Source organism: Callospermophilus lateralis, chromosome 16, assembly GCF_048772815.1.
Source record: "Callospermophilus lateralis isolate mCalLat2 chromosome 16, mCalLat2.hap1, whole genome shotgun sequence".
NCBI lineage: Eukaryota > Metazoa > Chordata > Mammalia > Rodentia > Sciuridae > Callospermophilus > Callospermophilus lateralis.
In genome coordinates this window covers 51,192,983-51,337,161 of record NC_135320.1, presented here as the reverse complement: position 1 = coordinate 51,337,161, position 144,179 = coordinate 51,192,983, and the positions used below count along the sequence as shown (strand labels likewise).

The following is a 144,179-nucleotide window of genomic DNA, read 5'->3' as shown; positions in this document are numbered from 1 at the left end:
TCTGCAGCTGCTTTAAGTATTTATCCTGGGGTGGAGCAATGTCTCTTTAGACATTTTGGTAACCCCGGAATGGGACACTTGCTGTTTAAGCATTTCACCTGTCCCTTCTTTAACAACTTAGGGTTCTCTGAAATTTATTATTCTCTAAGTTAAATAAAAAATTGAAAATAATTCATCTGAAAGAATTGTATAAAACAAAATTTTATCTCTGAAGCTTATTCTGATGAAAAAGTAGGAAAATTAGTAATGAAAAGAGCTAGGTATTAATCCTGGATTGGTTAATGAATCATTAATTTGCTATGTGTTATGAACAAATCATCAGGGATCTTTTAAACACATGAATTTTAGGGCTGGGGTTGTGACTCAGTGGTAGAGTGCTCACCTAGCACTTGTGAGGCACTGGGTTCAATCCTCAGCACCATGAAAAAAAATAAATTAAAAACTGTATTCTGACATATAAAGCAATTAAGTAAAAAGCAATTTAGAATTGATAAAGTGTTACTAAAAGACAAATGAGATAACAACTGAAAAAAGAAGGGTTGCTGGGCACAGGGCCCACCTGTAACCCAGCAACTTGGGAAACTGAGGCAGGATGATGGCAAGGCCAGCCTCAGCAACTTAGCAAGTCCCTGTCTGAAACAAAAGTTAAAAAGGGGCTGGAGGTGTAGCTTAGTAGTAGTGAGGCCCTGAGTCCAATTCTAGTACTATTACAAAAGAAAAAAAAAAGAGTAACCAGATTAAAAGGAGGTCTCCAAATTCTTTTTCTTCTTTCTACCTCCCAGGATGTTGGTTGTTTGCTAACCAGTTAGCTGTCATTACCATGACTAATAAATAGTGCTTTTTAACTCAAAATTAAGATTTACATAGCCAATCCCTAAAAAACAAATGCCAAATGTCTTCTTTGATATAAGGAGAGTAACTAAGAACAGAGTAGGGAGGGAGAGCATGAGAAGAAGATTAACATTAAACAGGGATGAGAGGTGGGAGGGAAAGGGAGAGAGAAGGGAAATTGCATGGAAATGGAAGGAGACCCTCAGGGTTATACAAAATTACATACAAGAAGAAGTAAGGGGAAAGGGAAAAAAAAAAGGGGGGGGGGAGAAATGAATTACAGTAGATCCGGTAGAGAGAGAAGAGGGGAGGGGAGGTGAGGGAAGGGGGGATAGTAGAGGATAGGAAAGGCAGCAGAATACAACAGACACTAGTATGGCAATATGTAAATCAGTGGATATGTAACCAATGCGATTCTGCAATCTGTATACGGGGTAAAATGGGAGTTCATAACCCACTTGAATCAAAGTGTGAAACATGATATGTCAAGAACTGTGTAATGTTTTGAACAACCAACAATAAAAATTTAAAAAAAAAAAGATTTACAGGGAGAGGACAAATTAGGTCTTGTTTTCTTTTTTTTATTTTTTTAATTTAATTTTTTTTTTTTTAATTTTTAGTTTTCAGCAGACACGACATCTTTATTTGTATGTGGTGCTGAGGATCGAACCCGGGCCGCACGCATGCCAGGCAAGCGCGCTACCACTTGAGCCATATCCCCAGCCCCTTAGGTCTTGTTTTCTATAGAACAGTAGCATAACGTGGTTACTACCATCAGTGATATATTTCAAGATGACAAGAAGAGCATGAAATTCCCAATATAAAAATTATTAATGTTTAAAGAGATGATAATCATGATTTGATTATACATATATATACATATTGGTTTACTATTATTTGTCCTATAAATACCTCCAATACTTGTAACATCACCTGAAACTGAAGATAACATAATATCCTTACAAAAAATATTTAGTGGTGATACACTTTGGTATTTAATGATTAAAGTGGAAATGAGCCAGGCGCATTGGCACACAATGAACCCAGAAGGCTGAGGCAGGAGGATTGTGAGTTCAAAGCCAGTCTCATCAAAAGCAAGGTACTAAGCAACTCAGTGAGACCCTGTCTCTAAGTAAAATACAAAATAGGGCTGGGGATGTGACTCAGTGGTTGAGTTCAATCCCCAGTACCCTGCCCCCAAAAAAAAGATGGAAATGAACTGAAGTTTACCAATATGTTTCTTTAAGAAGCATTTTTTTTTTTAGAGAGAGAATTTTAATATTTATTTATTTATTTTTTAGTTTTTGGCAGACACAACATCTTTCTTTGTATGTGGTGCTGAGGATGGATCCTGGGCTGCACACATGCCAGGCAAGCGTACTACCGCTTGAGCCACATCCCCAGCCCACCAATATGTTTCTTTCTAAAGATGTCTGAGTCCTCTTAATTATTTATTTGTTTGTTTGTTTTGGATGGGGGATTGAACCCAGTGGCACTTTACCACTAAACTACACCAATTTTGGTTTACCACATCACCATTTTAAAATTTTTTTAATGTTTTAGTTATAGGTGAACACAATGTCTTTATTTTACTTTATATGGTGCTGAGGATTGAACCCAGTGCCTCATGTGCTAGGTGAGTGCTCTACCTCTGAGCCACAATCACAGCCATTGGTTTTGTTTTTGATACCAGGGATTGAACCCAGGAGTGCTTATTCACCAAGCCTTTTTATGTTTTATTTTCAGACAGGGCTCTCTAAATAGCTTGGAGCCTCACTGAATTGCTGAAATTGCAATCCTTCTTCCTTACCCTCCAGAGTTGCTGGGATTGCAGGTGTGTACCACCGCACCCCGCTCAACAGTCCCAGTCCTTTAATTTTTGTGACAGGGTCTTACTAAGTTGCTAAGGTTGACCTTGAATTTATGATCCTCCTGTCTTGGACTTCCAAGTGGCTGGTATTACAGGTGTGTGCTACTGTGTTCAGTTCACGTAATTGAATAAAACTTTTATTTATTTTTTTGGTGGTTTCTGGGATTGAACCCAGGGCCTTGTGCAGTGCATGCTAGGCAAGGATTCTACCGTTGAGTTACATCCTTAGTCCCAATTTTTAATTTTTTGTCGGGTGAGTACTGGAGATTGAACTCTGGGGCACTCAACCACTAAGCCACATCCCCAGCCCTAGTTTGTATTTCATTTAGAGGCAGGGTCTCACTGAGTTGCTTAGTGCCTTGCTTTTGCTGAGTCTGGCTTTGAACTCTAGATCCTCCTACCTTAGCCTCCTGAGCTACTAGGACCAAATTTTAATTTTTTAAACTACATTTGTTTTTTTGATTTCTTTTAGTCTCATGACTTTAAATAGCAGGTCTACATACTTTAAAATTCCAACCTATGTCTGTAACCCCTAGATTTGCATCTCAACATTTCCACTACATATCTGGTAGCACCTCAGTTTGATGTAACCAGTTTGACATAAACAAACTGAACTTTGGCCATCTTCTTTTTCTTAAGTGGCAACTCCAAGCTTTCTCAGGCTAAAAACCTAGAGTTGTCCTTACCTCCTCAGTTTCACACTTTACTTCTGAGATAGCTGGCTTCTGTCTTCAAAACATATCCAGAATTCAACTGTTGCCTTCTCCACAGAAGTCACACATCCAGTTTCAGAAGTGTTGAGTCAACTGGAGTGTAGGAAAAAAGAGTTTTCTTTTTTTCATTCTAAGACTACCTAGAATTCATATAATTAAAAAGCCCCCAATGTGATGAGATTAGCACGTAGGTGTCTATGGGAAGTGGTTAGGTTATGAGAGTGCAGTCCTCAAGAGAAACAGCAAGAAGGCAGCATCCATGAACCAGAGTGTGGGCCCTCATCAGACACTGAATCTGCTGGTGCCATGGACTTGCCATCTTCCAGAAATGTGAGAATTAAATTTCTGTTGTGTATAAGCTACCCAGTTTGTGGTATTTCATTATAGTAGATCAGATGAGCTAAGGTAGAACCTCTAATGACCAAACTTTGAATAATTTTACAAAATATTGATAAATTCGATTATTTCACAGAATAAAATAAATATCTTTGATTCTATACTGAAAAAAAAAATGATCAAATAGGTAAATAAGTGGAGGAGAGGAGCAGAACTCTTCTTAATAGAAGAATTCTAATAAATGTATAAGGAATGAGGGAAATACATAATCCCATTGGGTAAATATCATACTGAAAATTATGATCAGCAAAATAGATGCTAAAACCAGTGAGTAAAACTGAGTAGAAAGAGGATATTAACATTATCTCAGAACATGTTCTCCTAGGTATTTATCAGTTACAAATAATTGTAATGGAGACTTGCTGCTTAGGATGTTAGATTTGCTCCCCCGAACCTTCCAAGTCTTAAACTGTAATAATCTCTGCTTGTGGCATTACTACCTAGAGGACCTGCTTCTCCTCAGCTTGGTTCAGCTGCAGTGTATGTTTCAGCCTGTTTCCTCCTGGACTGCATCTTTGTTTTCTATACTATATGGGAGCGTTCAGCTTTCCTCCTGTAGGGTGGAAAGACATCTGGATGGCCTATAAGGAAACCCATGCCTGTGGAGGAGTGCAGCCTGTGACCAGCTCAGCTGGTTCAAGTGAGGACTCTCCCGTTGGCATCCTTCTAATCCAGACAGGAGGCTTCTGTTGCTGAAGACATCCTCATACCTACCTTACCTCTATATTTGAAACAAATAAATCCTAGGTACAATTGGGGTTATTAAAAAAAAAAGGGGGGGACTGAGGATGTAGCTCAGTGGTAAGCACTTCAACGTTCAATTCCCAGTACCCCCTCCTCCTATCAGGAAAAAAAGTGTCAGGCTCATGAAAGAAAAAGGAATTCTAAGGAATTATTACAGATTGGAAGCAATTAAAGAAGTAGCACAGCTAAATGCATTGTAGGGTTCTAGACTGGATCCTGGAACAAAAACTTGCTGGAGGCAAATAAAGTGGTACCAAGGTGGTTTTTGTTTGTTTTGTGTAATTCTGGAAGTTCATCTAAAAATTGCAGTGGAGAGCTGGGTTGTGGCTCAGAGGTAGAGTGCTTGCCTAGCATGTGTGAGGCACTGGGTTCGATCCTCAGCACCACATAAATATAAAATAAAGACACTGGGGCCACCTATAACTAAAAAATAAATATATTTTTTAAAAAAAATCGCAGTAGAAAAGCAAAGACATCTGTTGAAAAGTGGAAGGGAAAACTCAGTTTCCACAAAACATCCAAGAACATCTTTCTACTGGTAGATTTTCAAATGAAGAAATCTGAAATGATGAAATAAATACTAAATAGTCACTATGCAGAGGAAATTGTAACTTAGAAGCTCTAGTTCTGCGCTCAGTGCTCCTACAAAAAGCATCCTGCAGATATACTGGGGGTTCAACTCCAGATTACTGCAATAAAGCAAATCTCTCAATAGAATGGGTTACACACTTTTTTGGTTCCCCAGTGCATATAAGTTTGATATGATATGCTATCTTTTTTAAAAAGTCCAATGTATAGACATTAATTTAGAAGTGCTTGAAACTGATGCACCTATAACCTAGCTACTCAGAAAACTGAATTGCTTCCATTAAATTATGTCTGCCAGCCAGGCGGTGGCACATACCTGTAATCCCAGCAGCTGGGAGGCTGAGGCAAGAAGATCTTGAGTTCAAAGCCAGCCTCAGCAATTTAGCAAGGCCTCCAGCAACTCAGCGAAACCCTGTTTCTAAAGAAAATATAAAAAGAGCTGGGGATGTGGCTCAGTGATTAAGCGCCCTTTATATCGTCATATACATTCAGAAATGCTTCCTTCAGCATTGGGTTTGAATTGTTCTGAATGCTGCTGCCAGTGCTAAAATGAACCAAAAATTTGTACTTAATGATGTGAACTCGAGAATCTATGTAAACCAAATTTTTTATCAGAGGATTCTGATGCTGGTACTGACATGTGAAAATCAGGTGCTCTGAATTTTTGATGATGATTTGGAACATTATCTGCAATTTTACTTACAAATAATAGAAATAAAACCTCTTAATTTCTAAAACCCATGGTAAACATTAAAAGAAAGAAAGAGGGGCTGGGGCTGGGGCTAAGACGAGGCTCAGTGGTAGCACACTTGCCTGGCATGAGTGAGGCACTGGGTCTGATTCTCAGCACTGCATGTAAATATATAAAAAATGAAAAAGGGGCTGGGGATGTGGCTCAAGCGGTAGTGCGTTCGCCTGGCATGCGTGCGGCCTGGGTTCAATCCTTAGCACCACATACAAACAAAGATGTTGTGTCCGCCGAAAACTAAAAAATAAATATTAAAATTCTCTCTCTCTCTCTCTCTCTCTCTCTCAAAAAAAAAAAAAATGAAAAAGGTCTATCAACAACTAAAAAAATATAAAAAGAAAGAAAGAAAAGTGAGTTGCCCCCTTGGGAAGGCTAAAGTAGTTGGGAGTTACTTGGAATCCCAGACTGTCTCATACAAGGGCACCTCTGGAATAACTTGGTGCAATGTCATATCATCAGCTTGGATTTCCTTTTTTTTTTTTCTTCTATAATTCTATAAATCTGAAAAACTTGTGAGGTAAACTCAACAGTGATTGACTGATAAGAAAACAGACTCCCAGTAAGGCATGGTGGCATAGCCTATAATCCCAGAGGCTCTGGAGGCTGAGACAGGAGGATCTCAAGTTCAAAACCAGCGTCAGCAATTTAGCGAGGTACTAAGCAACTCAGACCCTGTCTCTAAATAAAATACAAAATAGGGCTGGGGATGTGGCTCAGTGTTTGAGTGCCCCTGAGTTTAATTCCCAGGACCAAAAAGAAAAAAAAAAAAGACTCCCATAAGTTAGTTAGTGTCTTGACAGGCAGTCAAAGGGAAGTGTTAGGTGACCTATATCCTGAGAGAGTGCAGTGCTATCTGGACTTTGCCTTGCTGAACTCTGAATGGTGACCTCAGCTATGCCCTGAGCTACAGTCAAAAGTCAGGGTATGGGCGGATAAGCATTATTTCCTGACAGCATCTGGGAAGGGAGGTACCAGTCCCTTTTAGTCCTGGGAATATCCTGTCAAGAGTGTTTCTGTATACCCGGTACCTTGGCAGGTAACTTATGCTAACAATGTGATTTATGGTACAGGTCTTGAGGTACTTATAACTTTGACCTCAGGAAGAGACTGTGTAACTAAGATTAGCCATGTGGGTGCTCTGTGGTCCAACAACATCCAACAAAAATCCTTGACACCAGTGTTCACATGGCATTCCTGGTTGGCAATACTTTGGGTGTGTTGTCATATATTGTTCTAGGACAACTAGAAGCTAGTATCTCATCTCTCCTATAATCTGCCCTATGCACCTTTTACCTTTGCTAATTTTAGTGTGTATGCTTTTGTTGTAATAAATCACAATTGTGTTTATAGAAGCTTTTCTGAGATTAAAGGCTTTCTAGCAAGTCATGGAATCCGGGGGTGGTCTGGGAACCCCCAACATGAGAGTACAAGGGAGATGAGGTTATAAAGGTTGTACAGGGATCTGATTATGGATTCTTTGAGTGCAATTTAAAGAAGCTTATTACTTCAGTTTGAAGACAACTTGGAATACCACCAAACTTAAAGAAAATTTGACATACCTCTATTGAAGTGTCCACAGTTTTAGCTGGACCGAGTGATAGTGAAGTGGGAACAGATCTTCATCTCCCATGCCTTACCTCTGGACCCTTTGTTAAAAGAGAAGCTGTTGCCAGATGGAGAAAGCCCCTCCAAACAGAAGATTTATGCTAAACTAATGGAAGGAAGTCTTGTGAAAGATCCCTGAGTTTTGACACAGAATGGAGCTGCTATTCTTCTTCTCCTTCTCCTCCTTTTTTTGTAGTTCCAGGGTTCTTTTTTTTTTTTTTTTTAAGATAAGCACAGAGCAATTAATTCAGTCACAGTTGGAAGGAAGCATCAGATGCACACTTAGCATTTATCGAGTATTTTTTGTGTGTACCTGGTACTGTGCAACTACATGTAGCTTATGTAGTAGTTTATCTTCATAGCATTGTAACTGAGGCTGGGGATATATATAGCTCAGTTGGTAGAGTGGTTGCCTTGTATACACTAAGAGACCCTGGGTTCAATCCCCAGCACCAAACAAAACAAAAAGAACATAGCATTGAAATTTGTGGGCTCATCCCTAAAATCTTGCATTTTTCACTGGTAACATCTTTGGAAACTCATTAGAAATGCAAATTATCAGCATGGATCAGACCCACAGAATCCAAAACTCTCCAGAGGAGTCCAGCAATCCCTCAGAGGGTTCTGATGCTGGTACTGATGTGTGAAAATTGAGTGTCAATCTCCTTCCTCTAAAAGGGAGCAGTCACTAAGCTCTGTTGATTTTCACACAACTCTTCATTCTTCAAGTATTTATTGAGTGCCTTCTATGAGATAGTACTGTTTAGATATATGTGCAGGAAACAAAAATCACACCCTCACATAGCTTAAATTCTGAGAGTAACAGAAAAACAAAACAAAAGAAAACAAAGTATGTTAGGAATTGCAAAGATAAACTATAAAGTAGGAAAGGAGTAGAGTATGAGTGAGATAAGAGAGTTTGGTCATATAAAGTTTCCTATTACCTGGATGAAGTGAGTAGACTGTGCAAATCTGGAAGAAGAATGTCCCAGGCCACCTCCAGCCAATCTGTTTTAGGTTTTCTGGATTTTCCAGATGACATTAAGGTAGGCTGCAGACACTATGAGGGCAGGTTGTTTCCTAGTCACTTTTACTCTTTTGTTTGGACCTGGCAGGTCCCAGATGCAAAACTCTTGTAATCCTGGCCCTAGCAACTGCCAAAAGTACAACTCAATCTATGATTGTCTCTTTAGGATTGGAAAAAGTCCTGATGGCTAGAAGTGTCTTTAAGCACTTTTTCCTTTTATTAGATGCTGTCAAAATTATTTTGACTGTACACATTTATATTCCTTTTAAAAATTCTTTTTCTTCAAATACCTTATTTCCAAATAATCTGTTTATATCCTATCAACGGTATAAGAATTCTCGTCATTTAACATCTTCATTAATCCCTCGATTTTTTTTTAGTTTCTTAATTTTTGTCAAGCTGTTAAATAAAACTCAATAAATGACCTTTGACCACTTTCTATCCTTTCAGACATGCCTTTCTAATTCTACATTTCACAGAACTGGCAGACTATGTCATTGCCTTGGAAGTTGCTTAGTAAATACCCATTGAATGATGTCACTTCCCTGGTTAAAATCCTTTAAAGCTTTTCCAAGTCTGGAGAAGGTCCTCCGTTCTGAGAGTCAAGTAATTACTTACTCATGTTTGTATTTCTAGAACTTGACACAAGACTTAAAAATTACTTTTGAATGCATTGTAAGACTGGAAAACGCCGAACCACACGACACAGATTACCAAAGAGGTTTTTCCACTTTATTACAAAAGGCTGTGTGTTTATACAGGTCTAAGGAGAGGTCGCAGGGCTGAGGTAGATAACAGGTCGCCCGTTAATTGGCAAGCTCTTCCATATGTCAGTTCCAGAGCCCAAGAAGTTAATTTTAATTGGGGCTAAGGCTTCTCACCAGCAGGGTTTTAACATTGGCTCCGGCAGGAACATTTCGCTCCAGTGAAAGAAACAAAGAGGAGAAAGAGGGTCGTTAGACGCCATGCTGGGGTTTTTCCTCTGGGATGCTGCTGCCCTTATATGTTTACCCAACATGCATGAGTTTAATGACAGGCACATTTCTATTACTGCACTTCTACACCGAATCATAACTTATTACTTGCCCACGTGGATTGTGAGGTCTGCAAACTCAGCCTCTACCTCTGCGTTAACACCAAATCAGCGTTTTTTAAATTGAACTATAAACCGGAGTCAGAGAAGCGCAAAGGCACAGGGGCAGTGAGATAGCAAGGTTGTCCAATCAGTGAGCCGGAGGATGCGCTGAAGCGGCGAGGTAATGCGCATGCGCGACGCCCGTTTCCGATTGGCTGCGTGAAGGCGGGATCCTTGAGCTGCTGTGTCTGTAAGGTGTTGGCAGTTTGTAAGTCGTTTTAAATGTTTTTTTAAAAAAACTCCTCCATACTTCTTAGATCGGGCGCGCAATTTCTGTCAGATTGTTGTCAGTGGGTCTGTGGAGCGGTAGGCTCGTGAGGCTGCGACAGCCGGTGAGCCCGGGCGGGACAAAGTGGGGAATGGTGCTGGAGCAACCCTCTGAGGGGAAGGAAGGCTTTAGGGGCGATTGCGGTCGCCTCCTGCGCGTCCCGGAGTCACGATCTGAAGGAGGGTCGCCTTGGCTGCTGGCCCAAGGGGCGGAGGCCCGGCGGCGGGGTGCTGAGGGTGGGCTTTTATGTGGAGACTCGGCGGAGGGGCGGTTCCGGGCAGCCGAGCCAGCGGGTGCCTGCAGGCTCCGGTGGCGTTTGGGTTTCTTTCTGATGCTGTGGAGCCGCTTTCCCAGGCCTGAAGGCGAAGGTTCGGCCAGCGCTCGGGAGATGTCAGCGCAGCGAGCACCTTCCGTAGGGCCACAGTCCACAGCTCAGGTCCCTCACCCCCTCCCTTTTTTAAACCCTGGAGGATTTTGTAGCAGGTGTAGTGAGGTCGCGAAGTCGAAGGAGCACGGAAGGCCTGAAATGAAATAATTATTACTAAATATAGTTGGAAGTCAAAAAGCAGGATCAAAGCGTGTGTGTGTGTGTGTGTGTGTGTGTGTCTGTCTGTCTGTCTGTTGCTGGCTGTTGGCAGAGTTGTATTGTTTATATGCGTGCATCCTAGAGGTTTGATGGTTGCACACACTTACCCTTAAAAACCCAAAGGATCCCATGGAGTTTGGTCATAATCCTGTATGCAGAACTATATTCTTTTCTATCCCCCTACTTTAAGGTAGCTACTCTGATAGGACCTTATGTATTAAACCCTAATAATAATAATAATTGTCATTTAAAAATATTCTTTAAAAAATCTAATTCTTTCCTAATAATGATTATAATGGAAATATTACAGGTAACACTGAGTGCTACTGAGTCATGCTTTGTTCTAAGTGCTTTAAGTATTTAATCCTCCCAACATGCCTGTGTTTAATTAAGGTATTATAGATAAAGAAACTGAGGCACAAAGAAATTAAGTAACTGTGTAAGAGCACATGCTAGGAAGTATCAGTCAAGATTTATATTCAGGCATTTGCATTGAAAGCTTTGTTCTTGGGTGTGGGTGAGGAATGTTGGGGAAAAACACAGCTTTTGCTCCAAAGGAAAGAAGAGGTAGTTTTTTTCTGTGTGACCAAAGTCAGAGAACTGTTATAGTCTGAATTTAATCAATGCATGTTATAGGTTATAGATCATAGATTAGAAATTATAGGTTAGTGAAATATTAATTAGTAAGAATAATAGGATCATGAGACAAACGTTATAGAATTAGTGATGTTAAGAAACTCCAGTCTGCCCTAGTTATAAGTTAGAAGTAAGATAATCACTATAAGACATAGAATTTAAGTTGTTAATAATAAGATTTAGACAACGTAAGGTGATAAATGGAAGCTCATGAGTCTAATATAGTTACAGATAAATATAGAGATGGACATAGGTTACTAGAACAGTAGTTAAGTATAAGAAATAGCTATAGACAAGTAAGTATAGTCATAGTGACTCCATCTTTATGATTTCCAACTTTATGGTTCCTGTCTTTATGGTTCCCATGTGAAATTGTTACATAAGTTGTTTTAATGTTAAAAATTCAAATTGTCTTTCTGTACTCTGTGTACCCACAAATGAGCATGTAAAATTAAGATATGGTTGTCTGTTTCTTCTCTACTAATGGCATTGTTGTAGGACAGATGAGGCACTGAAGACAGCAGGAAACAGTTTTATTTGGCTGCAGCCAGGCTCAGAGGGCACAGCTTTTGCTGCAATCAATCAATCTCCTGAACCCCAAGTTCAGGTAGTTTGAGAATTTTATACCCAGCATGTAAGGGGAGGGGCTCAGAGTTCACATAAAAGCAGCTTTTTTTTTTCACTGGTTTGGGCAAATTAACCCTTCAAGGACAACACCTGAGAAGGTGAGAGCTTTTTCTCCCTTCTTTCCTCCCCCTGCTAGCTGTTACCATGGAGCCCAATTGGTAACTTCTCTTATCTTAGGAATGTAGACATCTCTGTGAAGCTCCAGCTCAAGGCCAGAGGCCTTGTTTATACATTTCTACAAACTACTATATTGGATAAATGTTTGTGAAAAACTAGTAAAGGGGTGTTCAGCACCTGGAGTGCTGATTTCTCTTCCAGGCTAGCGTCCAAGTAAAATAGGGCAACACGAAAATAGGAAGTTTATCTACATTGAACTCTTTTGTAGAGACTCTTGCTGACAGTCCTAAAATCAGCCATGGTGAAGATTTCTGGAGAAGCCCAGTTAAGATCTGTAGAGAAAAGGGTACTACTACAGCATAATCAACCCCTGTATTCCGGTTGCTTGCTGTTTGTAAATTTTGAAAAATTCCATAGGGTATGGTCTTCTGCCATGTCTACTTTGGTCTGGTCACAAACAATTTGGGGCTATTCTTTCAGAGAGCCACTTGGACTCTTGTTAGACACAGCCCCTGACCAGGAATAATTGGCAAAATAGGTAAAATAAATTTTTTAAATTTATTTGAAATTTGGATTTAGTGTGTTTTCTGAGTGGTCACCACAAAAGAAATTTATGTTACCCTGAATTGCGTGCTCCACTGAAGAAGAGTTTATAGTCACCGAACAAAAGAATGTAATAAGTCAGTGCATTTACTAAATACAGTGATGAAACATCAGGTGGGCAAAAGCAGAGGTAGGGGAATCTCTTATAGGTTTTAGATGTTATAACATTTTTTTTTTTTTTTTAAACTGGGGATTGAACCGAGGGGTATATAACCACTGTGCCACATCCCCAGCCCTTTTAAAAAATATTTTATTTTGAGATAGGGTCTCATTACATTGCTGAAACTGGCTTTGAACTTTGGCTTCAGCCTCCTGAGCTGCTGGGGTTATAAGCATGTGCCAACATGCCTGGCTGTTATAACATTCTTCACTTTAGTATTGGTAGTGTTGGGAAACATAACGACAGCCACATCCCAAAAACCCCCACATGGCGCCTGAGGAGCTTCTCTTCCTGTCTCTCCCTTTCCCGCCGGCGCCAATTCTCCCGCCAGTGCCAATATTCAAATCCCGCTGGATGATTTCCTCCCCTGTCATTCTTCCGTTTCTGATGGACCACTCACCAAGCGTGACCTTATCTGGTTTACTGACGGTAGTTCCTTTAGGCAGAACGGCACTCATTACTCTGGGTATGCCACTGAGCTCTCCCTTCAGGAACTACCAACCAGCAGGCTGAACTTGTAGCAGCCACTCGTGCCTGCCTCCTAGCGCGGGGCAAATCCCTCACCCTTTACACTGACTCAAAATATGTCTTCCATATTCTATTATCCCATGCTGCAATATGGAAGGAGCGAGGCCTACTTACCACTAAAGGTAATGCGATCACTAATTCGGCTCTTATAACCGATTTGATAGAGGCCTCCCACTTTCCCACTGAGTTGGGAATTATCCATTGTAGGTCCCATCAGAGGATGGCTCTCATATCACTGAGGGCAACACCAAAGCTGACCAGGCGGCACGGATGGCCACTACCACTTCCAATTATGACCTCCCTGGGAGACATATAATAGCCACTTTAGACTGCCCATCTGAAGCCCCTACTTCTTCCAGTAACAACAAGGATCTTTTCAAGCTCCTCCATACTCTATTCCATTCCAATTCTCAGTCTTTGACCCTCTTTTTACAGAGCTTCTTCTCCCTCACCCCCTCTGACAAAGTTGTGCTACAGAATATAGCCTCTAATTGTCAGATCTGTCAGCGGACCAACCCTCATACTCCTTTAAGGACTAAACCATTTCCCTCCCACCAAGCCCGGGGACACATTTCTACTGCTGACTGGCAGGTAGACTTCACCAACATGCCTGCAGTACAGCGCACTAAATACCTCCTTGTCTTTGTGGACACTTTCTCTGGTTGGGTTGAGGCATTTCCCACTTCCAATAAGAAGGCTTCCACTATAGCTTCAATCTTACTGACAGACATCATCCCTAGGTTTGGTATGCCCACTTCCCTGCAATCTGACAATGGCCCTGAGTTTATTTCCAGGATCACACAAAAGGTCTCTCAAGCCCTGTCCTTCAAGTGGCATTTCCACTGTCCATATCACCCCCAGGCTTTAGGGAAAGTGGAAAGGGTAAATTGGACTCTGAAGGAAGTCCTTACCAAATTGACAATGGAATTAAACTTAGACTGGGTCAAACTCCTTCCCTTGGCTTTGCTTCGAATCAGAGCTCTCCCTAAAAAACCATCTTTACTGTCTCCCTTTGAGATAATGTATGGAAGACCTCTTATACCACCTGGGTTGGTTGTTTCACAAGGACCTCTCACACGAGATTTGTCTTTGCCTCTCTTGTTTCATATCTGCTTGGAACTCTGGAAATATCAGGACTGGCTTCTTCCTGACCCAGACTCCTCTCCAAATACTCCTCCCTTAACACCTGGGAGTTTAGTCTATTATAACACCCCAGAGAAGAAAGGGCCTCTTGCCCCAAAATGGGTAGGCCCCTATCCTGTCGTTCTCTGTACCCCCACCGCCGCCAAACTTTCCTTACCAAGCAACCGTCTCACCCCCTGGATTCACATTTCTAGGTTGAAGCCGTATCACCAGGAGGCCGCCCCACCTGCTGACTATAGGACAACCCCAGAGGAATTTCAAGAGTCACCTCCTAGACCTCCCCTTTATTCCTGCTCTCCACATCCCAACTATCCTCTAAAGCTTCGCCTGTCCCGTGTAACCGCCCATACTCCACCTTGACTCCCACTCTTCTAATTGGTATTTTCGCTGTCATCACCCTTCTCCCGGGGACATCATTGTCCTCCTCTTATACTTGGAGATTCAAAGTTAGAGAGACATATGTCCAAGGTAGCACTCATTACACTTGCCTAGTTTCTTCTGTTGATTGCGCCCCTGCAAGAGGTAATGCATCTATCTTCCTTCCCCTCTCCTCCCAGAATTCTGAACTTTTAAAAAAAGCTACTAGGCCTTACCTTTGCTTCTTATATGATCAGACACAGGATTACTGCAAATGGTGGCCCGAGACCTATGGGGGGTGCCCCTACTAGTCATGCAACATTCATAACCCACATGCATGCATCGGGGATTCCTGCATTGGAAATTTCAGATTGATCTCGGGGGGCTATCAATTGGCTATCACTGACCCCAACCATTCACGCTGGACTTCTAGGGTAAATGCTTCCTTCTACTGTGACATATCCTCTTCCACCCCCTGTGGCTCCATCTCCATCTCCCGGGAGCTTCAACCCTCCCAGCCCTCAGTAGCTATAATCTCTACTGACATAAAGCATTCTGAACAGCAGTTGTTAGGCTCCATACAGGATCCATATGAGCCTAATACCGGGAATTCACCACAGTATTTATGGCTACGACTACTTGCCGAAACTGTAACCTTCTTAAATCAAACCCTCCCCGCCATTGCACCAACTCATTGCTACTTATGCGCCTCTCTGACTCGACCTTTGCTTGCAGCGGTTCCCTTAAACTTCTCGGCTTCTGACCTCTCAAATTTCTCCACTCCATCTGCCCGCCATTCTCTCCGGACCCTTTCACCTGATGCTCCATTATGGGAGCCCAAGGAGTCTAACCATACTGTGATTCCCCGGCGCTGCCTCCTGGGCTTGGGTGTCTCCCAGTCAGAGTTTTGCCACTCTAACATCACCTTTAACTTCACCCTCTATGCACCACGTGGCTCATTCTTCTGGTGTAATGGTTCTCTCACCACTATCTTATCCACCAATACCTCCGCCCCATGTATACTGGTGACGCTTGTCCCGCAATTGACTCTCTATACACCTGCTGAAGTACAGGCCCTCTTGTCTTCCCCTGTGCGAAGTAGGCAGGCTGCTTTCCTTCCAGTAATGGTGGGTCTCTCACTGGCTGCTTCTGTGGCGGGAGCAGAAATTTCTGATGGAGCTCTAGGACACTCCTTATGGGCTGTACAGGACTTGAATTCTAAACTTGAACAAGCGCTCACTTCTACGGCAGAATCTCTAGCATCTTTATAAAGGCAGGTCACATCCTTGGCTCAAGTTACTCTTCAAAACTAACAAGCTATAGACTTACTCATGGCCGAAAAAGGTGGAACCTGCCTCTTCTTGAGGGAAGAATGCTGAATTACTACATCAATGAATCAGACCTTGTGGAAACTAATGTAGTCAAGCTCACCGACCTGGCTACTTCTTTGAAAAATCCACCAAACCAAAACCCAATTGCCACCTTCTTTTTAGCCAACTTCCAATCATGGCTGTTGCCTCTTTTAGGGCCCATATGTCTCCTTTTTTTGATGTGTCTGTTCCTGCCCTGTTTGCTTCGCTTCCTACATGGCCAATTATGGAAGATCTCTAACCAAACTTTCAACCAGCTTCTGCTTAGGCACTATCAGCCTCTGATGACTGATGAACCCCCAACATCTTCAAGAGAACAGCTCACTCAGTGCTGAAGCTCACTACCAGGCACGATGGAATGCAACGGACATCAGACAGCGGGAGACAACAAGCCCGGAGAACCTCTTAATCTGCCATCCTGGATTCTTGAGCCTTTATGTCCTTTTAAGCCTCCTCATGGCTCTTGGCCTCTTCTCTGTCAGTCCCCCAACATGGAACTTCTGCCAAAAACTGACCTTTTAATTTTTATCTTCATCCTGCTTTTGTTCACTCTGATCATCTTCAGGTGCTGGTGATGCCATGTCAAGGCGACACTTCCAATATTTCCTGAAGTCTCTGTTACAGGACCAATGGCTGATACTGACAATTTCTTCCATCCAGGACTGGTTCGATGCCATCGACACGACTTGTGGCTTCAGGGAACTTTCCTAGACTTCACCCCTACGGAAGTAGCTGTCTATAGCCACTGGGTTTCATTTCTGGCTGCCATGATATCCCCAGACCTGCCCCCCCGCCCCGAACATTCCTCCACTTCCTTTTCTAGGCCCCACACCGCCCCCACACAGCAGGAAGCAGCCAGATCTGACCAACGACACCCCAATTCCTAAGAAAACAAAAAGGGAAGAATGTTGGGAAAACATAATGGCAGCCAAACCCCCAAAACCCCAACATGGCGCCTGAGGAGCTTCTCTTCCTGTCTCTCCCTTTCCCACCGGCGCCAATTCTCCTGCCGGCGCCAATATTCAAATCCCGCTGGCGGGAAACCTTAACCCCAATAAGAACTAAATTCTTGGGCTCTGGAACGGACATCTGGAAGAACTTACCAATAAACGGGTGACCCGTCATTTACCTAAGCCCTGCCACCTTTCCTTAGATCTATATAAGCCCATAGCCTTTTGTAATAAAGCAGAACCTCTCTGGTGACTTGTGTCGTGTGGTGTCTTTCATTCGTAGTGCGGTGTGTTTCAGGTAGAAGCTAGACATCTGCTAAGCTTAATGATAAATCCCAAGAGTTTTACATAGTAGTCATGAGACTGTTCGGTCATACATAGAAACTGATGGTCAATGGCCATTAGAAGGGATTAAAGCTAGGTGCAATGGCTCATACCTGTAATCCCAGCTACTCAGGAGGCTGCCTCAGGAGGATCACAAGTTCCAGGCCAGACTGGGCAATTTAGCCAGACCCTGTCTCAAAATAAATAGAAAAGAGTTGGGGTGTAGCTTAGGGGTAGAGTTCCTCAGGGTTCAGTTCCAAGTACGAGAACAGTAACAGCAACAACCACCAGAAAGAGACTAAGATAATTTTGGATCTCAGTCTGTAACATTTTGTCTTTTCACAATGTTCTAGTCAGCCAAATAGTCTGTAGGATCTTTAATATTCCATTCCTGTTCACTGGGGGCGTGGTGTGGGGGCTGTGTTCTTAATTACTACAGTTTACTGTCAAATAATTAAGATTGAACAGGTAAATGTAGTATCACAGCCAGGTTTCCTGGCACATGTGAGAAATCCAGCTGTTTTACAGGGTGGGGCAGGAGATTCACAAGTTGGAGGCCAGCCTCAGCAACTCTCTCAAAAACTAAAAAGGGCTGGGGGTATAGCTCAGTGGTGAAGCACTCCTAGGTTCAGTTCCCCTATCCTACCCCCCAAAAAAGAAGTTGCAGCCCTTCCTGCCTGGGAAGAGTCTGAACAACTAATTTAAAAAGCACTTAAGGGTGGTGCTCAAGTATTTTGGGTGACGGACTGATTTCTATAGTTTACTTCTAAATGCAATAACAAATTATATAACTTTATGGATGCCCAAGGATTATACATAAATAGGAAGAATTAGGTAGGATTTTTGCCAGAGCAGGCCACCTGGCTTTGGATTCTGTATTTTATTTATTTATTTATTTTTATCTCCAGGGCTGGGGATTGAACTCAAGGCCACATTCATGCTAGACAGCATGAATGCAAGGGTTGCCCTGGCTGCTGGCCCAGGCCAGAGGCGGGGTGGTGAGGAGACTCACTGGAGAGAGGGGCGGTTTCAGCAGAGCCAGCCGGTTGCCTGCAGGCTCTGGTGGCGTTTGGGTTTCTTTCTGACCCTGCCCAGGAATCTGTTTTCCTGACCATTGCTATGTGCTGTTTCTCATAAGCCTACATTCTCAAATCAGAAATCAAATATTAGATGTAGAATTGTGTAGGGTAGTGATTCTTAGATTTAATATTGAAAGACATTTTAGCATTTAGTCCAATTTTTTATTCACAGATGAGGAATGTGAGATTTTAAATAGCTTCCTCCATTGTTAAGCATCCCTAAATCATATCTGAACTGTACTGGGTTTCCTTCATTTCTGTTGTTGGTATTTCTAGTTCATATAGTTTTCTGAGGTTTCTTTTAAAAAAGTGCCAATCAACAATTTCACAGCATTACAGGGGAGTCTGACTAATGTAGAGAATGGATCTATTACATTTCATCATTCATTCATTTATATATATATATATATATATATATATATATATATATATATTTTTTTTTTTTTTTTTTTTTTTTTTTTTTTCACAATGAAGTTTTATTTAGCCATAAAGAATGATATTATGTCATTTACTGGAAAATGGATGGAACTTGAGAACATTATGTTAAGTAAAACAAGCCAAACTCAGGTCAAGAATTGGATCTTTTCTCTCTTGTGGAAGCTAGAAAAGAAAAAGGAAAAGGGGCTGATCTCATGATGAAAATAGAAGAGAGATCAGTAGATGGGAGGGATGAGGGGAAGAAAAGAGGAAAAACTCAGGAATGATATTTGCCAAATGATATTGTTATATTGGGTGCATGTATAACTATGTAACAATGAATCCCACCATTACTATAACTATAATGGCTAAAACATAAAGAGGAAAGCTGTGCCTGCACCTGCCCAAACACATTGCCAGGGCATCTGGCCTTGCCTTTGTTGCTTTGCCTACCTGTTCTGCTCTTCTACCATAGGCACTCAGTTGGCTTTAATGTCATCTAGAATGTTAGTTTACTAGTAGACTCATGATTGTCTTATTTCAATTGAGAAATAGTTAACTCAAAGTTGTAAGTTTTTATCTGAAATTTCTCATTTTACTTGAAAATTAAGTAGCTGTATAAATGCAGTGTCTAACATTTACTCATTTTGTTGCAGTGAGCTTGTGTCATTTTCAAATTTGTATCATGCTTGGTGTGAGGTTGCTTTTAGGTGCTGCTTTTATGTGGTCCCAAAACATTGGTTCCTTAATTTGCTCTAAGATTGTGCTAATGGGCATCTATTTTCTCCTTGAATAAGAAACTGCAGAAAGTGACTTCCATTCTAATCTCTTAAACTCTATAAAGACATATTTACTTTATATATGTTTATATATTACATATATATATATATATATATATATATATATATATACTTTATGTATATATTAATCTGCATATGACATATATAAAGAAATATTTCATCATTTTGTCATTGCTGAAATTGGGAAATGTTTAATCATCAATGATTGGCTGCATTTTTTTCTTGGATACAAAAAATATTGGTACTGTTTACAGTTGATGGCATTTTAGATTTAATGAAATATGATAATTAAAAATCTAATAGTACTTTAGTACAGAGGTAACATTTTCATTGTAGAAAATTTGAAATATAAAAAAATAAGAATTCAGAAGAAAATAAAAATTATTGGTTATTCTAACACCCAGAGATAATGTTGTAGCATGTAGTTTTCTAATCTTTTTGAAAGATTGTGTATTATAATATGTATATCTAATTTATATATATTATATTATTTTATAGTATAATTTGCATTATATAGTTAGGTGTACACTTTTTTTTTTTCTTTTTGGGGATTGAATCCAGGGCCTTGCTAGGCAAGTGCTTTACAACTAAGCTGTACCCCAGCTCTAGTTAGGTATACTGTCTTCTGAATTTCTATATACAGTTGCTTACATATCCCTGTAACCATGCTACAGTTTGATATAGATTATCACTTAAGAAAGTTCTCTTATGCTCCTTTGTTTTTAAGTCTGTTTCTTTTTACTCTTTTTTCCTTTTTAAAAAGTTGTAATGAGACTGAGCATGTTTTGTGGCCATTTGTATTTGGTATGTCAAAAAACATTTTTCATGTCATTAAACGTTCTTCTAAAGTGTGATTCTACTCCCTCCACAAATTAATGGCTATATAATTGTCTATATAGCAATGAATACCTTTTATGTTTGGTAGTGATGAATGGAATACAGGTTGAGTTTCCCTTATCTGAAATGCTTAGGATCAGAAGTATTTTGTATTTCAGATTTTGGAACATTTGCATATACATAATAAGATAGCTTGGGGATGAGACAAGTCTTAACATGAAATTCTCTGATTTTCATATACACCATAGATAGCCTGAAAGTAATGTTATATAATTTTTAAATTTTTTAAAATTAATTTATTTTTTGATTTTTATAAAAATACACCTGTGTTTTGACCATGTCCTGCCTTAAGAGATCAGCTATGGAATTTTCACAATGGTAGTTCTCTAAGTTTCAGATTTTGGAGTATTTTGGATTCATATTTTTGGATTAGGAATAATTAACCTGTATAATTGTATTGCAGTGTGAAAAGTGCTTGTGTGGTACACACATTAGAGGTTTCTTTTATCCATATTTGAGAGAGGAAGAATACTCATAGAAAATAGTTATAAAAGATAAAGTAGAATTGCTGGGCATGATGGCACACGTCTATAATCCAGTGATCTGGGAGGCTAAGGCAGAAGGATCACAAATTCAAAACCAGCCTCAGCAACTTAAGAGCCCCAAGCAACTTATCGACCCCTGTCTCAAAAAACAAAAACAAAAACAATAAAAAGAGGGCTGGGGTTGTGGCTCAGTGGTAGAGCGCTTGCCTAGCATGTGTGAGGCCCTGGGTTTGATTCTCAGCACTGCATATAAATAAATAAAATAAAGGTCCATTGACAACTAAAAAATATTAAGAGAAAAAAATTTTAAAAAAATAAAAAGAGTTGGGAATGTTGTGGGAGGCCAACCTTACTGGTGACTGAGTTACACTCCCCAGCTGGGTGCTGAGGCACTCAGTCACAGAAATGGGTGTGTCTTGCTACAGCCCCATGGGTGAAGCTATGCTCACCTGTTCCTTTGTAATATAACCCCTTGCTCTGTTTAGGATAGAATCTTCCATGGAAGTGCCTTGTATGTGTCCCCTCCTCTTACTGTGCCCTTGGGTGTGGCCTACCCAGGTGTCAGTCAACCTGCTGACAGTGGACATCATGAAGATAGACTCAGCCCCCTGAAACCTGACCCCTTGCCTCATTTGAATAGCTTCTTCTCAATAAAAGGGGTCAGCGTGTGTGCTCGCTCTCTCTCTCTCTCTCTCTCTCTCTCTCTCTCTCTCTTTCTTCGGACCCTTAAGGTCAGAGGAGCCATCACAGCAACCCCAAAGAAAAAGGTATTTGTGTCTCTTGTGTGGTTATTTCGTGCAGCCCAGTTAGCCCAGTTTAACTAGAGTGACCCCTGAGCCTTTTAGTCGTGAGAACAGAAACCCGGCAGAATGTGGCTTAGTGGTTAAGTTCCCTGGGTTCAATCTCTGGTACAGAATCAAAAAGCAAACACCCCCTTCCCCATCCCCAAGGTGGAATAAATCTGGCAAAGTAAAATGGGAAAAAGTATTTCCAATACCATGGAGTGGAAAATTTGTTCAAAGGTCTAGAGGAAAAGAGAGCTTTACCTGCAATAATAACTCAAGGGTTTTAGTAGTATATGAATAGAGTGTATTTTACTATGTGGGTGGGTGTACCATAATTTATCTAGTACATTGTTATTGACATAGATTTCCTTTTTTTTCCTGTTATTAGTAATACTAGCACGATTATCCTTATACATAATTCTGTGAATATAATTTTTATTTTTTTAATTTGGGTTTGGGGATTGAACCCAGAGACGTTCTGCTGCTGAGCTATATTTTGTTTAGTGTTTTACAAAATTGGGGCGAATCAGAGTGCTGCTGTCTTTACAAAAACATGATATATGTATGTGATGTCCTTGTCTTCTACCTGTTTTCCCTATCTAGTCCTAGTGGAAATAGAATTGAACAAAAGTCAGAAAACCAAAGCACACACAATTTATATGTATGTGTGTATTTGAATTTATTTTGGTACTGGGGACCAAACCAAGGGCCCCTGAGCTACATCCCCAGTCCTTTATATTTTATTATTTTATTTTGAGACAGTTTTGTTAAGTTGCTGAGGCTGGTGTTGAACTTGAGATCCTCCTGCCTCAGCCTCTGGAGTCACTGAATTATTGGCATGTGCTAGCATCTTGATTTGCATTTTCAAAAATCCTTTTATTTTAAAGGAAATAGGGTAACTTATGAATTATAAATGTCTTGCTAGGATTTTATTCATTCATTCAAAAATATTTGTTAATGACTGCAGATGTCTGGCATTGTGGTTCATTCTGCTTTTTTATTTTATTTTTTTCTTGGTACCAGGGATTGAACCCAGGGTCACTTAACCACTGAGCTGCATCCCCACACCTTTTTATTTTTTCATTTTGAGACAGGGTCTCCCTTAGTAGCTGAGGCTGGCTTTGAATTTACCTTCTTTCTACCTCGTGGGTTCCTGGGATCACAGGCATGTGCCATCATGCCCGGCTTGTGCAGCTTTTTTAGAATGGTGAAGAAAACAGTTATGATCACCACCCTCATGTGGTTTAAGTTAGGTGCTTTATACATATACATATATATATGTATATGTATATATGTATGTATAGATGTATGAAGTATATGTATATATGTGGAATAATTGTGTTAAGTTTTGAAATTTTTATTAATCTGTTGTATTATCCAAATGGGAGTCATATGCTCAAGTTCACATGTTTCATGTTAACCTTTGAATTTTTTTTAGTAGCCCTTTACAATGAAAACTAAAATCTTACTAGCTGGTGAACTTATTTTCTAAGTCTTAGTACAGGTTTGTTCATGTATGTTTTATAATATATCATTACTGTAATGATGAGCTATTTTTATATTTGGAGGTGATTGTAATCAGACTTGGACCATTTTGTTTTGGTATTTTTCAGATCAGTGTTGCTGAAAATGAGACGATCTGCAGCACCGAGTCAGTTGCAGGGTAATTCCTTGAAAAAACCAAAATTCATAACACCAGGAAGAAGTAATCCAAGTTTGAATACAGAGATTACAGAACTAAATCCAGATTTAAAATTATTTGAGGTAAAATAAAATCATAGAAAATTATACAATCATAGAGAATTTAGAGAAGACTGTGCTTTTTTTTTTTTTTTTTTTTTTTTTGATACCAGCAATTTAACCCAAGGATGCTTAACCACTGAGCCATATCCCCAGCCCATTTTATTTTTTCATTTTGAGATGGTCTTGCTAAGTTGCTTAGGGCCTTGCTAAATTGCTGAGGCTGGCTTTGAACTTTTGATCTTGCTGCCTGAGCCTTCCTAGTTGCTAAGATGACACGCATATGCCACCATGCCTGGCAAGAATGTGTTTTTTATAAATATAATTTAAATACTTACAAGTACTTAGTTGCTTATAGAAATTTTCAGTGTAGCTGGGTGCATTAGTGCACATTTGTAATCCCAGTGACTTGGGAGGCTGAGGCAGGAGGATTGTGAGTTCAAAGCCAGCCTCAGCAACAGTGAGGTGCTAAGCAACCCTGTCTCTTATTAATCAAATACAAAATAGGGCTGAGGATGTGGCTAAGTAGTCGAGTGCCCCTGAATTCAATCCTTGGTAGCCCCTGCCCCCCATTTTATTTTATTTTATTTTATTTTATTTTTAGTGTTTCTGAAAGTTTTTCCAGAATCTTAGAAATAGTCTTTAAATATATAATGTATGCACATTCATGATGTGTGTGTGTTTGTGTATATGTGTTCTTTTTTTTTTCTTTCTGGTACCAGGGATTGAACCCAGGGGTGTTTACCCACTAAGCCACATTTCTTGCCCTTTTCCTTCTTTCTTTCTTCCTTTATTTATTTACTTATTTATTTTTTTAATTTTGAAATAGAGGCTCACTAAGTTGCTGAGGCTGGCTTTGAACTTGCAATCCTCCTGCTTTAGCTTCCTGAGTTGCTAGGATTACAGGCGTATACAACCATGCCAGGCTATGTTATATTTTAAAGGAATCATACAGTTGAGTTTGTAAAATAAACTTGTGATAAACAGTAAATAAAAATCTCTTCAAGGGAAAGGGTAGAGATTCTTATAAAAATAAATAATTTTATCATTGTTCTTTTAAAGTTATTACATAGAGAAGTGAAAACTTGTTTAGATAAGGTGATTTTAAAGAGAAAAATACATAAATAATTTATATTACTCTAGCATTTACTTTAATTTTTATCTATTGTGAATAATGCTGTTATGAACATTGGCATATAAATTTCTGTTTTTGGTCTCTGGGTTTAGTTCTTTTGGGTATATACCTAGGAATGGAATTGCTGGGTAATATGTAATTCTATGTCTATTTTTGTGAAGAAACACCAAACTGTTTTTCATAAATCCAGTACTATTTTACATCCCTATCCCAGTGTATAATGTTCCATTTTTTTCTATATCTTCAGAACATTTGTTATTTTCTATTTTCAGAAATTAAAAAAAAAAATTTAGCTGGCTTGGTACATATGAAGTGGTATTTCATTGTGCTTCTAATCTCCATTTCTCTAATTACTAATGGTGCTATAATTAGATAATTTTCTTCTTGAGATATTGACCATTTGTATATCTTCTTTGGGGAAATATCTGTTTAAGTCTTTTGGTTTTTAATGGGTTGTCTTAGTTATTGGAAAGAATACTAATTTTTTTTTTTTTATTAAAAAAAATTTTTTTTGTAGCTGTAGATGGACAGAATGCTTTTATTTTATTTGTTTATTTTTATGTGGTGCTAAGGAGCTAACCCACTGCCTCATACATGCTAGACAAGCGCTCTGCCACTGAGCTACAGCTTCAGCCCCAAAAAGCATACCAATTTTTTCCTTTTTTTTTGGTCTGCATGTGTTTCTTTTATTCTACATTTTAAAAATTTCTATAGTCTTCCAAGTACACTGTTAGCACTTACAAAGTAAGAATTCTGGCATACTGTAAGAAGAAAACATAGGTTTTCATTTTTGAATAAAGCTTCTTCCTTTTTAAAAACAGCTTTATTTAGATATAATTTACATACCATACAGTCCACTTACTACAATTCAGTGTTTTTTTTAGTATATTTACAGACTTGTGCAACCATCACATAATCAATTTTAGAATGTTTTCATCACTCTCAAAAGAAACCTCATGCATATTAACAGTCAATCCCCAATTTTCTACAAACATTCCAGTCTTGGCATGGCCGATCTACTTTATCCAGATTTACCTCTTACAGACATTTCATATTAAGGGACTCATACAACATGTGTCCTTTTGTGACTTACTTTCTTCTCTTAGGATAGTATCTTTAAGGCTCATCCATGTTGTAGCTTGTGTTCGTAATTCATTTATTTTTATTGCCAAAATATCATTTTTTTCTTGCTCCTGTAACAAATTACTACAAATTTGTGGCTTAAAACAATACATGTGTATATTTTACAGCTGTGTAAGTCAGAAATGCAACACAGATTTTTATTGGGTTAAGGTCAAAGTGTTGGTTGGGCTGCATTCATGTCTGGGGGTTTTAGAGAAGAGTCTTCTTGCTAGCCTTTCCCAGCTTCTATAGGTCCCTCAAACTCCTTGGCTCATGGCCTTCTTCTTTCATCTGCAGAGTCAGCAATCAAAGTTTGAATCTCCATATTGCTATCTCTCTGGTTCATTTGATTAGACTAGGCTTACCTGAATAATCTAGGATGATGTTTTCATTTCATAGTTATTAATCATAGTTGTAGAGTCCCTTTGCTTCATAAGGTAACATTCATAGGTTCAGGGGGTTAGGGCAAGGATATCTTTCAGAGCTGTTATTCTGCCTAGAACACTGAATAAACCCTATTACCATTTTTTATGTATTTTTCATTAGATTAACAAGCATTTGAGTTGTTTCCACTTTGACTTTTTTGAAAAAAAAAAACATCTAACATCTGTGGGTAGATTTTTTTGAAGACATGTTTTCATTTCTCTTGAGTGCATTCCTAGGAGAAAATAGTTGCTAAATAATATGGTATTTTATGTTTAACCTCTAAATGAACTATCAGATCCTTTTGTAAGATAACTGGACCATTTACATTCCCATCATTAGTTCATGAGTGTTTCAGTTTCTCCACATCCTTGCTAAATGTGTTATTATCTTTTTGATTATAGCTATACTAGTGGGTAAAGTAGTATCTCATTATAGTTTTGTTTTGCATTTCCCTAATAGCTAATGTTGCATGTTTACAAGTGCTTATTGCCTGTTTGTGTATTTTTTTGGAGAATTGTCTATTCAGATCTTTTGTTCTGTTAAAGATAGGATTATTTGCTTTTTATTATTGAGATGTAAGAGTTGCTCTTTTTTTTTTGTTTGTTTGTTTGTTTTAAAATCTATTCTAGATACAGGTCTTTTACCAAATCTATGATTTGCAAGTAGTTTTTCCTGTTCTGTTGCTTTACTTTGTTGATGGTCTCATTTGCAACACAAAAGTTTTTAATAATATTTTTTTGTGTTTGTGATACTGAGGACTTAGGTATTGAATATAAGGCCTGTACAAGCAAAGCAAGTACTGAGTTACATCCCCAGTCCTTTTTAATTTTTTAAATTTTGAGACAGGGTCTCCTAAGTTGCCCATGCTGGCCTTGAACTTCCTGCCTCATCCTCCCAAGTAACTGGGATTAGAGGCATGTGCCACCATGCCTGGCTAAAGTTTTTAATTTTGATGAAATCTGATTTACCTATATCACTATTAATGATTGACTTTTGGTGTCATATATAAGAAATTCATGAATATTTTTGACTATTTTCTTTTAAGAGTTTTATAATTTTATTTCTTACATTTCAGTCTATGATCCATTTTGAGTTGATTTTTGAGTATGATGTGAGGTGGTAGTCCAATTTTGTTCTTTTCATATGTGAATATCTATCCAGTTGTCTCAGGATTATTTGTTGAAAAGATTATTATTTCACCACTGAATTATCTTCTTTAAAAAAATTTTAATATATATATATTTAAAAAAATTTTAATGTGTGTGTGTGTGTGTGTGTGTGTGTGTGTATAAGTTGTTCAGGCTGGACTTTAACATGTGATCCTCTAAATATATATATTTAGTTGTAGATGGATACAGTATCTTTACTTTGTCTGTTCACCTGTAGTGGTGCTGAGGATTGAACCCAGTGCCTCACATGTGCGAGGAAAGTGCTCTACCACTGAGCTACAATCCCAGCTCCTTGAATTATCTTTTTTTAAAAAAATATTTTATTTTTTTTAGTTGTAGTTGGACACAATACCTTTATTTTATTTATTTATTTTTTATGCGGTGCTGAGACTCGAACCCAGGGCCTCATATGTGCTAGGTGAGTGATCCACAGCTGAGCCACAATCCCAGCCCTTGAATTATCTTTTTATTTTATTTTTTTTTTGCATTTTTATTTTATTTTATTAATTTTTATTGTTGGTTGTTCAAAACATTACATAGTTCTTGATATATCATATTTCACACTTTGATTCAAGTGGGATATGAACTCCCATTTTTACCCCGTATACAGATTGCAGAATCACATCAGTTACACATCCATTGATTTACATATTGCCATACTAGTGTCTGTTGTATTCTGCTGCCTTTCCTATCCTCTACTATCCCCCCTCCCCCCTCCCCTCTTCTCTCTCTACCCCCTCTACTGTAATTCATTTCTCCCCCTTATATTTTTTTCCCTTTCCCCTCACATCCTCTTGTATGTAATTTTGTATACCCCTGAGGGTCTCCTTCCATTTCTATGCAATTTCCCTTCTCTCTCCCTTTCCCTCCCACCTCTCATCCCTGTTTAATGTTAATCTTCTTCTCATGCTCTTCGTCCCTACTCTGTTCTTAGTTACTCTCCTTATATCAAAGAAGACATTTGGCATTTGTTTTTAAGGGATTGGCTAGCTTCACTTAGCATAATCTGCTCTAATGCCATCCATTTCCCTGCAAATTCTATGATTTTGTCATTTTTTAATGCAGAGTAATACTCCATTATGTATAAATGCCACATTTTTTTAATCCATTCGTCTATTGAAGGGCATCTAGGTTGGTTCCACAGTCTTGCTATTGTGAATTGTGCTGCTATGAACATGGATGTAGCAGTGTCCCTGTAGTATGCTCTTTTTAGGTCTTTAGGGAATAGACCGAGAAGGGAATAGCTGGGTCAAATGGTGGTTCCATTCCGAGCTTTCCAAGAAATCTCCATACTGCTTTCCAAATTGGCCGCACCAATTTGCAGTCCCACCAGCAATGTACAAGTGAACCCTTTTCCCCACATCCTTGCCAGCACTTGTTGTTGTTTGACTTCCTAATGGCTGCCAATCTGACTGGAGTGAGATGGTATCTTAGGGTGGTTTTGATTTGCATTTCTCTGACTGCTAGAGATGGTGAGCATTTTTTCATGTACTTGTTGATTGATTGTATGTCCTCCTCTGAGAAATGTCTGTTCAGGTCCTTGGCCCATTTGTTGATTGGGTTATTTGTTATCTTATTGTCTAATTTTTTGAGTTCTTTGTATATTCTGGATATTAGGGCTCTGTCTGAAGTGTGAGGAGTAAAGATTTGTTCCCAGGATGTAGGCTCCCTATTTACCTCTCTTATTGTTTCTTTTGCTGAGAAAAAACTTTTTAGTTTGAGTAAGTCCCATTTGTTGATTCTAGTTATTAACTCTTGTGCTATGGGTGTCCTATTGAGGAATTTGGAGCCCGACCCCACAGTATGTAGATCGTAGCCAACTTTTTCTTCTATCAGACGCCGTGTCTCTGATGTGATATCAAGTTCCTTGATCCACTTTGAGTTAACTTTTGTGCATGGCGAGAGAAAGGGATTCAGTTTCATTTTGTTGCATATGGATATCCAGTTTTCCCAGCACCATTTATTGAAGATGCTATCCTTCCTCCATTGCATGCTTTTAGCCCCTTTATCAAATATAAGATAGTTGTAATTTTGTGGATTGGTTTCTGTGTCCTCTATTCTGTACCATTGGTCCACCCGCCTGTTTTGGTACCAGTACCATGCTGTTTTTGTTGCTATTGCTCTGTAGTACAGTTTGAAGTCTGGTATCGCTCTACCGCCTGATTCACACTTCCTGCTTAGCATTGTTTTTGCTATTCTGGGTCTTTTATTTTTCCATATGAATTTCGTGATTGCTTTCTCTATTTCTACAAGAAATGCCGTTGGGATTTTGATTGACATTGCATTAAACCTATAGAGAACTTTTGGTAATATCGCCATTTTGATGATGTTAGTTCTACCTATCCATGAACAGGGTATATTTTTCCATCTTTTAAGATCTTCTTCTATTTCTCTCTTTAGGGTTCTGTAGTTTTCATTGTATAAGTCTTTCACCTCTTTTATTAGGTTGATTCCCAAGTATTTTATTTTTTTGAGGATATTGTGAATGGAGTGGTTGTCCCCATTTCCATTTCAGAGGATTTGTCGCTGATATACAGGAATGCCTTTGATTTATGCATGTTGATTTTATATCCTGCCACTTTGCTGAATTCATTTATTAGCTCTAATAGTTTCTTTGTAGACCCTTTTGGGTCTGCTAGGTATAGAATCATGTCATCCGCAAATAGTGATAATTTGAGTTCTTCTTTTCCTATTTTTATGCCTTCAATTTCTTTTGTCTGTCTATTGCTCTGGCCAGTGATTTGAGAACTATGTTGAACAGAAGTGGTGAGAGAGGGCATCCCTGTCTTGTTCCAGATTTTAGAGGGAATGCCTTCAGTTTTTCTCCATTCAGAATGATGCTAGCCTGAGGCTTAGCATAGATTGCTTTTACAATATTGAGGTATGTTCCTGTTATCCCTAGTTTTTCTAGAGTTTTGAACATAAAGGGATGCTCTAGTTTGTCGAATGCTTTTTCTGCATCTATCGAGATGATCATATGGTTCTTATTTTTAAGCCTATTGATGTGGTGAATAACATTTATTGATTTCTGTATATTGAACCAGCCTTGCATCCCAGGGATAAATCCTACCTGATCATGGTGCACAATCTTTTTGATATGTTTTTGTATCCGATTCGCCAGAATTTTATTGAGGATTTTTGCATCTAGGTTCATTAGAGATATTGGTCTGTAGTTTTCTTTCTTTGAAGTGTCTTTGTTTGGTTTAGGAATCAGGGTGATGTTGGCCTCGTAGAATGAATTTGGAAGTTCTCCCTCTTTTTCTATTTCCTGAAATAGCTTGAAAAGTATTGGTATTAGTTCCTCTTTAAAGGTTTTGTAAAACTCTGCTGTATACCCATCCAGTCCTGGGCTTTTCTTAGTTGGTAGTCCTTTGATGGTTTCTTCTATTTCCTCAATTGATATTGGTCTGTTTAGGTTGTCAATATCCTCCTGACTCAATCTGGGCAGATCATATGACTTAAGAAATTTATCGATGCCTTCACTATCTTCTATTTTATTGGAGTATAAGGATTCAAAATAATTTCTGATAATCTTCTGTATTTCTGAAGTGTCTGTTGTGATATTGCCTTTTTCATCCCGTATGCTAATAATTTGAGTTCTCTCTCTTCTTCTCTTCATTAGCGTGGCTAAGGGTCTGTCAATTTAATTATTTTTTCAAAGAACCAACTTTTAGTTTTGTCAATTTTTTCAATTGTTTCTTTTGTTTCGATTTCATTAATTTCAGCTCTGATTTTAATTATTTCTTGCCTTCTACTTCTTTTGCTGTTGTTTTGCTCTTCTTTTTCTAGGATTTTGAGATGAAGTATTAGATCATTTATTTGTTGGTTTTTTCTTTTTTTAAGGAATGAACTCCAAGCAATGAATTTTCCTCTTAGAACTGCTTTCAGTGTGTCCCATAGATTCCGATATGTTGTGTCTGTATTTTCATTTATCTCTAAGAATTTTTTAATTTCCTCCTTGATGTCTTCTATAACCCATTGATCATTCAGTAACCTATTGTTCATTCTCCAAATGATGCATGATTTTTCCTTACTTCTTTTATCGTTGATTTTCAATTTCATTCCATTATGATCAGATAAGATGCATGGTATTATCTCTACTCCTTTATTTTGTCTAAGAGTTGCCCTGTGACATAATATATGATCTATTTTTGAGAAGGATCCATGTGCTGCTGAGAAAAAAGTGTAACTGCTTGATGTTGGGTGGTATATTCTATATATGTCAATTAAGTCTAGGTTATTAATTATGTTATTGAGTTCTATAGTTTCCTTATTCAACTTTTGTTTGGAAGATCTGTCCAGTGGTGAGAGAGGTGTGTTGAAGTCTCCCATGATTATTGTATGGTGGTCTATTAGACTCTTGAACTTGAGAAGAGTTTGTTTGATGAACATAGCTGCACCATTGTTTGGGGCATATATATTTATGATTGTTATGTCTTGTTGGTGTATGGTTCCCTTGAGCAGTATGTAGTATCCCTCTTTATCCCTTTTGATTAACTTTGGCTTGAAATCTATTTTATTTGATATGAGTATGGACACTCCTGCTTGTTTCCGAAGTCCATATAAGTGATATGATTTTTCCCAACCTTTCACCTTCAGTCTATGTATGTCTTTTTCTATCAAATGCGTCTCCTGAAGGCAGCATATTGTTGGGTCTTGTTTTGTGATCCAGTCTACTAGCCTGTGTCTCTTAATTGGTGAGTTTAAGCCATTAACATTTAGGGTTATTATTGAGATATGGGTTGTTCTTCCAGCCATATTTGTTTATTCATGTTACTAAACATGGTTTGTTTTCGTCTTTGATTATCCCCCTCCCCTTTACTGTACTACCTCCCGCTGTTGGTTTTCATTGATATTTTCCATTTCCTCTTCCTGTAATATTTTGCCGAGGATGTTTTGAAGAGATGGTTTTTTAGCTGCAAATTCTTTTAACTTTTGTTTATCGTGGAAGGTTTTAATTTCATTTTCCATCCTGAAGCTTAATTTCGCTGGATACACAATTCTTGGTTGGAACCCATTTTCTTTCAGTGTTTGAAATATGTTATTCCAGGATCTTCTAGCTTTCAGAGTCTGTGTTGAAAGATCAGCTGTTATCCTGATTGGTTTACCCCCAAATGTAATTTGCTTCCTTTCTCTTGTAGCTTTTAAAATTCTCTCCTTATTCTGTATGTTGGGCATCTTCATTATAATGTGTCTAGGTGTGGATCTTTTATGATTTTGCACATTGGGCATCCTGTAGGCTTCTAGGATTTGGGATTCTGTCTCATTCTTCAAGTCTGGGAAGTTTTCTCGTATTATTTCATTGAAGAGATTGCTCATTCCTTTGGTTTGGACCTCTATACCTTCCTGTATCCCAATGACTCTTAAGTTTGGTCTCTTTATGTTATCCCATATTTCTTGGATGTTCTGCTCATGGTTTCTTAACAGTCTTGCTGAGCTGTCTATGTTCTTTTCAAGTTGAAATACTTTGTCTTCATTGTCTGATGTTCTATCTTCTAAGTGTTCTACTCTGCTGGTAGTATTCTCAATTGAGTTTTTAAGTTGGTTTATTGCTTCCTGCATTTCTCGGATTTCTGTTTGTTTTTTATAACCTCTATCTCCCTGTGTAATTGATCTTTTGCTTCTTGGATTTGTTTATGTAATTCATTGTCGAAGTGGTCGAAGTGGTCTTTCATTGTCTGATTTTGCTGTCTAATGTCTTCCTTGAGACTCCAGATCATCTGAAGCATGTATATCCTGAATTCTTTATCTGACATTCCATCTGCTACAGATATTACCTCTTCTAAAGTTGAGTTGACCTGCATTGCTTGTGGTCATTTCTTTCCTTGTCTTTTCATACTGTTCGCGTTTTTTTCTGCTTGGTGAAACTGTTGTGTTATTGATTTTTTCCCCCTATATATTTATATTGCTCTTGTATAGTTGCAAAGTCTTCCTCGCAGGCTTTGGCGGTGGCTCTGCCCCTCCTCCAATTGGGGCAATGTGCCTACCTCGCCGGCAGGCCGCTGGGCCTGTTCTTTCGGTGGTCGCAGGTCCGCCTACCTTGCAGGCGCGGGCAGCGGCTCTGCCTCTCCGCAGGCCGCTAGGCCTGTTCTGTCAGTCAGTTGCAGGTCTGTCTATCTAGCAGGCGCTGGTGGCGGCTCTGTCCCTCCCCCAACCGGGGCGTTGGCGGGCCACTGGGCCTGTTCTGCCGGTGGGTCGCAGGTCCACCTACCTTGCAGGCGCAGGGGGCAGCTCTGCCCCTCCGCCTGTTGCTGGGCCTGACCTGCCGGTGGGTCTCAGGTCCGCCTACCTTGCATGCGCGTGGGGCGGTTCTGCCCCTCCGCGGGTTGCTGGGCCTGTTCTGCCGGTGGATTGCAGGTCAGTCTACCTTCAGGCACGTGGGGCAGCTGTGCCCCTCCGCGGGTTGCTGGGCCTTACCTGCTGGTGGCTCACAGGTCCGCATACCTTGCAGGCGCGGGAGGTGGCTCTGCCCCTCCGCGGGTTTCTGGGCGTGTTTTGCTGGTGGGTCGCAGGTCCTCCTACCTTGCAGGCGTGCGGCAGCCCTGCCCCTCCCCCAACTGGGGCGATGGGTCTGGCGGGCCGCTGGGCCTGTTCTGTCGGTGGTCACGGTTCCGCCTACCTTGCAGGCGCGTGGTGCAGCTGTGCCCCTCCGCGGGTTTCTCTTGAATTATCTTTTTTAAAAAAAATATTTTTAGTTGTAGATGGACACAATGCCTTTATTTTTTTATGTGGTGCTGAGGATTGAACCCAGTACCTCACACATGCTAGGCAAGTGCTCTACCACTGAGCTACAACCCCATTATCCCATTGAATTATCTTGATACCCTTGTCTTAAAGTTTATTTTTTGATGTAGTTTATAAAAAGTAATTGAGACCAAAATACTGATTTACAATGTTTCTCTTTTTAAGTACATCAGGGAACTTAATAGTTATTTTACTTTTTAAAACTAATAAAGCAGGCATTTTTAAAGTTATACAGGAATTTAAAGCAAGTTAACATGAAAAGCCTAAGTTAGACTTAGCAGTCAATTGTATCTTCTCTTTACTTTGTTTATTCCATTCTTAAATTTTTGTTCTTTGGTTATTTCTCATCCTGTTTATTTGTTGTATTGGGGTTTGAACCCAGGGCCTAGTACATGTTAGGCAAGCGCTCTATCATGGGGCTACATTTCTAGCCTTTTTTTAAAAGTGTTATATTTAGATGTTCTCGCTAAGTTGTCCAGGCTGAACTTTAACATGTGATCCTCTTGCCTTAGCCTCCCCAGTAGCTGGGATTACAGGCATGTGTCACCATGTCTGGGTATTTTATTTTATAATTTTAGTACCAGGGATTGAAGCCAGGGGCACTTAACCACTGAGTCATATTTTATTTTTAGATCGTGTTTTGCTACGTTGCTTAGGGTCTCACTGAGTTGCTGAGGCTGGCTTTGAACTCACAATCCTCCTGCTTCAGTCTCCCGAGCTGCTGGCATTATAGGGGTGCACCACTGTTCCTGGCTCTGTTTTTCAACAGACAGGTTCTCCCTGTTGCCCATGCTGGCCCCAAACTGGGCTGAAGTGAAAAGCCTCCTGAGTAGCTGGAATTAGGTGTTTGTACCTGAACATGGCTATTTCTCAGAGATTGGCTAATATCATTACACTGAATTAACCTTTAGTAAGAAAGTATTGCTTTGACCACAGACCTGTAATTCTAGAGACTTGGGAGGCTGAGGTAGGAGGATCACAAGTTTGAGGCCAGCCTTGGCAAATTAGTGAGGCCCTAAGCATCTTTGACCCTGTTTCAAAAGAAAAAGGACTGGGGGCATGGATCAGTGATAAAGTGTCCTTACGTTCAATTTCCAGTACAAAAAAAAGATCTGCTTTAGTAACTTTTAGAAGTTTTTACTGGATTGACCTGATAAATATAAAATCTGAGTTAAATTGAACATCAAAATAAATATTGAGTATAAATCATCAAATAATGTAGGAGTTTGAACCCATACTAATATTAAAAATAAATGAGTATAATTTATGGTCTGCTATTGTGATGCCTCACTTTTCTTGTTAAAGATTGCTTTAGCTATTCTGGGTCTCTTATTTTTCCAAATGAATTTCATGATTGCTTTTTCTATTTCTATGAAGAATGTCATTGGGATTTTAATAGGAATTGCGTTAAATCTGTATAACACTTTTGGTAGTATGGCCATTTTGACAATATTAATTTTGTCTATCCAGGATTATGAGAGATCTTTCTACCTTCAAAGATCTTCAATTTCTTTCATTAGTATTCTAGAATTTTCATTGTTAAGGTCTTTCACCTTCTTTTGTTAGATTGATTCCCAAGTTTTTTTTTTTTTTGAAGCTATTGTGAATGGGATAGTTTTCCTAGTTTCTCTCTTGGTGGATTTATTGCCAATGTATAGGAACTGTTTGATGTATGGGTGTTGATTTTATATCCTGATACTTTGCTAAATTCATTTATTAGTGCTAGAAGTTTTCTGGTGGAATTTTTTGGATCTTCTAGATATAGAATCATGTCTTCGGCAAATAGTGATAGTTTGAGTTCTTCCTTACCTACTTATCTTTAATTTCTTTCTTCTATCTAATGACCCTGGCTAGAGTTTCAAGGACAGTGTTGTATAAAAGTGATGAAAGAGGGCATCCTTGTGTTGTTCCGATATTTGGAGGGAATGCTTTCAATTTTTCTCCATTTGGAATGATGCTAGCCTTGAGTTTAGCATATAATGTTTTATGATGTTGCGGTATATTCCTACTGTCCCTAGTGTTTCGAACAAGAAGGGCTGCTGTATTTTGTCAAATGCTTTTTCTGCATCTATTGAGATGATCATATGATTATTGTTTTAAGTCTGTTGATATGATGAATTGCGTTTATTGATTTCCGTATGTTGAGCCAACCCTGCATCTCTGGGTGAACCCTACTCGATCATGGTACACTTTTTACTGTGTTTTTGTATGTGATTTGCCAGAATTTTATTGAGAATTTTTGCATCTCTGTTAATCAGGGATATTAGTCTGAAGTTTTGTTTCCTTGATGTGTCTTTGTCTGGTTTTGGTTTCAGGGTAATATAGGCCACATAGAATTGAGTTTGGAAGGATTTGCTCCTTTTCTATTTCATGGAACACTTTGAGGAGTATCGGTGTTAATTCTTCTTTGAAAGTCTTGTAGAACTTGGCTGAGAATCTGTCTGATCCTGAGCTTTTCTTGATTGGTAGGCATTTGATAGTATTTTCTATTTTATTACTTGAAATTGATCTGTTTAAATCGTGTATGCCCTCATTCAATTTGGTAGATCATATGTCTCTAGAAATTTGTCAATGTCTTCAATATTTTCTATTTCATTGGAGTATAAATTTTCAAAATAGTTTCTAATTATCTTCTGTAGTTCAGACATGTCCATTGTGATATTTCCTTCTTCATTATGTTTTTTAGTAATTTGAGTTTTCTCTCTTTTTCTCTTTGTTAGCATGGCTTAGGAGTTTTGTTTTGTCAATTTTTTCAGTTGTTTCAATTTTATTGATTTCAATTCTGATTTTAACTATTTCCTGTCTTCTGCTTTTGGTGTTGATTTGTTGTTCTTTTTCTAGGGCTTTGAGATATAATCTTAGATTTTTTATTTGTTGACTTTTTTTCTTTTAATGTCTGAGCTCAATGCAATAAACTTTCCTCTTAGTACTGCCTTGTGTCCCAAAGATTTTGATATGTTGTATCAGTGTTCTCATTTTTTAATTTCATCCTTGTTTCTTTTACTATCCATTCATCATTTAGTAGTGTATTATTTAGTCTCCAATTTGTTACAGTAGGTTCTATTTTTTATTTTATTGTTGATTTCTAATTTTATTCCATTGTTATCTGATAGATATTATAGGTATTATCTCAGTTTTTTTTTAAATTTATTAAGAGTTGCTTTGGTGGTACAATATATGATTCATTTTAGAGAAGGAGCCATGTGTTGATGAGAAGAAAGTATACTTGTTCATTGATGGATAGAATATTCTATGTGTTTGTTAAGTCTAAATTATTGATTGTATCATTTAGTTCTGTAGTTTTTTTATTTAGTTTTTATTTGGAAAATCTGTCCAGTAGTGAGAGAGGTGTGTTAAAGTCACCCAGTATTATTGCGTTGTGGTCTATTTGATTCTTAAAAATGAGAAGGGTTTGTTTGATGTACATAGATGCTTCATTAATTGGGGCATAATATTTTCAATTGTTATGTCTTACTGATATATAATTCCTCAGGTAGTATGAAATGTCCTTCTTTGTCCCTTCTGATTAACTTTGGCTTGAAGTCCACTTTGTCTGAAATGAGGATGGAAACCCCTGCTTGTTCACACAATCCGTAAGTGATATGTTTTTTTCCTCATCTTTTCACCTTCAGCTTGTGAATGTCTTTGCCCATGAGGTGAGTCTCTTAGAGACAGCATATTGTTGGGTCTTTTTAAAAAATCCAATTTGCCAATCTATGTCTTTTGATTGATCAGTTTAGGCCATTAACATACAAGGTTGTTATTATTGATATGTGATTTGTATTCTCTGTCATTTTGATTTATTTCTGGTTTTTAATTTAACTTAGTTACTCCTTTGGTTGACTATCCCTTTAGTGTAGATCCTCCCTTTGCTGGTTTTCACTTTTTTCCCCCCCATCTCATCCTCATGGAATATTTTGTTGAAAATGTTCTGTAGTGCAGGTTTCAAGTTGTGAATTCTTCTAGTTTTTGTTTATCACAGAAAGTTTTTATTTCATCTTCAAATCTGAAACTTAATTTTGCCGGATATAAAGTTCTTGGTTAGCAACCGTTTTCTTTCAGAGCTTGAGATATATTATTCTAGGACCTTCTAGCTTTGAGGGTCTGAATTGAGAAATCAGTTGAGATCTGAATTGGTTTTCCCCATACGTAATTTGATATTTTTCTTTTATGGCCTTTAAGATTTTATCTTTATTCTATGTTAGTCATTCTCATTATAATGTGTCTAGGTGTGGGTCTGCTGTAATTTTGTACGTTTGGGGTCCTTGTAAGCCTCTGGTATTTGATTTTCCATTTTATTCTTTAGGTTTGGGAAATTTTGTGATATTTTATCATTGAAAAGATTGCGCTTTCCTTTGGTTTGTACCTCTGTTCCTTTATCTGTTCTGATAACTCTTAAATTTGCTCTTTTCGGGCTGGGGATGTGGCTCAAGTGGTAGCGTGCTCGCCTGGCATGCGTGCGGCCCGGGTTCGATCCTCAGCACCACATACAAACAAAGATGTTGTGTCCGCCAAAAGTAAAATAAGTAGATAAATATTTAAAAAAAAAAATAAAAAATAAATTTGCTCTTTTCATGGTATCCCACAATTCTTTGGTGTTCTGTTCAGGGTTTCTTACCATTTTCTCTGTATGGTCATTTCTATTTTCAAGATTATATATTTTGTTTTCATTGCCTGTGGTTCTGTCTTCCAAGTGGTCTAGTCTATTCGTGATGCTTTCTATTGAATTTATAATTAGGTTTATTGATTCCTTCATTTCTAGAATTTCTGCTTGTTTTTTTTTTTCACAATCTCTCTTTATTGAAATGATCTTTCACTTCCTTTCTTTGATTTCACTCCTTATACTATCCTTTACTTTTCAGATCAGTTGAACTATGTACATTCTGAATTCCTTAGACATCTCTTCTACTATGTTGTTAGAGGAATCTGTTGTTGGAGTATCTTGGTTTGTTTGGGGTGCTTTATTCTCTTGTTTTTTCATGTTGTTCGTGTGTTTTCCCATCGAGCAGAAATTCTACCCCGTTGACCTATAATGTCTCTGAAGGTTTCCAGCACCTCACCTTTAAAGGTGAGACCAATATCAACAGTACCCAGTGTAAACGATATATAGCCTTAAACCTTATAGTTTCCACTAAGGCATCCACTGCTTTCTCACAATAAACCAAAATGATAAGTTCAGTAGTTATCTACAGTATAAATAGAAAATTTGCTAAACTGTTTACAATTTCAAATGGTGGATGAGAGAACAGGAGTAGTGTAGTATGCAGTGTTTACAAGTGAGGAAGAGAGAAGCTAGAAGCTAAGTTCATAGGAAGAGTGGAAGAGAACCGACTGAGATTGGCTGTTGGTTAGAGAAAAGGTGGAAAGAGAATCCAGGAAAACAGACAAGTGAAAGGAAGAATACAAAGAAAAAAATTTAAAGATATGTAAGAGTACAACAAAACTGCAAAACACTATTCATATATCACCATCCTCCACACACTGAGGCATAAAAAACACCCTGTTCAAAATATGGTAGAGATGTTAGCAAATAGAAAAACAAAATAAGATAAAATAAATTTTGATGGAAAAATCAAACTCTTTCCACCAATCTGGGCTTCAGATACCCCAGGCTTGGCCATGCTGTAGTCCCAAGATCTCAACACTATTGCACCTTGCAGAGAGACCACCAGGGACATGCTCACAAAAAGGAGTGACCCTGAGAAGCAGCATCAAGACAGAGGCGACCAGCACTCCCAGCAGGAAGACCCCATGTGCACCCCAAACCCACCAGCACTCCCCACATTGGACCTTCAGGTCCTGGCTGGAATCCCCAGACAGAGGTGGTTGTAGTGGCAAACGTGCTGGCACTCTGGAGCCCCCTGGGCCCTGGCCTGTGTCCCAAGGTGGATGCTGCCACATGCAACCAAACCTGGAGTTTCCGTGGCAGTAGACCTCTGGGCAGTGGTGGCAGCAGTAGTGGCAGGGGTTGGTGGTAGCAGGTGGTGGGTCAGCGGCAGTTGTAGTGGGACAGTGGTAGCATCACCTAGTTGATCTCAGGGGTGGGGCAGCAGTGGTGTCGGCCATAGTGGTATAGGGGACAGCGGTGTTGCAGGTCACGGCCGCAACATCTGCCCTCCCCAGGTATTTTGAAGAAAATTCCAGGAGTCTCTTTTAAGTACATTTTTAGTATATGTTTCTAATATGTAAGGGCTCTTTAAATCAAACCAACAATGGACAGATTCTGGGAGCCAGCTATAATCTCACATCAGTTAGATTTGAATATTGGGATATATAAATGCAAGAAAACCAAGCATTTGCTATTTTCACACCTAAAAATTAATTATATTTAAATGTTGATTTTAGTAATGAGAAATTTATCAAGAAAAAGAACATTTGACTATACCCATAGTTTTCATTCTGTCATGTCTTTCAGCTTTGCTTTAAAAATAACAGAAGAGGGCCGGGTGCTGTGATACATACCTAAAATCCCAATAGCTCCGGAGTCTGAGACGGAAGGATTGCGAGTTCAAAGCCAGCCTTAGCAATTTAGCGAGGCAATAAGCAAGTCAATGAGACCCTGTCTCTAAATAAAATGCAAGAAAAGGCTTAGTGGTGAAGTACTCCTGGGTTCAATCCCTGGTACCAAAATAAATAAATAAATAAAAAAAAAATAATAATAGTAGAAGGGGCTAGGGTTGTAGCTCAGTGGTAGAGCATTTCGCCTAGCATGTGTGAGGTGCTAGGTTTGATCCTCAGTACTACATAAAAATAAATAAATAAAGTTATTGTGTCTTTCTGCAATTAAAAACCAGTAGAAGTTGGATTTTAATTCTTAAATATCTGTTCTTGATGTAGGCAAACTGGTAGCTCATTTAAAATTAGGAGTCTATTATAAAAATATGAGAAGTTAGAATCAATTTCTGCTTAATATTTATATATATATTTGGTTCTTTTAGGGTACAGCAAATAATGCATTTCTTCAGGCACAGAATGATTCTGGAGTATGTGGTTCAAATCTTTTGCCTACTAAAGGAAGAAGTAAGGAAATTAATGATGGAAATAATTACAGTGGGAAATGTTGTTTTGAAGCATCTGCAGTGACGACATTAGATTCACCTCCTTTAGGTAAGAGTGAACTTATTGATCAGGTTTGTATTTCAGTCTTATTACCATATTTAAATGATTATTCAAGAATGAATGTTATATTTGAAAACTGTTGATGTAATAATACTAGATTGTTGATAATTCAGATCTTCTGTTGTCATAACTTATCTTTAGTGATTATATTAATAGCCATGTAATTGAAGTCTTATACTTTATGGTAGGTGTAGGTTTAATACTATTTTAAGGGAACTTATTGGTCAAACATGATGTTTTCTTCAAGTACCACAATTAATTGTGTTTAAATTTTTGATATAATTTTTTTTGTAATAAACATGTTAATGGTACTGGGGAGATGTACTTGAAATGAATAAATTATCAATTTATTATAGTCTGCAGTAACTTCATATCAGTTGAATTTCAATTACCAAGGTATATAATTGTAGGAAAACCAACCATTTAACATGTTTCATTCTGCCATTGTTGAATTGAATTAAAAGAGTGATTATGGTTCTTTTTGTATCTGTAAGAGATATTATTTTTCAGGTAACTAAAAAATATATAATTAAGGTGGTTCACAGATGTTTATTCATTGTTTGAACAGATTCTAGGAGTTGGCTTCATCTGTTGGGCTGTAGAATGGTAACTGCCGTCCTTATGATACCAGTGCAAATCAGTAAAGTATTTTAAACACTTAACCCTTTTGAAGGAGGTTCTTGAACTTTGTGATGATTAATAAATTTTACCCATGAATGGGTTCATTTCTTTTTGTAGCAGAAAGGAATTCTGTGTTTTCCTGATTGTCCAATAACCTGTTGTCATGTATGTATTTCTTTATGACTTCAAAAGCTGTAACTAGTGTCAGAATGAGATTGAGAAAGACTTTCGGAGTTGGAATTGATTTAGAAAGATATCTAGGGACAGCTCTGAGTTTATCAATTTAATCGCCACTCTTATTAATTTGCTCTCCCTTTTTTCTTTCTTACTTTTCTCCATTCCTCTTTTCTCTCCTCTGTCCTTGTTAGGTGAATATCCTATTTTCCCAGGCTTTTATTCTGACTGTCAAACCTGAGAAAGATAATGATTCATGTGTGTCTGCTTCTTTTCTAGGATGGTAGCTTATCACCAGAGAATGATGTTTAGACTCTGGAATATAATCTGTATTACTCATTTGGACTTTTTTTTTTTTTTCCCCTACAATAGTTTCTCATTCTCTTCCCTGCTAAATGTGAGAAGGGAATTAAGAGTTAAGATAAATTGAAGAGAGAATTAATTTACTCAAGCCTTAATCCCTTAATCCTTCTCTGATTTAGTACATTCATTGGACTGGGGAACCTTTGCCAACCTCCTGATACTTTCCTGCCTCTTATTCAGAGAGAGGTTAAATAGGGTAAAAAAGCTTTGTGAGAAATGTTTTGTTCGCTATGGTAGATTGCTGGGGAGAAATATAATATATAGAAAAACACAGAGATGAGAGACACGTAGTATAAAGTACTCACCCTTTTAGATCCTTTCTGTTCTAGATCTAATCTATTCTGATGTGAGGTGCAAGCTGGTATGTTCCAGTTAAGATATGCCCCCATTTCCCCACATCATCTTTTTAGTTTGAAAAATTTCCAACAATGGAGAAATTGAGAGAATAGGCCAGTTAACATCCTAAAATCAACAGTTTACTTTTATTTTGCATTATTTATACACTCTCTCCTTTTTTGTGTGTGGTGCTGGGGATCAAACACAGGAATCCTCACTCATGCTGCACAAGCATCCACTGCTGAGCTATACCATATCCAGCCCTTCTTTCTTTCTTTGTGCATATACTTTTTTCCCCTAAACTTTTTGAAAGTAAGTTGTGTATTTTATCTCTACTTTAGCAGTATTTCTTAAAATAAATGTTTTCTCCTATATAATCACATATTATTTTATAATAATATTTGATATTTAATATTCAGTTTATTAGTAATATTATTTTTACATAAATTGTTTTAATTTTTTTTCTTTCACAACTGAACTATTCCTATTAAGTATATTTTCACTCCTTTCAACTTTACTGAGCACTTGAAGTCTCTTTATAACACTACATATTTGTAGATAATATTCCTTGTAAGAGGCTAAAGGTATAGGTCCAGGTCTACTGCTGAATGACTTCCTCCAAGACCCAGAGAATGTGCTTCTTTGAGGGTTGTAGTAAAAGGGCCCACTTCTGTCTTTTTTGTTGTTCAAGTGTCAGGGCCTTTTCTCTTTATGAACAGTCCAGCTTAGTCTTTTGAGATTGGTTTTTGAAAACCAAGTTCTGTGAAAGGAGAAACAGAGTTGAATTGTGTTCCCTAAAAGAATATGATGAAGTCCTAACCCTGGGTACCTATGAATGTATCCTTATTTGGAAATAGATTCTTTGCAGATGTTAGGATATTATGATGAGGTCAGAGCTGGCCATACTGGTACATGGTAACTCCAGCAACGCGGGAGCCTGAGACATGAGGAGTGCAAAGTCGAGGCCAGCCTTAACAACTCAGCGAGACTCTGTCTCAAAATGAAAAGGGTAAGGGATATAGCTCATTGTTAGAGCATGTGTGAAGCCATGGGTTCCATCCTCAGCACCAAACCAAACCAAATAAAAAACATCCAAAACAACCAAACAAATCCACAATAAAGATGAGTAAATCGTGGATTATTATGGACCCTAAATCTAATGACTGGTATCTTTATCAGAGAGAGAAAGAGAAAAACAGATCAAAATGAGGCCACAGGACAATGAAGGCAGAGATGAGAGTAAATAGTACATTTTTGAAATATTTTTTAAAATACATTTAGAACTACCTTGTTCTTTTTAAAAGCTAATTCCATTGTAAAGATGCATCAAATATATATTTAACTATGTCTTATTAATAGTTATTTAGGTTGTTTTGGATATGTTCTTATTATGAATAAGCTAAAATAAGTGTTTATACATTATGTACGTATTTGATAATATATTCATAGGAGAATACCTTGGAGTATGATGTTGGTCATGAGGTATGTGCATTTATCATTTTGATAGATATTGCTAAATTGCTCTCTGTAGAGGTTTAGTATGGGTTATACTGCCAGCATGCTTGAGCAATGCATGTATCATTTATTGTGATCTCAATCTATACATAATTATACTTTTGGTATTCCATAGTCTAGTAATTAAAAAGTTATTTTGTTATGCTTTTTAATTTAAACTTTTTAAATATTACATTTTAATATTATTTTAAACTTATAGAAAAATCTAAGACTAGTACAAATAACATCAACAAAGTTTACATTTTTGTGCGTTTTTGTGTATGGGATTTTTTGGAACCAAACAAGAGTGATTTGCTGACATGATGCCCCATCAACCAAAATTCTTCAGCCTTCCTGAATATTACTGCCCTTATAAAATAAGCCACAGAGAGCTGCTTACCTCTACCATATGAGGACATACTGAATCTGCCAGTGCCTTGATTTCAGATTCCTTAGGCTCCAGAATTGTGGGAAATAAATCTCTGTTGTTTATAAGATGCCCAACTTGTGGTATTTTGTTATGGTAGCCTGAGTGCATTAAGACAATGTACTAATGGCAAAAGTAAATTTAAATGAATAATAAACTTTTTTCCTGCTAGTCCAGAATTATGTGTTGTATTTAGTTGTCATGTCTTTTAGTCCCTTATAGTCTGGAACAGTCTCTTAAGTCTTTGCATATCTTTTGTGACTAACAATTTTAAAGAGTGTGGGTCATTCATTTGTAGAATGTTTCTTAGTTTGTATTTGTTTGTTTTCTCATGATCAGATTCAGTTTATACATTTTGGGCAGGAATATCACAGACATAATTCCTAGTATATCATCTAAAGGCATATGATTTTAGTTTATCCCATTATTGACGATAATAAACTTATTTGAAAAATTGCTATCTGAAGGGTGTATTTACTCTAAAAATTATTTTTCCTTTGTAACTTATAAGTAACTCTGGGGAGTCACTTTGAAAATACTGATTATTGCCTAAAATGTATTGCTATGTTTGTTGTCAAATGTTGATTTTCTAAATTTTTGGTACCAGGGATTGAACACAGTGTTGCTTAGCCACTGGGCTACATCCCCACTCTTTTTTTTTGTTTTTAATATTTTATTTTCAGACAGGGTCTTGCTAAGTTCCTTAGGGCCTCCCTAAGTTGCTGAGGCTGGCTTTGAACTATGAATTCTCCTGCCTCAGCCTCAGAGCCAGTGGGATTACAGGTGTACACCACCGTGTCTGATACTAATTTCACTTATATTTATCAGTTTGAATTCTGCTCTAGGAAAAATTAATTTTTGTGGATTTATAAATTTGTTTTATTCAGTGGTTTATAATCTATTGTTATATAATTGTTTCACAATTTTAGGAGTATGTGGAGTTGTATTTAGTCCAGATTATTAGACGATGTCTGTAACCCATTCTATTAATAAGTGGAAATTTGATAGCTGTAGCCTCACCCCTTGTAAAAACAACATTGAAAATTATTCTCCCCTAACTAATTTGCCTTTAGTTCTCAGGATAAAGAAGGGCTTTTGACTGGGACTGTGCTTTTGAATTTTTGCCTTGAGTGTAAGTGAATAATTTTGTTCAACTTTATCCTGGAATCGGTCTTGTGAAAAAGATCCTGGTCAATTGAATATTGATCCTCTCATGTGCATCCTTCTAAATAATTTTGAAGCATATCTGAGACTACTTAGGAATTACTCAGGATTATTTTAGGATACTGAATTATTGGATTATCCCTTGAGCACAGAGCATTACCTACTTTTTTCTTAAGGTGGAGCTGTTATGAGAAGAGGCAACGATAGAATGATATTGATATTGAGCAGTAGTTCTTTTCTTCTCCATCTCCTATCCCTCCCATCCACTCTTCCTCCTTCTTGCTGTGCTGGGTATTGTGCTTGTGCATGCTAGACTCTACCACTGAGCTGTATGTACCATAGCTCAAGGTTCAATTAAATTTGAAAAAAAAATGTATATGTACACATATATGTATATATAAAAATGTGTATAGTTTACTATATAACGTTATAGTATACACATAAATCCTAAAATGGTTACTGTAATGAAGCAGAGTAACATATTCATTGTCTCAGAGTTCTATTTGTGTGTGTGTGTGTGTGTGTGTGTGTGTGTGAGAGAGAGAGAGAGAGAGAGAGAGAGAGAGAGAGAGAAAGAGAGAGAGAAGCAGGTAAAATCTACTTACTTAAAACCCTAGTACAATACAGTTTTATTAACTTTAGTCCTTTAGTTATGCATTAAAACTCTTAGACTCATTTATTCTACATACCTGCTAATTGTACCCTTTGGGTAGATCTTTTTCCATTTGCCCCTTCATTACTTTTGTTTTATCTTTTTTGTATGTTTGACCTTTTCTTTTCCCTTCAGATTTTACATATAAGTGAGGTCATGCATTTTTCTTTGTGTTTGGCTTACTTCACCCAGAATGATATCCTCTAGTCCATCCATGTTGTAGCAAATGTCAGGATTTCTTTTATTTAAAGAGTGAATAATATTCCATTGTTTGTGTGTGTGTGTGGAGAAAGAGAGAGGGAGAGGGAGAGGGAGAGAGAGAGAGAGAGAGAGAGAGAGAGAGAGAGAGAAAAAGAGAGAGAGAGAGATTGATTTTCTTTATTCACCCATCTGTCAGTGGACATTTAAGATTGTTTCCATATCTTGCCTATTATGAATAATTCTGCAGTGAATATGAGAATGCAGATCTTTAGGAGGTGGTGATTTCATTTTCTTTGGGTATATGTCTAGAAGTGGGATTACTGAATCATATGGCAGTTCTATTTTTAATTTCTTTAGGAACCTCCATGCTGTTTTCTATAATGATTTGCCTTGTCTACATTTCTGTTGGCAGTGTATAAAGGATTCCCTTTTCTCCACATCCTTGCCAACATATGTTATCTGTTGTCTTTTTGATGTTAGTCTTCATGACAGTTATGTGAGATGATACCTCATAGTGGTTTTGATTTGCATTTCCCCATTGATTAGTGATGTTGAGCACCTTTTCATAAACCTGTTAGCCATTTTTATGTCTTTGTAGAAATGTCTGTTTTAGGTTTTCGCATTGGGTTGTTTATTTTTAATGTTCAATATTAGGGACTGTTTTGACATCTGGTAAAATTAGAAGGGCCTTGATGGACTAGCTCATCCCCATTCTGCTTCTACGGATATGGTCCTCTAGCTGAACAGTCCTCCTCAGTTCCTGTTTATTATGAAGTAACAGATTTCAGTTCCTAGCTGACTACAAAAGTAAACAAGCCAATCCTACTCATCCTCTTAGTACTACAAACCCTGTTTCCCAAAGCCACTGGTTGTTCACTCTACTCTAATATTTATCCCCCAAGTGGTCGTCAGTGAATAATGTCCTCCTTTCCTCCCAGCTCTGATTGCTTGTGAGGGTTCTGAGTACATGTGACTGTTGAACTTTACCTGTCCAGTGTCAGATGTCATGTGTTTGGCTATCTTCATAACCCTAGAACAGGAATCCCTGCTTCATTAATTGTACGAATAGGAGGCAATTAAAACAGGGTGGCATACATACATGCATTTTTCTAAGGAGGGAAACTATAGTTTTACTGTGTTTCTCAGATAGTCTTAAAATTCTTACGATCCCTCCCCACAAAAACCGCTGAATAAGTTTTGTGAGATGTATTTTTCTAAGTTATCTTTAAAATTTGTTTTTCATTCTCTCATGTAATTTCTAGGACTTCTTCTAATGGCAGTAATTCATAGTATTTGCATGTATTACTAATGTTTTAAAGTATAGTATCCATGGTCTTTTACATAGAATCTGATTTAGAAAGTGTCAAGCACAGTATATTCATTATGTATGTAGAACTAAACAATAAATGGAATATTGGTTTCTTGTTTTAGAATTTGATTAAGTCTGAATTTTTACATAACCTAACAATATTGTCTCTTGTAGAAATTTTATTTTTTCAAACATTGCTGAAATTTTTCTTTTGTTGTTTTAGATGGAAAGAATACTTTTATTTATTTGTTTTTATGTGGTGCTGCTGAGGATCGAACCTAGTACCTCACATGTGCTAGGCAAGCACTCTGCCACTGAGTAACAGCTCTAGCCCCTGAAATTCTTCTTTGACAGGTATAGAAGATTCAAAAATATTTATGCCACAAATTCATGTATTCATATATATATTTGGCTGTTAATCAGTGGCATTTTTTTGTAAATTTATAAATCCTTTGAGATACAATGCAACTGAAATATTAATAGGGGCTGGGGTTGTGGCTCAGCGGTAGAGTGCTTTCCTAGTGAGGCAACAGGTTCAATCAATCTTATGTTGTGTAACTCCTCTCATGTAAATCTAAAGAAAAGTAGTTGTGGTTTAAAAAAAAAAATTGAATCAGTTGATCTTTGATATTAAATCTTACATTCTATAGGCAATTTATTTATATGCAGTGCTGAGAATCGAATCCAGTGCCTCACACATGGTAGGTGAGCAGTCTATCACTGAGCCACCATCCCAGCCCAAAGATTTTCACTTTTGAAACACTTCTTTTTTTAGTTGGACACAATATCTTTATTTTTATGTGGTGCTGAGGATCGAATCCAAGGCCTCGCATGTGCTAGGCGAGCGCTCTACCACTGAGCCACAACCCCAACCCTGAAACACTTCTTAAATATTTTTCTTTCTAACAAAAATTTCATAACTGAAACAATATTTTTTAAACCAATCTCACTAAAAATACCTTCTTGTTTGTGCAATAAACCAAGCTCTTTTCTAGCTAGCCAAAAGTATAAGCTCATCTCTTATTAATAATAACCTAATGGGCTGGGGTTGTGGCTCACATGGTAGCGCGCTTGCCTTGCATGTGTGAGGCACTGGGTTCGATTCTCAGCACCACATAGAAACAAAATAAAGATATTGTGTTCATCTAAAACTAAAAAAAAATAATAAATAAATATTTAAAAAATAATAACTTAATAATTTAAAAATATTTCTGGTTATTTAATTATAATTTGAAATGACTCAATTTGTGTTGGTTCTTGTTTTACTTTTGTGAAGAAGCTTATCAAATTTACAGTGTATTTTTGACAATGTCTTCCTATTGTTTACTTATTATCTTTAAAATTTTGATTAATAAACAAATATAACAAAATTTGTTATAGCAAATTACAATTGATATTGATCATGAAATTTGAGATATCTTATTCCAGTTTTTCTTTCCCTTTCCCTTCATTTTTGTTCTTTAACTGTTCCAATTGGAGGACTAGCTTCTTCATCGGCATGCAGTTCTATATTGCCAGTATAGCTTCAAAAAACATTTTTGCAATTTATTAATCTGCTTGTGAAATAAATACATAGTCTCCACACCTAAAGTCATTGAAAAATCTCTATTTCTGCTTTTTGCCAGCACCAACATTAGCTTTCGCAACATCCTGATTTTCTTCATTCCATTCTTGTGTTCTTGCTATTTTCTTGAGGTCTTTTTTTTTTTCTCATACAGACATACCTGCAAAGTCAATTTGGCTTTATTTTTCATTGCATAATCAAAAGTCCAAAGAAATCCCCCCAAATTCAAGAAATACAAAGAACTGGTATTTCTTGGTAAAGCCAATTGTACCATCATCACAAAAATGTGTTGTGAATCTGAATACAAAGTTAACATCTAGCGTGCTCCTGTACATTTTGGCTAGGTTTTTTATTTATTATTTATTATTTATTTTTTAAAAATTTTTAGTTACAGATGGACATAATACCTTTATTATTATTTATTTATTTTTTATGTGGTTCTGGGATTGAACCCAGTAGTGCCTGACATGTTCTAGGCACACCACTGAGCCACAACTCCAGTCCCCTATTGAATTATCTCTCCCAAATGAATCAGTTTGTTAAACAAGATCTATTATATTGGTGGTGTATTTATTTATAATGTCAAAAGAAAAATTGTGCAATTTAGTGGACCCCTGTCTCAAAAATTAAAAAGGGTTGGGAATGTAGCTCAATGACAAAGTACCCCTAGGTTCATTCCCCAGTACAAAAAAAAAAAAGGCAGGTTAAATAGGCAAGGAAATTTTTATTTCATTTTGTCTTTTAAGGGTGCTGGGATTGAACCCAGGGCCTTGTGCTTGCTAACTCTACCTCTGAGCTACACCTCCAGCCCCAGGCAAGGAAGACATTATTCATTACTATTGCAATAGGGGGAAAAGATTGAACTCAACTCTCAATACAACTGGGATTTATAGCTTAGTTGCAGTGTAAATTAATTTGGTAATGTATTTGGTATTAAGAGTGGGTGAGAACTTCATAAAATATCAAGTGGGGAGGATGAAGAATTTGATTAGATAGCAAGGGCTGGGAAATGCTTAATAAACTGACTTAGTAACATTCTTGCTTAAATTGGCCTCATTAGACCAAGAACTAGTCCTAGTTGAAAAGAGCTCTCAGAGAAGCAATGTTTGCTTAAGGAGGGAATCCTTGTCAATAATATTAGAAACAATAGTTTCATATGTGACAAAAAGGTTAAGGTGAAATATTATCCTACCAAAACAATAAAGTTGTGTTTAAGGAAAAAATAATGCTGCTTCTTTTAGTTAGCTTTTTGTTACCGTGATTAAAAGAACTGACAAGAACAATATTAAGAGGAGGAAAAGTTTATTTTGTCTCATGGTTTCAGCAATCTCATTCCATAGACAGCCAATTCCTTTGTTCTGAGCTGAGGCAGCATATCATGGTGGAAGGGTAGTAGAGGAAAGTATCTCAGGACATGACAGCCAGGAAGCAGAGTGTGCTCTATTCACCAGGGACAAAATATAAACCCTAAAGGCAAGCCCTAGTGGCCTACCTTCTCTAGCCACACCATACCTGCCTACAGTTATCACCCAGTTAATCCATATCAGTGGATTAATTCACTGGTTAAGTTAAGTCTCTCATAATCTCATCATTTTATCTTTGAACCTTCTGTATTGTCTTACACATGAGCTTTGGGGGGGACCTCATACCTAAAGTGTAATACTTCCTCAGTTTAAAATTTGTTTAAATTAATTAAAATTTAATAAAGTTAAAAGTTCAGTTTTTCATTCTGTTTAGTCACATTAAAAGTGCTCAGTATCCACATGTGGCTTGTATTGAATAGCAAGCTTCTAGATCATTTGTGAGTACATTTTTAGAAATATGTATCAACATTCTCTTTTATATAACATTCTCTACCTACAGAAGTAGATAGCTTTATTGTTATTATTATTTTTAAATAAATGTTGGGGCAAGGGTACCATCTCTTTTACTTCTGAAGATGAGATATTTGTTTTTTGTTTTTGTACTGGGCATTGAATCCAGCAGCACTTAACCACTGAGCCACATCCCCAGACCTTTTTTGGGTGAGAGGGTCTTGCTAAATTGCTTAGGGCCTCATTAACTTGCTAAGGCTGGCTTTGAACTTGTGATCATTCTGCTTCAACCTCCCAATACACTGGGATTACAAGCTTGTGCCACTGTGCCCAGCTGATATTTGGGTATGAGAAATAGATTTACCAGCAGAAAATATTGAGTATGACAATATTCTGGGTAGTAACAAAAAGGCATGCAAGTTTATTATGTACATGGCATAATCATAGGGGAATGAGTATTCTGTCATCTAGGAGAAGTTTATATATCCTTCTTCATGGGGGAGAGAGAAATAGGCTATAGGTAATTTTAGAGGAACAGTAAATGATCCTTAGGGGAGGTAGTGGACCTGAAGAACAGACATGGCCTGGGACAAAGTTCATCTGAGTTCTAAATATGGTGTTTGACTTTCAGTTCTTCTGTGATAGGAGCTTAGTTTTCCTTGGTTGATGAAACTGGAAAGGATGAAAGACAATTGTATTTCTTTTGGTCCATGGATACATAGGGGAACTTCACAGAAAGAGGAGAAATGGGATGACAGATGAGGTAAGGTCAGTGAGACCTTGGTTGTGAGATTGCTTTTTGGGGTTCATTTTTGGAGCCCCAATATAAGCATAATGGGATTATGGTGTGTATATATTTTTAACTTGCTCTTCATTTACCGTATTTTAAAGCTTGTTCTGTGTCAATATATAGAAATCTGCCTCTTTCATTTTAATTTTGCTTAAGTAGACCATAGCATGGATATACTCTGATTTTAACTAGTTTTTAACTATTGTGCTTTTAGATTGCTTCTAATACTGTTAAAGTGCTATCCCCAGATTTCCAAATAATTCACTGTGTCCTTTGAAGATAAAGATAAAAGCTTTATTTCTGGCCAGGGCAGAGTGTGCAGAGAACCAAGCAGTTCTGCAACCCTTGAGCCCAATTGGAGTAGGAATACACTTGTAAGGCTAAAACCACAAAGAGGCGGGTGGGCAGGAGGAGCAATCATAATTACAAGGTAGAACTGGGTGTGGTGTGCATCCCTATAATCCCAGCAGGTCAAGAGTTCAAAGTCAGCCTCAGCAATGGTGAGGTGCTTTGCAACTTAGAGAGACTCTGCCTCTAAATAAAAAAACAAAATAGGGCTGGGGATGTGGCTCAGTGGTTGAGTGCCCCTGAGTTCAATCCCCAGTACCAAATAATAATAATAATAATAATAATAATAATATTAATAATAATAATAATAGTGATAATTACATTTTATACAAATGGAAAGTTATAAAAAAGAGTCATACACTAATATTTTCAGAAGTTACATTCTCAGAAAAACGATTTTGCTTTAGTCCCATAGAGCAAGGATATTGTGGGATCTGTGCAGGTGGGTGGGGGTGGAGGTGTTAGATTCTACAGGAGTAAGCTCATGTGGAAGGAGCGCCGACTTCACACAGGGTGAGATGTCTGAACAAAATGGGGTAAGTGTGGACTAATTTTTAAATCAACCAATAACAATACTCTGCAACTACATAGCATACTTCATTACTCCTTGTGCGTATTTGAGTATTTTTCTAAGTTAAATTTTGAAAAGTACATTTACAGTTGTACAATGTTTTAGTCATGTAAAATGTTAAGATAGTTCTAGATCTTTACCCAGGGTGTCATTTTATACTCTTGTCAATAGGACTGAAGAGCACTCCCTTGTATCCTCATTCACTCTTTGTGTGCATGTGTGTGTGTGTGTGTTTGTGTTTGTGGTACTGGAGATTGAATCTAGGGTCAGTCTACCACTGAGCTACATCTTTGGCCCTGTATATTTTTATTTTTTAATTATTATTATTTGATACCAGGTATTGAACCCAGGGAGTGTAATGAGCTACATCGCCAAGCCCTCTTTATATTTTATGTTGAGACAGGGTCTTCCCAAGTTACCTAGGGGCTCGCTAAGTGTATATTTTTTATTTTGAGATGGGTACTTGCTAACTTGCCCAGTCTAACTTTGAACTTGTGATTTGTCTCATCCTACTGAGTGCTGGGATACAGGCTTGTGCCATCATACCCAGATACCCTCATCTTATTTTGACATTTCTAGTTTAAAATTTTTTTTGCCTATCTGTGGTTGAAAAATTATTTTAGTATACATTTTCTGATAATTAGTGAGATTGAGCTCTTTTAAAATATTTTTTTAAATTTTTATTTATTTATTTATTTATATTTTTTTATTGGTTGTTCAAAACATTACAAAGCTCATGACATATCATCTTTCATACATTTGATTCAAGTGGGTTATGAACTCCCATTTTTACCCCAAATACAAATTGCAGAATCACATCAGTTACACATTCACAATTTTACATAATGCCATATTAGTGACTGTTGTATTCTGCTGCCTTTCCTATCCCCTACTATCCCCCCTCCTCTCCTCTCCCATCTTCCCTCTCTACCTCATCTGCTGTTGTTCAATTCTCTCCCTTGTTTCCCCCCCCCTTTCCCCTCACAACCTCTTATATGTAATTTTGTGTTACATTGAGGGTCTCCTACCATTTCCATATGCTTTCCCTTTTCTCTCCCTTTCTCTCCTCCCACTTGTCTCTGTTTAATGTTAATCTTTTCCTCATGTTCTTCCTCCCTGTTCTGTTCTTAGTTGCTCTCTTTATATCAAAGAAGACATTTGGCATTTGTTTTTTAAGGATTGGCTAGCTTCGCTTAGCATAATCTGTTCTAATGCCATCCATTTCCCTGCAAATTCTATGATTTTGTCATTTTTTAGTGCTGCGTAATACTCCATTGTGTATAGATGCCACATTTTTTTTTTATCCATTCATCTATTGAAGGGCATCTAGGTTGGTTCCACAGTCTAGCTATTGTGAATTGTGCCGCTATGATCATTGATGTGGCAGTATCCCTATAGTACGCTCTTTTAAGATCCTCAGGGAATAGTCCAAGAAGGGCGATAGCTGGGTCAAATGGTGGATCCATTCCGAGCTTTCCCAGGAATCTCCATACTGCTTTCCAAATTGGCCTCACCAATTTGCAGTCCCACCAGCAGTGTACAAGTGTACCCTTTTCCCCACATCCTCGCCAATACTTATTGTTTGACTTCATAATGGCTGCCGCTCTTACTGGGGTGAGATGGTATCTTAGGGTGGTTTTAATTTGCATTTCTCTGACTGCTAGAGATGGTGAGCATTTTTTTATGTACTTGTTGATTGATTGTATGTCCTCCTCTGTGAATTGCCTGTTCAGGTCCTTGGCCTGTTTGTTGATTGGGTTATTTGTTATCTTATTGTTTAATTTTTTGAGTTCTTTGTATATTCTGGATATTAGGGCTCTATCTGAAGTGTGAGGGGTAAAAATTTGTTCCCAGGATGTAGGCTCCTTTTAAAATATTTTTAACAGCATTTCATTTCTTAACATCATACCTGTATTTCTTCCAAAAATAAGGAAATATTATCTAAATAAAGTTATATCCTGTATTTTTTTTTATTCCTTTAGTTCTCCTTTATTGTTTTGAAATCTTAGAAAAAGCTAGAATGACTTTGAATATAGGGCAGCCTTGTGGTTGTTGGAGTGGGTCAATTTTTTTTTTTTTTTTTTTTTTTTTTTGATACCCAGGATTGAATGCAGGGGCGTTTAACCACTGAGACACATCCCCAGCCCTTTTTTATATTTTATTTCAAGACAGGATCTCACTGAGTTGCTTAGGGCCTCATTCAATTGCTGAGTCTGGCTTTGAACTTGTGCTTCTCCTGCCTCAGCCTCCCAAGCCGCTGGGATTACAGGAGTATACCGCTGTGCCCAGTTGATCAGTTTTTAACATGTATCATTTTCATTAAGATGGATTGAACATCCTTTGAAATGCTTCAAAATCTGAAATTTTTTGAGTGTTGGCATGACTCCTTCTAGTGGAAAATTGCATAGCTGCTCTTTTGTTGAAATGTAGGTGCACTGAAAATATTGTATAAAATTACCTTCAGGCTATATGTGTAAGATATATATGAAACAAATGAATTTTGTGTGTAGACTTGAGTTCTATCCTTAAGATATCATATATGTGCAAATATCCCCAAATCTGAAACCCTAATAACTTCTGATTTGAAGCATTTAAGATAAGGGATACTCAACCTATATTTACTAAGCTATAAAACTACAAAAGGGCAAGGAAAAACTAGTACTGTTACAGAATCACATTACCTGTAAGGCAAAAACCTGTCAGAAAACAGGTAGCATTTTATAGAGCACCTAGCAATAATCTTTAATTTTTCTTTTCCTGACCGATAACACATTGAAAACTTCTAGCTCATTTTCCAGTTCAAAGTGATAATAATTTTAATTTGCTTCTCTTCTCTCAAAAGAATGAAAGCAAGAATTTATAACGTTTCTGTAAAACTACAGTTCCCTGTACAGGAGTTGTTTATAGATTCACTTTGTTTTCTTTGGGCTTTGCACAGTGGTTGGAAGCATTTTTATAAGTGTTTGGTAATTGGCTGAATTGAACCTTGTTCAAATAGATTATAATTAATTCCCTTATCAGGAGAAACATGTATATCATGAGAAAATAGGTTTGTTTTGTTTACATTATTATTTATCATGTTTTCAGACTAGGATTAAGCATGGAAACTCATGGTCTTGCAAATGGCTAGATTAGGTGTTTCCTTTTATAATCTATGTTTTGTGATTATAGCTAAATAAAAATTCTCTATTATAACAGCAAATGTGATTTTGTTGTGCCTTCCTCTGGTGTGATTATGCTGTTTCTCACCATGAATAGTTATTTTTACACATAATAAAGCAGGCTAGTATATTCACATGCGTTATAGCTAGAACAATCCATTGCTTTAAAAATGTAATTGTTAACCTGGTTTTTATATTTAGTGTTCAACAAAAATTTATTCTTAAATAACAAAAAAATATGCAGGAGCCAATGTAGACTGTAAAATGAAGGAGAAGCTTAGCTTTACTGTGGAGTCTGAGCTGGGTGTAACCTAACTAGCTAGAGGATATGCAATTCCTGATTGACAGCAGGACCAGCATTATGCAGATTTTGTAAGGGAGAACACTCAGCTCAGAAACAGTGATTAGAGCTCTGTTAGGAATCACTACATTCACCACTCATATCTTTTAGTTTTCGGTCAACTGGATTTGTAAACAAATAGAACAAAACCGTTTCTTTTTTGTTTTTATTAAAGTGATACTGCAGTGCAGTTTCAGTCTGACAGGCATACATGTGTGAAAATTTGATATTCTCACTAAATTAGTTAATTTTTAGCTGTGTTCATGCTTATCTTTAGACCTTTGTGCATTAAATTCTATCTGGAGCTGTTCTCTTTATACACAAGTGTGTTTTGCTTGTGCCTTCCTGTCTTCTTCAGTGAGAAGCTTTATGTAGGTCAGGCTTGGCTTAAGCAGATTTCCTGAACCTGCGTCAGCTTAAGCTGGAGGAATTTTAATAAACCCTCCCCTGTAGGCGTGGGCCTAAATGAGGCTAGCCTAGTTAAGCCTGATCTTTTTCTGTTTGTGAAAAGAGCTGAGCAGAGCTGAAGGCTGCATGGTGGTTTCAGAAACTGCCTACTTAATTTGAAAAGAACAATGGTAGGAAAGGCTAGATCTTCCAATTTTACTTTATCTGAAAAGCTTGATTTGCTAAAGCTTGTGAAGCCATATGTGAAAATTCTCGAAGAACACACTAATAAACATTCAGTCATAGTGGAAAAGAATAGATGTTGGGATATCATAGCAGTTAACTATAATGCAATTGGAGTAGATCGCCCTCCTCGAACAGCGCAGGGCCTACGCACCCTTTACAAAAGGCTCAAAGAATATGCCAAACAGGAGCTATTGCAGCAAAAAGAGGCCCAATCAGATTTTAAAAGCAATATTTCTGAGCCAACCAAGAAAGTTATGGAGATGATTCCCCAGATTTCCAGTTTTTGCCTGGTAAGAGACAGGAACCACATACAAAGGTAAGCTTTATTTTATTTTGTTGTGGAAAATTATGGCGCCTCCTATCTATGGGGCTTTGGCTTAGTTGTGATAGAGATATGCATAGTAAGCATCCCCACAAGGGGAGCAATGAATGGTGTCTTTGTTTTGCTTTCTTAAAAAAAAGAAAAGTGAGACTATAAGGAATTTTTCTGCTGCATTAGATTTAAGTCACTTTTTACTGTCTTCCCCTCCCCCCTTCCCTCTTATAGTTTCTAAAAGTGAAGGTTAGGGAGAAATAAATGGGATGAAATTTGTGACATCACTTCATAAACTTTTTAAGCTTCAAATTTAAATTATTTAATTTGCCTTTAAGAGCTGTCTTTTTCTTCTATTAAGATTACATTTCACTGGATTTTTCAATTTTATGTAAAATTTATATGAAGTAAGTAGTTTCAGGAGAAATGTAATCTTTGCTTTTTTATGATTTGTCACTGTCTACCATTTATTGAATGCACTGAACAGAACTGAAATCAACATTTAAGTAAACTTATTAATGATATGATTATATATTTGAAGACAGGATAAATTATTTTTCTAACACTTAAAATAAGATGAACACAACTAAAGGGAATTAATGCCTAATTAGAGATTCAGATTACTTAATGAAATTAAGTTGTTTTTATTCATTCATGGTCTAGTTTCACTTTGATCTTGGATCATACAGGAAAGGGTAAGCTTTCTTATACTGCCTTGAAAGGATATCAAACTATGAATTTTATTATACCCCTAATAGCAACTGAGTTCTTTTAGGGTTAGAAATAATTTTTGAGATAATTGTGCTCTAAGTAATGTTTTGCCTGGAAATATTCAAAACTATATTATCTTGCCACTAATTAAAATTTTAACCCTTGGCAAACGATAAAAATGGCAGTTACATTCTTCTGAACCTTTTAGGATAATTAAAGCAAACTGTAAACTCCTTGTTAGTTGCAGGGTCTTTCAAACAAAGCTTTACACAATGTGCTTTCTTACTAGTAGGAAAGGCATTATGTAAGCAAAATTATTGATTACCTGTGAAATCTCTTTGAAGTTAGAAGAACAGAAGAAAAAACTTTTAACCAAGAGATTCTGTGATTTTTGTAATTTACCAGGAAAATATTTTTGAGCCTAGTTTCTTACTACATACTGCTTTTTTCTACTTGATAGAACTATTTTAAAAAATCACCAGTGGGAATTCAGGACATGAATGCATAGTGGATTAATTTTTTGGGGCCACTGGTTAAAATGTTCCCTCTGATGACAAATGATAAGGTCCTCTTAATATGCTGGATATCCAATAAAGTCTACAGTAAATTTGTTGTATGCTGTGCTATGTACTCATAATTTCCACCTCCATCAACCCCAGAGAAAAAAAGACTTTTGCTTTACAGGTGGAAAACTACCTTTTTTGTATTAAATTTTCTATAATTAAAAAACTACACATAAAACCACTGCAGTTTTCGTTAGTTGCATATTTTAAAAATACAGTGAATACAGAAGAGAAATAATATATAAATATACAAGTATCTTTATAGTTTGTCCACTTATGTGTGTATACATGCATCATATAAATGTACATATAAACATTTAAAATGAATTGACTTATGCATTTCTATACTTTTTAAATAATGGTAATGTTTTTAAATTTTAAAGGGAAGAATATAAGAAATATACCACTTAAATTTTTACCTGTTAGTGTCTATATTGACATTTTCTCTGTTAGCTTACTCACTTAATATATATTTAATATACTTATTTGATGTCATATTGAATCTTTATATCAGAAATTTATAATTATTCTATAATCTTAATTATGTTTCTACATAAATATTACTGTTAATCTCACCAAACTCTCCCTTTTTTACAAGGAAATATTAATGTTTATATTTTAATGTATTTAAAAATATACAGCTGCTTAGTAAATCTGTTTCTACAACTTACTTTGAATTATGTCTTTATTTTTACCTCTCTCTAATGTCAGATTATGCTTTGTTTCTACAACCTCTTGATCCTTTAAGTCCTTTTATTGTTTTTGATACTTTTCTTAAAGCTTTCTTTCTTTCTTTTTCTTTTTTTTTTTTAAAGTTATGCTTGTAATGTTTCAACTAAAATGGAATGGAATATTCCAGATATAAGTATATTTTTAATATAGTGGGAGAAATGTAATATTTATGTTTATACTGTTATACATACTAAACTGGAACAGTATTTATTTGAATTTTTAAAACTTAATTTTTATAATATATATTTTGTTGAATTGTTTAAATTTGTATCTTCTTAGACAAATATCTGATATTTCTGGCAACTTAATGCCATTAATAAGTAACTTATGGGAGTTTTTAATTTTTTTTCCTTATTTTCTATGTGAACATATTCCAACATTTTAATCATCATCTAGGATATATTCCTAATAATGTTATTTATCATTTATAAAATGTTCCTTAAATAATGTTAACAAATTTCCATTAATGTTCCAATAATCTCTTTCCCCTTTTTATTTTCCCTTTTAAGTTAGGCAGAAGCATAATTAAAAAAAAAAAAAAAAAGCTCAAGAATATACATATACACACACACAAATATATTCTTTAAAAAATTTTTTTGTAGTTATAGATGGACAGAATGTCTTTATTTTATTTGCTTATTTATATGTGGTGCTAAGGTTTGAAGCTAGTGCCTCACGCATTCTAGGCAAGCACTCTTGCCACTGAGCTATAGCCCTAGCCCCCCATATATATTCTTAATAGCTTCATGTTATACTTGAAATTATTTTTTTTTTAAAATAGGATTTTAAAGTGCATTGTGTTCATAATGTCAAAAAATAATATGCCAGAGTGTAAATTATGCTAAAAACTCTTAATTACCTCTACTAGGAATGTATATGTTATCGGAATTGTTGTAAATTCAGCAAACCTTCAATGTGCCTATATAGGCCATTTAAGAATATTTCATATAAAAATCACTTTATTTGTTCATTTATTCATTCAACACATCTACTATATTCTAAGTAGTGCTATATTATGCTAGATACTGGGTATGCTGTGATGGATAAAACCCCTTGCTCTTGTTAACTTTACCTTCCCATGATTGAAAGACTCAAAGAGCAGCTGCGTTATGTGGTTCAGTATAGGTAAAGGGGTATACTCCAAAGCCATAGAGACCTTAGTTTTAGTTTTTTTGGGTCAATGCAGAAATCAGTACCTCACATAAATGGGCTTCCACTATCTTCCTAGAAGTCATGAACCTTGATTATTTTTATAACAATCCAAAGACAACAGAGTGGGAGATCTAAATAAGATATGGGAAGAGGGAGGCACATAATATATTAAATGACCCTTAACACTATTTAAAAACCTTGAAGTTATAGGGACAATTGGTATCTCTTTGAGAGCATTAAAAATGGCTTTTCTTTTTTATCTACTTCATTTAGCCTATATAAGATTTGTACTTCTTTTTTAAAAGCTCAATTTTGAAGTTAATAAGGGAGGGCCAGGAATTTGGCTCAGTGGTAGAGCACTTGCTTAACATGCCAGAAGCCAGGGGTTTAATCCCCAGTACCATAAAACAAGTCACACAAAAAGGGATAAGATGGGGAGGATACCTATATGTATGTGTTATTGAAATCCTAATCTTAAGTCTCTGTTATGCCCAGGGTTAAACTTCTCTTGTTTCACAATTCTCATATTCACCCCCCCCCCCCAATTCTCTCTTCACTCTCTTTTTCTTTCCCTTTTTCTGTAGTAGTGATTGAACCCAGGATGCTCTGCCACCAAGCTACATCCCCAGCCCTTATTATTTATTTTGAGACAGGGTCTCACTAAGTTGCTGAGGCTGACCTTGCACTTGAATCAATCTTCTTGCCTCAGCTTCCCCAGTTACTGGAATTTCAGCATGCATCACCATACCTGGCTTTTTAGGCTTAATAATTAGGTATATATTAAATATGAAGCATGCTATAAATATGCTCATATCTTCATTTGGTTTATATTTTATAATGCTTTTTTTGTGTGCTGTAGTGCGAACTTGGATGAACCTGCACAAGCCGGTACCAGTTCACTACAGGTAATGTTGGATCACCATCCTGTTGCTATTACAGTGGAGGTGAAGCAAGAAGAAGACATTAAACCACCTCCTCCACTGGTTTTAAATCCTCAACACAGCGATGTTTTAGAGCAAAGAGAAGAACATGAATTAGTACATGTTATGGAAAGATCTTTGTCACCATCACTTTCCTCTGTTGATATGAGAATGACATCATCTCCAACTTCTACTCCAAGGAGAGATGATTTTTTTCGGCATGAAAGTGGAGAACATTTTAGGTCTCTATTAGGGTACGATCCTCAGATCCTGCAAATGTTGAAAGCAGAGCATCAGATAATTTTAGAAAATCAAAGAAATTTTGGATTATATGTTCAGGAGAAGAGGGATGGATTGAAAAGAAGGCAGCAGCTAGAGGAAGAGCTACTGAGAGCAAAAATTGAAGTGGAGAAGCTGAAAGCAATTCGCTTACGGCATGATCTACCTGATTATAGTAGTCTTTGAGGGTTTTTTTTTTTTTTTTTTTTAAGTTTTTCAATTTGATAATTTAAATTTCATCCAAAATTACTTTGGGAATATTCTGAAGCAAATAGATGTATGGAAAATGCTGTTAATATCTATTATGGAAAAACTTTTGACATGATTTTCTTTTTTCTTTTTTTGCGGAGGGGGGGCATGGTTTCCTAATTATTTGACTTTCTTTTTGTATATCAAAACTTACTGATGTGTTGATTGGTAATATTTTTCCTCCAATTTATTTTTAATTATTGCCCTTATAGATGGTCTTTTATTTTAATCATTAAAATGTATACAAATATGTATATATAAACATATTCTCTCAAAGTTCTGTCTTCAGCACTTTGGGTTAGAAGTTTGAAACTTATAGTTAAAGGTTTTAAAGTCAGTCCAACTTAGAAACTATACTGACTCAATAACAAGAAGCTTTTCTCTGTGGTTGCAGATGCAGCTTGGTGGTAGAGCACTTACTTTGAGATGTGCAAAGCCCTGGGATTGATCCCAGTACCACTGTCACCACCACCACCACCACCACCACCACAAAAAAACCTTATCTGTATGACACTGTATTTTTTTTTTTTTAACTAGAGGTTTATTTATATTTATACACAGTAGTTGGATTAATCATGACACACTCTTACATGCATGGAAATTGTTTTCAGTTCATGATTCTCCCCCTTTCTTTCCCATCTTCTTCCCCTCTCCCATTCTTCTTCTACTAGATTTCCTTTTGCTCATGTATTAATTCATATTTGATTGGCTCTTTATATTATCTTATCTTCCCCTCCCACTTCCCTTTGTTTTATTCTAGCTTCTGCATATGAAAGAAAATGTTTGTTGAATTTCTGAGTTTGGCTAATTTCACATAGCATGATATTCTCCGTTTCCATCCATTTACTGGCAAATGCCATAATTTCATGATGACACTATTTTTTATGTTTTCATCTTCTGAAGGAGTAAGTCTTAGATTTTAGAGATGGAAGACATTTGGAAAATACTTTTTCCCTCCTCTTCAATTTAGAGGTAATGAAATAGGTCCCAGGTCCAAGGAGAACTCAGTGACTTACTGCGGTAACAAAGCTTTAGCAGAACAAGGACCAGTCTTCATTTTTCTTTTCTCTTCCCCTCCTCCCAATTTATTCTATACAAGTAAAAATCTGCTAAAATATCCTCCAGATTTCTAGATTTAAAATTTTGAAGAATTTATTTAATTAAAACTACTTTTAAGATTTGGAATGTGGTTTAGTGATAGAGTGCTTGACTAGCATGCATGAGGCCCTAGGTTCAATCTGCAGGACCACAAACAACAGCAGCAACAAAAGATTATGGTTAACAATTGTTAGGTTAAAACCAAGGGAATCATACCCTTTCTCTTTTTTGTTCTATAAATTGAGATCTGATATCATACTGAAGTTGAATTTTGACTGTGTGATTGAAAATTATATCCTATTTTATTTTCCTGAAATAGGTTTCTTTAAAAGTAAAAATCAGTGAAAAATGAAAATTTTACTTTGAAAATAGCAAAATATCTTATGTTTATAATTTAATGAGCTAGCCTTGTTTCAGGTAAACATTGCTATTTTAGTATTTGTGGAAATAAAACCTTGATTTTTAAAGAACACATTAAACTTTTGTTAAATTTTTAATATGTGTTTTACTTAAGAATATCTATTTGGCTGGGATTTTGTTGAGAAAGAATTTTAAATCAAGCTTGAGAATGGGCAACTAGAATTTCAGCAATACAGGGAGAAAGGGTGTTTGAAGTCAGAGTGAGCTCTTGAAAAAAGGAATGGAGAGTGGGAAAAAAATTGATCAGGGTGTGCAAGCACAAATGCAATGCTAAGCCAAGTGCTTTAAAGTGAATTGCTTTAATCTAGGTTACCAATTCAGACTCTGGTAACCTAGACTAGAACACCTCTCTGGAGCTTCTATTTAACTTGAGTAGAATTTTACTTGCAGGAGTAAACCAGAAACCTGCAATATACATATTTTTCAATTTTAAAATATTCACAAATATTCAAAATGTCTTTCAGATACCATCTGAAATGTAGACATGTGAGTGGGCTTCATTCAGCCATGGGGCTTCTAGTTTGTGACTTTTTGGAGTAGAGCTATCATTCTCTAAGTTAGTGCTTTGTAACATCAGCATCACTTAAGAACTTGTTAGAAATTCCATTTGAATCAGAAACTTTTGAGGATGTCGTCCTGCAGTCTTTTGTAATAGGTCCTCTTATGGATTCTAATGCTGGTTAAAATTTAAGTCAATGAGATAAGTTTTATGTATTTTTAAAAACAGTATTGGGGGTTAAATCCAGTAATTTTTCTGAGTCAGTCTTGTTTGATTTTGATTTGCAAAAGTTTAAATTTATTTTAAAGACATGTTTAAATATCTGAGCTACATCTCTACCCCCTCCCTTTTTTTTGAGATAGGATCTCACTAAATAGCCTCACTCAGCTTCCTGAGTTGAGGTGCCTTACTGCACCTGGCTTGAAATAAGAGTATTTTACAACCTAACTTGGTGCCTAAATCATGTTAGACTCTCAAAAAAAAAAAAAAAAAAAAAAGTTTTGTGGAAAAGCAGAATGGGTTGAAGTAAGCGAAGGGATATCAATTTGGATGTTGGTTGGTGCCAGATAATGGACTAAATAAAATGCTATTTTTAAGGAGTCAGACTTAACTGAATATACAATGGGAAGCCACTGCAAATGTTTGATTAGGGGGACAATATAATAGAGCTGTAATTTAGGAAGAGAGTATAGTAGCATTTAGTAGTAGGCATTGTAGTGAGAGAAAATTTAATTGGAAATTTAGGTTGTGGCTATAGAAACAAAAAATAAACTCTTGTGGGTACTATTTTAGCTTATTACTTAATTTCATTAGTTGAATTAAAAAAGGTTTTTATACCTTGTATTAGAGTTAAGCTTTTTATTATAGAAATGTCTTGGGTATAAATCATATTCATTTGACAATTTTATCTTCTCTCTTTCATCTGTGCTATGACTTTCCTTTGAGTGTCACGAGTCCTCTAATTTGAGGTAGTATTTTTATAATTCTAGTAAATACTTCTTTAGACAGTTTTACTTTTTGAAATTACAATGCAAATTATTTATATGAAATTTAATCACATATTCAGCATGCTATCACTTGAAATTGATAAGTGTTCAAGTATTGACTTTATACAACAAAATCAATTTTCCAAAATGTGTTTTATGGAATGTTAATTCTCTGAGATGTTTCTAAAATATTTTTCTGATCAAAAAGTACAACATACCTCTTTTGGTAGTTTGGTTCTAAAGCATTGTGCAAGGTAAAAAAAAATTATGTATATACAAAATGATATGTAATTATATTGTCTTTGAAAATTCCTTTATTGCCCATCAACTGGCATAATCTGGTAATTTTATTTTTCTCCAGAATTATACAAACTTGGTTGTTTCAAGTGACACAATTCATTAGCATTTAGGGCTGCGCAGATTAAGAAACTTTATTTTTATGTATTTTTAAATACCAGAATTACGTTCATTGTAGTAAGTTTACTGAAGTAATTTTTTCTGAGTCAATCTTGTTTGATTTTGATTTGCAAAAGTTTAAATGTATGTAATTCTCCATTTTCTAACCACTTCCTCCCTACAAACCATGATTACCATAGTGTAGTTTATAAGAATTTCTGAATAAAGAAAATTGCTCGTTTCACCTCAGAACATTTTTTTGGAGGTTGTTTATTATCTTTTAAAGTATCTTAGGGAAATTATGAGTTAACCTTTTTTTTTTTTTTTGATATTGAGATATTTTGAATTTGGGGACTACTTACCAACTTCCATTAGCAGTTTTTTTTGAGGACAGTATCTCTAATGGGAGGAAGAAATTTTGCTATTACCAGTGGTGTATACATGGAAGCTTCCAGACATCCTATGTATGGAATTTTATCTATAACATATAGTACTGGGAAAATATAGAGAAGAGTGAATTTATTTTGATTTTATTTGATTTTGCAGAAGTATTTTAAATTTGAAAAATAAATTGAAAGTTTATTTCAATCAATGTATTAATCTAGGTAGTGGATAGGTTATTTTTGCCAGCTTTCTGTCTTCCTTTTATCCACATGAGCTTAAATGGATATGTTGTTATTATTACAACTTATGATTTTCTAAACTAGATATGATTTATAATAAGAAAAAGCTTAATTTTATAAGAAAAGCTTAATTTTCTCAATTCTAACATGCCAGGTTTCTTGAAATATTAAAATTTTTCATTTTGTGTAATGAAACAACTTGGTATTTCACTTTTGAAAGAGTTGATCTTCCCTTTCCATCTTTTTGTGAAAATGTTTAAAATATGAATATTTTCCATGTGCCTTCTTTTAGAATAATCTGGTAATTGTATTTTTCTCCAGAATTGTCCAAGCTTGGCTTCAAGTGACACAATTCCTCAGCATTTAGGGCTGTGCAGATTAAGAAACTTTATTTTTATGTATTTTTAAATACCAGAATTACATCCATTGTAATAAGTATACTAAAAGTCTTGTTTGATTTTGATTTGCAAAGGTTTAAATGTATTTTACAGACGTGTTTAGGGTTGGGGATGTGGTTCAAGTGGTAGCACACTCGCCTGGCATGCGTGCGGCCTGGGTTCGATCCTCAGCACCACATACAAAGATGTTGTGTCCGCCGAAAACTAAAAAAAAAAATAAATAAATATTAAATAAATAAATAAATAAATAAAGACATGTTTAAATATCTTAGTGTGCAATAAATTATATTTAATATATACCACTGATGATGGTGGTTAAGCAAATGATTTATTAATACATATTCTTTTAATTACAATTAATACATTATATTGATTTGTATTTTTTTATTACTCCCCCCCAAAAAAGAATTCAATACAATAGAGTTGAAATTTTTTGATGAGGTATGATTGAAATAAATTTATTTAGATGATTATATAATACCAAATGTACTTACATAAATATTATATTTTTTCAAATATTAAGACCCACAAATTCTCAAAATCAAAATTTGATAGTGAAGGTTGTGCTTGTAGCTCAGTGGTAGCAGTTGCCTAGCATGAGTGAGGCACTGCTTTTATTTCTCAGCACCACATAAACAAAAATAAAGGTTAAATTCTTTAAAAATATTTGATAGTGAATTTGATTATTAAAAGAATTAAATGAAATGTTATTGCATAATTAAATACAAGAGAAAATTCTTTATGCAGCTAAATTAAACATTAACAGAATTATACTAAATCTTTATGTACTATTTTGAGAAATTGTTTAATTTTTTATATATCTTTTAAATGGATCGAAACTAGTAGCTATGATTTGAAATTATTTAAAGTTTTCAGTAGCTTTATAAATAGTGGGAAGCAAAATAAATGAGTAAATGCAAATAAAACTACCAATCAAGTTAGCCTAGGCAATTGAAAAAAATGGATGTATTAGTATTACACTTTATTAATAGATCTTTTGTGTTTTGAAAGTATGTGTGGTGCTGGGTGCAGTGATGCACTCCTGTAATCCCAGCTACTTAGGAGGCTGAGGCAGGAAGATTGTAAGATTGAGGCCAGCCTGCACAAGTTAGCAAGATCCTGTCTCAAAATCCAAGTTAAAAAGGAGTGGGGGCTGGGGAGTGTAGGTTAATGGTAGAGCACCCCTGGGTTCAATCCTCAGCACCACCACCCCAAAAAATGGTATGGAATAAACAAAGATTTTTACAAACCCCAACATTTTTATTAAGTAATCATTCATATATACAATAAAAAGTTGAAAGAATTTCGTAATAAATATTCATATTCCTACCACTTAGATTTTGCTTGGCATATGCTTGATTAGGGAACTTTGACTTTAAGAAATTGCTAGACCTTAAGAAATTGACTTTAACATTTGACTTTAAGAAATTGCCAGACCTTTCCCCAAAGTGATTATACCATTTTATAATTCAATCAATAGTGTGTGTGTGTTTTTTTAAAATAAAGCTTTACATGTTCAATAATTGTAATGTCAGAATTGAAAAAGTTCTAGTATTTAAATCAATTCAAAATATCAGTTAATGTTTTACTATATTTGCTTTATTGCATATTTATCTAACCCTTCATTTTTTAAGGAAACCACTTATTATTATTTTATTGAGAAAAAAGAAAAACAAGTTTTATTGCTTTGCTAAGAAAGGAGAGACACAAGGCACTACTGTCCCAGAGTCTGTGTCGTAGGTCTTCTGGAGCCATCCCTTATTCCTGTGGTGGGTGTGTGCTCAAGGACAGATAACCCTGTCTGGGATGGGGAAGAAAGGTAATCCTTATTACTCCTTGTACCTCCTCTGGTCTCAGTATATTGTATTACTTGGTGGTCAAGCCAAATATTTAGAAGTCATTTTTAATTACTGTCTTTTCCTAACTGCCCACATCTAGTCCATTAGCTCGTTCTGATGTTCCTATCCTTAAAAGAACCTCTGAAACTGATCCTTTTCACCATCTATGCTGGGATCAGCTTCAAGAAAAACATTATTTTAAAGCATGTTACAAAATTAGAATAGTTATCACTAAACATTGCAACATTACTAGAGTCTTATGTTTATTTGCACAAAAATAATATTTGTGTAGTTTTGAAATCTTAAATGTATGATTTGATAAGTTTTAGAAAATACCTACATTTGTATTGCTCAAACTCCAATCAGGATTTAAAATGATGTAAGAACTGGAGGAAAAGAAATGTGGATTTGGAGATGTTTAGGTTATCTTGCTCCTTGCTGATTTAAGATCAATCATTCCACTTAGTGGGAAAGAATTTACACTGTAGCTCTGTGCTAGCCTATATTGGGTGAGGCCCAGGGTTCAATCTTCAGTACTGTACATACACACTAAAGATATAGAATGTTATCACATCAGAAAATTCCTCCTGCCCTTTTCTTGAAATCAGTACCCTGGCACCTCAGACAACCATTGTTCTGTTTAAAAATCTTAAGTAGATTTTGCCTGTTCTAGAACTTCATATAATTGGAACTAGGCAGTGCTTACTTTCTTCTTTTTTAACTTGGTCTTAACTTCGGTTAACTTAGTGTTTTTGACATTCACCTGATTTCCTATATTGTATCAATAGTTCATTCCTTTTTATTGCTGTATAGTATTTCATTGTATAGATATATAAATTTATCCATTTTCTTTTGATGGACTTCTGGGAAATATCAAGATTTTGGCTCTTATGTATAAGTATTTTATGAATACTCTACGAATTTATTGTGGACATAATGCCTGCTTAGGGAACTTTTACATTTAATGTTTAAGAAACTGCCAGACCTTTCTCCAAAGTGATTGTACCATTTTTACATTTCAGTCAACAATGTATAAGTTTTTTTTTTTTTAAATAAAGCTTTGCATGTTCAGTAACAAATGTCATAATTGAAATTGATGTATAACTCATCTAATATTTAAATGAATTAAAAATGTCAAGCAGATAATTTAGATACCTGGAAATATTGTAGTTTGATTATTTTTTTTTTCATTTTTGTACTTGCTGCATATATTCTTTGACATGAGGTATTGAAGAAATATGAATTGTATAGTCCCTGGAATGCTTATAAAGTGTATTCAGAAAATGATCTCTAATGCAAAAAAGTATCTTCTAAGTTTATTTTACACATAACGATATTTGTACTTAGTTGACATTCAATTTCTTTTATGAGATAAGAAAACTATGGCTGATTATCTGTCTGAAGGGACTTGTGCATTAATGTTTTATAATTTTTAGTTTAATAAAATCTTTTAATCTTAAATTCATATGGCAGTTATATGATAATGTGTGTTAAAACTTCTAGAGATTTGGTAATTTTGAAACATAACAATCTGCAAGACTCTTTGCATTTTTTATTATTTGAGATATTTTAAATTTTATTTGTACCACTGAAAACAACTTTTGTGTTTATAATATTAAAGGCTTGCAGTTGTGGGATATATAATTAAGTCATCCTATACTTAGGAATCTTTCATTAAGATGATAATGCCCACTATTAATAGTAAATGGCATTATCTTCCTCAAAGCATGATTTTAAGCATCCTTACTTTGTAATCTTGCTGATGGGCCTTCAATTGTCATGTTCTTGCAGATCTGTTGATTTGGGAAGTACAGTACATGGTCAAGGGGGATATAGATCAGAACCAAGTTTAGAAATAAAATATTGTTAGATTGGAATTTTTTAGAGTGGTTAGCCTGGGACATAGTAAGTCAATATTTTCTGTTGTATAAATAGTCTGGATTTAGGAAGTTGTGATGTTCCATCATTCCATTACTGATCTTCATTGCATTTTTTGGAGTTACTCATCCTCTTTTACCTGCCCCTACTAGTAGGTAGATTTTTTTTTCTTTTTTTAAATATTGAAGATTGAACCCAGGGTATTCTATCACTGAGCTACATTCCCAGCCCTTTTTTCTTTTCATTTGAGACAGGGTCTTGCTTAGTTGCTACAGCTGGCCTGGAACTTTTGATCCTATTCCTCAGCCTCTTGAATTGCTGGTATTACAGGCATGTACCACCATGCCCTACACCTACATAATATTTTAAATGGGACTGATGGGAACAGGGCAAAGGTAAAATGATGATGACAGTAGTAAACACTTAGGGAACATTTTTTTTGTGTGACAAGAATGGTTCTAAGCATTTTACTTCTGTTATCTGATGTTCATCAGTTTGAAGGTAGGTATTAGTATTCCTTTCATTTTATAGAATCATAAACTGTCACAAAATGTTTTAATAAGTACTTTTCCAGGGCCACCTAGCTTTTAAGTGGTGGATTCCAAGATTTAAACACAGGAGTCTGGCTCCATGGTTTGTGCTCTTCTCCTGCTCTGCGAGAGTGTATTAAATCTGAAGAGTCTAAGTCTATTTCAAAGTTAATTATAAGTAATTTCTGAGTTCCCGGAATTTAATTATTATGTTTTATTTAATTCAGCTTTTTCTTTTTCTTGCTGGTGGTGGTATTGGAGTGTTCTTGGATATAACAATTTGTTTAGACAGTGAAAATATAACAGAATATTTGATCTAGGATGTTTTCCCCAGTCATTTTGATGAGACATTCTTTTTACCCTGCCTTAGGGAACTCTTGGACTATTTAAAGGCAATTATATTTTTCTCTTGAATAACCCAATAAAAAGCAGAAGGCCACATTAAAAAAAAAGTTATTATCAGTGCTTTTTTTGATTCATAGTAACTACAGCTATTAGAATTACTTAAGAACTAATTAAAATTGGTTACAGTTGCACAACACAAAATTTTTTAAAGTTCAAAAACTGGTCAAATCACCCCATCTTTTTTGTTACTGCTAAAAACCTTCAAACTTTCTCTGGGAAATCGGGCTTAAAAACAATGAAAATAACACATTGACAAATAATGTATCTGAAAACCGGCCACTAAGTTTTGACTAAAAATTGGTGGATTAATACAATCTTGACTCAATTTAGTTATACAAAATGAGCAATTTACATTTGTTTGAAATTATGGTTTTAAAAGAACTCACATTGATAAAAGCTGTAATCATTAAGATATGATGCAGAAAGAAGTGACTGGTGAATCTTAGAAAGTTTACTTGGGAAACGATTGTTCCGAGAGTATCAAGTCTTTAAAGTAAAAATAAAAATGAGTTTATTTTCTAAAGCTATTTTCCAGATGAAAACTAATTTTGAGATAATTCTATTTTTCATAAATATTTTCAAAAACATGAAGTCAAAATTTACCTACAGTCAAAATGGCAATTTTGAAGAGTACCTATTATCTGGGAGTTTGTTGATGAACAAAATCAAAACAGACTACTCATCTCAGGATTTATAGTATAGTGGGGAAGACTGATCCTAAGTAATTTGTTATATAATTAATTGTTGAGATAATGCTGAAATAATAGGGCAACTTGAGCTAATCCATTAAACAGGAAAATTTATACAGAAGTGGGTAGAAATTAATTTAGTTACGTGCATTAGAGGAAGACAAATAAAAGGCCCTTTGACAGGAAGCAGCATACTTCCCTGAGAACTATAAAAACTAATGAATTTTAAGCAAGAGGGATACATGCTCAAATTTATATTTAAAAATAATAAATGTGGAATATGGTTTAAAGAAATATTGGCATGAAAAGAACTCAGTAAAGATTGCTCAGAATAAGTGGAGGCAACAGAGAAGGCAAATATATACTATTTGAGAATCGGGTCAACTTGTCTGGATTATGTGGTTGATCAGCTGTGGGACTAAGGAAGTAGAAAGTTTCAAGGACGATTTCCAAATTTCTCACTTGAACAAGGATAAGACGGGAAAAATAATGAAGATGTAGTTTTTGAAGAGAAGATAGTGACATGATGAGTTTGAGATGTTGGTTAGACATCCATGTGGACATGTCTGGAGATGCTTGGGGATATACATACACAAATCTAGAGTTGTGGTCTGTGTTAGAGATAAGGGGAAAAAAAAGTTGTTAGTACATGGATTGTACCAAAGCCACGGGGAGGAGGAGCTAATTCAAGATGTGCATGAGAGTAGAAGGCGGCCTAGTACTAGGTTCTTAAGGGCTCCAATAGGAAAGGTTAGATAAAGAAATATACATTGACTAGGAAGCAGCAGCTAATGAGGTAAGAGGAACCTTTTAAGGGTGTTAAGAGCTACAGAAATAGAGTTCACTATTTCAAGGAGAAAGTAATACTGTCCAAAGCTTTTGAGCATTGTATATAGGAATAAAAAATTGGATTTATTTTTATTTTATTTCACATTTCCATGTGTTGTGATAATAATACAAATGCACAGTGAGATAGGGCACACAGCTGTAGTACAGCCAGTGTTCTTTTTTTTTCTGATTATTTTTTTAAACCCTATTTATTTATGTTTTATGTGGTGCTGAGGTTTGAACCCAGTGCCTCACACATGCTAGGCAAGGGCTCTACCACTGAGCCATAGCCCCAGCCTTGACCTGGATTTATTAACAGCTCCTAAGTAACCCTTAATATTTGCAGTTTTGGGGAGAGGATGATACTGGAAGTCAGATTGGAGTAGTTGGAAGGTGGGAAATTGAATAGAGGTAATGACTGGGGTCTTTAGATACTTAAAGTAGAAAAAATGGAAAGTAGATGACTTTTTCTGGTGTTAAAACTTCTCTTTATACAGTGTGTCCTTATTTCTCCCTGAAACATAATGTATTTTTCCATGCAATGGTCTTTTCAATGATTTACTGTGGAAAAACAAGTTTGTCAAGTAAGAAGCCAAAGAGTGTATTAATTCCTCCCTCACTACCTGTTTTCTCTTATTAAAAAAGAAAAGTCAAGTATTGTTTGACTCTTTTACTGAAACATTGAATATTCATTGATTTAGAGTATAGTATAATGCTTATATTTCTAAATATAAGTGGGCTTACTTTATCTTAGCAACTTTTAATTTGTTAAATATTACATTGCCCAAATTTTCTTCCCTCCCCTTTTCTTCCCCACCCTCCCCCTCCTCACCTCCCCTTCACCCCCATTCCCTCCCTCCCCATTCCTTCCCTCCCCATTCTTTCCCTTCCTCCCCTCCCCTTCTCCCCATCCCCTTCACCCCCCATTCCTTCCTCCCCTCCTTTCTCCCCCTCCCCTTCACCCCCCATTCCTTCCCTCCTCATTCTTCCCCTCCCTCCCCTCCCCTTCTCCCCCTCCCCTTCTCCCCTTCCCCTTCTCCCCCTTCCCCTCGCCCCTTCCCCTTCTCCCCTTCCCCTTTTCCTCCTCCCCTTCTCTCCCTCTCTTTCTCCTTCCCTTCTCCCCACTCCCCTTCATTCCTCATTCCTTCCCTTCCTCCCATCTCCTTCTCCCCTGCTACTTCCTCCCTCCCTCCTTCCTTCCCTCCCTCCCTCCCTCCCTTCCTTCCTTCCTTCCTCCATTCCTTCCTTCCTTCCTTCCTTCCTTCCTTCCTTCCGGTGAACCCTGACAAAAATAGGACAGTCTGTTTAAATGACCTGTGTTTAAAAAGTTTTACAATTGCTCCATATCTTAGTAACTCCTATTAAGTAAGACATTAAGTAGATTCTTGATTCTTCTAGCACAATAAATGTTTTAAGTGTTTTTTTTAGCATTTTACGTATTAAAATGTAATAGTTTTGTGTTTTTTATTTAATTTTGACCGAATTTCTTAATATTTATGTTTTTTTAAGTTATCAATGGACCTTTATTTATTTATTTTTTAAATGCAGTGCTGAGAATTGAACCCAGTGCCTCGAATATACTAGGCAAGCACTCTACCACTGAGCCAGCACCCCAGCCCCTAATTTATATTCTTTGTGCCTATTTAAAAATTTAAGTGAAATTTTGAAATAAGTAGTAATTGAGAGGGCTGGGGTTGTGGCTCAGTGGTAGAGCGCTTGCCTAGCATGTGCGAGGCCCTGGGTTTGATCCTCAGCACCACATAAAAATAAATAAATAAAGATATTTTAAAATAAAAAAAGTAGTGATTGAGAGTCTAGGTTTAGACTATACATTTTGGACAACATGTTGGCTCAAGTGGACATTGTGTGTTTTCTGGTCAGATTAAAAATTTAGTTTAAAGACATGAGAATTTTTTTTTTTTTCACTTTAAAGGGGGCTCATATATTGTCACTGTTCTACATCTACAAAAAAAAAAGAAAAAAGAAAAAAAAAAAAGAAAAGAAAGAAAGAAAAGGAAGGAAGGAAGAAAAGAACATAACCCTCCCCAACTCAATTTCCTCCATCCCACAACATAATTTTTCCCTAAACCAAACCCCCAACTGGTCCTGGTAGAGGAAATGAGAATCTTCTTTTTTACCTTAAGTATATTCTTTAAGTTGAATGTGACTTAGGGGAGTCAAACAAAGAGAAAACAAAGATATATCTAAAAACATCACCAATAATCAAATTTGAATTATGTCATTAAGAAGATACTATTTCTACCAGTTAATTGGTAAACATGAGTGTTCACACAATATAGAAGCTTATGATAGTCAAGAGCTGGAAACAGCTCACTGTTGTTCAGTATTATATATAACAATAAAGAACAACTGGGTGTGCTGGCACATAAATGTAATTGCAGCTATTTAGGAGGCTGAGATCATTGGATTACAAGTTCCAGGTTAGCCTGGACCATTTAGGGAGACCCTGTGTTAAAATAAAAAGGGCTGGAGATGTAGCTCAGTGGTAGAGAAACAATGGGTTTAATCCCCTGTTCTGCAAAAATAAATAAGCTGTTGCTTTAAGCAACAATTTGGGATGGATCTTAAAAACATTGTATCAAGTAAGAGAAACCAGTCTTGAAAGTTTGTATACTGGATGGTTCCATTTATTGGATATTGTAAAAAAACTGAAATGATATTTATGGGAAACAGGTCAGTAATTTCTGGAGGGGTAGGGTGAGGGTATAGCATTGGAGAGTCTTGTGGAATGGTGGAAATAACTACTCTATATCTTGGTTGTGGCAGTTATATTAATCTATATAGAGAGATCCATGTAAAATTCATAGAACTTGGGCTGGGGATGTGGCTCAAGCGGTAACACGCTCATCTGGCATGCACAGGGCGCTGGGTTTGATCCTTAGCACCACATAAAAATAAAACAAAGATGTTGTGTCCACCGAAAAACTGAAAAATAAATATTAAAAAATTCTCTCTCTCTCTAAAAAAAAATTCATAGAACTACATCAAGAAAGAAGACAATTTTACTGTATAAAATATTAGAAAGTAGTTGGTAAAGATGATATTGTGTTGATGATATATTGTGATTGGCGGGAATATCATTGATACAACCTTTTTTGGAGAAAAATTTGTTGGTTTAAGACAAGTGTGAAAATCTTAACCTGTTGGAGCAGTGCTTTAATTTCTAGGACTTTATCTTGAAAATCAAGATGAACAAAGATTGTGTAAAATAGAATTGATAACAAAAAGCTCAACAATAGAGCACTAATTAAATTATACGTTATTCCAATAGAAGATTATGCAGAAATGTATTTACAGTAATATATAGACAGTAAAAAAGTGTACTTTTTTTTTAGTGGTATATACAAAGAGGTATCAGAAAATTATCCTTTATCCATATACCCTTATTATGGAAGGAAGGTCAGGAAATGGAGAAGTTGTGTTTAAGTTCTGTGTCTTCTGGGTCTCTGCTCAGAGTTAACAAAGCAGTCTGAATTCTTTCAGGGCACTCTGGATAGAGGTGATTCAAGCAGGATATGAATCATCTGTTTTCTCAGGAAAAAACCTTGATGATTCTGACTATAAATTTATTTGTTGAAGAAAGTCAAGACTCATTTTCTAAAATCCATGAGTGCCAGTGATAAAATAATGAGTTATCTGAGTTCTAATAATGATACTGGATTTTTAGACCTTTGAGTGATTAATTTACCTTGTTTGACAATGTACAAGTATTTTTTATGGACATATGTCATCAACGTATTCAACTTCTTCAACTACCTCTTTCCATTTTCTTCCTCCATCTCTACCAAGCAGTGGTTACTGTAGGTATATATAACTTTTAAAGGATCAGCTGTACTTTTTCCCAGTGCATTATCTTATATTCCTTCCAGTTGCTCCATGTCTTTGTCAACACTTGCTGCAGTCAGTTTTCAAAATCATTTTATTCAGTTTAATGAGTATGTACTGTTATTGTGCATGTGTTTTGCAAGTTTGAGACATAGTTTGCATACCATACAATTTGCTTTTAATATATTCAGAGTTATGTGCAACAGTGACCACAGTCAATTTTAGAACATTTTCTATACCCAAAAAAGAAACCTTATATTTTTAGCTATCACTAGGCGATCTCGTGAGATGGTGGAAATAACTATCCTCTAGCTCTAAGCAACCACTAATCTTTCTATCTCATATATTTCCCTGTTCTAGACATTTCATGTGAACAACATCATGAAACATAAGGTCTTTGTGACTGACTTCTTTAACCTAGCAAAATGTTTTTAAGGTTCATCCATGTTTGAGTATGTATCAGTATTTTATGCCTTTTTATAACTGAATGATATTCCATTGTATGGATTTATTTTTTTTTTCGTTGCCATTCTCAGTATTCTTTTTTTTTTATTGGTTTTTCAAAACATTAAAAAGCTCTTGACATATCATATTTCATACATTAGATTCAAGTGGGTTATGAACTCCCATTTTTACCCCAAATACAGATTGCAGAATCACATCGGTTACACATCCACAATTTTACATAATGCCCTATTAGTAACTTGTATTCTGCTACCTTTCCTATCCTCTACTATCCCCCCTCCCCTCCCCTCCCATCTTCTCTCTCTACCCCATCTACTGTAATTCATTTCTCTCCTTGTTTATTTTCCCATTTCCCTCACAACCTCTTATATGTAATTTTGTATAACAATGAGGGTCTCCCTCCATTTCCATGCAATTTCCCTTTTCTCTCCCTTTCCCTCCCACCTCATGTCTCTGTTTAATGTTAATCTTTTCTTTCTGCTCTTCCTCCCTGCTCTGTTCTTAGTTGCTCTCATTATATCAAAGAAGACATTTGGTATTTGTTTTTTAGGGATTGGCTAGCTTCACTAAGCATAATCTGCTCTAGTGCCGATTTAGCCACATTTTATTTATCCATTTTGTCATTTGGACACTTGAATGGGCATTTGACTTGTTTCTACCTTTGAGCTATTCTGAATAGTCCTGCAAAAAACAGTTGTACAAGTTTTTGCATGAGCATGGGTTTTCATTGTTTGGGGCACATACTTAGGAATTGAATTAGTGTATCATTTGGCAACTCTTCAGTTGTCTGAGCAACTGCCATGCTATTTTCCAAAGTGGCTGTACTGTTTTACATTCCCAGCAGCAGTTTGTGATAGTTGTAATTTCTCCATATTCTCTGACTTGTTTTTTTTTTTTATTCTAACCATTTTAAGGGAAATGAAGTGGTACTTCACTGTTTTTAATATATATATTTCTCAGACAATTAATGATGTTAAACATCTTTTTTGTGCGTATTGAACTTTGTACATATTCTTTTCTCAGTTGTCTGTTTAAGTCTTTTGCTCATTTTCTGTTGATTTATTTGTTGTGTTATTTAAAAAAATTTATTTTTTATTTGTAGTTGGGTACAATACCTTTATTTTATTTACTTGTTTTTTATGTGGTGCTGAGGATCGAACCCAGAACCTTGCACATGCTAGACAAGCACTCTACCTCTGAGCCACAACCCCAGCCCTTATTGTCTTATTTTTAAGCTATAAGTTTTCTTTTTATATTCTGGATAAAAGTATTTTGTATCATACATGTATTATGGACATTTGACCATAGCCAGTGGCTTTTTACGTTTCTAATGGCATCTTTCAAAAAGGAAAAGTTTTAAATTCTGGTAAAATTCAATTTACAATTTTTGTTTTGTGCTTTTGTGTTCTAAGAACGTGTTGCCTACCCCAGGATTACAAATATTTTCTCCTATAGTTTCTGTTTGTAGTTTTTCATTTTAGATTTTACATTTAGGTTTATGATCCATTTTAAGTTAATTTTTGAGGCTTAATAGTTGATACTCATTTTCTCCAAATGGATAGCCACTTGTTCAATCAACATTTGTTGAAAAGTCTTTCTTCTTTCTCCATTGAGTTTGTTTCATCATTTTTTTTTTTTTTTTTTTTTTTAGGAGATACCTGACTGAGTTTTTCTGACTACAATTTCTTTTCATTGAACCATCATCATTGTTGTTTTTTTTTTTTTTGTTTTTTTTTTTGGTCAATACCAAACTATTTTGATTATTGTAGCATATTTTTAAACTTCCAACTTTTGTTCTTTTAAAACATATTTTTGGTGGGTGGGGATGTAGCTCAGTGGTAGGATGTTTGCCTAACGTATGTGAAACCTTGGATTCAATCCTCAGGACCACAGAATAAACAAATAAATAAAATAGGTTGGGGAATGTATTTCATATAGATTTTTAAGATATCTTAACCAATTTCTACCAAAAGTATCCTGGGATTTTGATTGGTATTGTGTTGGTTGTATCAACCATTTTGGAGAAAATTGCTCTTTTTTTTTTTTTTTTTTTTTTTTGATACTGGGGATTGGAACCAGGGACATTTCACCATTGAGCTATAATCCCAGTCCTTTTATTTTGAGACAGGGTCTTGCTAAATTGCTGAGACTTGCCTCAGACTTGTGATATTTCTGCCTGAGTCTATGGAGTATCTGGGATTATAGTTAAGCACCACTGAGCCCATCTGAAAATTGTTATATTAACCAAATTGAATGTTCCAAAACAGAAATAGATGCTTTCTTTAATTAGATTTTGATTTGTTATTTTATGTATTTAGATTTGTTAATTTTTTTCAACAAAGCTCTTTAATTTTTTTTTTGTATAGAAGACTTGGATGCCTTTTGTTTTATTTTTCTAAGTATTTGTGTGATTTTTTTTTTTGGAGTTACTGGGAATGGAATTTCTAAAATTTCATTTTCTGATTTCTTTTTGCCAATGAGCCTTATGTCTTGTGACCCTGCTAAATTTGTTTTATAAGATCTAGTCAGTTTTTAGAATCCCTGGGGATTTCTGTGAAAACAATCATTATCTGCAAATAGGTACAGTTTTTATTTCTTCCTTTCCTATCCTTTTGCTTTTAAAGTTTTAATTGTCATATTGTAATGGATAGGACTTATAGGACAGTGTTGAATAGAAGTGATCATTCTTATTCCTTATATTAGGGTATTTCCTTTTTTTTTCATTTAAATAAATGATGCATTTTAAAAGGTTAAAAATTATTTGGTTTTTGTTAAGTTCTATTGTTTTGATGGCTTCCCTGGATCAGGTGTGTATTAGGTAAAAGTCATAGTGAAATGCCTTCGGTAATGTGGCAATTAGATTTTGCCACCTTCAGCTAGACTGACTTTTGCCTATATATAGTACACAAAAGTTAGGTGAGAAGCAGGAGCTATGATTCAGTATGAGGGTCTAAATTTCTCATGACAGGATGGTTGGTGTTTTATGTCTAATCTATAATTGCCAAGGGGAAAAGAAGGAGATAAGGTCATTTGGGGAAATTTTGTCTGTCGTGATCAAGTGTAATTTGAATTAGTACATTATAGTATGGTAATTTTGCTTCAAAATATTAAAAGACACCATTATTTATAAAATTATGAATTTGTGCCTTTCAATCTATTAGACCACTATATTTTTTTAGTTTTTTTTTTTTTTTTTTTTTAGTTGTAGATGGACACAATTTATTTATTTTTATGTGGTGCCATGAATTGAACCCAGTGCCTCATGCATGCTGGGCAAGTGCTCTGCCACTGAGCTACAACCCTATCCCCTAGACCACTATTTTTTGTTTTAATTTGTTTCGATTGATTTGTTTTAATTTGTTTCGATTTAATTTGTTTCTGTTGCATTTGATTGAGATGCAACAGAGGGAGGAGGAGTGGCCACTCTATCTCCAAGTAAATGGGGAAGAGGGTCTCTGAAACCTTTCAGAAAGCTTTATATATTTCCTCCAGAACTTGAGAAGTTAGTGTGTGACTCTTGCCAAGAAAAGTTTAAAGACAGGGGACTGTGTCTGGAATTGATCCTGACTGCACAAGGATAAAGATGGTTTGAGTGGTGCTTCCTCTGCTGGTGGGAGGAGACACGGTGAATTTACCTAGGAGCTTAATTTGGGTGTTGGCAGGAACCAACTTGATCTCCTCTCCCCAGAAGATGGCCTGAGTTTGTGAAGGGTGGAAGATCTTTAAGTTCTAATAACTATATTGGATTGGAATGAAGTTATTTAAATAGTTTTAAAATGGGAATCAACAGAGAAATGTAACTTTTTTTTTTTTAAATTTTTGCTTGTACCACAGCTAATTCAGAGAGCATTTGACTGAATAGTTATGAATAGTAGTTCTAGGGCATTTGGTCTTTAATTTAAATAATACATACACAGGCACACACAATTTTGATACCAGGGATTAAACTCAGGGACACTCAATCACTGAGCCACATCTCCAGCCCTATTTTGTATTTTGTTTAGAGACAGGGTCTCGCAGTTGCTGAGGCTGGCTTTGAACTCGGAATTCTCCTGTCTCAGCCTCCCAAGCCACTGGGATTACAGGCATGTGCCACTACGCCCTGCTGAACACAATATCTTTATTTATTTATTTTTTTAAATTTATCTATTTATTCTTATATGGTGCTGAGGATCGAACCCTCACACATGTGAGGCAGGTGCTCTATCACTGAGCTACATACAGTCCCAGTTCTTAAATAATTTTAAGGAACATTAATAATTAATTTCCCCCTGCATCATCTTATAGCAAATTTTAAATTAAAATGTTAAAAATGAATAAAATTTAAATATAACAAATGTAATAAAGATGTATTGCTTTTAAATGGTCAGTTTGGTGATCTTTCTTAATTGTATACACCTATCACTTATAACAAGTTCTGTCTAGCTCCTTTCCAGTCAATTCCCTCAACTCCGTAAGCAGCAATCACTGTTATTTTTTTATTTGAATTTGTTATATATGACAGCAGAATGCATTACAATTCATAGTACACATATAGAACACAATTTTTCATATCTCTGGTTGTAAACAAAGTATATTCACAACATTCGCATCTTCATACATGTACTTAGGGTAATGATGTCCATCTCATTCTACCATCTTTTCTGTCCCCATGCCCTCTCCCTTCCCCTCTCACCCGTTTACCCTATCTAGAGTTCATCTATTCCTCCCATGCTCTCCATCCTCCAACCCAATGATGAATCAGCCTTCTTATATCAGGGAAAACATTCGGCATTTTTTTGGGGGGGGATTGGCTAACACTTAGCATTGTATTCTCCAGCTTCATCCATTTACCTGCAAATGTCATGATTTTTATTCTCTTTTATTGTTCAGTAATATTCCATTGTGTCTATATACCACATTTTCTTTATCCATTCATATACTGAAGGGCATCTAGATTGGTTCCACAGTTTAGCTATTTGAATTGTGCTGCTGTAAACATTGATGTGGCTGTGTCCCTGTAGTATGCTGTTGTTAAGTCTTTTGGGTATAGACTGAGGAGTGGAGTAACTGGGTCAAATGGTGGTTCCATTAAGTTTTCCAAAGATTCTCCATATTACTTTCCATATTGTCTGTACCAGTTTGCAGTCCCACTAGCAATGTATGAGTGTGCCTTTTCCCCACATCCTCGCCAACCCTGTTGTTTAACAGTCTTCATAATAGCCGCCATTTTGACTGGAGTGATATGAAATCTTAGAGTAGTTATGATTTGCAATTTTGTAATTGTTAGAGATGTTGGACGTTTTTTCATATATTTGTTGATTGATTGTATATATATTCTGAGAAGTGTCTGTTCAGTTCCCTGGCCCATTTATTGATTGGGTTATTTGTGTTTTTGGTGTTAAGATTTTTGAGTTCTTTATATGTCCTAGAGATTAGTGGTCTCTATCTGATGTGCATGTGATAAAAATTTGCTCCCAAGATGTAGGCTCTCTGTTCACTTCACTGATTGTTTCTTTTGCTGAGAAGAAGCTTTTTAGTTTGAATCTATCCCATTTATTGATTCTTGAGCTGTAGGAATCTTATTAAGGAACTTACAGCCTAATTCGACATGATGGGCCTGCTTTTTCTTCTATTAGACGTAAGGTCTCTGGCTTTATTCCTAAGTCCTTGATCCACTTTGAGTTGAGTTTTGTGCATGGTGAAAGATAGGGATTTAATTTCATTTTGTTGCATTTGGATTTCCAGTTTTCCCAATAACATTTGTTGAAGAGGTTATCTTTTCTCCAATGTATGTTTTTGGTGTCTTTGTCTAATATAAGATAACTGTATTTGTGTGGGTTTGTTTCTGTGTCCTCTATTCTGTACCATTGGTCTTACCAGTCTATTTTTAGTGCCAATACCATGCTGTTTTGTTACTATAGCTCAGTAGTATAGTTTAAGATCTGGTATAGTGATGCTACCTGCTTCACTCTTCTTGCTAAGGATTGCTTTGGCTATTCTGGGTCTCTTATTTTTCCAGATGAATTTCATGACTGCTTTTTCTATTTCTAGGAGGAATGTTATTGAGATTTTGATTAGAATTGCATTAAGTCTGTATGGTGCTTTTGGTAGTATGATCATTTTGATAATATTAATTCTGCCTATCCAAGAACAAGGCAGATCTTTCCATCTTCTAAGGGCTTCTTTAATTTCTTTTTTTAGCATTCTGTAGTTCTCATTGTAGAGATCTTTCACCTCTTTTATTAGGTTGATTCCCAGGTTTTTTTTTTTTTTTTTTTTGAGACTACTGTAAATGGGTTAGTTTTCCTTGTTTCCCTTTCAGAGGATTTGTCATTGATATACAGAAATGTCTTTGATTTATGGGTATTGATTTTGTATCTTTTTACTTTGCTGAATTCATTTACTAGTTCTAGAAGTTTTCTGGTAGAATTTTTTGGGTCTTCTAGGTATAGAATTATATTTTCACGATCATTGTTTTTTTAATATATATATTTTCAGTTGTTGATAGACCTTTATTTTATATATATATATATATATATATATATATATATATATATATATGGTGCTGAAACTTGAACCCAGTGCCTCACACATGCTAGACAAGCACTCCACCATGAACCCCAGTCCCAGCCCACAACCACTGGTTTCTATAGGTTAGTTTTCATGATGCTGGAGTATTTTCTGTTAGACGGTATATATTTCTATAAGGTGATCCTAGAAGTGTTTTTGAGAGGAAACCAGATTTTTGTAAGAAGATACATTTTTATTTCCTGAGCCTATACTACTAAATTCTCAAAACAGTGACTCAAACAGATTACTTTCTAATTAGGAAACAAAAGTATTTTAATAAAATTTAGTCTCATTCATACCTTGGTGCTCTACATGTGTTCTTATTTGAAAAAATATTACATACCACATGATCCAGCAATTCCACTTTTAAATATATAATATATAATCCCCCCCCCAAAAGAAATTAGTATGTTGAATAGATATCTGCACTCTCAACATTCATTTCAACAATATTCACAATAACCAGCTATGGAATCAAACTAAGTGTCTATCAATATCAGTGGATAAAACTATTCAGCCTTTCAAAAGAAGAAAAACTATAGGCTGGGAATTTAGCATATGCAAGACCTTGGGCTGATCATCAGCACCTAAATAAAGAAATAAATACATATCCTGTCATTTGGGACATCATAAATGAACCTAGAGAACATTATACTGAATGACATGTGAAGCATAGAAAGATAATTACAGTATAATCTCATATGTGGACTCTAAAAACATAATAGAATTCATGGAGAGTAGAGTGGTGATGGCCAGAGGAATGGGGTGGGATTGGGGGATTTGTAAAATGTTGGTGAATGGATACAGAATTTCAGTTAAGGAGGAATAAGTTCCAAGACTGTAAAACATGGTGTCTGTAGTTAATAAAAAATACTGTATTCTTGAAAAATGCTATTAATTTCAAATATTTTCACTATGAAAAAACGTGAGGAATTTCATAATGTATATAATATATCAAAATAGCATGATGTACTCCATAAATATATATATTTTTGTTAATTACACAGTAAGTGAAGAAAAGAAAAATATAGGTTTTTATTTCAGACTATTACAATATACTTTCCCTCAACTTGTTGTGTCACTGTTAATTAAATCAGTGGTCAAAATGTAATTTTAAGTATTTCCCAATGTTATAGACATTGAAATAATAACTTTGTAGAGTTCCAAAAATGTTTACAGTGATTATTGTTACTCTACTTCAATTGAGTTTATATAACTTATGGGTGATAAGAAATTTATCTTCATTGTATTCATGGTAATGGTAGCCCCTGACATTTGAACTTTTTAGTTTCTAAAATACTAACGTAAGCTTAATCAAAAATTCTTTCATACTACTTAATAAATCTGATTTTCTTGTACCTTTTTAAAAAACGACCCTAACATTTAAACATTAAAGTCATCTCTAATAATGTTTTGTTTGTTTGTTTGTTTGTTTTAATTCTGATTCATTTAGCTCCTAAAGAAACAGAGTCCAAGGGACAAGAAGAGGAATCTGAGAGCCTTGTTAAATATTTTAATGTTGTTTGGTGTAAACCTTCAAAGAAAAAACACAAAAAGTGGGAAGGTGATGCTATTCTTATTGTAAAAGGAAGGTCATTTACATTGAAAGATTTGGATGGCAAAGACATTGGAAAAGGTATTATGATATTACCTAATGTTTATGAATTGATCTAAAATTAGTGTATGTTTTTGATTATAAAATTGAAATATAATTGGGCTTTATAAAGTCCATATTCATGCCATACTATGTATGATACATAAATTATTTCATATTAATCAGTTATCCTAACTATCTTAGGATCTGTGTTAGCTCAATAAGATAAATTCAACTTATGGTTTCATTTTCTCCAAAGTGGTCAGCCAATTATATATAGTTATTTTATCATACTTCTAAGATTAAGCAGTTTATGTTGATATGCTTTTTCCTCTATTTTTTTTTTTTGTGAATGGTTAGTGATTAAAAATTTTTAAAGGGTGTTGATAGCAAAAGTTGAATAATAGAATTTCAGTGCTATGCAAGAAAATTTTGGGAAACAGAACAAGGAAATAATGGTTAGGCTTACATAGATTAACACATCTAAATTGGAGGTTACCATTTGTGTTATAAAATGTTTCCAGTGTAATTGACCCTAGTACAAGTTAGCCTATACATTCAAAATGCTTAATATTATATTAAGCTTGTGTAAATGAAGGAGCATATTATCATTTGCATTGCTTCCTATTGTTCAATTTTGAATGTGGCCAAATTATAAAATCTGTTTTACATGTTCATTCCTTCACTTAAAATTATTGTTTGTAGCTGGGTGTGGTGGCATACTCGTGTAATCCTAGCATTTTGGGAGGCTGAAATAGGAGGACTGTGAATTCAAAACCAGCCTCAGCAATAACAAGGTGCTAAGCAACTCAGTGAGACCTTGTGTCTAATAAAAAACAAAATAGGGCTGGAGATGTGGCTCAGTGGTTGAGTGCCCCTGAATTTAATCCCTGATATAAAAAAAAAAAAAAATTGCCCCTGGGTTCAATACCCCCCTCCCCCACAAATTTTTGGTAATATATGTGTGCCAACCACTATGCTAGGAGTAAAGAATTAAAAGTTATTTTAATTTAGAGTTTAGTGGGGATAATGCATTTAATAATTAGGATACAATAAAATAATTGTTTCAATAAATTTTTATTAGGTGTAGTGATAACATAAAAGGACCATTTAATTTAGCTTAGGAGACTTAGGGATAAGCTCATCAGATTTACTGTTTAAGAAATATATATTGAAAGTATATATTTGGGAGGTCATGTGAAAGGGACTTGTGTAAATGGAAGAGCATATACAAAAGGCAGGAAAGAATTGAAATTAATTCGGTGTTTCAGAAATGTAGCATATGGAAGGGTAGTGACACAGCGATAAGGGTTGAAATTGAACTTAATGATCTGCAACAGAATGTTTTATTAATTATAAAAACAGGAGGCAGCTACTATGTATACAATATTTAGTAATTAGAGGACAGTACTCATTTCCTGTTGTTAAGGTAGATTGGGACTAGATTTTTCAGCTAGAGAGGTAAAATTCTCAGAATTAACTCTGTAATATCTTACAAGGTATCATATACATAGTTTTGTGTATGTATAGTTTACAATAAAATGATCTTTTATTTGCAGGTATAAAAGTTAAACTGGTGGGTTTTTAACCCTGGTCCTGCAAGTAGAGTCAACTGAGGTGCTTTAAAAATTCTAATGCCTGGGCTCTAAACTCTGTGGCTCTGATTTAGTTGATGAATAGGTAAAGGGACTGGTCATAGGTATGTTTTACGTTTCCAGGTGATTCTAATATCCAACTATGAGAACCAGTTATAAACAATGAAGGGGATTATATTGGTTTTCAAATTAAAACGTCTAACTATAAGACTTGGCTTTCCTAATTATAGCATTAATAAGAGCTTTAATTGGGAGCTAATTGTGCAAGTGACTGCCTATAAACAAGCAGATTTTCTTTGAAATAATTGGATATATAGGATTTAAATTTGCTATAAGGATAGTTGCTAAGAACACCAAAACTGGAACACTAAAATTATTGGTAATTGTGATAGGGCAGTCAAGCTCAATGGCCACTATTATACCATATGCAGAAACAAAGCAAAAATGAAAAACAAAGGTGGAAAACAAGGGTAACAGTTAAGAAAGTCTTCAGGTGTTTGAAAGAGCCATTACTGTGGACCAATATAAAATCAGAGATTCTGGAATTAAAGAATTTTAATGATATCCTCATGCTTATTCCTGTCTTTCATTTTCATGTAAAACTGAGTTAAAGAGTAATTGGATTCTATAAGAATAAAAGCTAAAACTATAATCTTCCTTAATGTGGAGAGGTCAAGACCATTGCTGAATCAGAATGAAGTGAAGGAACATCACTAAACATATTTGGAACGTCAGCTTAAGCACAGGTTAAGCATTCCTTATCTCTACAACTTTTTTGAGCATCATATAGGTGCTCTAAAGATTTTGAGTTTTGGACTTTTTGGATTTAGGATTTTTGGATTAGAGATGTACAACCAGTAAAGTCTTTCTACTTAAGAATATTAAAAGTAAAATATACTTTACCATAAATAATTTTAAAAATATTAATTAAAATGAAAAAATATTAAACACTTTTAAGAACTGGTTCAGATAATAAATTTAAGATGAGTTTTATTGGGGCAAATTGTAGAATTTTCAACTAATAACAGGGTCATATTTTTTTGAAATATGACAGTCTATTAATATTTTTTTAGAAACTTAAGAACAGTTTATGATATACACAGTTCCTGCCCTTTGTGATGGCACAATAACTATACATTTCATATTTTGATTCACTTGATAGGAAAGTATGAGAGTCTAAAATTCTGTCTAGTTAATGGTCATTTTGAGCAGACTTGTTGAATTATTCATATTTATATTCCATCAGCACCCTACACATGGCAACACTTAAATGTTCATTAAGTTAATATTAATTTAAACAATATTATAAAATATATCACTTTATAATTATATAATTAAAGAGCTGTAACTTGTAATATCAAAAGCTTCTTCCCACAACTGTATTTTAACTTTGCTATCTCAGTACACTCACTACTAGTTGTGGTAACCATTACTTTTATTGCTAATTCTTCAGATTTCTAGCTATTTCTAATTGGAAACAGAGATATCATAGTATCTCTCCAGAAAAAAAAAAAGAGAGTTCATGTAGCCTATTACACTATTTTCTTGGCTTGATGTTTTCAAACCAAAGCAACCTTGTTTTTGTTAAAGTGTGACTGATTTTCATAGTCGTGATTTCTTCTGACTTTAGTTTTTCCCTAATGAAAATAAAAATTATGTTTCATTTGGGCTAACACATTGTACAAGGTTAAAAATATATGCAGAGTTTTCATCCTGCATTGTCTTGGAAAGGTGGCTGTAGTATCACTGTCATCTTAGAATGTTAGTTCAATTAATTTGTTTTTCTTTCTCAACCTAAAGGTATTGGACATAAATTCAAAGAGCTTGAAACAATCGAAGAGGGCCAAACACTGATGATTGCGGGAAAAGAATTGGAAATCGTGGGGATAATCCCTCCTGATGACTTCAACAGTGGCAGGTGTTTTCAACATGGAGGAGGAAGTCCTGCTATCCCAAGTTCTCAAACTGCCAGAAAGTGCTTTTCTAACCCTTTCAAGAGTGTGTGTAAACCAAGTTCAAAGGAAAATAGACAGAATGGTTCCCAAAATTGCAAACCACGCCATGATCCATATGCACCAAGTGAGATTTAAAAAATAATTTGAATATTCTGTTTTTACTTTCAAAATCATTTTTGGTATATGAATTAAAGTTTAAAATTTTGTTTTGTAGTGTTCAGCTGAAATACATGTTTTCCTTCATATATTCAATCTTACACAAGGGATAATGTTGAAGTCAAACAGTAAGAGTTTGGTAATTATTTAATATGTAAATGTATAATCCAGAAATATAGTAATCAAAATATTATACATGTGTTGAAGGAAAAATACTAACTGTAAATGTGACATACACAAAAGTATAATTTTTTAAAAATATTTTTTAGTTGTAGATGAACACAATACCTTTATTTTATTTATTTTATGTGGTGCTGAGGATTGAACCCAGTGACTCACACATGCTAGGCAAGCACTCTACCACTGAGCCACAACTGTAGTCCCACACAAAAGTATAAATTTGAATGAAATTTGACTTCTATAGAAAGGAGAAAAAATAGTCAATTTATAGACCAGAATTATAATTATGCTTTGAATAGCATATGCTTTGATCACATGTCTTAGTGTATGAAAATGTTGAATGATATGATGCCATGCAAAGAAATCAAGTTTCACCTGTAAAATTCAGTTCAATTCAGTTAATGTTCACATTAATGAATTTCATTTTAAAAACTTTGCTTTATAGGGCCGGGGTTGTAGCTCAGTGGTAGAGTGCTTGCCTCCCATGCATGAGGCCCTGGGTTCAATCCTCAGCATCATATATATTTAAAAAAAAAAATCCATTGACAACGAAAAAATTATTTAAAAAAAATTATCCATTTTTACTTCCTAATCCCTTGCCTAATTGACCTCAAAGATGAAAGCCTAATTGACCTCATAGATGAAAGCATTTTTACTTAGAATCCTGGGAAGATCCACAGAAAAATTGTTCTCTGGGTGATTGCTAATGGTAAACATGATCAAAACTCTCATTTTGATGTGACTGTATATTTCTACATGGATGAATTTAAGCTACTGGAACCTATTTCTTTCTCTCTCTTTTTTTGGTACCAGGAATCGAACCTAGGGATACTAAACTACTGAGTCATATCCACAGCCCTTTTTATTTTTTGTTTTGAGACAGGTTCTCACTAAGTTTATGAAGGCCTTGCCAAGTTGTTGAGTCTAGCTTTGAATTTGTAATCTTCTTGCCTGAGCCTCCTGAGTTGCTGGGATTACAAGTGTGAACCACCACACCTGGTTGAACCTATTTCTTTTGTTTTCATGTCCTTATAGATCTCTTTTTTATTTTTTGTATCTAATTCAATTTTTAACCATGATATAAACATGCAAATTCACCCCCAAAATAAGTTTGATCGTTTTTTTATCTTACCTCAGATTTATCATTTGAGACTTGCCTTATAGTTTTATTTGCTTTTGCCTTTATGATGATGGTACTTTATTAAAACCTTTAAACTCTCAGCATATTTATGGAGAATTACTTTCTTTTTCTCCCACTTCCAGTACTGAGGATTGAACCCAGGTATGCTCTACTACTGATTTACACCCCCAGACTTATTTTGATTTTTCATTTTGTGACAAGATCTCACTGAGTTGCCAGGCTGGCTTTGAACTTGCTATCCTCCTGTCTCAGCCTTTCTAGTGACTGGAATTACAAGAATGTACTACTGTGTACAGAGAATTAATATTATTATTCAATTGTTTATTTCACGTGGCTTTGCACAGGATCGTGAATTTGTCATTTATGAATGTAATAATTAACTTTAAGCAAATAATGATAGCTTAATCATGGAAAATGTATGATGTTCATTTCTGATAATAGGGATAATGGTCATTTTTGTTAGTATATGTAGGACTGAAAATAAGAAAGCCTTTATGCTAAGTTTGGGGAATCTTTAGAATGTGAAGCCATAAGCATTGATAAATGCATCTTTGCAAAATTCTAACTTCAGGTGAAAGTAGTTCTCTCCTCTGAATACTGAGCTAGTGAATGTTGTAGCTTACCAAGTTTCTTATTAGACAAGAGTGAATTAGTGGTTTCGAAGCAGTCTGGAGCATATGAAGTTTGGGAAGCTTTTTGTAATTCTTCGAATGAAATCATATAATGGTAAGGTGTGAGAGTTTCTTTTTTGGTTTTGTAATCTTGTTTAGCATCAGTATTACTAAATATCATGTTTTTTTCCCCATAAATGATGGCAAGAGTTCTATCTTGGGAATTAATGAAAACAAGATAAGTGTAGTTGCTGACAAAGTGAAATTACATTTATAATTATGCTTTTATCTTTATTTTAAGATTCCCTCGTTATGCCACTACCAGACAAGAATCACCAGTGGATGTTCAATAAGAACAATTTCCCTCTTGTGGAGGTAGTTGTTGATCCTCATCTTGTATATCATCTTCGCCCACACCAGAAAGAAGGAATCATATTCCTTTATGAAGTTGTAATGGGAATGAGGTAGGAAAAGAAGTCATTTGTTTAGTCTAATTTGATTTTGATTTACCCTGTAACATAAAAATGCTTTTCCAAGAATAGCTTGATATGAGGAGTCTAAAGGGTACACTCTGAATTTTAGTTGGTAGGAAAGGTAAGTGATACTTAATGAATATATTTATTTCAAAAGTGGTTTTTGATGGATGCTATGTGCCAGAAACCCTGCGAGGAGGTAATCATATAGGACTTAGGACCATACCATGGTCCTTACTCTTAAGTGGTTTTTAAAATATTTCAACATTAAAGTGATAGAATAAGAGGGCTGGGGTTGTGGCTCAGCAGTAGAGTGCTTGCCTCGCATGTGCAAGACCCTGGGTTCTATCCTCAGCACCACATAAAAAAAATAAATAAATAAAATAAAAATAAAAAATAAATAAGTGAAATAAAGGTGTTGTGTCCAACTACAACTAGCTTGGTACTAGTATGATAAGGGGTTGGGAAACAAACAAGAAACTCTTAATTTTGCTTAGAAGAATTTTGGGGAAAAGATTTTCTTCTATTTCACTTCTATTTTTAAAAAAGGGAACAAAGTACCCTCCCACTTTGAGGTTTTTCTTATTAAGGAATAATAGTATCCTTAAAGTTATAAGACACACAACTACACAGCAGAAAGAAGAAAAAGAATCAAAGGCCCCAAAATTAAATACCACAAACATCTTGGAATATTTCCTTGTTTGTTTTGTTTTGTTTTTAAACGCAAAGGCCTTTGATTTTTATATTTGTCATTTAAAGGTAATGATAAATGTACATTTTCCCCAATTTGAAGAATCCCGTGAATGATAGGAAATACTGTCTCCCAGAAACTTTTAGCTAGATTTAAGTTCTAGCCTCCTCCTTTTGGAGATCTTATCTTAGTTGGCCTAGGAATCATCTTTTTCTTTCATCTTCTGAATCTAATCGAGGCTGAACTTAAATTTTTTTTTTTTTTTTTTTTTTTAGAACTTTATAGTTATGCACAGAAGTTGGTTTCATTCTGACAAACTCATACATGCATGGAATTCGCTTTCAGTTCAGTCTTCCCCCCCCACCCCCCACTTTTCTCTCTGGTCATTTCTCCTCTCTCCCATTCTGCTTCTTCTGCTACTTCCTTTTGCTCATCTATTAATTTGTATTTGATTGTTTTTTTCTACCAGTGCATAAGATGAAGTTCCCTTTTGTATGTTTATATATGCACATAACCTGATTTTTTAAGAATTCATTCTGTATTACCTCCTTTTACCCATCCTTCCACTCTCTCTTTTTTAAAAAATATTTTTAGTTGTAGGTAGACACAATACCTTTATTTTATTTTTATGTGGTGCTGAGGATCAAATCCAGTGCCTCCCACATGCTAAGCAAGGGCTCTGCCACTGAGCCACAACCCCAGCTCTTCTGTCTCTTCATCTCCTTCTTCTACATTACTCATCTTCCCTTTTAAGTTATCTTGTCTTTCTCTCCCCTTTTCCTATATTTTACTCTAATTTCTGTATATGAGAAAATATTTGACCTTTTAGTTTCTGAGGTTAAGCCTGATATTTTAATTATTTTAAGTTCCTAAATATTATTTGATTCCTAACCTTTTTTAGTATCCCACTATAGCAGTCCATAGTAAATGATGTCATATAGACATAGTGTATTGTCTGGACTATTGTAGTAACTCCTAACTTGTATTGTTTCTGATTCTTCTCAAATTTAATCTTCATATAGATACCAGCTTGAGTTTTCTGCAAAACAATTCTGAACAATCATTCCTTACTTAGAATTATTTGCAGTCCAAGAATTTAAAACAATGTGTCCCAATCTCTGATTCTTACTCATGTGATCCATTTTGTGGTGGTAAATGGACAAGATTTAAATTAAAAAAATTTTTTTTTTAGTTGTAGTTGCACACAATATCCTTGTCTTATTTATTTGTTTTTATGTGATGCTGAGGATCAAACCCAGAGCCTTGCACATGCTAGGCCAGCACTCTACCCCTGAGCCATAATCCCAGCCCCATAAGTTAAAAAATTTTAATAGTAGTATATTTCATTAATGAATTATTAGAAAAAGTAGCACTTTAAATTTTAGGTTTCACAGATAAAATATACTTAAAAATTTTTTAAATATTTATTTTTTAGTTTTAGGTAGACGTAATATCTTTATTTTATTTTTATGTGGTGCTGAGAATCGAACCCAGTGCCTCACACATGGTAGGCGAGCACGCTACCACTTAAGCCACATCCCCAGCCCCTAGAATTTTTTTTCAGATCAATTTGTTAAAAGTGAGTTGACTGGGCTCAGTCAGTAGAGTGCTTGCCTCGCCCTGGGTTCAATCCCCAGCACCACCAAAAAAAAAAAGTGAGTTGATTAATGAGCTGAGATTGTAGCTCAGTAGTAGAGCACTTGTCTAGCATGTGTGAGGTTCTGAGTTTGATCCTCAGCACCACATAAAAATGAATAAATAAAGGCATTTTGTCCATCTACAACCAAAAAAAATTTTTTTAAAGTGAGTTGGCTTAAAGAAAAATAACATAGTAGTACATATACAGCAAAAAAGAATGATGGTCATCATGAAAGACTGATGTTTGGGAAATCCTTATTTACAAATACAATCTAAGCTTTCAGGGTGCATATCCTCATCTTCTGTCTTTTAACTACCTAGCCAGCTTTGTATTTCTGTATTTTCTCTCTTGGAATTCAGTTCAAGATCCAACTGCATGCTGATTGAATATAGTAAATACCTGTTTACTCTTTAAAATTCTTTGCAAGGTACATCTTCTCTGTGAAGTTTTCCTGCTCCCTTTTTTTCCACCTTGAAAGGGTGGATTTCTGTTTTCTCTCTGCTATCATTATTCATTCATGTCTCATTGGTCTGCATTGGCCAGTTGTTTATCTAAAAAAATGGAGACTTTACTTCATGTTTGTAATTTTTTCTCTATACCTTGAAATAGAAAGCATACATAAAATTATTTATTGGTTCTTATTTCTACTAATAAGAAATATCATTAGCTATTAAAGTATATTTATAATTTTGGTAATATCTTTAATTCCCTTGGACTTTGTTACTTTTAAAAATATAAAGTGATATAAAATGCATGATTTTATTATTAAATTGTATTAATTTAGTTGAACTGAAGAACAGCATACTTTTATTAAATTATGTGAATCTGATCAAGTATTTATTAATTTTTTAAATAGTATTTAGATCTGTTTTGGTTGAGGATTTCATTTTCTGCCAGACAGTGATAAATTCTTATTCTAAAATAAACTTATTTATTTTTAATAAATTCAGCTCAGTAGATCTTGCTGATATATTTTTAACTTTTGATATCTAATACAGAAACTGGTGAAAATTGCTCAACTATAGTGATGAGAAACACAATTATAGTTAAATTATCCAAATGTAGATATAAAATTGGGATTCATTTCTAGACTCCAAAATATGTACATATAAACAGTAACTGTTTTAAATTCAGCTTCTAATTTTAGATTATGTCTTGGTAATTTCGTTGAAAATATGTAAAGGATATAATTATCAAAGATGCAAAAGAGATGTGTTGTAAATCAGCTGATTGAAAAACCATAGATAGAGCTGGGCTTGGTGGTCTATGTCTGTAGTTCAAGCTGTTCTGGAGACTGAAAAGGGAGGATTGCTTGAGCCTGGAAGTTTGAGAATAGACTGGACAACATAGTGAAACTCCTCCATCTTTAAAAAGAAAAGAAAAAAAAAAAAGAGGAAGAAGAGGAAATATTGGAAGATTCTTCATAATTACAAAATACCAGTTTCTGGTTCTTGATGATTTGGGGAATATAAAATATTTCCTGTAGTTATTAAAGAAAGTAAATTATTTCTAACAGAATGAATGGCAGATGTGGAGCTATTCTTGCTGACGAAATGGGTTTAGGGAAAACATTGCAATGTATTTCGCTCATCTGGACCCTGCAGTGTCAGGGACCCTATGGAGGCAAGCCAGTAATAAAGAAGACACTTATTGTCACACCTGGAAGCTTGGTGAATAATTGGAGAAAAGAATTTCAAAAATGGCTAGGAAGTGAAAGGATCAAGGTATTTACTGTTGATCAGGTAAGAGATTTTTGAAAGTTTAGCCTTAGTCATTCTTTAAATCTCTAGCTTTTCAAATCACTAATTCAGTTTTTAACTCTTTATGATGCAGTTTTTCAAGTATAACTCCCTAATATCTTTGCACAAAAATGGAGTCTTAGCTTACATTTTGATTTTGAGTTGTTATGGACAGAATGTTTGAATCCCTGCCAAATCCTTATGTTGAAGCCTTAATCTCAATATGCAGATGCTCCTTGCCTTGCCATGGGGTTATATAATATGAATCAAAAATGCATTTAATACATGCAACCTATTTGAATATCATATCTTAGCTTATCTTACCTTAAGCATACTGTTTGGCAAAATCATCTAATAAACAATAAAATATTGAATATCTTGTGATTTATTGAATCATGAAAAGAAGAAATAGAAGGATTGTATGAGTATGCTTTTGCACCACTGTAAAATAAGAAAATTACAAGTTAGTCATCATAAATTCAGGGACCCTCTCAGGAAGTTGGGTGCTTGGGAGGTAATTAAGCTTACATAAGGTCAGGAGAGGTCAGATAAAAGTAGTGCCTTTGTAAGAAAAAGAGGAGACACCAGAACTTCTCCTCTCAACCATTTGAGGATATAGCAAGAAGGCTTCCATCTGCAAATCAGGAAGAGGGTCCTCACCTATTATGCTGGCCCTCTGATCTCTGTCCTCCTAATCCCCAGAACTATGAGAAATAAATGGCTATTGTTTAAGCTACCTAATCTGTAGTATTTTATTATCACAACCTGAGCCAACCATGACAGAAAAAGTTAACACGTTCTAGTAGTTGATAAACAACTGTAAGAAATATTCTTTTTAAATTTGATTTCACATAGTTTCTGCTCATAGTTTGTTAAATGTTTTTCTTTTCCCCTCAGGACCACAAAGTTGATGACTTTATCAAATCTACATTTTATACTGTTCTTATCATCAGTTATGAAATGTTACTTCGTTCCCTGGATCAAATTAAGAATGTAAAATTTGATCTTCTAATCTGTGATGAGGGGCATCGTTTGAAGAACAGTGCCATTAAAACAACTACAGCCCTCATTAGCCTCTCTTGTGAGAAAAGAATAATTTTAACTGGTCAGTATTCACTTTGGGGAAGACATGATGGAATTTTTGCCTATTGAACATGTAAGATTTATAATCTGATGTTAGACATCCAAAGAACTGGTTGTGTTGAATGGAATTCATACTAATAAACCCATGTAATTAAATCTTGGTAGGATTCTGATCCTTCAAACCCTTTTGTGATTTTTCTGCAGCCCTGATTTTGAGGATTTCTGAGGAATAAACCCAACGGTACCATAGTAAAGAATATAGGAGAGATGGGGGGCTGGGGAAGTAGCTCAGTGGTAGAGTGTACATCTCGCATGGTGAAGCCCTGGTTTTGATCCCCAGCACTGCAATAAAATAAAATAATCAATAAAAAGTAAAATAAAATAATAAAGAACTAAAATCCAAACTATGAACCAGTAATTTACAAAAAAGAAACATAAAAGAATATAGGAGATGGGGCTAGATTGGATTGCCTGTGCTTAGCTTCTGAGTTAGCAATGACATTTACAGCTGTGCAACTTTGGGCAAGTTATTTAACTTCTTTGTGTCCTAGTTTCCTTAGTGAAACAGGGGTATGGTGTCATCTACTATATAGTTATTCTGATGTTTAAGTTATTCTGTATAAAATTCTTGGGACTACCTGACATGTGGTAAACATTTAATATCAAGGTCTCCTGGGGATTAAACTCTGGGCCTTGCATGTGCTAGACAAGTGCTCTACCCCTAAGCTCCATCCCTAACCCACTGTATTAAATATTTTCATGTCTGTGCTACATGTGCATGGCTTATTTGCTGGCCAAACTTCTGGCCCAGATGGTCTGGAAAGGTGTGATGGACCATGTGTAAATATAAGAATTCTTTTCTACACAGTTCTTTTAAGCTTAAGGCCTAGCCTAGAGTCAGGTCTGAATTTTTTAACATACTTCTGTTTCATACCTCACCTTGGTCTTGTGCATCCTTCGTTTGCCCCTCTGGCAGCAGCAGAAAGAAGAGAATCATATTCACTCCTGATACTTACAAACCCTCCATTTTGGTAGGCTCCATTTCCCTACCATTTTCAGTCCTTCTGGCAGGAATGGGCAGGGCATGGTTATTCTTTTTATTATTATTATTTTTTTTTTCTGTACTGGAGATTGAACCTATGGATGCTTTACCAGTGAGCTGCAAAGATCTTACTAAGTTGCATAGGGCCTCTCTAAGTTGATGAGGCTGGCCTTGAACTTCCAGTCCTTTTGCCCCAACCTCCCAGGTCTCTGGATTGCAGGTGTGTGACACTGTGCCTGGCTTTTTTTTTAATTAGATCTATTTAGACTTTTGGCTTTCATTCCCATATTCACTCATTTCAAGATAGGGTGTGTGTGTGTGTGTGTGTATGTGTGTGTGTTGTGGTGGTGGTGGTGGTGGTGGTGCTGGTGCTGGGGATGGAACCCAGGGCTGGCCCTTGAGCATGCTAGGCAAGTGTTCTCTTTCATTGAGCTAGGTCCCTGCTCCATGATTGTTTTTACTATATCATGACCTTTTATGTATTTTTTTATCCTTAGTGTATTTTCTCTCTCTTTTTAAAAATGTTTTCTCTTTTTCTTTTTTTTTTTTTAGTTGTAGATGGACACAGTACCTTTATTTTATTAATTTATTTTTATGTGATACTGAAGATTGAACTGAGGATTTCATACATGCTAGGCAAGCATTCTACCACTCACTGATCTACAACCTCAGCCCCCTTAGTGTATTCTCTATGCCTGTCAGAGCTCTTATTGGAAGTTAAAATGAGAAAGAAGGAGTGTGAATAACTGCTTGTTCCTTCTTTCTGAATCCTTAGGGTAGAAGTATTTCTTTCTTTTTTTGGTTGTAGATGGACACAATATCTTATTTATTTATTTTTATGCGATGCTGAGGATTGAACCCAGGGCATCACACATGCGAGGCAGGTGCTCTACCACTGAGCTACGGCCCCAGTCCAGAAGTATTTCTTAAAGCAACAGGGAACAGAAAATTCCTTTTTTTTTTTTTTTTTGACTTGAGGTAAGGAAGGAGCCCATCTTTAAGTAATCCATAGTCATTTGACATCCAGTTTGTGAAGAAATTTTGTATTAACCATTATCAGAGGTAATTTTTAAAATTACTTTTTAAAAAATAACTTTGACTCAGGAGGCTGAGACAGGAGGATGACAAATTTGAGGCCAGCCTCAGATATTTATTGAGTCTTTTTAGCAACTTGGTGAGACCTTGTTCAAAATAAAAAGAAAAGAAGGGCTGGGGATGTAGATCACTGATAAAATGCCCCTAGGTCAACCTAATCACCAAAAAATAAAAAATAAAATTGAGAAATGTTACATGATCTTTTTTTTTTTAAAATTTAGTCACTTGTCACTTAAAGATGAAAAAGATGAAAAACAAACAAACAAAAAAACCAGAGTAAAATATCATAGTTACTTCTATCCTCAAAATTTAATAGGTGCTCAACAAATGTTTGAAAGTAATAGTGATATGGAAGCCAGAGAACAGAAAGGCTGGTATTGGTTATTTATAAAATGTTATTTTTAAAGGAGAAAAGGAAATGGGGAACAGAAAACTTATGCGATTTTCATGTCTTTGACTGTTCAAGCAACTGAGTCGATTCTTCATTCTTAATTCCCAAAGCCACAGTTCACACTTCTTGACTAGCCTTTGATCTTGATATCCTTGGGACTGGAAAAGGACTTAGCTGAATTTAGCTGTCTTGTGTTGGAAGAGAAAAGCAGATTATTTCTTCTGATTGCTCAATATGGGGTCAATATTGCTTATTTAAAGAATAGTTGTAGCTATAAAATAAAGAAGATTAGCACTAGAAGTGATGAGTAAAAGAAATAAAAAAGAGGAGTAGGAAATAAAGGTTACTGAAAAGTATTGAAGGTCAGGAGTGAAAGTAAAATATTCCCATACTTGAAAATCAGACAATTTTCTTTGGTAAAGATGGAAAGTTTTATATTCTTGATTACAAGCAAATACCAATTTAACTAGCATTCCATACTAAATTTAATCTTTGCAGTAAAAAAAAAAAAATTGATTCTGGGACTTCATTCAGAAGGAATGTCCTGGTGGTGATTAGTGAGATAGTTTCTTTTGAGTGGTAGTGTTGTCCTCTGTATCCTTAATTTGTGAGTCTTGAGATTCTTTCTGCTTTCCTGTCCTTGTCAGCTCAACCCCCTGAGCTCTAAATTTAGGAGAAAACTAACACTAACTTCCAAATTGGAAGTACTTACTCATTGTTGATTTTTGTATCCTTAGATTTGCCTGAAAGAAATTTTGGTTTTGTTTTCTGGTATTATCCATCCAAGTGCTATGGAAAGCATTCAGTTAATATTGACTAGAAAATGGTTAGGATTCAGATTGAATACAGTGTAATAATTAGTTTCCGAGAGTCACCATAACAAAATAGCATAGATTGGGTAGCTTAAACAACAGTTACTTATTTTCCTACAGTTCTTAAGACTGGAAGTCCACATCTAGGCACCATTGTGTTGTGTGGATTGGCTACTTTGATCCTTACAACCCGAGGAGCTACTCTGTAATAAGAAACTGGTAGAAGTAATTTGCTCAGGGTCACTTAGGGAAGAAATGATGCAGGTAGGATTTGAACCGAAGCAGTCAGACTCCAAAGCCTGTTCTCACCCACTATGCTGTGAAAACCATAGATAAAAATTTATATGATTATTCATATTTTTAACTTGATTTGACCACTCTTTATTACTTTTAAGAAAGTTGCTTGTATTTATTCCTCTTTAGAAAGAGAGTACAAATTGCTTTAAAGACCTTGATTATAAAACAAACTTGACTTTCTCATCACTTTTATCTTGCCTTAGGTACTCCAGTTCAGAATGATCTGCAAGAATTTTTTGCATTAATTGATTTTGTAAATCCTGGAATATTAGGTACTTTGTCATCTTATAGGAAAATATATGAAGAACCCATCATTATGTCAAGAGAACCTTCTGCTTCTGAGGTATAATTTACTTTAACAAAAAAAAAAAAAAACTGTATACAGGGCTAGGGTTGTGGCTCAGAACTACAGCGCTTGCCTAGCATGTGTGAGGCACTGGGTTCTATCCTCAGCACCACATAAAGTAAAAACAAAAACAAAAAACAGATTGTGTTCACCTATAACTAAAAAATAAATATTAAAAAAAAAAAACTATATACAAACAGGCGAAGTGGTGCACACCTGTAATCCCATGGCTGCTCAAGAGGCTGAGAAAGGAAGATCATTTGAGAGCAGGACTTCAAGGCTAGCCTGGGTAACATAGTGATACCTCTTAGAAACATAAAAATTTTAAAAATAGTGTATATCTATTGCATATATCTTGTGATCTGGTAATGCTACTTTTAAGAACTTATAAAGAAATAGCAAAGGTTTGTTAAAATATTCTGTAAGGGTAGCAAATTGGAAACAGAAAGGAAACTAAAAGAAAACAAACATTTCAAAAGATAGAACTTTATTGTCTATCAATTGAAATTGTTATAAGTTATTGATTATAAAAAAAACACACCCTTGGGGCTGGGGTTATGGCTCAGCGGTAGAGCACTCGCCTCACATGTGCAAGGCCCTGGGTTCAATCCTCAGCACCACATAAAAATAAATAAATAAAATAAAAAGTCACCAAAACAAACAAACAAAAAACCACACCCTATTTCAGAGAAGTTAAATGTATGAAAATAATATTGTTTCAGATTCATAAACATAGTAATTTGTCAACAAATATTTATTGAACATATTCCATGAGCCAGGAACTATACAAAATAATAGTTTATGTGAATTTTTTTTTTTTTTTTTTGGTGATGCTATGGTTTGAACCCATGGCTTTGCATATGCTATGCAAGTGCTCTACCACTGAGCTACACCCCCAACCTGGTTTATGTGATTATTTAGTAGCATGGAAAATGTTCATGTTCCATTATTTAAAAATAAAATCATATTAGTTAATTTATCCAACATATATGTTAAACATTGTAAGTGGGTCAAAGGCTAAGTGCTAGACACTGGGAGATAGATAATGAGCCAAATAGATTGGTTCTTTGTTTGCCTGAAACTGTGTAGTTTGAGATCCTATTTTTGTTACAAATAAAAGTTAATCATTATATTTGTGTATTTATGTAGAGAAACAAGACTTAGAAGATATACATAAAAATCTTTACAACAATGCTTGTTTCTGCATGAATGTAATTTCTGTCTTTTCCTTAGTGCATGTATTACTTTTGTAATAAAAATTAAACATTGTTTTAAAATACAAGGAAAAAATTTCTGATTCACATAGGTATAAATATATACATATGGGATTTATTTTATACTTTCTTGTAAAGTTCTGTATGCTGAAAAGTTTTAATAGAGAATTTTTAACATATTTTGATGATACAGTTGACTTAAGATATACTGTTATTTAGTAAGCAATGTATAATGATTTGTAAAGCATTAACAGTATCTTGTGCTATGAATTTCTTGTAAGCTTAGTTTTAGGATCAATACTTTGTCAAAATATTTGCTTCCAAGAGAAGCAATCAGAAAAGTGTGGTGGTACATGCTTATAATCCCACCTACTTGGTAGGCTGAGGCAGGAGGCTTGCAAGTTTGAGGCAAAACTCTACAACTTGGTGAGACCCTGTCTCAAAAAAAAAGGGCCAATATTTGGCTCAGTAGTAGAGTGAGTTCAATCTTCACTGCAAAAAAAAAAAGAAAAGAAAAAAAAAAGGATTTTGTTTTTGTTTTATTTTTTGCTGTATCAGGTCTTTGTTGATAATTTTAATATTATTTTAATATTCTCTTTTTCCATAGGAAGAAAAGAAGTTAGGAGAGAGACGAGCAGCAGAACTTACTTGCCGTACTGGACTTTTTATCCTTAGAAGAACCCAGGAAGTCATAAATAAATATCTTCCACCTAAAATAGAGAATGTTGTCTTTTGCCGACCAAGTGCACTACAGATTGAACTGTATCGAAAGCTGTTGAATTCTCAGACTGTCAGGTTTTGTCTTCAAGGGTTGTTGGAAAATAGTCCTCATCTAATATGTATAGGGGCTCTTAAAAAACTCTGCAATCACCCCTGCCTTTTGTTCAACTCTATAAAGGTAAGTAGGATATGAAACAGTGTCAGGAATATCAGATGAGGGTTGTATGGTATGTGAGTCCAAGAAGGCAGGTTGGGCTAATTTCTGAGCTTACATTTATGGGTTTTTGAAAAGTTCTGTGGACTTTCCATGATGGCTGTGCTATCGCGCTTCTCCAGCTTTCTACTTGTTTCTTGAAGCATGTCCACATTCCTGGAGCTACAGTGGGGATGGAAAGAGTTTAGGCACTGCCTTAAGGAACACTTCTAATACTTTGCCATGGTGTCCTGTCCTATTTTATGTTAATATAGTCAGCTGTTTTTGTTTGTTGCTAACAAATATGAAATTTACCATTAAAAATATATTTTTTTCTCATCATAAAATTGATACCCAATTATTGCAGAATATTTGGAAAATTCAGAAAATCACAAAAAGTAGAAGTCATCATAAGCTTTCCAGATACAGAAAATCAAATTTTGGTATTAATAATAATAGTAATATTAGCTAACAGTTATTAAACAACTTATCATATACCAAAGACTTAAAGTGCTTTTCCAGTTTTATTTACTCTTTATAAAACTATGTGAAATAAGCACTATTATTACCATTCCTCCCTGGTCTCACTGTGTTGTCCAGGCTAGTATCAGACTTGTGAGTTCAAATGATCCTCCTGCCTCAGTTTCCTGAGCAGCTAAGCCTAGAGGCATATATTACCATCTGTTTTTTGATGAGAAAATAGAGGCTCAGAGATATGTATATCATCTTTATTCTACAAAAAGTTTATTCTACAAAAACTTTATTCTATAAAAAATTTAATGATGTTGTGTTCACTATTTTTAAATTATTTTTTACACTAATTTGTGAACATTTTCACAAATGTAGATACCTTCTACAGGTATGATTTTTTTTAAATAACTACAAAGTTGGGCTTTTGGATATTTAATAAACTTAAGACAGTTTGGAGTATGGTAGGAGTTTTCTGTTTTGAAATTGGAATTGGGTATTAGTACTTACTTTACTATTTATTAGTTCTTTAAACTATCAACAAGTTACATAATCAAGTTACACCTGTGAGCCTTGGATTTCCTATCAGGAAAACAGAGCCAATGATAGTTGATAATGCTCTTGTGACAATTTGATAAGAAATTATGGAAAAACCTAGCAGAATGCCTGGCCATACATGTTGCACAGTATCCATCAATAACCTGTTATTCCTAGTTCACCCTGAACCATTTTTCTTCTTTTATTTTTTGTTGAACAGTGGAATCAAAATTTGATCAAAAAATAACCCACCAGAAAAAAATTGTGATAAAATGCTACATTATACTTGAAGTCATTAATTATATATTTAGAAAATGGAGTGAATTCTCCAAGTTTGTCCTACAATAGATTATATTTACCTAGCTTCTCATAGGACAAGTCAGCTTTGTGTAACTTTACAGAAGGCAGGATTATAACAATTTATTAAGTAACGTTTTAAAGAAACAGATTCTATACACAGTGGTAAAAATTAAACCCTTTGGGCATGAAGCCCAGCAAAAATAGAAACTAAAAATTCCTCCTTAAAAGGAAGACTTTATGATGGCCCAGAATGTACCAGTTAATTTAGAATATCCTTAAATGATCTTGAAGAAAGCTGCAGGGGGCTCTGTGTGTTTCTCCATTACTGCCATATGGCCACAAATAATGGGCATAGGATACTACGAGCTTCAAATAGGGTATCCTCATGTACAGTCTGAGACTTATTTCAGAAAACCTTCATATTGATATTGATAAGCATCAATATGAAAAGGGCTAAAATGAGCCTTCCACATGTATAAGTAAACTTTAAGCAATGGTTTCTAAATACAAATGTGTTCCTATTGAAAGATTGTTTCAGTCAAAGTGATGGATCTCTCCATGAAATATGAATAACACATGTAACAATTGTATAACAGCAATGAGATATTATAATGCATAATCAAGATTATTGGATTACTTGGAGTCAGGGAACATTTTGTTTAGCTGATAGAAGCCTGAATTGACAGTCTCTGTGATGAAGGTGATGAATCAGGCTGTTGTAGCATAAAGATATTATCCATTAGTTGATTATTAATTAGTGGTATATATTGCAATGTTCTGGGAAGCTTTTAAAGCTGTATCTAGCCAGGCCTCAACACATAGGGACTGATTCAGAATCTCTGAAAACAGGACTCAGGCATGAGGATTTTTACAAAGCTTTCACAAGTGATTCTGATTATGTGGTCCTGGTTAAGAACTTGTGCATTGCAATCACCTGTCTCCCTTGTAGTCTGATTTAATATTCATCAGACAACCTTCTGTTAGGGATTTGTTTTCCCCTTTGGATCTTCTTTAATGGGACAGAATAGATAAACCAATTCTTTTAAATAGGTGTGTCTCATTTGCAGATCAGTAAATTTTCCAGAAAACATTGAATTCTAATTTATTAAATCTCTGAATTTGGTTAGCCTTAATCATTAGTCCGTAGAGCTTAAGCATATTCAGGTTTTTCAACATTAGACCCTGGATCTGCAGACCTTTGATGACCTTGCCAAGTCGCAGGCATTTTAGCAGACCTAACATGAAGCAGCTAGCAACCATCTCTTTCCCCTCATATGTATCAACTGATATAAATATCTTAGACTTCCAAGTATTTTTAATCCAGTGAATTTACTGAAGTATTGCTATATTAGTACTTAATTCCCAGCATCTTATACTACAGGATTCACTGTCCTTAAGATATTTCTCATACTATTCAAGAGGGAATGAAAACATTAGGAAAGTATAACAGTAACTGTTTAAATAAAGTCAAAGCTGAAATGTACTGGGAAGGGGAGAAAAAAACTGTGAATAAAATTGGGGGAATTTGCATTGGGTCTTAAGTATTTATAGAATTGAGATAATTGGCCAAAAAATAAGAATGCATTCCAGGCTGTGGGTGTAGATTGAAAAGAATTTTGAAAACAGTGATATATCTGTTAAATGTGGGTGTCAGGAGATCTGCCAGTTTGGGGAATTTAATCTAAAGAGTGAATAATCACTAATAACTTACTCTCTATTCATATGTTAGCTAGGCTGTTTGGGGGAGGAATTTCATAGATGCTGATATAACTTTGGAATAAAATTATTCTGAAGACTATTAGTAAAATAGCGGCTGGAGTAATTCAGTGGTAGAGTACCTGCCTCGTATGTGTGAGGCTCTCGTTTAATCCCTAGAATGCCTTCTCCCGAAGAGACAACTATTAGTAGAGTAAACAAAAAATATTATTGTAAGAAAACATTCCTCTGTTAGTCGATTGGGTAAAATTGTAACTTTCTACTAAGAAACTGATAAGATTAAATAGACTATTAATGCTTTTTGGGGTTTTTGAATATCACCTGGTAGGTGTTGTATGCAGCCACAACTTAGATGAAAAAAAGAATAGGAAGAGAAAGGAGAAAATTAAATAGAAAAAGAAGTATTGATAATGGAAAACATCAGGGTTTTGGAGAGGACAGATCTTGCACCACTTCTTGACCTTTATTCCTCTCCTTCCTTTCTCCACCCTCTACGCCCCATAGTTGTATGTGGGAAATAATCCTGCACTTGTAGGGTGGAGGTAGCAGCCACTAGGCGACCGCATTAGAACCGCTCAATAATTAACTCAGTAGGATGGATGCATGTTAGCTTTTTTCAAAAATGATCAAATCCTGACCTTTAAAGATTCCCTTAAGAATGAGCTTGGATTTTTCAGGTAGCTATTGATCTTTACTCCCTACCCTCATAATTTTAGCATTTTTGCCTCCTTTTTTAAAAAATACAAACAAGCCAGTATTAACAATCATTATTTTGAACAGGAAAAAGAACGTAGCTCAACTTGTGATGAAAATGAAGAGAGGCGCCTATGTGAAGGCTTACTGAGGGTGTTCCCTGCTGATTATAACCCTCTCCTGTTTACTGAAAAGGAGTCTGGAAAACTACAAGTGTTATCAAAGCTCTTAGCAGTTATCCACCAACTTCGTCCCACGGAAAAGTAAGAGACCTGTTTAACAAACTGCCTATAAAGCACTCATGGAATTGTGATTGCATTATTTCTTAGTTCTCCCCTGCTTAATAAGAAAACATTAAAAAGAACATTCTTCTTTAGGGATGTGGTCAGCTCTTGGTATTTTGTGAAGTTATTTATAAATAACAATGTGTAAATTTTATTTAAGAAAAACTAAATGTAATATATTTATATTTTTTAAAAATCTATTAATGTTTTCTGATATATAACACAACTTACTTTTTAATCTTCTTTAGAATCCTTTCTTCCTCTTTTGTCCCTTAAATGTTGATACACATCAGGGTTTTTTCTTTAAACTTTTTACTCTCAACACACTTCCTGGGTGATCTCTATTTCCCATACTTTGAACTGTCATTCTTATAATATTGACTCCATGTCTATATCTCTAGTCCAGTCCTCTCTTCTAATTTCCACATGGTTATTTATGTTTAATTGGCATCTGAATCTATCTTGGTGTCCTAGAGGCCTTCAAGCTTCAGATAGTTGTCTAAAATTAGCTTCATCATTTTGCCATTCAAGCCTGATCTTTTCCTCATTATCCCTTGGCTTGATGAATGATATCATAATGCATGTAAAAACCTTGAAAGTTATTCAAGACTTATTTTTCTTTTTCACTTACCTAATAACATTGTCAGTTGCTAAATCCTATTTGTTTTATTTCTTGGTCTCAGGAATCCATCTCCTTTCTGATACCAAGATTTTGATTATTCTGGTTCCTGATTTGGGTTGTGATCTGATCGTCTTTTATGAACCACTTCCCTTTTATTTTCAACCCCATTGCATACTCAACATTGCCTTTAGTTATATTTCTAAAATATTAATATGATCATGTCACTCCTTTTCTTAAAAAATTCATTCAAAGACTCTTAATTTGTCTTGTAGAAATTTCTAAACTCTAGCATCTTTTGGGGGGAGGCTTGTTACCAGGAATTGAACTTAGGGGCACTCCACCACTGAACTACCTCCCCAGCCATGTTTTGTATTTTATTTAGAGACAGAATCTCCCTAAATTGCTTAGCACCTCACTTTTGCTGAGGCTGGCTTTGAACTCTTACCTCAGCCTCCCTAACTGCTGGGTTATGGGCGTGTGCCACTGCACCCAGCTTCAACTCTAGCATCTTTGATAAGACCAATGGCCTCCTTTTCTAGTCAAACCATTCATGGGTCCAGTTATACCAGACTATCTGTGAAACCTGTAATTTGCCCTATTTCTCACCCTGTGCCCCTTCTATGTTGCAGGTTTCCATGCCTGGTATTATCTCTGCTTCTCATTCTGAGTCCAGCCTTAGTAACTTCATGAGGCTTTTTCTCAAAATAAAAAGGGGTGGGTAAAGCGTCAGTGGTAAAGTGTCCCTAGTTTCAGTCCCCACTTTAAAAAAATTCTATCTTTGATACTTGTGTTTTGTTCCCATATTGCTGTCCTGGTTTCCCTTAGTTCTTGGTCTATTTTTCCTCTTATTTAAGACAGTGTTTTAAAGTTTTTGTTTTCTAAGAGTCTCATCTCTGCTGCTTCTTGGGACCTTAGCTGTTTTCAATAATCTCTTTCCCCAGAGGTGTATAGTTCCCTTTTGGTTTTCACAAGCCATGCCCACTGCTTCTGTGGCTTCACCAAACCTGAGATCCCAGTTACTTTAGTTCTCTGGATTCCAAGTGAGGTGTCACAGAGACCAGTCCCTCAGGCAGCATTCATGTAGGTTAGAACTTTGCAGCCACTCGGCTGGTTTCAGTTCACAAAAGGAAGCTGGGAAATGGGTTGCTGTATTCCAAAGAATCCCCCTAGCTTTGCAGCACAGGGGAAGGGATAGGGCAAGTAAAACACCAGGAACTTTCCTACTCATTTACATGTGGTTTTTCCAAACTGGTTGTTTGGATAGTTGCTGTGGATCTTTTACTGGTTTCTAGAGCTCCTGTAAAGTTATTTAGTAAGTTTCCTGATGTTTATTTAATGTTTCTGTAGAAGAGGGTTTGGAACTTTTCAAGTCTACATCTTGCTAACATCATTTGCCTGATTCATTTTTTACTTCATCTAATGACTTTCTCTCATGGTTAATGAGAATTTAGTGCTCTTATGTTCTCCCTTCACCTTCCATCCTTCCAAGACAAGTCGTACTACAACTTTTAGCTAAATTAACATTTAATACTTACATCATTGCTACTGCATTGTTGTTTATTGCTCCACCTAAATGATTACATTTCATTTCTTTAATAATCCCTCCCCAAATGCTTTCTGCCCGTCTTCCCATTTACTTGGTTCTTTTTAATTGTTATAGTGTCCCCATGCTCTTCAAGTCTTTTAAGTTATTTTGTACTTTTTTATCTTTACTCAATGAATCCTCTGTTCTTCTGCTACAATTTGATTGTTTTCTAATCTTGTTGCGGCAATCAGGCAAGAGGCAGCAAATGGCAGAAACCAAAACTTTCTGGTGGGAGAAACCCAACTTTATTTATTTATTAGGAAAACCAAACTTTATTTTATGTTGGCGGGCCCAGAGGATATCAGCACTCCAGATTCTGAGCTCCCCTTATCTAGTGCCATAAATTTTCTATTCTAAAACAATATATGGTTCTGCACAAACTTTCAAAAAAACCTATATATGATTGTGTGTAAGAGTTTTCAGGCGGGAAGCATGTGTACAAAATCAGAGTGCTTTTGTAAAAGGGAGATTGGCTCCTCTTGGAGGCCTTTGCCTGTAGCCTTCACAGAGGCGTTAACACTTCAAAGGACACTAGTTAGATCCTAGGGAAGGTCCTTCACAGTCCAAAAGGTAGGAGTGAATGGTGCTAATTAGGTTCCCTGAAAACCCAGCTGACTTGAAAAGGGGAGGGACGGGGAACTCTCCCTTTCCCAGGCACTAATTTTCTTGGACAGTGTCCTTAGTTTTTGTATCCAGGCCTAGGTTAGTTACCCATTTCAATCTTGTTACAGAGTTGTTATCATGGGCCTTCTTTTATTCATTACCTGTTGAGAGCCACAGACAAGTCAAGGTGGCGCCTGGCACTTTGCCAAGAGGAGTGGTTTGAGAAGTAACGCCAGCGATCCATTAAGATGATAGAGATTCCTTAATGACTGACTGCTGTGTCTAGATTATGTCAGTTAAATTAAGCTGTGTGTAATTATTAAGATGATGAGGATTCCTTAATGACCAATTGATGTATCTGGATGTTAATTGAAACAAGCTGTGTATAATCAGTTAAGTGTATATATACCTCTACTGTCCGACAATAAAGTGGCTCCCGCTGTATCAACCTTCACAAGTTCCTTGTCACTCGCCCCCTGGTTATTTTGCTGCAGCCAGACTGCAGCAATTACCTATAAATTCCTTTTTCTTCTGTGTTCAGTCTATTATCTGTGTTTCTTGTTTGCTAGAACATCCTATAGTATTTTCCTAAGAGAAGATGGGATGTAAATTTCTGATTTCTTTCAGGTTTGAAATTGTCTTTATTTTACCCTAACACTTGACTAACAACTTGCCTGATCATAAAATTCTGGGTTGAAATAGTATTCCTTTAGAATTCTGAAGGTGTTGCTTTATATCTCTTCTGGTGTTTAGAGTTGGTTTTGAGAAAACTGATGTTTTTTAAATTTCCATTTCTTTTCATGTTTTACGCTGTGAAAGCTTTGGCAACTTTTCTTCATTTCTTACACTTTGAGTTATAATTTAAAAAAATTTTTTTAGATGTATGGACCTTTATTTTATTCATTTATATGTGGTGCTGATAATCGAACCCAGTGCCTCACACATGCTAGGCAAGTACTCTACCACTGAGCCACAGCTTCAGCCCCAGTTGAGTTATAATTTTAATGTACTTTAATAGGAGTCATTTTTTCATTCATTGACCTAGGAACTTTATAGTAGGTCTTTTTTCTCTGAAGACCCCAAGTTTGGGAAATATTCTGTCTTTCATAAAACAATTTTTTTTTTTCCTTTGGAATTTCTAGCAATCAGTTATTAAACCTTTTGAATTGATTCTTTATTATGTTTTTTCTCCTTTTGGTCATCACCTTTTCTTTTTAATGTATTTCCTGGCAAACTCTTTTGTTATTGTTCAACTGTCCTATTAAAACTTTATTTTGGTTATAATTTTAAATTTCCAAGATATTTTTCTTATTCTTGATTGTTCCTTAAAATTGTATCTCCCCCTACCCCGCTTCAGTACTGGGAATCAAACACAGGGCATTGTTCTTGCTGGGTAAGTGCTATACCCCCATACTACATTCAAAGCCTTGTATTTTTTTTGTGTGTGTGTGTGAATGCTGGTTTTTTTTTTTTTTTTTTTCCTTCAAATTGTCTTCTTTTTTCTTTGATTGCTGTTTTAGTTAGATTTCTTCTTTCTTGTTTATTGGTTTTAGTTTCTCCTTTTCTTGTTAATCTCATCTCAGTAGCTGGTAACCCTTGGGGTGAGGCAGTCAAAATGTTAATTGGACACTGTGGGTAGGCAGGGCTTGTTACCTCATGGTATTCACTGGATGAGACACTAAATTGGCTTTTCAATTTGGGGACTTCAAATCTGTGGACTTTTTTTCTGGAATCATTCAAGTTTTTCCATAGACAAATAATCCTTGAGCTGGGACATGAGAGGGGTACCTGGCTATTTATTGATCTGGGAGTTGGCAGAAAAAGGGGATTAGGGTCTTACCATTGAGTATCCAGGCTTTCATTTTATATTTGACACAATATCCTGCTTTATACAAACCTCTGGTCTGAGCTTCTTTGTTTTATTTTCTCCAGAAAGTAAACATTCTATTTGAGAAAAAAAAGTCAACTGTTCACATGGTGGGTGGGTCTAAGTTCTCTTTGCCAATGTTCTTTAACAGCTCCAGTCTAAATTACTTCCTTCTGAAGTGCCTTTGCAAGATTCTAAAGTGTGAGTGAACTTGTATTTGTTTCTTATTGGAATCTGCCTCTTAAGTTTCACATTCTCTCTACTCCTAATAAGGTCGCTGCTTTACTCTTCCTTCCTTTTTGTTTTCATATATGAATTTCTACTTGTTTTAACAAAGAGTGCCTTTTTTGTTCATTTGTATATTTTGCTCATTTTCCTGCTCTTTCTAGGGTGATTTCAGAGAAATGTAAAGAGAGGTTGGCTCCTCTTTCGAGGAGAAAGGTCCTTATTCCACTGTCTTAAAACTGGAAGTTTAGACAATGACTTTAAAATTGAATGTGAAGGAATACTAAGTTGTAATTGAATAAAGTCATTATTGCGTGTTCTGTAAATATCACTAATAATATTATGGTGGTATTTTCCTTCAACTAAAAAATGTTATTGTCTTTAATTGTATATAAAGAATCTTTCTTTTTGATACAGGGTGGTATTGGTATCCAACTATACACAGACCTTGAATATTTTACAAGAAGTATGCAGACGTCACGGATATGCTTACACAAGACTTGATGGACAAACACCAATCTCTCAAAGGCAACAAATTGTTGATGGCTTCAATAGTAAATACTCTTCTGATTTTATTTTTTTGTTAAGTTCAAAAGCTGGTGGTGTGGGACTTAATCTTATTGGAGGATCTCACTTAATTCTTTATGACATTGATTGGAATCCAGCCACTGATATCCAGGTAGGACTATTTATTCATCAGACATTACTGAATGGGATGATGATGATGATGATGATGTAGTATAAATAACTGCTGCACATCGAGCCCTTATTTTGTGTCGGATACTCTGCTAAGTGCTTTTCATTTAACTTTTTAATCTTTAAAACATCCTTACAAATATGGATATTAGTGATCCTGTTTTTTACAGATGAAGAAATGGAAGCTTATAAGGTCCTCCAGCTTATAAGAGGCAAAACCAGGATTCAAACCCAAACCTTATATTTACAAGCCCTAAATCACTTCATAGCACTTTTGGGTCTTCGTGATGCTTGTGACCATGAGGGGAAAACAATAAAATGCTATGAATTGCTGTGATCAATTTGTGCAGGCTATGGTGAGGGTATAAAATTAGCTTATTTTGAATAAGTTTAATTTTTTTATTTTTTAGCAAGGATTTTTTCCCCACATTTTTTTATTGGTGCATCATAATTGTACATAATGGCAGGATTTGTTACATATATGTACATGAACACATATAACAATATAATTTGGCCAATTTCATTCCCCAGTATTTCTCCTTTCCTTCCCTTTGATCCCTTTCATCTACTCTACTGATCTCCCTTTGATTTTCATTTTCTTCATCCATTCATCCATTGATGGGTACGTAGGCTGGTTCCTGAAAGAAAACCTTTGATTTCTTTAGTATCTAGTCTATTTTCATGTATTGAGATTTGTACCTAAGTTAATATATGCATTAGGGAATCCCAAGACAGCTGTCAGGTTTACTGATTCACTGGAAGGACTCACAGAAATGAGAAAAGCAGCTATACTCAGTTAGTTGTATTAATGTTAAGGACACTAAAATAACCGAAGGAAAAACGTGCATATGCAGAGTCCAAGAGGGACTAGGCACAAGCTTCCATTTGTCCCTCCCAGCAGAGTTATTTGAACAACTCTTAATTCTTTTCAGCATTAATGATCGATGACATATATGAAGTATCATCAACCAGGAAAGCTCACCTGGTTTAGAATTTGGTGTTCAGAATTTTTGTTTGGGTCAGTCTTGTAGGCATGGAGCACATGCATGGCTGACCTTATTTGCTTAGACTTGGCCCTTCCAGAGGTCAAATTTAGACCACATGGTCCAAGGCCTTCACCTGTATCACATTGTTAACATAAACTGTCAAATGTGGCTTCAGATAAACAAGGCAGTATTTTGATATAGGATACTCTAATAGCTTAGAGAGATGATATCTCTAGGAGCTGATTGGAGGCCAGACTTTTCTTTGAAACATGCAAAGTTTGAATGTCAAACCTTTATAGTATCATTGTTAATTCTTAAATCTCAGGGATCTACATAGAGCCTGAGTTGATTGCATATATCCTGGGGGCTTTTGGGGGGAGTGAATTTTTAGCTACTAGGACTGGGAATGAACCCTTCATGCTCGTGCTGTTCTTGATTCTTTACATTCTTGCTGTTCAAAATTACTGTCTTATTATTTTTAAAGATGTACCCTTTTATTGTATGGCAACCCTGCAATTTGTTTTACAGTACCTCAGTGAATGCTTAGCCCTCCCTTTATGTAACCTAGGACAAAAATATGAAATGGGTTATTCTTGGGGTTACCTAGGGTTTGGTTTTTGGAGTTTTAAGTAAAATATACAGAATTTTCAATCTTAAAAATATGTTCTGGCAAATTACTTAAGTGGCAAGGAGCATTAGTTTCTGCTGTACTCAGAATTATCACTTATTTTTTATAGGCTATGTCTAGAATTTGGAGGGATGGTCAGAAGCATTCTGTACATATTTACAGACTCCTAACCACAGGTAATAACCATTCAGTGTGACCAAAAAATATATACCCTTTGAGTAATTAAAATAATTTTTTTGATTAATCTGTTTCAATGTCAGAAATATATTATTATTGTATTTACTAGTATTGTAATAAGCATGTTTACTCTACAGAAATAATAGATATAAACATCTGAAGGAAATCTAATGAATGTTTTTTCTTCAGGTACAATAGAAGAAAAGATCTATCAAAGGCAGATCAGTAAGCAAAATCTTTCGGGGGCAGTTGTAGATGTAACTAAGACATCTGAACATATACAGTTTTCAGTAGAGGAACTTAAAAATTTGTTCACATTACATGAAAGTTCACTTTGTGTCACTCATGACCTGCTTGGCTGTATATGTACAAGAGGAGAAGATCAGACAGGTTAGTTGTATTTTAATCTGTAAAGTGAGTTTGTTTCTCTTTAGCCATTGAAATATTTAAATAACTTCAAAATATTTATCATTTTCATATGTTGGTTTTCTTTTTTTCCCTCAGGTCACAGAGCAATGCCAGGTAGATATTTGAGAAGATATTCAGTTGAACTCAATTTAGCACCTTATTTCTGAATTGATTGTGAAAAATTAACTTGTTTAAGAAAAATCTTTTAAAGCCTGTAATAATGCCTTAGAGTTGGAAAAAAATGTTTTTAATTCTTGCTTCTATTTCATAAAAAAATACTTGACAAAATAATCCCACTGTTTGTTTATATTGTGTAGAACTTATTCATAATGGGGTCAGACTTTCTGGGATTCTTAACATGGTCTGTTGTTACTGTACTTGGTAAACTGCTCTTGCTGCTTAAGTAAAGCTGAAGATGTCAACTCTCCAGAATTAGATACTATTCAAAAAGCAACTAGATCAGGAGTAGGATTTGAGCAAGCAATGTCCAGTAGTTGAAAGTCACTTGATATATTTGTATTGAGATATTAGACTGTGTGATACTGACATGAAATAATTTGTTATATTAGCATATAAAATATTTTATGAAATTTGTATATTCTGAATTTTATATTTATTAGAACTAATATAATCAGATATAATTATAATAATAAAACATTATGTATAATATAAAATATGTATATAGTAGATAGATTTTAAACTTCAGATAAGTGTTTTCAGATTTTCTCTTTATAGCCATTTTTAGTAATAAAAATCAACATTTGTATTCTTTGTTTTAATATATTATTTTCTATCTTCCTTTTTACTTGTATTTACTCTAATGTTCTTTTTCTAATTTTAAGTCAGATACTTAGTTTAATGACAGCACCATTACAACCAGTTGAGATTTTTTTAAAGTTGTGATAAAATTTAAAAGAAGTCTTTTAGAATTACATAGTGAAATATTTGTAGGTGAAATGACATATGCTTTGTATTTATTTCAGAATATTGAGGAAATGGAAAAAGTGTGGCAATCTAAATAAAAAATAATTGGCCATTAGATGATAGTCACTGAAGATTGAATTATATACAGATTCTTAATTTCTATCCTACCAATTTTTATCTTAATTAGAAATTTTCCATAGTTAATAGTACCAGGGATTGAACCCAGAGGCATTTAACCACTAAGCCACATACGCAGGCTTTTTTTATATATTTAGTTTTGAGACAGGGTCTTGCTAAGTTGCTGAAGCTGGCTTTGAACTTTCAATCCTCCTGCCTCAGCCTCCCTAGCCACTGGGATTAGAGAAGTGCACCACCATGACCAGCTACAATCTTTAAAGTGGTCAGTCAGGATAGCTAAGTGGTGTAACAGGAAACTAAAAAAAACACAATGTAATTATATTTGTTCATGTAACAGGTTAGTTATGACATTCAGTGGATAGTTTTTTTTTTGTAATGTGATTTAACAAACTAGACTTCTTTCACTTTGGGCCCTTCCACCCCTTGTACCTTAGTCCTCTGTAGAGATCCCCTGCATCTTCTATCTAGCAGTGAGAGAAGAAATGTAGGAAATTTTACATAAGGATTTTTATAGGCCAGACCTAGAATTTTCACTGACACATCCCATAGGCCAGACTCAGTGGCTGTATCTAATTGTAAGGGAGCCTGGGAAATGTGCTGAGTGCCCTGCAGGGAAAAGAAATGGATTTGGTCCCTGCCATTCGTGTATTTCGTAATTCTGCCCTTGAATACTTGCTTCACCTGGAATACTTACTTGATTCAGTAATACTGAACTTCTCCTCTTGCATTGTTCTTTGCCTTTACTCTTTAGGCTTGTGATTGTTTTTGGCTACTACCAGTTCTTCAATATGTCAGCATCTCTTTCCTTTCATGACCTTTACATGTACTTTTCCTGGAATGCTTTGTCTCTTCCCCATTTAATTTTTTGTCATCTTTTAGATCTCAATAGAACATTTTCTCAGGGAACCCCTCACTTAACCTTCAGACCAGGTCAGCCTTTCATTGTGTTTAGAGCCCCTTGTATTTTTTGTAATGTAGTGCCACAGTTCCTTATCTTCAGTTCTGAAATCTATAGTGCTCAAACAACCCAAAGGGTTTTTGTCTTCATAAATTTGCAACAAAATTATTTGTGGCAAAATGCTTACCTAAAATGGATATAAGCTTATTGGTAGTCTCTAACACATTTATAAGGCTTTTCATCTGACATTTGTAGAATACTATGAGATTGATTATGGAATGCTAACCACATTATTCCAATTATATTTTGAATTTGAAACAAATGTGGCCTCATAGATTTTTAGATAAAGGATTATGAGCCTGTAATATATTATTTGAATAATTATTAATTTAATGTACATTTATTCCATTGAACATAGGTTCTTGATTTCAGAGACCATGTCTATAAGGTCCTTAGCATCAGCATGGCCATCTTAAGTGACAGCCTCCATTTTAAGGAAAAAGTTTTGCTTTTCCACCCCAAGGGCATTTCTGAGAAAGACACACCTCTCCCTCATACCAACCCAACCCTTAGCTGCCGCATTCAGACTGCTCAGCTCTGATTCCTGAGCCTCTGAATAAAAGTCACAGAACTCAAGTCTGTTTTGCCTCTCTGTTCTGTAGAGAGATGGCCTTTATTTGTCAGTTCTGACAAATAAATTCTCATGTTTCTCTGCCTGGTCTCCATCTTTCATTTCTTGCTTACCCATCTCTTGTTCCTCGCTTTCTCTTCAATGTTCATAATTTTTGCTCATAATGCTTACATGAATACATATATATATAATTTGTGGAAAGGATGAACTGAATCTTTTAACTTGAAAAATGGTGATCAAATGTTGTAAATCACATAAACTCATTGTCATTAAAAAATATTGCATACAATAAGATATTGGTTGGTCTAAGGATTTTCTCCTTGGTATTTATTTCAGATGATTCTTCGGAAAAGATTGCTATCTCTAGTCATTGTCAACTTGGTCCACGTCACCAGAAACCAAACTCCCTGAAACCTCTTTCCATGTCACAGCTAAAGCGGTGGAAACATTTTTCTGGAGATGATATAAATCTTACAGATCCTTTTCTTAAAGGAATAAGAGAAAATGTGTCATTCTTTTTTCAGAACATAACAGTCACACTACAGCCATGCAGTGAAAGACTACTTAATGATGTTCCCTTGCTCCCTTTGTAAAATTTAACATAGTATTTAAAAGTAATTTTTGAAAATTAATAGAATTACTTAAATCATAATATTTGTTGCAAAATGTATCAGTTCTTATACAATAATAAAAATTGAGTTAATTTATTCTACTGTCATGTATAATTAAAAACAAATAAGAAAAAAATTGAGTTAATTTTTTAACTTATTTTAATGGGTTTATTTGTTATGTATTGACTAAAGCATTTTTTATTAAATCATTTTCACAAGGAATATGAAAAGGTAAAAATACTTTGAAAAATCTAATCTCATGAAGAATATTAAACATACACAATTGAGAACTTTATAAATTAAACTGTAGCTCAAGGTGGGAAGAATCTGAGGCTAGAATTGCAAATGCTTAAGACATTGAGTGTAGTTGAGGGCAATTTGAGAATAGTCAGTAGGTTGGGGCCGGATTTGAAGGAAATTGGGACATTTTAGAGCACTATTTCCTGGTCTGGGACCTCAGACTTTTGGGGGACTAATATGCAGACAATAAAGGCATGCCCACCAAACATTGTTTGTACACTGAATAGAGTTCAGCTCCCATCAGAGGATTGTCTGGAGTAATTTTTGACATTTTAAAAAGAGTTTAATGTACAAAGCAAATATTAAAGGACTGATATCTACAAAGAGAAAGGAGTTACTCATCTAGTCTCCAACTGGGTCTTCTGTGGTCAGCTTTTGCTTCCATTTTGGAAAATTTCTTTTAGACTGAATTTTTTGTTGTTGTGCATGCGAGACAAGCACTCTACCAACTGAAGCTATATACCCAGACCCTTAGACTGAATATTGTCTTAAGGTGTTCAAGATTCAATTGAGCTGGGCTTGGTGATGCATGCCTGTAATCCCAGCAGTTTGGGAGGCTGAGGCAGGAAAATTTTAAGTTTAAAACCAGCCTCAGCAATTAGTGAGGTCCTAAGCAATTTAGAACCTGTCCCAAAGTAAAAATTAAAAAGAGCTGGGGATGTAGTGTTGCAGGGGACAGGCAAGACACCAAATGGGAACAGGTTTATTTGATTATAGCCAGGTTCAGAGGGCAAAGCTTTCGCTGTAGTCAATCAAACTTTCTAAACCCCGAATTCAGGGAGTTTCAGAACTTTATACCCAGCGTGTAAGGGGAGGGACTCTCAGTCTGCAGAAGTTCACACAAAAGCTTTTTCTGTCACTGTTCTTGGCAAATTAACCTTTCAAGGACAGTGCCTTACAAGAGAGAGCTTCTTCTCCTTCTTTCTTCCCCCTACCAGCTGTTACCCGGAGCACAATTAGTAGCCTTTTCTCTTATCTACCTCTCTGCAGTTCCATTGAGAAACCGACCTGATTCCATTTTTTACAAAAGCTTCTACCTCAAAGCCTGTCCAAGGAAAGGGGCATGACCCTTGTCCTTGGAAAAACCCACAGAGCACTCCTAGGCACATACTCACCCTGCTACGTTGTTTGCAAATAACGAGAGATCTGAGGCACCAGGTGTCCCTAACTCAGTTAGGCTAGGTGAGGACCCATAGCAACCCCCTAGCAACCACCAATCAGCATGAGACAGGGAAAATACCTGGGATGCCAGATGACCCTCCCAGTAGTTTATGGTGGTTGATAACATGTTGTGAAACCATGTAATTTAGCACCTACACCCCTCGTGGCTTTAACCAATCAGTTCAAACGAATCCCCCTCTTGTACTAACCAATCACCCCTACCCAACTTTTTCCCGCCAGTGAATGTGCTAATCAATATTAAGAGTTGTTATGAGGCCAGGCTCAAGCTTGCAATAAAGACTCTTGTGTGATTCCAACAGAATTCCTGGAAGTCTATTGCAGTCCCCCATTAACATCATCCCAAGGCCAGGGGTCTAGTTAAAAGAGTCTGTTTTTCTTATCACACTCTGCATTTGCAAGCACTCTTCTACAAACTATTATATATGTTATTTATGTTAGATAGTCCATAAATGTTTGTGAAAAACTAGTAAAAGGGCATTCAACACGTGGAGCACTGATCTCTTCCAGGCTGGTGGCCAAGTAAGATAGAGCAACAGGAAATAGGAAGTTTATTTGCTGATAGTCTTAAGAACAATTATGGTGAAGATTTTTGGAGAAGCTTAATTAAGATTTTCTATGGAGGAGGGAGTGCCAGTACAGTAGCTTTGTGGTAAAGTACCCATGACCATCCTCCCCCCTAAAAAAAATTCAGTTACCAAATACTGTAACAGTGGTTCACTTTATGGTTTGAAGCAGCCCTTGCTGCTGTGCCACTGCAACTTATTTTAAAATTGTCGTATTTCTTTCTCTGCCTGTCTTCCTAATCTCTGTCCCTCCCTAATCTCAGGGGAAACATTTTAGGCTCTGTCCTTGAGTGCACACCTACCACAGGAACAAAGTAATCCAGACTTTGGGGATGGTACCAGAAAACCTCAGAAATGATTATCTCCCAAAATAACAAATGAATTACAAAACTCCAACAGAGAATAAGTGGAATGTAGCTTTTCTTTTAAAAGACCCCTGTTCCTGCTGATGGGGAGAATTACAGCCTTTGGGACAGGAGTCCTCAGTGTTTCTCCTTTGCTAGCAAAACAAACCATTTTCTTTTTCTCAAAATGGTGTCCTCATTATTAGATTGGCATTGGGGCGCTTTCGGTAACAATATAATTCTTCAGTGCTATATCTGGGCATTTTTCCATCTAGGATTCATAAACATGCAGTTTGGGACCAAATTTGTCAGGAAGTATTCAACCAATAAAAATGGTAATTGACACCTTGTATGAGGCTTTCAATATACCTCTTGCATCATATTGTCAGATATAAATCCTCAGAAAGTGATAAGAGCCTTATTGTTAACTCAGCATTATCTTAACTAGTAGATCTAGGGTGTGCTGTCGAGATTGCTCTCTTTAGCACCAACATGCCTATTTTGCTGGTTGCCAGTAGTGTCAACTACTGATCACTCATAGCCAAATCCCACCCCAAGAATAGCCCTCAGCTATGAATTACAAAACTGTTGGAGTTTTGTAAATCTCAGCAAAGGGCTGCCTCTCCCAAGGTTATAGGCTCTCCCTAAGTTGACGGGCATTAGTGATTGTACAGTGGAAAGACTAGCATCTTTCACTCAAATTGGGAAAACTCTACAGGATCATTCCAGTTCCGCGGATCCTCAGATAAGGCATTTCTTGCTTCTCCCTCAGTCCAGTTTTACTTTCTTCACTCTCTTATGTTGTTCCTAAGAGGACTTTCCACCAAATCCCCTGCACACAAATCTGCCTTGGTTTGTTTTCAGGGAACCTGACTTAAGACACTTTCCGCAGGAGTATCTTTTAGGACAAACGACACACACGTGATAAAGGTGGGAGACAGGAAGTCATCAGGCTTTTCTTTATTCAGTATTTAGTGGCAGAGTCAATTGGTGGAACGCTGCTGTGGCTGTGGCTCATTTTGGGGCAGAAAATGGCAACCGGGCAGAAGCAAGGGTCTGGTTATATAGGCTTTGTTTAGGGTGGACAGGAATATGAATATGGAATTCCCCTGGGGTTTATGGTATTGGTGTCAGATGACGGGGTGTGGGGGTTGGGGAGGGGTGTGCTGTCAGGTGCCAGTCAGGTGGAGTTCCTTTGGTGTTCCTTCCCTCTGGCTGAAGCCTGGGATTTTAAATGACAAAAGCTTTAATTTTACCCCAGTTAAGGCTCCTGGGGAAACAACTGAAGATAGGGAAGAGTCCTTGGATTTATTTTCCGCATCCTTAAGTATCACTAAAGAAAAGCCAAGTCAATAATTATAATTGATGACATCAAATTGCAAATACTTGTTGGCAGATGACTGTTTAATAGAATGAACTGATAGTGTGAAAAATGTTTAAAAAGTTAGATTTATATCACTGTTTGTGTTCCCTAAAATGCGTATGTTGAAGTGCTAACCCCAAGTGTGATATTGGGAGGTTTCTCCTTGAGTTACTAATTAGGTTATGAATGCAGAACTCCATGAATGGGCTAGGTGCCCTTAAAAGAAGTTTTGAAAACTTGCTTTCTTTCCCTGCCCTCTGTTCTTTGCCTTGTAAGAATGCAAGATGGCCATCAATAAAACAGGAAGAATGTCCTCACCAGACATCAATTCTGTTGACACATATATCCTGGACTCCCCAGAACTGTGAGAAATAAATTTATCTTGTTTAAGCACTTAGTTTATGGTGTTCTATTACAGCAACCTGAACTAAGATAAGCACATTTTAAAAATAGGCCATGCCCAAAATAATTGCCACTTGTGCTAACTTTTTTAAATGTTTATTTCAGAATAATTTTAGATTTATAGAATGTGCTTATTTTTAATGCCTCTTGGGCATTGTGCTGTAGTTTGGGTGTGAAATATCTCTCAAAGGCCCAGGTGTTACAGGTTTGGTCTCCACAATGGCATTATTAGGAGATAGAAGAACCTATAAGGGATGGGATCTAGTGGGAGGACTTTTGGTCTTTGGCAGTGTGCTATTGAAGGGGATAGTGGAACCCTAGCCCCTCATCTCTCCACCCCCACCCCCACTTTCTAGCCATGAGATGAATAACTTTGTTCCACCATATGCCAACCACTATGATACGCTGCCTTGCTATGGGTCCCAGAGCAAGAAGGACAACTGATCACAGACTGGAACCTCCAAAACTGTGAGGCTTTTTTTTTTAATAAGTTGATTTATTTCAGGTATTTGTTATAGTAATGGAAAGATGACTAACAATTCACAATGTTGTGCAATCATCACCACTGTCCATTTCCAGAAGAGAATTCTTAATGGCTCTTTTTGTACTTCTCCTTAACTGTCAACCCAAAGCTATTGTCCTCTATTTTCTCCTCCAGACCTCAAGACCTTCATCCCAATGGCTCTATAGTTGACAATTGCAGTGAATTCTTTTCAATCTTTATCCCGGTTTCTGTGTACTTTAGATATTGGTGAGTGCTTATTGAAAGTCCTATCCTCCTAAATTTTGATTAAATGATTAAATAATTCATGATTCCACAAATATTTATTGAGCACATGTTCATGTTCTCTGTGCTGTGCATATATAGTGAAAAAACAGGCAAAGTCTCTGTCTTCATGATGCTTCCATTCTAACATGCAGAGAGAGAACAATTCCCATATATTATATGGCACATGATGGTAAATGCTATGGAGAAAAATAAGTAGAATAACAGCGATATTAAGGTGAATTTATGCAGAGACCTGGAAAAAGTAAGAAAATGTTGCAGAGAGAGGAAAACTCATGTGCAAAGCCCTTGAGACAGGAGGAGAAGTATTGACATGTTGGAGAAACAGCCTGGAAGCCATTGTGAGTGTTAAGAGATGAGGTCAGAGAGGTGATGGAGATGGGGATCAGATATTACAGGGCATTGAAGATCATGGGGAGGCTTTAGCATTTACTCTGAGGAAATGGAAAAACATTTCAATTTGAGCTGAGGAATGGCGTGATCTGAATTGCTCAGTGATGAGAGCAGATTGGCTAGATCAATGGGGAGAAGCAAGATAAGTTAGGCTAATATAATCTAGGCAAGGGGCTATGGTGACTTAGGCTAGGTAATAGACATCAAGATGTTAAGAAGTGGGTTGGATTCTGGATATTTTTGAAGGCAAAGCAAATAAGATTCTGTAGTGGATTGAATGTACAATATAAGAAAAAGAAAAATCAAGAATGACTCCAATGGGGGGCTGGGGATGTGGCTCAAGCGGTAGCACGCTCGCCTGGCACGCGTGTGGCCCGGGTTCCATCCTCAGCACCACATACAAACAAAGATGTTGTGTTCACCGAAAACTAAAAAAATAAATATTTAAAAAAAATTCTCTCTTTCTCTAAAAAAAAAAAAAAAGAATGACTCCAACGTTTTGGGCCTGAACAAATGGAGAATGGAATTGTGGAAGAATTGGAAAACTGTGGGAGGAGAAGCCTGTGGAGGAAAATTAGAAGGTTTGGTTTTTGTTTTGCAGTGCTTGGCCTTGAACCCAGGACCTCAGGCATGTTAGGTAAGAGCTTATTCCTGGCCCCAGAAGTTCATTTTTGATGGTGTTGATTTTGAGACACCTAGTAGACATCCCCAGTGGAGATGTCAAATAAACAATTTGACATATCAATGAATACAGAGTTGGTCAAGGCTGGAGATAAATTTGGGAACTCTCAGCATCTTGGTGGTATTTAAAGTCAAGATTTAGATAATATAACCTCGATGGTAAAGTATAGTAGAAAAGAGAGAAACATCTAAATATAGTGATGAACTAATATTTGTTAGCATTTATCAAGTGCTTATTGTATTCTAAGTGTTAAGTGCTTTGCATACATAAGCAACTCTATGAGATAGGGTTTTATCTTAGATAAACTAAATTTCCCCATCTGTTCAGTGATATTGTAGTGGCACCCCCTTACTCCACAGAAAAGTCTTAACTGGGCTTCTCCAGAAATCTTCACCATGGCTGATTTTAGGACTGTTAGCGAAAGAGTCTCTTTTACAAAAGAGTTCAATGTAGATAAAGCTCCTATTTTTGTGTTGCCCTGTCTTACTTGGACACTGGCCAGGAAGAAATCAGCACTACAGGTGCTGGACACCCCCTTACTAGTTTTTTACAAACATGTATCCAATGTAGTAGTTTGTAAAAATGTGTAAACAAGGCCTCTGGCCTTGAGTTGGGCTTCACAGAGATGTCTACATTCCTAAGATAAGAGAAGTTACCAATTGGGCTCCATGGTAACAGTTGGCAGAGGGAGGAAAGAAAGGCGAGAGGAAGCTGCCCCCTTCTCAGGTGTTGTCCTTGAAGGGTTAACTTGCCCAAAACAGTAAAAGAAAAAAGCTGCTTTATGTGAACTTCTGTAGACTGTGAACCTCTGAGCCCCTCCCCTTACATGCTGGGTATAAAATTCTGAAACTACCTGAACTCGGGGTTCAGGGGATTGATTGATTACAGCAAAAGCTGTGCCCTCTGAACCTGGCTGCAGCCAAATAAAACCGTTTCCTGCTATCTTTGGTGCCTTGCCATGTCTGTCCCTACAACAATATGTCCAATGACAGTTGTAAAACTTTTATATGAATTGTGCAGGGAGATGAAGTAGTGAGGTTTGGATAGTACATAGAATAATATTAACTTATTGCATCAGAATTCCTTAGTCTTTATTTGAAAAAAATACCTATTAAACTCAGGTGAATCTCTCAAAACCTTTAGTGTTTGTTGCTGTCAAAATGCAATGAAGGAAAATTTGGAATATGGAAGACAGTTTGAGAGGGAAGAATGAGAAGAGGGGAAAATGAGAATGTACAAGAAGGCTGGGACTGGGTTAGGTAAGCTCCCAATGTTAGGAATGGGAGTGTATTAGTCAGCTTTTGGTCGCTGTGGCCAAAATACCTGATATAACAACTTAAGGGAGGAAAGATTTGTTTTGGCTCACACTTTCAGAGGTTTTAATCCATGGTCAGTGGGTTTCAAGGCATAAAACATCATGGTGGAAGGGCATGGTGGAGGAAAGCAGATCTACTCACGGCAGCCAGAAAGGGGTGGTGGTGAGCAGGTATAGGATATAGTGCCTATGAGCATGCTCTCAGTGACCTACATCCTCTGACCATACATCACCAGCTTACAGTTTCCCCAAAGTCCCATCCCTGAACATTGCTGCACTGGAGATCAAGCTGTTAACACACAAGTCTTTGGGGAACACTTCATATTCAATATCCACAATGGGAAGGATATTTGAATAACAGAAATGCCTGTTCTCCAGGAAGTTGAATGCTAAGTATTATGGGAGGTAACCTTTTCTCTCTCTCTCTGGACCCAGTCTGAAATCTGAACTCTTCTCACCTACATAGAGTCGAGTGCTTTTTGTAGTAGAAATTTCAAAAGAGGCTGTTTCATGAGAGAGTCAAGGTGACATGAGACAAAGTCAACAGTATGACATGAGAGCCCACAGGCTGGGAAGCATCCAAGATGGCAAGTCCTCTGGGAATCATGGAAAAAAACTTTGAACTTTGACAGTCTAAGTATTTGTGGGGGCCTAAACTCAATCAAGATTTTAAGGGGTCTCCATGACATCTAGGGTAGCAGGGGTTGCATATAAAAAGCATCTTTAACAGATGCTCAATTTTTGAGAATTCTCCTTCCTTCCCCTTCGTGGGGCTGGGAATTGAACTCAGGGCCTCACACACGCTGGGCAGGTGCTCTACCATTGAGCTATGCCCCCAGCTGTTCCTTCCCCTTTCTCTATGCACCTACTCAGTAGTTCTTCTGGGTAGCTCTTAACACATTATCCATAACTGCTCATTCACTTTTTTTCCATTCTCATTAGACAGAATTCTTTGAGGGCCAGGATTTCATTTTACTCATCCTTTTATTCTTAGGATGTTCAGTGGTGCTTGGCAAAGAAACAGCTACTTAGAAATTGAATGAATAAAGTGGTTTGCCTCTTTTAAAAAAATTTAAATTAATTAATTTATTTAATTAAGTATATATGACAGCAGAATGCATTTTGATTCATTGTATGCAATTGCAGCAGCACAACTTTTCATTTATATGGTTGTAAATGATGTAGAGTCGCATCACCTGTTAAGTCATACATGTACCTAGGGTAATGATGTCCATCTCGTTCCACCATCTTACCTGCCCCCCCCACCTCATTCCCCCTCCCCAACCCCTCTCCTTTGCCCAAAGTTCCTCCATTTTTCCCATACCCCTCTTTTATGGATCAGCATCCACTTATCAGAGAGAACATTTGGCCTTTGGTTTTTTGGATTGACTTACTTCGCTTAGGATGATATTCTCCAACTCCATTCATTTACCTACAAATGACATAATTTTATTCTCTTTTAATGCTGAGTAATATTCCATTGTGTATATATATATCACAGTTCCTTTATCCATTTATCTATTGAAGGGCATCTAGGTTGCCCCTTGGTACAAAGGGATATTATTTTGTTGTACCTTGTATGATACAGATTTTCTTGGTTTAGATTCGTTTCCTGTGAATTGAGTTGCTATGAACATTGATGTGGCTGCTTTACTATAGTATGTTGACATTAAGCCCTTTGGGTATAAACAAGGAGTGGGATAGCTGGGTCAAATGGCGATTGTATTCAAAGTTTTCTAAGGAATCTCCATACTTCTTTCCAGATTGGTTGCACCATTTGCAGTCCAACCAGCAATGTAAGACTGTGCCTTTTTCTCTACATCCTCATCAACACTTATTGTTGCTTGTATTCTTAATAACTGCCATTTTGACTGGAGTGAGATGAAGTCTTAGAATAGTTTTTTTTTTTTTTTTTGTACTGGGGATTGAACTCAGGGGCACTTGACCACTGAGCCACATCCCCAGACCAATCCATACTAATTTTGTATTTTATTAGAGATAGGATCTCACTGAGTTGCTTGGCACCTCGTTGTTGCTGAGGCTGGCTTTGAACTCACGATTTTCCTGTCTCAGTCTTCAGAGCTACTGGGATTATAGGTGTGAGCTACTGGGATTATAGGTGGCTTTGAACTCACGATTTTCCTGTCTCAGCCTTCAGAGCTACTGGGATTATAGGTGTGTACCTGGCCAAATCTTAAGAGTAGTTTGACTGCGTTTCTCTAATTGCTAGAGTTGTTAAGCATTTTTTCATGTATTTGTTGTATATCTTCTTCTGAAAAGTGTCTGTTCAGATCCTTAGCCCATTTATTGATTGGGTTGTTTGGGTTTTTTGTTTTTTTTTTTTTTTTTTTTTTTTGGTGTTAAGTTTTTTTAGTTCTTTGTATATCTTGAAGATTAGTGCTCTATTTGACATGTGTGTAAAAATATGGAACACTTCACAAATTTATGTGTCATCCTTGCCCAGGGGCCATGCTAATCTTCTCTGTATTGGTCCCATTTAAGTATATGTGCTGCCAAAGTGAGCACAGTAGTTCACCTCTTTGTTTTCTTTAACCATCTTGCTCAGTTTCAAAGTACTTCCTAGGCCAATTGCTGAGCATAGTTTGTGCTCGACTCAAAAAAAAAAAAAAAAAAAAAAAAAAAAAAGCACCCAAAATGTAGACTCTTCTTTGCTGCTTACATGATTTCTATCAATCTACTGCATGAACTGACAAAGTTATCAATTGGCAATAAATTTGAGTCACATAATTCATTCCTAATTATATAAATATACCTCTCATGTAGTTTTATGTGATGATATTCCTGTTCTAAATGACAATATAAATACATTTCAATTATGTTCTTGTTAGGACTGAATCGCTAATGATTAATTAAAATGTGAACAGATCTGATGCACGTAATTTAACTTTTGGATGGACCATCCTCTATCCATCCCTGTAACAGGGTGTATGATAAAGAAGCAAATAAGAAAACCCAGCTGGCACTTATTTGAGTTGTATAATCATGGCCTATAGTTTACGCTGCCTGGGCAACTTAATATATAGATGTTGGCAAGATTGAAATTCCATGACTTGCAGCAAAACAGTATGTATAATCAGCAGATGGCACTGTTTCTCTAATTTGTTTCTAAATCACTATTGGGTCCCAGAGGGGTTTGTAGGCATGCTGTTGTTGGTGTTCAAGGAAGGATTCAATATGGCTTGGTACGAAGGGATATTATTTTGTCGTGCTTTGTATGATACAGATTTTCTTGGTTAGATTAGTTTCCTGTGGCACTTTTTTAATAGCTAGACTATGGTTTTTGCCTTGAGCCGTAACAAATTTCCATTTCTAAGACTATTTTTTTTGTCCATAAAATCAATACCAATTCAGAATTCAGCTTTTATTATTCTTTTTTTCTTTAAACAAACAAACAAACAAACAATGGTATGTGGAATTCCCTACTGGAGCTTGTTACATTTACTTGAAAATGCAAGGGTTAAATATAACATAATTTTCTAAATTTTTTAGACATAAAAAAATCATGAATTTCTTGAGCCTAGCAATTTAGAAATATTTGGTTGGCATCTTCCTTATTTTTCAGCTTAGATCTAGGATGCCTAGGTATCCCAAATGATTTCAAACTTGTATGATTTAACCATCTGATGGAGAAATTCACTCATTCTTCCAGGTAGGGGATCTCCTGGGGATCGAACCCAGAGCCTTGCACATGCTAAGCCTGCACTCTATCACTGTGCTGAGCTAAAACCAAGGTCCCATTTCCTGATTTTGAATCACACTGGAGAGACCCTGAAACCTAACAATAGCCTTCTCAAACCTGCTTCAAACCTTCCAGTGAAGGTCCTACATTAAATCACATTCTGCCTAGACTATTGTTAGTTTCCCTGCCTGAATTCAGATTGCTACAATGTTTAATTCCATCTCCTTAGCATGTTCTTGAAGCAAGGGACATCCAAAGTCTCCAAGCCACAATCCAAAGAGGGGGAATAGGAAAACATCTCCCATTTTGAGAACCATAATCTTTTTAAAAATTAACTTATTAATTTATTCTTATTTGTTATATGGGACAGCAGAATGCTTTTCAATTTATAGTACACATATAGGGCACAATTTTTCACGTCTGGTTGTACACATTATGTGTACACATTATGTGTACAACCAATTGTGCACAAGCAACTCAGAGATCACAAGAGAAGGACACCTAAAAATGACTGTTGGGTTCTGGGAAGCTTTACCAGAAGCAGAGAACACCCAGCTGCTGCTGCTGCTGCTGCTGCTGCTGCTGCTTCTTCTTCTTCTTCTTCTTCTTCTTTTTTTTTTTTTTTTTTTTTTTTTGTGGGCTAGGGATTGAACCCAGGACTTTGGGTATGCGAGGCAAGCACTCTACCAACTGATCTAGACTCCCAGCCCACTCAGCTTCCTTTTTTATTTTTTTAATTCTCTTTTAATGCTGAGTAATACTCCATTGTGTATATATACCACAGTTTCTTTATCCATTCATCTATTGAAAGGCATCTAGGTTGGTTCCACAGTTTAGCTATTGTGAATTGAGTTGCTATAAATATTGATGTGGCTGTGTCACTGTAGTATGCTGTTTTTAAGTCCTTTGGGTATAGTCCGAGGAGTGGAATAGCTGCCACCCAGCTTCCTTTTTAAGAATGAGCCATTTTATAGGATGGAGGTGGAGAGAGTTGGGACATAATGTTGGGTGGGGGTAGAAGCCCATCTCAACATCTTTTCCTTCATTGTTGTTAATTTTCATCTTGATGGAGATATTTGCACATAGATGTTTATCCTGTCACAGAACAATAGAAATGGTAGTTTATAGTTGATGCGGTTGATTTGATTGTCTCACCTATTCTGCTTAGATTGCTAGTCAACTCATAAGATGCGATGGTCTGCACCTGGCTTTAAGCTTATGTCTTTAAGAAAGCATACAGAATTGGCAACAAGAAAGTACTAATTACCAATGCTGAATGAATTTTATGATTTCCAGGTAAGGCTTCCAAATGTCCCAGTCCCTGTCTACTTGAGATATATGTAGTCATGTGAGACAGACTGGGTGTGAACAGCCTTAGTTAGTGGAAGCCATTAGCCCTTGGCTTCTTTTAGCTCTGCCTCTTGCTAAGGTTGGGGAATAAACATGGAGGTCAAAATGTCCCTTTTATAACAACTTACCTAGTGGATGGGCTTCATATCTGTTATCCAATAGTGTTTGTTAATACTAAACTCTGAGCTGGGCACAGTGGCACATGATTGTAATCCCAGTGGCTGGGGAGGCTGAGGCAGGAGGATTGAAAGTTCAAAACTAGCCTCAGTAAAAGCGAGGCACTAATTGTTGAGAGCCACAGCCGAAGGGGCCCCAGCAAACTTTCAGACTGCCAGCTGATGAGCTGAAGGGGCCCCAGCAAACTTTCAGACTGCCAGCTGATGATTGGCTCACAGCGGCCCCAGCAACATCTAGCTGATTGGCTCCTCTGCGGTGATGCTCACTGGGCTGTTTCCCTGCCCTTTCAGACCACGGAGCTGCTCATTGGGGGACTTTTTTGGCTCCGCCCATGCGACCCAGCCAATCGGCCTCAAGAGCAGGAGGATGGTGGGAGGAAGAGGTTGTTGGGGTGTGTGACTTGTGGGAAGCCGGTGGTGGCAGTTGGGCTCTGAGGGTTTTTTCCTGAGGAGCTGTTTTGTTTATCTTGTGTGGTTCTAAAAATAAAGTTAGTTTCTTTTGACAAGTGGCTCCTGAATTGTGCCCAGCCAGACTGCGGCAACTAATCAACTCAGTGAGACCCTGTTTCTAAATAAAATACAAAATAGGGTTAGGGATGTGGTTCAGTGGTCGAGTGCCCCTGAGTTCAATCCCTGTGTACCCACCCACCCCCCCCCAAAAAAAAAAAAAAGCCCAAACCTAAACTCTGTCAATGAGGAAATATTACCTGGGTAACAGGAGGCAGTGGGGAGATTCTGTGCCTCCTATAAGAAGCCTCATTCCCAGGAAGAAGGAGGTGGAGATATTTCCTTTTTGTTTGTTTATTTGAAAATTTGCATAACATGAAATTTAACAGTAAAGATAATTTATTGAGATGAAATTCATATGATATAAAATTAATAATTTTAAAGTGAACAATTCAGTGGGATTTAGTCATTCACAGTGTTATAAATCCATCACCACTATTTTATTCCAGAATATTTCATTGTCCCTAAAAAGAAATATACCTATAAGCATTTTGCTTCAAGGGCTCAGGCGAATCATTATCATTGTGGTCGCTCTCATTTTCTGCATAAACCAGTCGCAAGGGAAGGAGGATGACTGTGTAGGTGAGGGTCACTGGCATTACAGAGGGTAGCGTGCTTTACCTCAGTGGTAGATGTTAATCACATTTAAGAAATACCTTCATAGTGGGCTGGGGTTTTAGCTGAGAGGTAGAGTGCTCACCTAGCATGCATGAGGCACTGGATTTGATCCTCAGCACCACATAAAAATAAAATAAAGGTATTGTGTCCACCTACAACTAAAAAAGAAAAGAAAAGAAATACCTTCATAGTAACCTCTAGACTGGTGTTTGAGCAAATAACTGGGTACCATAACTCAGCCAATTTGACACAAAAATTAACCATACACTTTTTATTTTGTTTACCATATTTATTTTATTTTTAGTTATTAGCCACTATGTAGTATTCACTATGTGCTAGGGACTTTCCTGAGTGATTTACAAGTATTAATGTGGGCCCTTTGTATGTGCATGAATACAAATCTTAGTATATAAATATAAATCATTATTTGTTAGATTGGTTCCCCAAATCTTTGTTTCTATTTATTTACCTTCTATTAAATTTTTTTAAAAAATTTTCTTTTGTTGGTTTATTCTCTTTCACCCAGATAAGGCATATTTCCTTTTTTTTCCGGCACTGAGAATTGAACTCTGGGTCATTTAACCACTAAGCTACATCTGAACTCTTTTTATTTTGAGACAGTCTCTTGGGATCCTCCTGCCTTAGCCTTCTGAGTCACCAGGATTACAGAGGTACACAACCACCCCAAGCCTTCTGTTGATTTTTAATTTTATCACCTTATTCTTTTACTGTAACTTATTCCTCTGGGTATCGCTCCAGTGGATTTTTCCTGGCCTGAGCCCTTTCCTCCAGTGTTTCTGGACTTCGTGCTTCTGTTCTCTGGCTATAATGGTAAAAGGATTCAAAATATAAGGGCTTAAAAATGAGACTTCTCAGGTAAAAAACTCTTAGCTCATCTTTCTCAGTCCTTATTATGAGGCTTCCACCTTGTTGCCCAGACTGGTTCCAGCACTCACGTCTGCATTTTAGTTAACAGAAAAGAGAATGACAAACCTTCCCCTTAAGGGCTCATCCTCAAATTTGCAAACCACACTTTTACTCTATGCCTGTCAGTTGTTTTGGATAACTTTCCAATTAGATATCACTTCTCCTAGGGATGTGGTGAGTAAAGGAACAAAGGAGGCCAGGAGTTATACGAATGAAGCTCTCTGCACTGGAAGAACCATATCCTCTCATAATGGATAGTGGGCAGAATCCTAATAAGTATCAATACATGTAGAATTATTCCCTAGGCAACCGGGGATGGTGGGGAGTATGGTCCACCATAACTTTTGGAAAAATTATTTACTAAAGGGTTTTGCAAAGGAGGCTGCTATAGATTAAAGTTTTTGTTCTTTCTTTTTTGGCACTGTAGAATTTATTTTCAAGTTTTAGACTGAGTGTTATCATTTATATGACTTATTTAATCCCATAATGAGAGTAGCAGTAATGCTAATAGCCTGTGGCTTACATTAGCACTTTGGAAATGTTAACACGGTAATGATGTTTCCTACTGTAAGCAATAACCATCGCAATAGGGTGTCACATTAACCTTAATTCTCTGAATCCTGTTTGTATTTTAAAATTCAATCACTGGCAAAGCAGACACTGTCAACTTTATTAGATGGAGCCAGATGCTGTAATCTTGCTCCCTTTATTCATTCAGACCCTCTGCCATCAGAGGAAATTATCAAGAAGGAGCCTTGTATTTCATCAGGAGGTCTCGTTAAACACTATCAAGATGGAAATATAGCCAAATTTCCCCCCAGAGTTGGCCTGGGAAATCAGTTTCTAACTCAGGGGCCAGCAAACAAGGTGGTACTGAGACTGCTATGAATGATGCTCTGTTCTTCATACCTGAGCTTACTCTAAAGCCAAGCTAAGTTCAGTCAGCTTACAGGTTATACCATGGTCAAAAGGCCATGGGGAAGACCCATAGCTCTGGCAGCCAAGGGCATCCCAGCTGGCATGAGGAACTTAGTGTATCCCTTTGAGCAGCTACTGCCCTGCTCAGGCCCAACATTTCTGAAAGTATACAAGTTTAAGAAAGCAAGAAAGTGTTGAATGGTGTGGGACCAAAGCCCCTGTTCAGATCCCAGTTCATGCACTAATTCACAAGACCAAGCTATGGGCCACTCTCAACCTCTGGTTCAATCCTGAGGCACCTGGGGGTGTCTGTAGAAGGCCATTTGACAAATGCCCAGGGTGATAGACACATGGGACCTAATTCTGGGGAATCTTTTAAGTACTTGTTACTTGTTAATTTTGCTCTTAACTACCAATAGAAAAAAAAATATTAACTCCCCACCACCCAACCAAACTTCATTCTTCCCTCACTCAGAGTGTAAATTGAAGTCCCAACAATGGCTGTAGTCCTGACATGGTCTGACCTCATCTCCTTCTCATTCCATTCCCATTCTCCCCCTTGCTGTTCCTTAAATGCCAAGCATACTTAGGCCTCAGTTTCTGTCCTGGTGTCCTGGGGCCTGGCACATAGTGAGTAGATGCTCAACAACTTGTTGGGGGAATAGAATTGGAATAAGGAGTGACCAATGGTGTCTAACCTTTGATGAAAACAAGGAGGAATGTGGGACAGGAGAAGGCCATGCATGAGTACTCTTCCTAGGGAAGATAGTAGAAGTAGCTTTTGAGGATGGTTACATAAATTGTCATATTGTCTCTGCAGACAAAATTCTTAGGTGTGTGATTTTGTCCTTAAAAGGCAATCAGAAAGGCTGGGATTGAGGCTCAGTGGTAGAGCACTTGCCTCACATGCATGAGGCACTGGGCTTGATCCCTCCAGCACCACATAAAAATAAATGAATAAAATAAAGATATTGTGTCCATCTAGAACTAAAATAATTTTTAAAAAGGCAATCAGGAAAGAACTACGTGATTCAGCAATGGATCAGTGCTGACGCCAAAGAGCATTGCTGTTCATTCATTTCCCTTCACTTTGTTCCAACATTAACTGTGCAGAACTAGAGCCTTAAAAACATAATAAGCAATAAAGGAAACTCTAGTGTCTCTATACCAAGAGGGGATTGAGATCAATTTGCCAGAACTTCTAACACTTGAAAATGACCTTTTATAAAACTCTAGTCCCTATAATGAAGTTAGTTGGGGACACGAATCCTGTAAATTCCCTCTCTAGTCTTGGAAATCACTTGGTTCCTATATTTAGTTTCCATGTAATAATTTAATTTCTGAAATGTGGAAAAGTCTGTGGAGATGCTTGCATTGCAGACACAGGAACAATTAATGTGTGATTTAACATTTGATGAGACAGCAGGTCCAGAACAATAACTTGCTCAAATAGAAAGGGCAATCATGGGAGTGACAAATTAATGGAGTGAGAATCTATTATGGGATAATGTTTTCAAGGCACCTGTGTGAGATTATTATTGATGTACAAACACTTCACCCTCTCTCTCTGTAAGTAAAGTGGACTTTCTTTGCCATTGCTGGTCTTCCCAACTCCTGAATCTACAAATCTTTAGCAACAAGGCTAGAAGAGAAATTCACAGTGTACTGTCTTACACTGCATGGACACTTCATCAGTGAGATGTTAGAGAAATCAGTACCAATCAATCTCAAACAAAGAGGATTTATGATTTTGGCCTAGACCTTAACCTAGACTAGGAATCATTCTTACTAATTGCACTGGGAGTGACCCTCTGGTTATTTTCCACCATGAACACATTCTATGATGTCAGTTGACAGAAACAAGTAATGGACAACTGCTTTATTTCCTTGAAGCTCAGCAAAAGTAGAATATTTCAGAACTGAGACAGAAATCTCATGTGCTTACTTCTTATAAGAAATGGTACCATGAAAACACCACTTTGCCAGTCACAGTTCAGCAAACCTGTAATCCCAGTGACTTGGGAGTCTGTGGCAGGAGTATTGCAGGTTCAAGGCCAGACTCAGCAACTTAGTGAGGCCCTAAGCAATTAGCAAGATGCTGTCTGAAAAGAAAAAAAATTAAAAGGGCTGTGGTTGTTGCTCATTAGTAAAAAAACTCCCTAAGTTGGAGTTGTTTAATCCTAAGTACAAAAAAAGAAAGAAAGAAAGAAAGAAAGAAAACTAGAAAAAGGGAAAAAGAAAAATAAATACCACTTTTGTCATCCAATGGGAAGAAAGTTATTAGCTGTTGTAGGGATATCCAGTAGACCTGCTGATTTGTATAGTTCTGGGCTTATAAAGGACATCACTTTTTAACTAATTTGTTATTTTTTATTAGTGCATTATAGTTATACACAGTTGTGGGGCTCATTTTGACATATTCACAAATGTATATAATGTGATTTGCTCCATTTAAGTCCCAGTATGCTCTCTTCCCTCTTTTCCTCCTTTCCCCATCTCCTTCATATACGCTATTTGTCTTCCTTCTGATTATTTATTTATTTATTTTGATACTGGGGATTAAACCCCAGAGTGGTTTACTACTGAGCCACATTTTTTTAAATTAAAAAAACTTTTTTTTTTTTTTTGAGACAAGGTTTGGCTAAGTTGCTTAGGGCCTCGTTAAACAGCTGAGGCTGATTTTGAACTTACGATTTCTGCCTCAGCCTTCTGAGTTACTGGAATCACAGGCCTGTGCCACTGTGCTGTCTAATGATTTATTTTTTAATTGGTGCATTATAGTTATACATAAAAGTATGATTCAAGGTGATGTATTCCCACATGCACATAATATATTTTGGCCAATTTCATTCCACAGTTCCTCCCATTTTCTGTTCTTCCTCCCTCCCGCTTGAGCCTTTTCTTCTACTCCTCTGTTCTCCCTTCCATATTCATAAGATCTTCTTTATTAAAAATAAATTTCTTATTTCTCTCTAGTTTTTACATATGAGAAGAAACGTTCAACCTTAAATTTCTGAGTCTGGTTTATTTCACTCAGAATGATGTTCTCCAGTTCCATTCATTTACCAGAAAATTACACATTTCATTCTTTATGGGTGATTAAAACTCTAGTGTGTGTGTGTGTGTGTGTGTGTGTGTGTGTGTGTATGTGTACAGGATTGTACCCACGCATACATATATATGTATATATATATATATATATATATATATATATACACACACACGTGTATATAATATGTATGTGTGTATATATATATATATATATATATATATATATATATCTCACATTTTCTTTATCCATTCTTCTATTGATGGACATCTAGGCTAGTTCCATAACTTGACTAGTGTGAATTGTGCTGCTGTGAATATTATTGTGTATGTATCACTATAGTATGCTGATGTGAGTTCTTTTGCATAAATATCAAGGAGTGGGATAGTTGGTTATATGGTGGGTTCATTCCTAGTCTTTTGAGGAATCTTCATCCTGTTTTCCAAAGCTGTGCTAGTTTTCAGTTCCACCAACAATGCATGAGTTTACCTTCCCCCCAACATCCTTGCCTATATTTATTATTTGTATTCTTGATGTCTGTCATTCTAACTGGAGTGAGATGAAATCTCAGTGTAAATTTGATTTGTATTTCCCTGATTGCTAAGGGTGTTGGACATGTTTTCATCTATCTGTTGGCTTTTTGCATTTCTACTTTTGAAAAATGTCTGTTTAGTTCATTTGCCCATTTATTGGTTGGGTTATTTGGTGTGTGTGTGTGTGTGTGTGTGTGTGTATGTGTGTGTGTGTGAGTGTGTATGTGTGTGAATTTTTTGAGTTCCTTAAATATTCTGAATATTAATGTCAGAAAAGTAGCTGAAAAGTGATATTTGCAGCAATTTTGTATCTATCCCAAGAAAACCAGAGCTTTCATGTTAATTAGGTAAATAGAAAGTCAGCATCATTTCAATATGATGGTCCAAGTCCTTGGCTTTGAATCAGTATATCTGGAGGTTTTAGTCGAAACTATCCTGATGAATTATATGGAAGTCACTTAAATTTTGCACTTTTTTATAATTGTAATAATGAATCATTCATCAATTGCTTTCTATGTGTCAGACATTTTATTAAACCTTTATATGCATTGTTTCATTATTCCTCTAGATAATCCCCAAACTTAGATGATATTGTTATTATTATTCCCATCTTGCAGGGGAAGATACTTTTTCAGGCTTGGAAAATGTGAATACTTCCAAGAGCACAATGCTAGTTCATGGTAGATGTTGCATCTAATTTCAGGTTGATGTGGCTTAAAAACTCTCTTTCATGCACCAGATTTAGATTTACACGCTGAATGAAAATTTAAGGAATATCTTGCAGCATCATCAGTGTGATGGGCTGGGAGCCTCAGTTGTTTAATGCCAGGATCACTTATTCTCATATTAAGATATATTTACCAGGAACATGATCTCAAAAAAGCAAGGACTGAGGCCTTATTAATAAATATATTCAATAGAAAATATGGAAAAAGATGAGTCATTTTTCTAAAAGAAAAGAAAGGGTATGTATTGTAGATTTTGAAAAAGTGACCATTACTGAGGATACCTATGAGAAAGACATTTGTTATTTTATCTAATTAATTATCCTGGCTAAATAATTTGGTGGTTGAGAAATATCTGTAGATAAGTTAGAAAAGAAACAAAAAGCAAAAGCAAAGGGGAAAAATACCATCTTGTGAGAATAACCTGCTGGCGGCAGCAACAGATCACAGTTTTCTCTCATCTCATCAGGAATTCTAGGCATGTCGTAAGGCACAAAGCTTCCTGTTTTTGTAAGATTTCAAATCACAGGCTGCCATTATGAGAGATATAAATATTGGCAAATCATTTGAGCTATCAATATGACCAAGAGTATTATTTTCTTATGTTGCCAGTGTTTTACACTCATTTTTTTTCCATATGGGTTGTATGGATAGGATGGATGGATGGGTATTTAATTATAAATCAAATAAAAAGTGAACAAACATTTTAAAAATTAATGGATATTATCTGTTGAATCAGACATCTTAATTACTAACTTCCAATTTTGTTGTGAGATGAATATAGGTTTAATAAACTGATTTTTACATAGAATGAATCATTCCTTATTTTATTGTGATTGTTTTGGGAGACCTCCAATACCAATTTTTCAATTCTCCTCCATGAACCTTATTAAAGGATTTTTTTGACTGTCAAATGGCTTTGAAAACACAAAAACAATGTTTATTTAATAAGTAGGAGATGAAAATATATGTTTTGGTTGCTATTTTTATTCCTGTGAAAGTGTCTATAAAGAGAAATTTCTAGCTGCTGCAGTATTTGATGAAAGCCAGCCTTGAGGCACCAGCAGGACCCATCTGACTCTCGAAGAAGTGCCTTGGAGGCCCAGGTGGAGAGTTTCACATGGTCCACAGTCATGCTTTGACCTGGATGTTGCTTTTCCTCTGAGTGCCTTAGTCTCATGGGCTTCCCTATCTCTGAGACTGTTTTTTTTTTCTGATTCTAGGGTGGGAAAGGGCTTGTGCTCCTGACGTCGATGAGATAGAAAAGTCACACTTTTCTAATAATACCCTACCAGCAGATGACATGTGGGCTCTGCAAATGCAGGGAACAAATAACTGAGACTTAGAGGATGTGGAATACCTTGTAAATAAAAGAGGATCTACCCACAAGTTGCACCTGGATAGAGCTCTTACTGTGGAGAAACGTGATTGACATCTCAGGACATGCTGAGCCTTCCATCATTACTACACTTTGGGATGATACTGGCACCAAGCAAGTCCTCAATATAATTGGTTTAAATGGACAAATGATGAATCAAACAAATAGTAAAATACAAGAGAACTTCTTTCATTTCTTTTGTAAGGAGCTCTATGTCTCATTAATTTATTGATCATTTGCTATATAGTTTTTGAAAACTGATGATATTCTAGTCTTTTTTTTAATATCTAGATTCCAAGATGCTTATTTTCTATTATTTGTAATTTTGGTGTGAGGCATGAGTTAGAAATCTAAGTTTTAGAAGATGATTGCCCAGCGCTGGGTTGTGGCTCAGAGGTAGAGTGCTTGCCTAGCATGAATGAGGCACTGGGTTCAATCCTCAGCACCAAATAAAAATACAATAAAGGTATTGTGTCCACCTATAACTAAAAAAAAAAATGAAAAAGAAAATGATTGTCCAATTGTATCAACAACACTTCAATGATCCATTTTTCCCCTCATTGAAATGAAATGTCACCTGTTTTCTATAAGTATACTTCTGGATTTTTTTTCTATCAATTTGTCTATTCTTGAACAGTGGATTTTCCATGGATTTATAAAATTTGCTAACATTTAGTAGGCAACTCATCTGTAGTGGCATTCTTTTTCAATATATTATTGGTTATTCTTTCTTAATTATGTTTCAAATGTGCCTTAGGATTATTTTGTCAATTAATTTTGAGAAAAAATAATTTATTTATAGTGCTAATTTAGGAATATGGAATGTCTCTCCAGATATTCATGTCTTCTTTTATGTTTGTAGAAAATTTGTTGTTTTCTTCATATAGAAGAAAATGTTTCTAATCATCATTGGATTCATGGACTGGTTTACATCTGCACTCCGTCATCACCTTCTCAGAGTGATATTCCTGACCACTAACCATAGCATGTTGCCCATCTCCCTTATGTTTTCTTTTCCAATTTTTTTTTGTTGTGTTGCAATGCACCCAACCTCTACAATCTTATGCTTTTTTTAAAGTCTGTAGTTCAGTGATATCAGATGCATTCATAGTCTGTGCAGCCATCACCATTACCCATCTCCATATCACTTTGCACCTATCAAACAAATTCTATATCTGTTGAGCAATAACTACTCCCTCCTCTCAATTTCTGGCAACCACCATTCAACTATTTGTCTCTATGGTTTTTGGTTTTGACTTCTCTAAGTACCTCATATAAGTGGATTTATATGATGTGTGTGTGTGTGTGTGTGTGTGTGAGAGAGAGAGAGAGAGAGAGAGAGAGAGAGAGAGAGAGAGAGAAACTGGCTTATTTCACTTAGCATAATGTTCTCAAGGTTCATTTATTCATATTGTAGCATGTGTCAAATTTTTCTTTCTTGTTAAAGGCTAAATAATAATCCATTGTGTATATATGTGAATAAAGTTGAACCCTTACCTGACACCATGTACTACATTTTGCTTATCTATTCATCTGTAGGTAGATATTTGTGTTGCTTTCATGTTTTAGCTATTGTAAATAATGTTGCTAATAAGCACAAGTGTACAAATGACTCTGTTTTTTAATTCTTTTGGGTATATACCAGAAGTGAAATTTCTTGCTCATGTGGTAGTTTTATTTTTTAATTTCTTGAGGAACTGTTATACTGTTTTCCACAGCAGCTGTGCCATTTTGCATTCCTATGAATAACACATAAGTAGACCAGTTTCTCTGTATCCTTGCCAACACTTGTTGTTTTCTGGTGTTTTGATTTGTTTTTTTTTTTTTGTAGCAGTCATCCTAAAGGATGTGAAGTGGTATTTCTTTGTAGTTTTGATTTGCATTCCCTAATAATTAATGATGTTGAACATCTTTTCATGTGCTTATTGGCCACTTATTTATTTGTCTTTGGAGAAATGTTTATTCAAGTCCTTTGCCTATTAATTGTGTTTTTTGGTGTTGAGTTTTAGGAGTTCTCTATATATTCTGGATCCTAGTCCCTTATCAGTTATATTATTTGCAAATATTTTCTCCCACTCTGAGGGATAGCTTTTTTATTGTCACTATTATCTTTTAACACATAAAAGTTCAAAAATTTCCTGAAGTACAATTGTTCTATTTTCTTTCAACCTTTGGTGTCATTTTCAAGCAGTCATTGCCAAATTCAATGTTGTCAAGATTTTTGTCCTGTTTATTCTTAGAGTTTTATGATTTGGGTCTTACTTATATTAGGTACCTTACATTTGATACCTTTCGTGTATTTTTTGTATATGGTGTTAGGTAAGTGTTCAACTTTATTCTCATGCATGTGGATATCCAGTGTCCCCAGCACCATTTTTTGAGGGGAGATTATTCTTTTCCCTGTGCTTTGACATCAGGGTAATGCTGTAATCCTGTTTTAACATTTTGCCAATTTTTACAGGTCTTTAAAAAGAAAATAAAAGAAATCCTGTTTTTATTTTAAAATTTCATGGTAATTTTGTATGTAAAAATAAGCAAGTATGGATATATGTTTTCAAATGATTTTTTTTCACTTATTATTATATTTTCAGGATTCACCCATCTGGATCGTGCAGCTCGAGTTCTTTCATTTTGATGGTGGGTTAATAAACTGCAATTCATTCACTCATTCTCTTGTTGGTGGACACTTAGGTTGTTTCCAATTCTGCTATTTCATACATTGCTGCACCAAAACTACTAGTGCATATTAGAAGCGGATTGACTAGGCATCTTCATCTTTATTAGATGTTGCCAAATTGTTCTGTAAAGTAGGTATACTCCAGCAAGATGTGAGAACTCTTGTTTCTCAACATGCTTGCCAACAGTTAGCACTTACCAGCTTTAAAATTTTCAATCTGGATGACAAAGGAAATATTATTTTTAAATTTTCCAGATTAATAGACAGGATAGGTATGTTTGAATATGTTTAATAAACCATGTGGATTTTCTCTTCTCTGAAGGATCTGCTTATTTGTGTTGTCTATCTTTTTGCGTTCCTCCCTTTTTCTTATTGACATATAAGATTTTAAATATTTAGCTGACTTTAAATATTTAACATTTAATTTGGTTAATAATATAGGGATTATATATTCTTCCAGTCTGTTTTTTATTTGTTAAAGTCTTAAATTTTAATATGGCCAAATTTATCTTTTTTTAAGAGTATGCAATTTTTTGTATGTTTTTATTTGAAGAAATTCTCTCTTGCTATGAAATGATAAAGAGAGTCTATAATTTCTTCTAAAAATTTTATCCTTCATGTTTAGTTCTTCATTTATTTATATATTTTTAGTACAATGATTGAACCCAGGGGCTCTTTACCACTGAGCCTCATCTCCAGCCTTTTTTATTTTGAGAAAGGGTTTCATTAAGTTGCTTAGGGCCTTGACTTGTGAGCCTCCTGCCTCAGCCTCCTAAGTTGCTGGGATTACAGGCATGCACCACAATGCCCAGCTCACATAATTGACCTGGAATTTATTTTTGCAGGTGATGCGAGATAGAGAAGTCTATTTTTATTTATTTATTTATTTAGCGGTGCTGGGGATTGAACCAAGGGCCTTGTGCATGCAAGGCAAGCACTGTACCAACTGAGCTATCTTCCCAGCCCAAGAGTCTATTTTTTAATGCTTTGGTAATTACTTGTTCTAATAAAATTTGTTGAACAAATTCATCCTTTCCTCCAGATTGGAATGCAGTACCACCATTGTATGTTTCAAGTTTCCACTGTCCCATGGATAAGGTTTGCATTTTTTATTTTCTTATATTCATTTGTTAGCCAACCTTCAAGAAATCTCACACTCTCTTTAACATAACTTTTAAATAAGTCTTGACAAATATGAGTGGAAAATTTACTTGTTTGACTTAAAATTTGTATTGACTTGTTCGTGGTCTTTTGCTCTTTTATATGGATTCTAGTTTCAGATTATAAAGCTACACAGAATTATTGACTTTTTTTGGTTACTCATTCTTTATTTAATATATTTTAATCACCCTACAAAATTTGGTAAGAGTGAATTTGAAGATTTAAAAAGAATATATGGAATGCTTTTTGGAATTTGCATATCATCCTTGCACAGAGACCATGCTAATCTTCTCTGTATCGTTCCAATTTTAGTACATGTGCTGCTGAAGTGAGCACAAAAAAGATCTTATCACCTCCCAAAACCATTATATGCTTGTGTGTTTTCTTGGATTCTGTTTTCTATACCAGATTCCAATTTTTTGATGACAAGCCTGGTCAACTCTTCTTGGCTAGGGCGGATTCTTATCCATATCCCTCTCTCTCCGGCTCTCTTGTCCCTAATTCTCTTCTCTTGAATATCTTCTAAAAGCTCCTCTCCAAAGGTTTTAAATCATATTGAAAAATCCAAGTTTGCATTTATTTAATTATTGATTTTCTTAAAATGGCTCACATTAATCTCCCCTCCCCCCAGATCTCAGAGGCTGAAACCATGTTGTAATGATTGATCCTTTGAGCTGATATTTTCTTTAGACTAAGGGTTGTGCCTAAGTCTTTCCCAAATCTTGAGTAAAACAATGTTAATGATCCTGAAATTCATTACACCTTTGATGAATGGTCGTTTTCTCTGGATAGTGCAACATTTCTACTTACTTGAGATGCTATAATTCTTTTGTCTCTTTGGTTGTCATTGCCCTGCTAGCTGGACACACCCATAAGGCATTGCAAGAAAAGCTTAAAACTACTTTGCTGATGAGGTCATTCTGTGTTCCAGGATTTTCCGTACAGATCAGTGTTGGTATCTTCTACCCCAGTAAATAAGAAATGCAATTTAAACCGATGTATGGGGGTACCATTTATAATGTAGCTAAAATATTAGAAGCATAAACATGTCTTGGCAAGATGTTGCTAGGCAATACCAAATTCAGATTTGGGGGTGGGGGTGCTCTGCTGTAAAGGAGCTCTCCTGCTGGGTCTTGGAGCTACATTGGCCTCTGCTGAGAATGGCTGTGTTTGATGATTAGATTGGCTCAGATTCATTCCCTCTCAGAGAGGATTTCCGTGTCTCCCTTGGAATTAATCCACAAGAACAGAATCCAATTTCCTTTTTCTTGCAGCATTGCCACAGGATGTCCCTTAACCGCTGACTCAGGTTGGAAATATCAGGCTGCTGCGCCATCAACTGCGGTTTTAGAAGCACTGCCATGCCCCATGGCTATGAGCAAAATTCTTGGTCAACAAGGATCTCTCTGTTTGTGTCTTGAGTGAGCAGAGTTGATGAGAACTATGAAAAGAACTTTGACAATTAACTGGACTGGGGAAACATATAAATAATAATAATAATAAAAAAGAATGGTATTTAAATTTAAAGCTGAAATCAGGCTGCCTTCTCCTTCCATCCAGGCCCTGTGAAGCTCATGCACCTGGAGGAA

The 144,179-nt window shown here is 35.9% G+C and overlaps 2 protein-coding genes and 2 non-coding genes across 4 annotated transcripts; 2 read left to right on the top strand and 2 right to left on the bottom strand.

Moving 5' to 3' along the window:
* The first annotated feature begins 23,418 nt into the window (after positions 1–23,418).
* Positions 23,419–117,522, top strand: Rad54b (RAD54 homolog B). The gene is made up of 14 exons (XM_076835772.1): positions 23,419–23,553; positions 41,064–41,232; positions 85,030–85,212; positions 88,566–88,844; positions 91,110–91,272; positions 95,128–95,353; positions 96,248–96,455; positions 100,274–100,413; positions 102,238–102,528; positions 106,345–106,520; positions 111,861–112,122; positions 113,863–113,929; positions 114,120–114,320; positions 117,266–117,522. The coding sequence occupies exons 1-14, from the start codon at positions 23,419–23,421 to the stop codon at positions 117,520–117,522; spliced, it is 2,757 nt and encodes a 918-aa protein (XP_076691887.1).
* On the top strand, positions 57,121–62,062 carry Fsbp (fibrinogen silencer binding protein). The gene is made up of 2 exons (XM_076835654.1): positions 57,121–57,522; positions 61,537–62,062. Exons 1-2 carry the CDS (start codon positions 57,149–57,151, stop codon positions 62,060–62,062), a joined length of 900 nt encoding a protein of 299 aa, XP_076691769.1. The 5' UTR covers positions 57,121–57,148.
* Positions 117,523–127,290: 9,768 nt separating the features above from the next.
* LOC143382423 (U6 spliceosomal RNA) lies at positions 127,291–127,397 on the bottom strand. The gene has a single exon (XR_013088978.1). It is a non-coding gene; the product is annotated as a U6 spliceosomal RNA (small nuclear RNA).
* Positions 127,398–142,818: 15,421 nt separating this feature from the next.
* LOC143382429 (U6 spliceosomal RNA) lies at positions 142,819–142,926 on the bottom strand. Its single transcript, XR_013088983.1, has one exon. It is a non-coding gene; the product is annotated as a U6 spliceosomal RNA (small nuclear RNA).
* Between the last annotated feature and the right edge of the window lie 1,253 nt (positions 142,927–144,179).

Excerpts from the sequence above, each read along its gene's own strand:
- Rad54b (XM_076835772.1), top strand. The coding sequence starts at position 23,419 with ATGAGACGATCTGCAGCACCGAGTCAGTTGCAGGGTAATTCCTTGAAA. Across the intron at positions 112,123-113,862 it reads ATCCAGCCACTGATATCCAG|GCTATGTCTAGAATTTGGAG; the intron begins GTAGGACTATTT and ends TATTTTTTATAG. Across the intron at positions 113,930-114,119 it reads TTACAGACTCCTAACCACAG|GTACAATAGAAGAAAAGATC; the intron begins GTAATAACCATT and ends TTTTTTCTTCAG.
- Fsbp (XM_076835654.1), top strand. The coding sequence starts at position 57,149 with ATGGTAGGAAAGGCTAGATCTTCCAATTTTACTTTATCTGAAAAGCTT. Across the intron at positions 57,523-61,536 it reads GACAGGAACCACATACAAAG|TGCGAACTTGGATGAACCTG; the intron begins GTAAGCTTTATT and ends TGTGTGCTGTAG.